This window comes from Macaca thibetana, chromosome 12 (genome assembly GCF_024542745.1).
Source record: "Macaca thibetana thibetana isolate TM-01 chromosome 12, ASM2454274v1, whole genome shotgun sequence".
NCBI lineage: Eukaryota > Metazoa > Chordata > Mammalia > Primates > Cercopithecidae > Macaca > Macaca thibetana.
In genome coordinates, this window is record NC_065589.1 from 72,024,774 (window position 1) to 72,168,952 (window position 144,179).

The 144,179-nt window shown below is 42.2% G+C and overlaps 2 protein-coding genes across 7 annotated transcripts; both read right to left on the bottom strand.

Annotated features, from left to right (window-relative positions):
• Positions 1-9,992: 9,992 nt before the first annotated feature.
• Positions 9,993-55,910, bottom strand: GAD1 (glutamate decarboxylase 1). Its single transcript, XM_050751435.1, has 17 exons — positions 55,573-55,910; positions 53,952-54,096; positions 50,484-50,546; positions 42,607-42,765; positions 41,035-41,277; positions 35,301-35,391; positions 28,032-28,144; positions 26,575-26,690; positions 26,411-26,490; positions 26,135-26,189; positions 24,375-24,491; positions 21,746-21,810; positions 18,317-18,395; positions 17,085-17,234; positions 13,977-14,084; positions 12,242-12,331; positions 9,993-11,430 (listed from the first exon to the last, which is right to left on the bottom strand). The coding sequence occupies exons 2-17, from the start codon at positions 54,031-54,033 to the stop codon at positions 11,257-11,259; spliced, it is 1,785 nt and encodes a 594-aa protein (XP_050607392.1). The 5' UTR covers positions 54,034-54,096; positions 55,573-55,910; the 3' UTR covers positions 9,993-11,256.
• Positions 55,911-74,766: 18,856 nt separating this feature from the next.
• ERICH2 (glutamate rich 2) lies at positions 74,767-102,704 on the bottom strand. Of its 6 annotated transcripts, none has more exons than XM_050751451.1 (10): positions 101,894-102,399; positions 95,901-95,931; positions 95,653-95,701; positions 95,398-95,434; positions 93,190-93,285; positions 90,994-91,142; positions 88,237-88,424; positions 81,002-81,059; positions 75,825-75,896; positions 74,772-75,166 (listed from the first exon to the last, which is right to left on the bottom strand). In XM_050751451.1, exons 1-10 carry the CDS (start codon positions 102,397-102,399, stop codon positions 75,042-75,044), a joined length of 1,311 nt encoding a protein of 436 aa, XP_050607408.1. In that variant the 3' UTR covers positions 74,772-75,041. The 6 variants fall into 6 exon arrangements, with proteins under 6 accessions (XP_050607409.1, XP_050607408.1, XP_050607413.1 ...); XM_050751453.1 differs by lacking the exon at positions 101,894-102,399 and adding an exon at positions 102,402-102,704 and having other exon boundaries at positions 74,899-75,166; XM_050751452.1 differs by lacking the exon at positions 93,190-93,285 and having other exon boundaries at positions 74,767-75,166.
• Positions 102,705-144,179: the final 41,475 nt, after the last annotated feature.

Sequence of the window (144,179 nt, forward strand, 5' to 3'; positions counted from 1 at the left end):
GTGCCACTGCACTCCAGCCTGGGCGACAGAGCAAGACTCCGTGTCCCCCCGCCCCCCCCAAAGAAGATCCTTGGTGCTTATTCCGCCGTTATTGTAAATTAGTTGTAAACATTTTTGTACAGTCCTAACTGGTTGGGGTAAAACATGAACTGGTTTTGTTTGTCTTTGTCTCCTTTCCCAATTATTATCTCTTTCTCATTAGGTAGTGGACCCCTTAGCAACACCACCAGCTTGGATTCCATAACTTCCTGAACACCCTTGATTATTAAAGATGTTCCAGCTTCTCAAAGCTGTCTATTTTCCCATCTTGTCAGGCTTGTGGCTCAAAGGAACTGCAGTGGTCACGACAGGGCCACGAACTGCTCTGGTCCTCTCCTTTCCACCTTCCCTCAGAGTGGAAGGGCTGTATCACCTCTGGGATGCTGCCTCCTCTTCAGCCTCCAGGCTCTAGCTGCAGTGGGGTGTTGGGCCCCAACTCACAACCCTACCAAATCCCTTCTGTTCTTTCTGAGAAGGTGGTGGGGTTGGGGGACTGGTTCGAGGCTATGACTGGTGTTAGAAGGGCCAGCTTGGCCAGGTGTGGTGGCTCACACCTGCAGTCCCAGCACTTTGGGAGATCAAGGCAGGCAAATCACCTGAGGTCAGGAGTTCGAGACCAGCCTGACCAACATGGTGAAACCCCATCTCTACTAAAAACACAAAAATTAGCCGGGCTTGGTGGCATGCACCTGCAGTCCCAGCTACTCAGGAGGCTAAGGCAGGAGAGTCACTTGAATCCGGGAGACAGAGGTTGCAGTGACCCGAGATCGCACCACTGCACTCCAGCCTGGGCAACAGAGTGAGACTCCGTCTCAAAAAAAAAAAAAAAAAAGAAGGGCCAGCTCAATACCCACCCCACCCTGCCCAGTAAGCTGTGAGTGTGGTGAGCATCCCAGTGGTTGGCTGCTTTCTTTAGAATGTGGGGTACTTACCGCCTTTTTGTCTCCAGCATTGGACAAAATTGGTGCTTTTTGTCCAAGCACCAATTTTGGGGCAAACAGAAAATCTCACTCATTAACCTGCTACAGAGTAGAATGCCATGCCTCATGCCCCTCTTCTTTTCCCCCCACTGTGTTAGGCCGCCAGACCCCACCTCCATCACTGGGGATTACATTTCAACGTGAGATTTGCAGGGAACAAACATCCAAACCATATCACCCACACACAGTTGCTTTGAGGGCTCACCAGAGGAATACCTGAGACTGGATAATTTATAAATAAAAAAGGTTTAACTGGCTCACAATTCTGCAGGCTATACAAGCATGGTGCCAATATCTGCTCTGCTTCTGGTGAGGCCTCAGGAAGCTTGTACAGCCTGCAGTACTGGTCTGGGGCTTCATGATCTCACCCCAGGAATCTCATCAGCCTGTCTAGGGTCAGGTGTCCATCCCTTTTGCCCAGAGGATTAGAATGCCTTGATTGACCACACTTGAGTTGGGTGACCACCTCTGGAATCAGAGGGTGAGCTCATCCCTTTACTTTCATTGGGAAAGAATGAAGAAAGAATATTTTCTCAAAGAAAAATGAGGGTGATATGACCAGAAGAAGAAACAATAGATGCCAGGCAGGCATAAAACACAAATGTCCGTTATGGAGAACAAGGGAACCAGGAATAGGAATTTTGAAGTGGTTTTATTGCAATATTAAAGCAACTTTGCATACCACATTTATTATAAAGAATTCCACTTTTCAGCCCAAAATATAGTGAGATTTTCTTTATAAATTTGCTTTATATCATTTGCTCAGATTAAAGGATTTAAGATTCTGGCAGGTACATTTTGATGCATGTATCTGGTATCCTTTAAGTGTAAGAGATAACAGAAGCCTCATAATGCCTAGAGGCAGAGCCCTGTGGTGTGACTGGAACATTTCCTGTTTCACAAAGTCTGTTTTATCTAAGAGTTACTGTTGCCATCCTCAAGGCAGCAAATCACCTGGATCACTGTGCTTTCAAACCAGCCTTAGAAATGATGCCCACGAAGCAGACAAAGGTAGAGAGCCCTTTCTAGAGAGGGGCTATTAATAGGCTTCAATAAGGAAAAGTTCAAACACATGCAGATCAGGAAAAAAGAAAATTACCCAAATGAAAGGTCTGAGATGTAAGAGAGAATCATGCACAAACGCAGTGGTAAATATATGGGCACATCAAGCAAAAATCAACCGAACAAAATTATAAAAAATGTACAAATTGTGGGGTTAAAAGAAGAGAGACTTTGGATACTGGATACTGGATAGCATTGGCATACATATTGGGAAGAGGATCAGAGTAAAAGTATTTTAGATTCTTAGATGACTCATAAGGAGGATAAAATTATTAACTTTTGAAATGGTAAAATATTTATGCTATTGTGTCTAGGGTAACCAATGAAAAACAGACATAGAGAGTATAACTTATAAGCAGAGGGGAAAAATCAGAAAAACAAAAGAAACCAAAAGCAAACCTCAATGAATCCGAATTTTTTGACAAGCAGAGAAAAAAGAAGAACAGAAAAAGTGAAACAAACAGCACAAAATAAGATGATAGAATTAAATCAAAATATAGCAGTAATCGCAATCAATAAAGTGAATGACATCCTTCAGTTAAAAGACAAAGAGGGTCAGAAAAAGGTTCAGGCATGGTGGCTCACGTCTGTAATCCCAGCACTTTGGGAGGCTGAGGTGGGTGGATTGCTTGAGTTCAGGAGTTTGAGACCCTGCCTCTACAAAAAATACAAAAATTAACTGGGTGTGGTGGTACATGCTTGTGGTCCCAACTACTCGGGAGGCTGAGGCAGGAGGATCGCTTGAACCCAGGATCTGGAGGCTGCAGTGAGCCATGAGAATGGCATTGCACTCCAGCATGTGACAGAGCAAGACCCTGTCTCAAAAGAAACAAAAAAAAAAAAAAAAAAAAAAAAAAAAAGAAAAAAGAAAAAAGAAATGATAAAATCTAGCTCTAGGCCATTTATACAACACAAACCTAAACCGTAAGGATACAGAAATATCCTTAAAAGAAAAGAAAATGTATATCAATTAGAGACTTTTCTAAAGAAATGCGGTATAGCTATATTAATATAAGACAAAATATACTATTAGACAAAAAGGCAAAAAAATCCCACACCCAACACTGGTCACTACATAGTGATAAAAGCTTAAATCACCAGAAAAATATGAAAATGATAAACTTGTTTATACCTAATAATAGAGCAAAAATTATCCAACTACAAGAGAAAATTGATAAATTCACTGTATTTATAATCAAATGATAACAAAATATTATGTGCCAAGCCTTGTAGTATATAGTTAAAGGGATGCTTGTAGGGAAATATATATTCTGAATGCTTCCATTAGAAAAGAAGAAAAGCTCAAAATTAATGATCCATGTATACAACCTGAGAAGTTAGAAAGAGGAACAGCAGGCCAGGCACGGTGGCCCATGCCTGTAATCCCAGCACTTTGGGAGGCCAAGGTGGGTGGATCACAAGGTCAGGAGATCGAGACCATCCTGGCTAACACTGTGAAACCCCGTCTCTACTAAAAATACCAAAAAAAAAAAAAAAAAAAAAAATTCAGCCGGACATGGTGGCAGGCGCTTGTGGTCCCAGCTACTCGGGAGGCTGAGGCAGGAGAATGGCGTGAACCCAGGAGGCGGAGGTTGCAGTGAGCCGAGATTGCACCACTGCACTCCGGCCTGTGTAACAGAGCGAGATTCTGTCTCAGAAAAAAAAAAAAAAAAAGAAAAGAAAAGAAATAAGAACAGCAGACGAAACTAAAAAAAAAAAAAAAAAAAAAACCAAAAAGTAGAGGGAAGGAAATAATAAAAACAGAAAGATAAATGAATGAAGTAAAAAATAATCATACAATTGAGAGTATTGACAAAGACAAACATTTTCTGAAAAGTTTAATGAAACTGACAAACGTCTGCTAAGATAAAGCAATAATGAAAGAAGACAGAAGCTAACACTTAAGAAAAAATGGGGAATGTAACTACAGATAAAAACAGATTTAAAAAATAGGAGAATATTATAGACAACTTTATGCCAATAAATCTGAAAACTTAAAGTATGTGTAAATTCCTGGAAAAATACAACTCGCAAAAACTGACTCAAGGCATTGAAAATTTAGTTTATGAATAATGCCACATTAACACATGAAGAAGAAAGACATGATTATCTCAACCAATGCAGAAAAAGTTGATGAAATTAAACATTTATTTACTATAGAAACTAAAAATAAAGAGAAATGTCATTAACATGTTAAAAGGCATCTACAAAAAAACTAAAGGAAATGTGAAATCAAATGGTGACTGTGTGAAAGCATTCCCTCTGATATCAGGAATCAGGTAAGGATGCCTGCTACTAACAATTCTTTTGAACACTGTACTGGATATCCTGGACTGTGTAGTATATCAGGGAAAAGCAAAATAAAAGACATAAGAATCAGAAATGAATAAGCAAAATTGCCATTATTCATAGATGGTATATTTGTCTGTTTGGAAAGCATTAAGGAAACAAATTATTTGTGTTTCAGCAAGTTTTCTGGATATAAAATCATCAACCGAAAGGCAATTACATTTGTTTTTTGTTGTTGTTCTTTTTAATTGCTTTCCTTCTTTTTTTTTTTTTAAAAAAAAACCCTCATTGGAAGGAAATTACATTCTATACACCAGCAACAGTTAGAAAATGTAATTTTTAAGAGATGCCATTAAAAATAACAACAATATAAAGCACCCAGGAATAAATCTATCAAAAGTTTTGCATGGACGGGGTGAGGTGGCACACGCCTGTAATCTCAGCACTTTGGGAGGCTAAGGCAGGCAGATTTCTTGAGCTCAGGAGTTCGAGACTAGCCTGGGTGACATAGCGAAACACCATCTCCACCAAAATACAAAACGTTAGCTGGGCATGGTGGCGTGTGCCTGTAGTCCCAGCTACTTGGGAGGCTGTGGTGGGAGGATCACTTGAGCCCAGGAGGTCGAGGCTGCATTGAGCTGAGATCATGCCACTGCACTCCAGCCTGGGTGACAGAGTGAGACTCCATCTCAAAGATTAAAAAAAAAAAAAAAAGTTGTCCATGACTGTTGTGAAACTTTATTGAACTACATTAAAGATGACCTAGGTAAGTGGAAGTATATACTATACTCACGGCTACTATATTCAATATTAAAAAGATGTTAGTGTTCTTCAGTTGATCCACAGATTTCAATGAAATTTCAATAAAAATGTCAATAGGAATTTTTTAGAAACTTGATGAATTGGATCTAAATTCATATGGAAGATTGAGGGGCTAATAATAGCCCTTTCAGTCTCAAAAAAGAACCAAATACAAAAATCAATTCAAGGTGGATTAAAGACTTAAATGTGAAAGGCATAAAACCTTAAAACTTAAAAGCCAATATATGGGAATGTCTTTATGACTTTGGGATAGGGAAGAATTTCTTAAAGAAGACATACAAGAAAAGCAGAAACAATGAAAGTAATTGATAAATTTACCACATTAAATTTAAGAACTTATGTTTTCAGAAAAGACCATTAACTGAGTAAAAAGGGTAGCCCTGAATTAGAAGAAGACATTTGCCAAACATAATTAAAAAGAATTAGGATTTGGAATATATAAAGAATACCTAAAGAATCAAAAGAAAAAGACAAACAATTGAAAATTTGACAAAAGGCATGATTTAGGCATTTTGTAGAAGACAGAACACAAATGATTCATAATAATGTGAAAAGATGCTCAACCTCATTTGTAATTGGAGAGACAAATTTATAATTAGATACTATTTCATACTGGGCAGACTGGCAAAAATCTTAGGCCAACTGATGGTGAAGTTATGGAACAGTGTGCATGGCTGCTTGAAGTACAACTTGGTATGACCGCTCTACTCAGTAAAGTTCAATAAATACCTTGTGACCCAGCAATTTCACTTCTTGGTCTAAACCTTAGAAAAACTTTTGTACATGGACCCCGGAAAACAAGTACTAGAATGCTCATAGCAATGTTATCTCTAAAGGCAAAACTGGAAAAACTCATATATTCACCCCCAGTAGAATGGATAATCCTTCTGGAGTATGTTCATACACTGTAATAGCATTGCAGTTATAAAAATGAATGAATTACAGCTGGAGCCGTTGTCAAAGGTGACTCTCAAAACCATGAGGCTTCTACATGAGACTGTGTTTGCAGGGTGTGCCAATGGGTTGAGTAGGCGCTGAAGTCTATTCCAGCTCCACTGGCACATGGATGCTTGGCTATCAAGGAAGGGGTTTCTTTTTTTTTATTTTAAACTGCACAAGGTCTCCCTACAGGTTAGCTCTGGACAAACAAAATCATAATGTTGACTAGAAAGACAAGTCACAGAAGTATACAAATTCTGTATTATTCTGTTTACATAAAGTGCAAAATCAGGTAAGACAAAACAATAAGGATGCATGTGTATGTGGTGAAACTATATAGAAAAATAAGAGAGTAACACAAAATTCAGAATAGTGATCACTTCTTAGGGAGTGGGGAGCACCCAATTAGGGAAGGTTCATGACGGGGTTGGAGAGTGCTAAGGTCATGATAATAATAATGTTCTATATCTTAGGCTAAGTAGTGGGTGCTCAAATATAATGTCACCACCCTTTGTCCTATGCATGTATGTCTGATAAAGCCCTTCTTGGCCAGGCACAGTGGCTTATGCCTGTAATTCCAGCACTTTGGGAGGCCGAGGTGAAAGGATCACTTGAGTCCAGGAGTTTGAGACTAGCCTGGGCCCCAAAACAAAACTCCATCTCTACAAAAAATTAAAAAATCAGCTGGGCATGGTGGCATGCACCTGCAGTCCCAGTTATTTGGGAGACTGAGGTGGGAGGATTGCTTAAACCTAGGAGTTGGAGGCTGCAGTGAGCTATGATCATGCCACAGTACTCCAACCTGGGTGACAAAGCAGGACCCTGTCTCAAAAAAAAAAAAAAAAAATCAGTTATTGTAGATTATCTAAGGAGGGTTTTGTTTTTGTTTCTGTTTTTTTGAGATGGTATCTCACTCTGTTGCTCAGGCTGGAATGCAGTGGTGCAGTGGCATGATCATGGCTCACTGCAGCCTTGACCTCTTGGGCTCAAGTGATCTTCCTACCTCAGCCTTCTGAGTAGCTGGGACCACAGGGGCTCACCACCACACTCCCAGCTAATTTTAAAATTTTTTTTAGAGGTGGGATCTCCCTATGTTGCCCAGACTGGCCTTTAACTCCTGGACTCAAGCAGTCTTTCCACTTTGGCCTTCCAAAGTGCTGGGATCACAGATGTGAGTCACTGCATCTGGCCAGTAACTGATTTTAAATAAAAGGCATCCCAGCCAAATGTACTACTTGGAGAAGAAAGGATCCCAACCACAAGGTCTGGACAGTGTAGACTGCCAGGGGCCCAGGCCTGAGGGTCTGAGTCCTAAGTGGTTGCAGGAGGATAAACCTTTACTGCCTCCTGTGCAGTGAGCTGGGAGGACCCCAGAGGGATCCTTCAAAAGTGCTTCATGAAAAAGCAAATTAAAACCACAAGATAATACTTTCAGAATGGCCAGCATGGGGGAGAAAATGACAGTACCAAGTGTCAGCAAGAATATGGAGCAACTGGAATATTTGTGCATTGCTGGTGAGAATGCAAAATGGTACAGCCACTTTGGAAAATAGTTTAGCAGTTTCTAATAAAATTAAACATATTATTAATGTTATCTTGCAATCCTACACATAGGTATTTACCTAAGTTAAATGAAATCTATGTTCACACAAAAATCTGCACACTAATGTTTCCAGTAGCTTTATTCTAATTGCCAAAAAACTGGAAACAACAGAGATTTCCCTCTACTAAGGGATGGATAAACAGAGTATGGTACATCTATGCAAATGGAATACTATGCAGTAGTGAAAAGGAATGAACACTGATATGGAGATAACATGGATGAATTTCAACTGCACTACGTTAAGCAAAAGAAACCAGATTAAAAATAGACTACATATTATATGATTCTGTTTACATGGTGGGAAAGGCAAAAGTCTAGGGACAGAAAACAAAGCAGAGGTTGCCAAGGGCTGAGTAGGAGAGATGTTCAATACAAAGGGGGATGAGGAATTCACTGGAGTGATAAACCTGTTGTAGACCTTGATCAAAATACATGACTGAATGGGGTTGTCAAAATCCACAGAAAACTATACACAGTACACTACAAAGAATTTTATTGTATCTAAATTTTACCTTAATTTTAAAAATCCTCATTCACTCCAGAAAATTTCTCAAAACAAAAAAAAAACACCACCCAAAAAACAAAAACTCATGTTCCGGGGACCTTGATGCCCGATGACAATTTCATAGCCATGTAAAATTTTACCTTTTTCACTTTAACCCTTTCTCTCGCTAGGCCTGACCCTGAATGAGGAAGCACAGGAGCTAGGGAGATAAGTAGAAAGACGAAGAAAAAAGGTGACCTCACCCACCATCAGCCTTGCTCTCTGCCACTGTAGGCTTGCAGCTGAAGCAGTGCCAGATCGGGGGGAGGGAGGAGAAACTCTATATCATATAAAAATTGAAACTTTGCTTATTACATCAAGCTGGACCCTCAGTTGCAAAAATGAGACTGTTGGTGTACCCAAGAGGCCAGAAAAGCTATGGGATTGGCCTAAATTCAAATGGGGGCATGGAAAAAATCAGCTCCCAGAGGGGTTTTAAAGAAACAGTGAGAGAAAGAATAAGTTGCTTTATGATCACTCCCTATAGAGTCGTTTAATATAATGGTTACATGCAATCAGTGTGCTAATTACAAAGGACTCTTCTCTAATCCCTACCTGTGCTAAACAGAGAGCTTCTTGTATTCCAAATGAGTGAGATTGTATTAATATAGCTGAATAGAATATTGTAGAAAATGGGCCGGGCGCAGTGGCTCACGCCTGTAATCTCAGCACTTTGGGAGGCTGAGGTGGGCAGATCACAAGGTCAAGAGATCGAGACCATCCTGGCCAACATGGGGAAACCCTGGCTCTACTAAAAATATAAAAATTAGCTGGGTGTGGTGGAGCATGCCTGTAATCCCAGCTACTCAGTAGACTGAGGCAGGAGAATCGCTTGAACCAGGGAGGCGGAGGTTGCAGTGAGCCAAGATGGCGCCACTGCACTCCAGCCTGGTGACAGAGTGAGATTCCGTCTCATACACACATACACACACACACACACACACAAAGAATATTGTAGAAAATGGGTCCCATATCCTAATGATCTAGCACCAAAATATATTTCCCTAGGAAGTGAATTGGGACCACTCTACAAGCATAAAGCAGCAGGAAGTTATGCTTCTGTGATCTTAGAGGCATTCACTTAGCACAGACACCTAGTGATATAAGGTGCCCACTAGAAGGAATACTTGTCCTTTGTTGAATGACTGAATGAATGTAATTCCAAGATGCAAGTAGGAAAAGGAGAAACAGGGATGGCTTTTCTTGCTCAAGGCTTGAACTGCACATTGAATTAATTATAATCATAATGATTTTATTGATTGATTGAGACAGGGTCTCACTCTGTCACCCAGGCTGGAGTGCAGTGGCACAATTTCAGCTCACTGCAGCCTTGATCTCCCAGGCTCAAGTGATCCTTGCACCTCAGGCTCCCAAGTAGCTGGGACTATAGGTGTGCATCACCACAGCCGGCTAATTTTTATATTTTTTGCAGAGACAGGGTTTCGCCATGTTGTGCAGGCTGGTCTCGAACTCCTGAGCTCAAGTGATCTGCCTGCCTCAGCCTCCCAAAGTGCTAGGATTACAGGTGTGCACCACCATAATGATTTTATAGATGAGGAGCTTCAGAGCCTGTGACAGTGGATCGAGTCTCCTTCAGCTTAATCAGGGTACTGAGCATCACCTAAAGTCAGCCAATAGAAAGCAAATGGGCTATGGGCAACCCAAGGAACTATAATTAGAAACATCTCTGTATGAAACACAAACTAGAGGAAAATTTTGTTCAAATTCTCCATGGAGAATATTTTTATTTATTTATGTTCTTCTTGCATACTCTAAAACGCACAGTGTGAATTGCCCTTCTTCAAAAACAGTTGTGAGCCTGGTCACTTTATCTGAGGTCTTCAGAAGGTCTTCGGAAATGTTGCCTTAGGTTTCAGCTAAGCGAGTCACAGAGATTGGTCATCAGCTACTACAAAATTACAGGAGATCTAGTTATTATCCAACAATTACTAGAAAAGCATTGAGAACACCAGACGTACAGCCAGACAGAGAGGGTAAGAGAAGAGCAGATGCTATTTAAGTAACAGGATTTCCATATATATGACTCTATGAACAATCTTAGAATTCTTTTACAGACAGTAAAATGCTTAAATCATTATTTTAAGGGCACTCTAATATAAATACAAGTCTCACTAATTTTAATCTTTTCTCTTTGGCTCACAAATGCACGAAAATACCATAAACGTTTTCAGAACTTACTTCATTAATATATAAATAAGATACATTACAAATGAGAAGAAAATACAAGACACCTCTTTAACATGGTACATCTCTGAATATAAATAAGCAAATATTTCATTGACCTACAATTAAACAATCATTGAAATCATGACACATAATCTCCCCCTCCCGCCACCAAGGTCAGACAACAGTAATTTACACAATCTACACAAATTAATCCCTAAAAATACAGCCATAGTACAACAATGACTCTGCTACTATTTTCCCTTAACAGAATGCTAATGGGGAGGGTGTGACTTGTCATCTGGTGGTGGTTTTTCTCATCCATCAGCACTTCAGGTGGAGAAACGCTGACAGTGAGGTCGATTCTCACCAACAGCATTTCCCTTGGCCCCTAGGACATGGCGTTTTGAAAAACAGCTTTCCTGGAGTTATTGGACAAGCTGGTTGGCAGCATGTTTAGCTCCTCGGTAACTGCTGAAGGTAAGGTGAATTCTCTTGGAGCGGGAAACATGCTGTGGTCTATTACTAAGCCACACTCACTATACATGTATATATAGAGAGAGGTATGTATAACTGTACATATATACTGTTCCTAATGTGCAACTTTTTTAAAAAGAACACTATTTCCTGCTAACTAAACAAACAAGCTTTAAGTAATGTTTTAACAATATTCTTCAAGATATTATGTTTTCCCTCAATGAAATGGCCTATGTGTTTCAGCAACATAAAGAGGTTTGTTCTGGAGTGCCAGAGGGAAAAGGCATTCCCAGAAACTCATGTTCTGCGAAGGGTGATTACAGATCCTGGCCCAGTCTTTCTATCTCCTCAATGAGGAAGTCAATGTCAGACTGGGTAGCGGCTGGGTTAGAGATGACCATCCGGAAGAAGTTGGCCTTGTCCCCCTGGGGCTGGTAGCCAACCATGGTCGTGCCTGACTCCATCATCAGGGCTTTGATTTTTGGAGCCACCTTGTGATGGAAAACACAAAACAAAACTCAAGATTGATATTAATACCCTCTCTTTTTAACAATTGGACCCAACTTGCATTTTACTATTTGTGTTTACAATGACATAAAAGCAAAGAAATATTTCATATCCAGGAATCTTTGGGGGCTAATATCAAATGACTACCTGGTCACGGGTTCCCTCAGAAAGTACCGTGCAACTGAATTTTGAAAGTCAGTCATGGAACAATGATAGTAAAATAAAAAATGAAGACAAAACCAAAAAACTCTTATAGACAACACCACAGATTCAGGGTTTTGCATAACTCAGAGCCCAGGATACTGCCTGGCACATAGATTGTGTTTAACAAATATTTGTTAAATGGTTGGATGGATTAAATTTTATATAAATTAAATATAATCTTAAGAACCCTGGATAAGATATAAACTGGATATAGAAAACAGAATGAATCAGCATTACAGTTTGCTTGAACTTAAAAGGTTATTGTAACAGACACAGTTTAATCTAGAACGTCCCTAGGAATATGCACATTATTCCCTTATCCTGCGTAGGGCTCCTTTAATGAAGAACATCAACCAAGGACAAGGAGACAAGATGCATCCTTTAAAAGTTCCTGTGGTAACCACAGTAAGGGGGTGATGCAGGCTCAAGAGGAATATAACAAGATGGCTCTCCACCACCCCATTACTAGAAACCCATGCCAAGGCTTTATTTTTTATATTTCCCCCACTAGAAAGGCACATTGGAATGAGGATGTCCTGACCAGCCAGAGAAATTGCAGAGGATTAGATGAAACAAAAAGCAAGTCTATACCTTGTGTAGCTTTTCCCGTCGTTGAGGGCTGTCTGGCACACCCCTGAGGCTTTGTGGAATATACCAAAAACAGACGTTTGTGTGCTCAGGCTGCAGAGATTTTAACAGACAAACAAACAAAGAAAATTATGATAACTTGAGAGAAAACTGTTCCCAAACCGATATGCATCCTTGGTGGAAGTCTCTTAGACCAAAGAAAGAGGTTGAATGTTCATCTCAAAGGCAATGTTACTTCCACACTAGGGAGAACAATGCCTCATTTATCCAACCATATCTGGCAAGAGAGCTGTTCCCTACAACCAATTTTCTAGGTAACTAAGGTTACCAACTTTAAACATTAAAATGTTACAAATAATTACATTTGGGCAATTTTTTTAAAAAGGTATCCATCTGTCCATCTTGTCATATAGAAGATACTTGAAACATAGTTTATGGATGCTGAATATTTTATTTAGTTTATTATATTGATACTGAATCTTTTCTTGATGAATCAGGACTATCATAATAAACATTAAGACTGGTTATATCAATTAATAGAATTGCTCCTAAAAAAAAACCCAAAAGACTGGTTCTACAGCATAAGGTAAGGCCTGCTGAGATGCCTCAAACTGTTTAGTGTCCCTCCTGTAAAGATTCCGTGCTTTTTGAGTTCTGTGTCTTCTTGCTATAGTTTTAAAGTTTTCTTCCTAGTTGCTGTTTGCCATTACTGTGCCTGTCTCTAATTGATTTGAGATATCACATTTGTTGTTTTTAATCTGCTATTAAGAGTGTTTAAAGTAGTATGTAAATGATCAGAGCAGTGTCATTGATTTTAAACTGCCCGGGGCTCTTTTTTGTTCATTTGATGATTCACATGTGTTCCTAGTAGTTTAGGTTGCCTGATAAATAGAATAATGTTGACTGTAGGCAGTGTTATATTATACTGGCTTATAAGTGGATTTTCTTTTATTCAACACTGGCTCCTATTCCATCTTTCTTTATTCAAGTGTGAGCTCCATTGGGTCAAAGAAAGTATCTGTTTTGTTCAATACTCTAGAATCTAGGTCCTAGCAGGAGGCCTGACACATAGTGGATACTCAGTAAACTCTGACAGATACTTTACTGTGTGCAGTATGCACATGAACTCAGGGCAAAGACCATTTTATCTTGCTCTCCTCCTTATGAATCTATGTTAAGTAGAACCTCATTTTAGAACAAGTCTTGGGAGGTAAGAATATACCCACCCTATAAGCTTCTTGGAAATGAAAACCACTTTATCATTTTTTAAAATTTCTAAGTTATATATTTTTTTCTTATAGAGACAGGGTCTTGCTATGTTGCCCAGGCTGGTTTTGAACTCCTGGACTCAAGCAATCTTCCTGCCTTGGCCTCCCAAAATGCTGGGATTACAGGTGTGAGCCACCATGCCCAGCCTGAAAAACACTTTGTCATAAAGGTTCAACACAAAACAAACTCAAGAATGATGAAGGATTCAGACCTGTCAAGGAAAGACCTCTTGTCTGCCCAAAGCTGGCCAAGAACAACACAGTTTTAAACGACATAAAGGAAAAAGTTGTCCCAGTGCTACCAGAAGAAAAGTTCACAGACATGGTAGGAATTAAAGAGAGGAATTAAGAGTGTATAAGAATAAAAATTTTGAAGCAGTTTCTGACAATATGGGAAAATCCAGCTTCAGGAGCTTCCCTCAATACCTTTTCTGGAAATACTGTGTACCTGGTCCAGGATGACTACCTACCTCACCATCGAAAACCATCTCAAATTCTTCTCTGTTTTTAATCTTGGCATAGAGGTATTCAGCCAGTTCTAGGCATTTGTTGATCTGGTTTTCAAATCCCACTGTGCCCTGTTTTAAAGAGAAAAGTCATGTTTGTGGTTGCGTTTCCCTGTGATGAGCATTTGAGAAGGCTAGGCCGTCCCTGTCTATGGGAAATATACAAAAAAGTATTTTTGGAGATGGTTAGGAAGAACAATCTAATCAAATATGTACAGCTTTTTCACAGATGTGCATGGAATAAATGATGTGTGCCCACTTCCTCTTTGAAAGGCACTCCGGTCTTTGGGTAGTTATTCTCAACTGGACCTATGCCTGATTCTGGTTTGCTTTAGGATGGTGCTACTCAAAGTGTCATCTATGAACTGAGGCCACTCCACAACTGTAACCGATCTACAATCAAATGAGTGTAGAAATTGAGATTAAGCACAGGAAACTTTTATAGCAATTGGACAAAGGGATTTTGTCTATTGACTCTAATAAAAAATAGTGGCTTGTTCCTTGTATGTTTTTAAACTTCATTTTTTCTAACAATTCATCTTTAGGGTACTGGTCCATGATAGGTGAAAAAAAAAAAAAAAACTGGTTCTTCAGCATAGAAACTTCAAAAGATACTGCTGTAGAACTCATCTTCCCCAGCAGTAAGTCCTTGTGAAACATGTCCCATGCCCTGTCAGGCAGGCTACCTTCCACATAACAGTGTTATACCTTTTAGGTGACAGGCAGACAGGCAGATGGGGAAGCCATTGGTCTCAGTATATGCCCCGAGATTGCAATAGTTACAACTATTGACAAACTGATTGAGCATGAGTTTCAAAAGCCAGCACAGCTGATTAATAACAGCAGTATGAGGGTTGTTGAGTGGGTCGGTGTTAACAAGGAGAGCAGATGCACAAGGCTGGCTGTGGATTGCTAATGGGCCTGAGCGAAGTCCAGCACTGACAAAGCATCAGCCTCTCCAGGTAGTGTCACTGCTGACCGTACACCCTAGTCAGTCCACTTAGGAATGAAGCCTGCACCAGGGTCCTATTTCAGCAACCAATCACTATGGAAAAAACCTCCAGCAGATGGTTCAAGAGGTTATTGTTAGAAATGAAAAAGAAGACACAAATTACTGAAACAGGCTATGTGATCATTATATTTCAAAATGACAGGACTCCTTTTTTTGTTGTTGCTATTTATGGTTTTTTTTTTTTTTGGTTTGGTGTTTTTTTTTTTTTTTTTTTTTTTTTTTGAGATGGGGTCTCACTCTGTTGCCCAGGCTGGAGTGCAGTGACATGATCTCGGCTTACTGCAATCTCTGCCTCCTGGGCTCAAGTGATCCTCCCACCTCAGCCTCCTAAGTAGCTGGGACCACAGGCATGCACCATCACACCTGACTAACTTTTGTATTTTTTGTAGAGATGGAGTCTCACTTTGTTGTCCAGATGGGTCTTGAACTCCTGAGCTCAAATGATCTTTGCCTGCCTTCGTCTCCCAAAGTGCTGGGATTACGTGCATGAGCCACCGTGCTCAGCCTATGGCTATTTATATGTTCACAATTCCTATGATTACTTTGTAATAGAAATCAAATTCAGACTATTTCTATATTAAGTCAAAACAGAGCTGGGTGTGGTGGCTCACGCCTATAATCCCAGCACTTTGGGAGGCCGAGGCAGGTGGATCACTTGAGGTCAGGAGTTCAAGTCTAGCCTGGCCAACATGGTGAAGCCCTGTCTCTAGTAAAAATATAAAATTAGCCAGGCATGGTGGCGCATGACTGTAATCTCGGCTACTTGGAAGGCTGAGGCAGGAGAATTGCTTGAATCTGGGAGATGGAGGCTGCAGGGAGCAGAGATCGAGCCTCTGAACTCTAGCCTGGGCAACAAGAACAAAACTCTGTCTCAAAAAAAAAAGACAAAATGACTTACTGAGGAAAAACTAATAATCTACCAAATTTTTCCTACAGAAGAAATATTTGACTAGAAATTTTGCTGGAAAATCTTGTTGTTTGAGTGTTAGATTCAATCTTAAACATAGAAATTATTAAAATTAATTTACAATAAACAAAAACAAGGTATATAATATAAAACTATGAAATCAAAATTTCTTTTACTTGATTGCATACAAATACTTTTGAAACAAATAGTCAAATGGTAATCCTCGCCCTCACTCATATTTTGGGAGAAATTCCAATAGTTAGCTTTTTTCCTTAGGTACAGAAATGAAACCCAAAAGGTTGATGAATGCAGACACAGCATGCTACCATCTAACAGTAGGATTTTTCACAATAACGTATACATTTTCCAGAATAGCGTATTAAGTACAAACAATAGGAAAGGTATTATTGAAGTAGAAGTTAAAACTGTCGTACATATCCCATGATGAGAAGCCTCATAAAAGACTTCAAGGGGTCGGGCGTGGTGGCTCACGCCTGTAATCCCAACACTTTGGGAGGCCGAGGCGGGTAGATCATGAGGTCAGGAGATCGAGACCATCCTGGCTAACACGGTGAAACCCCATCTCTACTAAAAATATTTTTTTAAAAAATTAACCGGGCGTGGTGGCTGGCGCCTGTAGTCCCAGCTACTCGGGAGGCTGAGGCAGGAGAATGGCGTGAACCCGGGAGGCGGAGCTTGCAGTGAACCAAGATCACACCACTGCACTCCAGCCTGGGTGAGAGCGAGACTCTGTCTCAAAAAAAAAAAAAAAAAAGAAAAGAAAAAAGAAAGAAAGAATTCAAGGTTCTACTCAGAATAATGCAGTAATTTTATTTTTTTAATCTCTTTCTCTACGCCTGCACTAAATAATTCCATCATCCCCAAGGATTGCTGTGGAAATCCTTATCTTGGCATAAGTTTTAGTTGTTCTAAGAAGACTTCATAATAGTTCAAATTGAGGAGACTGAACGAAAGGAGAGAGAATTTCACATAAGGAATAATTTCATTCACAAAGAAAACACAGTTAATTCAATTATCTAGATATTGATTCCACATATAGTGAATTATCTGTGATATATCTTTGCCCCTCTTTTGCCAGCCAGTCTCTGCAAATTACGTTTCTGCTCTATTTTCTGAATTATTCCCTTCATACCTTTGCTTTCCACATCAGCCAGAACTTGAAGATATCCACGTGGCGGCCACACTGAATTGCCTTGTCCCCGGTGTCGTAGGAGACATCATACTGCTTGTCTGGTTGGAAGAGGTATCCTGCACACATCTGGTTGCATCCTTGGAGTATACCCTATCATGCAAATCAAGATGGGTGCATCTGCATTTATAGATCAGAGATGTGGGTGGCTTTAAAACCAGGCTGGCTTGGAAGGAGAGGCTTGGGGACATATGCAATCTTTCTTCTGATGTCTTTATGAGGCCTTATGCTTGTTCTGATGACCTTTTCTAAAATCACTCTTGGAAAACTTGCCATCCCTTTTTCTCTGACTCTCTGATTAGAAAGTGATTTTTCCATCTCAGATGCCATCCCTCTAAGGGGAAATGTGTGTGGATGTCTGGGATTGTTTCAAGATTGGGAAGTGCTATGGCATTCGGGGGTCGGGGTTAGAGATAGAAACTTCCTCAGTGGGTGGGATAGTTTCATGCTGTGAAGAATTTTTCTCTCCAAAAGCACTCTGGCAAAAGTCTTCCAACCTTTCCAGGACCTGCTATGACATGAACATGGATTCCGTGTATGAGTGGACTAAAGAGGCTGTGCAGATTCTGGCTCCTACAGGCTGGAGGCAGACTTTTTGGAATTCTTCTGTGTGCACAAGTTTTACGGGAGCAACAATGCCTTGGAGGGCAGGGCCCTATTATTAGGCATGTGAAGAAGGGAATATGAGGCTCAACCATTTACAGCAGCTTTTGGGGCAACATTCCTTATGGCCCTAAGTTGGTATTTGTAGTTGTTGTTCTGTCTCATTTATTTCAGTTCTTGGGACCACACATGCATGCTAAGAACTCTGAGTATGCTCCAGTGAGTGCTTTTAGTCCTCACTGAGGACAAAACTGATTGGATGCCTCACCTAACTGCTCTCACTTTTTTTGTACAAATATGAAGGTATACTCAATTAAATAATTCCCTTAAAGGTTCAGTTGCTGACAGACCCTGAGTACTGATCAAGGAAGAAGTGCAGTAGCCAGCAAGAGCCAAGAGAAGAAACCAGGTTAGCTGCAAGGGCAGGAAAGGACAGCAGCAGCAGTCTCTCAATGGGGCTGCCAATCTCATGAGTCAGCCAACAAGTACTGCAAAGAGACCCCACGTGTGTCTCTTTTCGTGCTTTCTAAAGAATGTATGGGCTCCAGCATAGTTTTGGAGGGAGTACAGACCTTTTCTTTGACGAGAATGGCAGAGCACTGCAACAGCACACCCATCATCTTGTGAGGGTTCCAGGTGACTGAGTTGGCCCTGAAAGAAGCACATGAGACTTCAAGAAGGTGCAGGAGTCAGAAGGAGGCAACTGTTCTCTTGAGGAAACCACCACCCATCCCAATTCAAGTCAGTAAATATTATTCATGCCTATCCTCCTGAATTGACTAATCAAGTAGTAAACAAATGTTTTGCAGGCAGTCTCGAAGCATTACATTGCGGACTGCATCTTAGAGGTAACTGCTATTAACAATAGCTAACATTTATGAATAACTTATATGTCTTATTGTTTTGAGAGCTTTCAGGTATTATATCAATATGATATCATGGTTCAGAACTCAGGCTTTGGAGCCAAACTGTCTAAGTCTGAGTCCTGGCTCTGACATTTGTTAGCTTGGGCACATTATATAACTCTTATGTGCCTCAGTTTCTGTTAAATGGGAAGTGTGTACCTCACAGAATTGAATAAAGGACAAAATAACTTAAAAAATGTAAAATGCTTATAAGAGTGCCTGGCACACATAATTCTCACCACAACCCTATAATGTAGGTACAGTTATTATATTTTAGATGGGGAAGCTAACATGCAGAAAGGTTAAATATATTACCCAAAGTCACAGAGTTGGGAAGTGTTGGAGCCAGGATTCAAGTCCAAGGCCTCTAACTGCACAGCCATTGTTCATAACCATCCACTATACTGCTTCTCTCTAGGAGACACAGTGGCTTCTTTCTGCCTTTCTCATTTATAGGCTGGTGATGCTGACCTACCCACTTACCAGGCAGTATCAAGAGTGGTACCTAAAAGCAAGGCTCGACTGGACTAGTCTAGACTCTGACTGCCTAGCAGCATTATTTAAATGCTAAATGAGAGTGATTTTGCCAGTTTGGGCTGCAATGATAGCTTAACAAGCATGGTCTCCTAGCAACTGCATCATTCTGTCAGACATAATTAGATGGTTAAGGAGCACACTAGCTAGAGCATTACAGAAACAACTTAAGTCTAATGTATGATGATTAAAACATGGGTAACTTGCTTGATTGGTTTGCAGACTCCTTCTCAAAGGCCTGGCCCATAGCTAGGTGCTGCATTTTAATACCTGTGAAGGATCTTTTCCCCTAGATAGAGCAATTGGCTCAGAATCATCCTGCCTCTGCTCTCCCTAGAGCTAAACCCTTGCCGTGAACTTTCAACCTCTTCATCCTGCTTAGGTCCTTTAGTTAAAGGACCTAACAAAATAATTTAGTGCATATGTGCATTGTGTTTCAAGGCAAAGAGAGGAAGGTCTGAAGATCTTTTCCCTTCAGTGTATAATAAAACCTTTGTGAAAGAGACCTGTGAAAAATTCCAAGGAAAGTTAACTAAGTGCTTAGCTCACTAAAAAGCATCAGTGTGAGGTCATATTTAAATGGTAGTGAATTTAGTCAAATTTCTCGTTGCTATCATTTACCAAGTTGTTAAAAAATTATATTTAGGTCTCATAAAATGTCTTAAATGGTTTTCTGCATATCCTAAAGGTCTGAAGTAAGTGATTCTTTGCTGCTACAAAAGGAAAGTAATAAGACATAATATGAATTCAATTTCCTTTAGAAGACGTATGTGATTTAAAATGTTAGAAAAGAAAAAGTCTAGTGTGAAATGTTTTAAGTTTTCCTAGACTCAAAGACAGAAAATTAAAATTGTCTGGGAAATCTAAAGTTAAGTTGGCCTGGCTCATCCAGAGTTCTTTTTTTTTTTCTTTTTTTGAGACAGAGTCTCGTTCTGTCGCCCAGGCTGGAGTGCAGTGGCATGATCTCTGTTCACTGAAACCTCTGCCTCCCAGGTTCTAGTGATTCCCCAGCCTCAGCTTCCTGCGTAGCTAGAATTACAGGTGTGTACCACCACGCCTACTAATTTTTGTATTTTTAGTAGAGACAGGATTTCACCATGTTGGCCAGGCTGGTCCTGAACTCCTGACCTCAAGTGATCTGCCCTCCTTGGCCTACCAAAGTGCGGGGATTACAGGGTACTACACCTGGCCCAAATTTTTTACATTATCCTCTGAGTTACGAGGTTGTCCACTTGACAGAGCCGGTCTCACCCATGTTGACAATGGTCTTTCAAAACTGAGACAAAAGTTTGGGGAGGCACAGTAGAGGTAACAAAAGCCAGAGTCCTGGCTGTGGGAGGAGCCCTGGGCGTGCTCTCCCTGCCTGCTCCATGTTCACCTCTCCCTCCTTAGTCTGCTTCTACCTCTCCCACCTTGCTCCAGCCCCACTGGCCTCTTTGATGATCCTCCCACTTGCCAAGAACAGTCCTGCCTCAGGGCCTTTGCACTTGCCACTCGTACTGCCTAGAATACTCTTCCACATATACTTGTTTCCTGTCTCCCTTTATCGCAGTATCTGCTGATATGTTACCTCCTCAGAAAGGCCTCTGACTACCCTGTCTGAAACAGCATGCCTTGTCACTCACTGTTACCTAACCCTGTTTTGTTTTTCTTTACTATGAGACAGATTAAATATTTGTTATGAACATCTAGCCTACTGGAATGTAAACTTCAGGAGGGCAAATCTCTTAGTTGATAACACCTTTCATATACTGCCTTATTTTTCTGCATTTATCAGATATGCATTTTTATTAGAAAAGCACCATAGGTGGCTGGAAGACAGGTAACTGAATATTCACATCCACCCCTACCTGGCTCATGATGGGTGCTCAGTAAATATATGCGGAATGAATCAATGAATCATTGTGACTTTGTTATGGATCAACACTTAGGAGTCAGGTCAAAATCATATTTGGCCTAGAACATCCACTGAATTTGAACAGTTAAAAAAGAAAATAAGTTAGGAGCTGAGTGTCCTGCCCTTTCTGGAAGTAAGCTTAATGAGGAAGAAGAGGAAAGTGAACCAGTGGCCCTTCCTGTGCCCTTGGCAAACTCTGATGGCCTCCAATTCCCCTCACTGGTTAGTCTCTCTCTTCTCCTACCTGTGTACCTGCAATTGCCTCCGGTTACACTTATCACATTGTGTTCTAACTACTTGTTTACTTGTCTTTCTGATTGATTGATTGTTATTAGAGACAGGGTCTCACTATGTTGCCCAGGCTGGTCTCGAACTCTTGGGCTTAAACAGTCCTCTCACTTCAGCCTCCTAAAGTGTTGGGATTACAGGCGTGAGCCACCACACCTGGCGTGTCTTTCTCTCTTTCTAAATTGTGAATTCCTTCAGGACTCCTTTGACTGGGAAATAAATCATCCAATAAATGCTCAACAAATGCCTGCTGAACTAAAGTGAATTTAGACCGAAATACGATGCAGGGGATCAGGGCAAGGCAGTGCAGGCTGACATCAGAGCATGTCTGTTTGATGTGCTGGGTGGAAGGAGGCCTGGCGAGTTCTGGCCCATACCTTTCTATGCCATTGAGTTTATGGCGGTGCTTCCTGGACATGAGCAGCCCACCTCCCCAGGCAGCCTGTGGGGACAGAGAAAGGAGAGGAAGAGGGGAGCAGTGACATTTAAGAATCTAAAACTAGTCATTTTTCACTTCTAGTAAAACATGAGCAAGAAAGTACAAGGTGAAAAACATAAGTTTCTCTGAAAAGTTCAGCCCACACTGATTGTTCAGTCAGTTGTGATTCTTCATTGCTTGTCATTTCTTTTTCAAAGTTCCTCTGGAGTGTAGCTGCACAAGTGATACAGCTAGGCGAGGTCTGAGCCTGAGGAGCCTGAGGTGCCTGTTCTGCCAAGACCCAAAGGTCCAATGGCCTAATAGCCCAATGTGCTGTGGAAAGCCAACACAGTGAATCCCCCTCCGGGTGGCTCTGGAAGCTGCCCAAAAAACTGAGGCCTGCTGTCTGGTTCTTCCCAGAGCAGAATACTAACAGCTCCTGAAAAACTCAAAAAGCAGCAGTTCCTGCTGGGTTTGGAGGTCTCACAACAGCTTATATAACAAGAAGACATTTTTGTGGGTACCATGATGCATGTTTACTGAATAATTGGGATGCCACATGATACACAGCCTTTGTTAGTCATTAGTTCAGTGGCAAGGCAGATTATCCTACTAGCCAATTGTGTGAAGTTAAATCCCTAAGAAAATGTGCAGAGAAAGAAAAAAAAAATACACCCAGTCACACATGTGAAAACGCATCTTTTGCTATTGTGAATAGTGCCGCAATAAACATACGTGTGCATGTGTCTTTATAGCAGCATGATTTATAATCCTTTGGGTATATACCCAGTAATGGGATGGCTGGGTCATATGGTACATCTAGTTCTAGATCTTTGAGGAATCGCCATACTGTTTTCCATAATGGTTGAACTAGTTTACAATCCCACCAACAGTGTAAAAGTGTTCCTATTTCTCCACATCCTCTCCAGCACCTGTTGTTTCCTGACTTTTTAATGATTGCCATTCTAACTGGTGTGAGACGGTATCTCATTGTGGTTTTGATTTGCATTTCTCTGATGGCCAGTGATGACGAGCGTTTTTTCATGTGTCTGTTGGCTGTATGAATGTCTTCTTTTGAGAAATGTCTGTTCATATCCTTTGCCCACTTTTTGATGGGGTTGTTTGTTTTTTTCTTGTAAATTTGTTTGAGTTCTTTGTAGGTTCTGGATATTAGCCCTTTGTCAGATGAGTAGATTGCAAAAATTTTCTCCCATTCTGTAGGTTGCCTGTTCACTCTGATGGTAGTTTCTTTTGCTGTGCAGAAGCTCTTTAGTTTAATTAGATCCCATTTGTCAATTTTGGCTTTTGCTGCCGTTGCTTTTGGAATCAACCCAAATGTCCATCAGTGACAGACTGGATTAAGAAAATGTGGCACATATACACCATGGAATACTATGCAGCCATAAAAAAGGATGAGTTTGTGTCCCTTGTAGGGACATGGATGCAGCTGGAAACCATCATTCTTAGCAAACTATCACAAGAACAGAAAACCAAACACCGCATGTTCTCACTCATAGGTGGGAACTGAACAATGAGATCACTTGGACTCGGGAAGGGGAACATCACACACCGGGGCCTATCATGGGGAGGGGGGAGGGGGGAAGGATTGCATTGGGAGTTATACCTGATGTAAATGACGAGTTGATGGGTGCTGACGAGTTGATGGGTGCAGCACACCAACATGGCACAAATATACATATGTAACAAACCTGCACGTTATGCACATGTACCCTAGAACTTAAAGTATAATAATAATAATAAAAAAAAAAAAAAAAAAAATGCATCTTTTGTGTTTCTGGGAAAATTTGGGATTAAGTCTCTTAGTTGACAATGCCTTTCATATACTGCCTTATTTTTCTGAAATGTAGCAGATATTCTTTTTTTTTTTTTTCTTTTAGGACAGTTTCGCTCGTTCGCCCAGGCTGGAGTGATGTGGCATGATCCCAGCTCACTGCAACCTCCGTCTCCAGGTTCAAGCGATTCTCCTGTGTCAGCCTCCAGAGTGGCTGGGATTATAGGCGCCCACCACCATACCCAGCTAATTTTTGTATTTTTAGTAGAGATAGGTTTTACCCACGTTGGCCAGGCTGGTCTCAAACCCCTGACCTCAGGTGATCCACCCGCCTCGGCCTCCCAAAGTGCTGGCATTACGGGCGTGAGCCACAGAGCCCGGCCAGATATATTCTTTTTAAGAGACGTGTCATAGATGGCTGGACTGAAGGCAGGTAGCTGAGGGTTCACATTCATGGCCACTTTCTGTATGTTGTATCTTCTATTTTTTCACTCTGAAATCATTTGTAGCCATTTGTCCCAACAAAGCTACCTGGGAAGGCAATGAGACCATATTCTAGGATGAAACACAGAAGACAGCAATCGACTAGTAAGGAACTGGATGAGTCCCAGAGGATGTTCCATGTCTGTGGTGTGTACCAGTTGTGAATGGCTGGCTAGAGTCCAGACAAGAACTGGAACTAATGTGGTGTGGAGAGAGGGCTGGCTAGGGCGTGGAGAGAAGCTTGAGGCAAATCATAAAAAAGAGCTGCCTCTATCCCCGACATGGACTGGCCTCTCTGAGTTATAGCACTTACATCTACATGCAGCCAAAGGTTGTATTTCTCACATATATCTGCAATCTCTTGTATCGGATCAAAAGCTCCATAAACAGTTGTGCCAGCAGTTGCATTGACATAAAAGGGAACATATCCCTACAAGGTAAGACAGATACAGACTGATTAGTGTTTTTAACCTTTCTCATTTGCTGATTTCCACAGGAAGCAGAATTGTATAACATTTATTTCTAACAGTAATTGGCAAAGCTTATGTGTTACCAGATACTACGTCTAGTAGTGTTTTGTTGGCTCATTCACTCATTCATTCATTTATTCAACAAATATTTTTTGAGTGCCTTTTATGTGCCAGGCCCTGCCACAGATACTAGGGACTCTGCAGTGAGCACAAGAGATAAAGAATTCTGTCATTGCGGAGTTTACATTTTAGTGGCAGGTGACAGATAATAAGCTAAATTAAATAAGCAAAATATACAATATGTTTGATAACAATAATTTCTATGGCAAAAAATAAGGCAGGAAAGAGTAATAGTAAGTGTTTGGAATGATGGTCAGGTAGTTCTGAATATATTGGAATGATGGTCAGGTAGTTCTGAATAGCATCATTCTTTTAAGAGGTTATGTTGTTTTAAGTGTATTGATACAATAATTATACTGAAACATTGTGGGGTTTGATTGTTTAAAAAAGGTCTATACACTGTGAAAGCTGATACACTCACTAACAGTGGACATGGTGAAATGTTGACATAAATAAAAAATAAATGAAGGAGTAGAGTAATAGATCTAAGACAAATTTGGGGAAATCTGTGAATCTTAAGCTTTTCTTTTTTCCCGAGACAGGTTCTTGTTCTGTCACCTAGGCTGGAGTGCACTGGCACGATCATGGGCTCACTTTAGCCTCTACCTCTCCAACTCAAGCAATCCTCCCACCTCACCCTTCTGAGTGGCTGGGACTATAGGCGTGGACCACCACACCTGGCTATTTTTAAAAATTTTTTGTAGAGATGTGGGTCACCCTGTGTTGCCCAGGCTGGTCTTGAATTACTAGGCTCAAGGGATACTCCTGCCTCAGCCTCCCAAAGTGCTGGGATTACAGACGTAACCCCCTATGCCAGCCCTGCCTCTTAGGCTTTTGTGAAGCTCAGCTCCACCTCTGTTCCTTGCTCAGTCTTTACAACACTTAGACCCACCTCCTGTGCCAAGACCCCAGCAAATAACTACAATTAGAGAAGGAGGTATAAGAATGTAACCAAAACAACCATGTGTTGGTAAGTGGCCTGACAGCTACCTGGCACTGACTTGTGGATACATCTGTTCTATGAGTTTTTTGTTTAATAGAGTTTGTTGAGGCTGGATTTGCCAAGTACCATGGGCCATCTGCCAGGGCATGGAAGCACTTTGCTAAACAGAATCCTAAGCTAAAATGGCATTTGTTAAAATGAGATAATACCCAAAAAGTAGTAAATAAAAATTTCAATTAGGCTATATCTTCATGATGCTCAGGGAGTTGATTTATTGAAGAACATCAAACCAATCAGTTGGCACCATGACGACAGGACAAATAGTTTAATGACCGAATTTTTCATTGTTTAAAAAATCCCTGATATTGTGTAGACACAGCTTTAAAACCAAATTATTTTACAAGTTGGAAATAAGCAAATATCTAAGAACAGAGTTTTAGAAGCACAAGAAAATTGTCTCATATTATCAAGGACTTTTTTGTCTAGAGCAGAAAGAAGGTATTTTTAAACTAGGGTTTAGATGCACCACAGAGTACATACCTTCTGTTTGGCTTCAAGAATTTTTGCCTCAAAATCAGCTGGAATTATTTTCCCCCTATAATTATTGGAAAAGGAGGGAAATTAAAATGAAGAATCAATGAGATTGCACATGAAAAAAACTTTAGCAGCAGCAAAAAGCATTTAATCGGATATTTTCAACAGACCATTAGCAGCTTGGCACACTGTACTGAGCCAGTCTTTAAGCACAATAAAACAAATTTAACAGATGAACACATTTAATACATCAAGAACCTAATATTCACTTTCCCTGCCTACCTTTCATTGCACTTTATCAAAATCACATTGTCAGTTCCAAAGCCAAGTGCAGCCCCAGCTTTCTTTATGGAATAGTGACTCTGCAACAAACAGAGGCTCGAGGTTAGAAGTTGGAGAGTCCCCTGAAAAACACCTCTATCCATGAGAAAGCATCCCCGACTCACGTGTTCTGAGGTGAAGAGTACCAGTTTGGGCACAGCCGCCATGCCCTTTGTCTTAACTTCCGGGAAGTACTTGTAGCGAGCAGCCATGATGCTGTACATGTTGGATATGGCGCCCCCTGTCAGCAAGCGGACATATTGGGAGGTGTTGAGGCTCTTTCATTACTGTTTCTAAAAACGAACGCTGAGCTGGTGTCTCAAGAGACAAGGGAGGTCAGGAAGCGGAAGGATAATATCCTGATAGGTTTTGCTGGCTTCCCTATTGCTGGGGCTTCCCACTGGACCCTTTACCCTAGGAATACAAGTAGTCACACTTATTACCAAAGCTATCTAGGCAGTTTGGCTGGAGGTGATTCATGTACTTCAGTGTCCTTTCCACCTGAAGTCTAGACAGAAATATAAGAGGTAGCTGCATCAGTGGCTGCAAAGGGATAGGTGAGTTATATCCTTCCTGCTTTACTTTCTGCTCAGTCTATTTACTGAACAAAGATGAATCTGTTCCCTGAGTTCAGAAAGACAGAGAAAGAAAGAGTAATGGAGCCTACAGAAAGAAACAATGATATTTCTTGGTTACCTGCCTAGGTGCTCTCTTCAGCCCAACTGTTACTGAGTCATTTAGGATAACTCTAAGTTTATTAAAATAAGAACAAACTCATGTTTACCTAAATAAAGACACAAGGAGAACTGACATAACTATGTATGTTTGGCCAACACAAACTAGTTAGTTTTACATTAATTATCTGACAATTAAACTTAGGCAAATTTTGGCCTGCTTGAATTACATTAGATAACTGCAATTCTTATGTATTCTTTTCCCCTTGTACACAGTCACACTGTCTCTGACACCATCAGAATACCTATCCTTGTTTTAAAAATTCTTATTTTATCTACTTCAAGCTAGAGATTCAAAGTAGATATACTATTTTGACTGAAATAAATCAATTAATTAATAATCTTGATTCACTGATCCCCAGCATAATCGAACTGCTGTTGACACAATGGAGTTGTTTAATAGTGAGACCTTGTTTCTAGAAAAGAAATTTTAAAACAGCTGGGCATGGTGGCACATGCCTATAGTCCCAGCTACTTGAGAAGCTGAAGCAGGAGGATTGCTTGAGCCCAGGAGTTCGAGGCTGCAGTGAGCTAAGATCACACCACTGCACTCTAGCCTGGATGACAGAATGAGATCCTGTCTCAAAAAAAAAAAAAAAAAAAAAGCGGGGGGGGGATTCTTTAGCATGATCTAGACACAGCCTTTGTCAGTTTTTATGGATTTATGCATAGGCTTTGTTAGTTAATTCATACAGAATGTAGCATTTTTGCTAGTCTTCATCTTGAAAAAAATAGCAAGTCGGAGTATCCAAAAAAATTTTAAGGCATTATTCTTCTACAAACCTACTTCATATTTTGTAATCTTGAGAATCCCAAACCTTGAGAAGAGGAAGAGAAGAGAAACCTACCAGGAGAAAATATCCCATCACCATCTTTACTTGACCATCCAACTATCTCTCTCATCTTCTTAAGTGTTATTTGTTCCATGAGGACAAACACTGGTGCAATTTCATATGTAAACCTGGAAAGGTGGTAAGAAAAAAGATGAAAGAAAATAAAGAAGTCAAACCATTTATTTTAGGAACACAGAGGATTGGTTTAATATTTGTAGTTGGGTTCTTAAAAAAAAAAATGCTGTTCAAAACCACTAACACGATTCATTTCCTGGAAATGCATTAAGTTGCCAATCATAAAATGTCAGAAACCAGCCTGGGTTACTGAGAGAGGTGGTGGAAGTGCCAGCCCTGTGATACTTCACCAACAAAATAGATTCTAATCTGAATGAAATGTCTTAGGCATGGTCCACCCAGAGTAATAGAAGGAAAGAAAATGACTTTTCTGAGTCCCTTTTACCTCTAAGATTGTAGGACAATGCAAATGTTAATTGAAAAAAGCATTCCAAGTTCTACGTAAAATTGGTTTACAATTTGTTTTTTAAAAAAACTGACTGCCAGTTGCACACTTGTAGAATATATAAAAGCCAGAGCCAAAGTCTATCTTTTAAAAATAATGTAAACATCTGAAAGCTAACTGTGAAGATAATTGGAAATATTGACCCAGGTTTTAAAGATCTCAATTTAATTATCTACACGGTTTTTCTACTAATAATCCTCAAGGACAGCTATGTTTCTATAATTCTCTGAAGTCAATATCTGTCAAGAATAATTCTAAGTGATGATTTTCTAATTACAAATTATAAATAACAAGAAGACGGTCAACTGGCATACACAGCTAGCTGTGGGCATCAGATATCTTGGCAGGTTACATTTGTCTTCTAACAAACTGATTTAAAAGTAGCAAGCAATGCTCTTTTCAAAGCAATTCAACACAGAGGCATAGTCTGGTAGACTAATCATTGAAACAAGATCGTGAGATCAAACGTGGAGCCTAAGAAAAAATCAAGGAAGGTCTGTCTGCAGAAAATTAAGCCAGAAAACAAAAAGGTATTTACTAAGCTCTGAGGCTCTTTGTCTTTCTTGTTTTCGCTTGGCATTCTTTAGCATTAGAGTCTGTGGGCTGGGCTCAGATCATCCTCACTGAAAAGAGATGCCTAGACTGACTCAGCTAAGTGACATAGGGAAGCTTTATCGCTGGTTAGGGTGTTTGAGCCAAGTGCTAATGTTGAAGACTAATGGGAATTCTTGCTTGCTTAATGTGAGGAAAGGCTATTTGTAAGGATGAGATAACTATTGTTGTACATAAGACACAGGTGAAGCTACTAAGTTTTAATTGTGGATGAAAAAAGCAGTCGAATTAATCACATGGAGGTAAAAGAAGACAAAAAGATCCTGAAGGATCCTCAGATATGTTGGTGGAAGTATTTTATTTCCAAAAAGAATATGTCCATTTTCCTTGGGAGGCCCCTGGAAATTTAGGAGGAAGACCCTTGGAAACCATGTGTGCAGTTACCATCACCTCTGGAGGTCACAATCATGCTTTGGTTCTGCTCTGAGCCCCATCACCGTAGCAACCAACACTCCCTCATGTCTGATGGCCTGATAAAGGAAGAAGAAGAGAAGGATTCCTGGTTTAGCCTGTGCTGCCAAGTGTACCAAGAGGCAAACTCATGATGGGCTTTTAACCATTCTTGAACAAATGTGTTATTAATGGTTCCACTGGTTTTTGGAAATGTTGACATGACAAAAGTGTTTGCATGGCGAGGAGATATGGTGGCAGTGTATGTGCTAGAATCTCCAGTACTATATAAGAAAGCTCTCTGGGGTAAGGCAAGGAACAAGTGAAATCACATACCATAATATCAGAACCATATCAAAGATTGGATGAAAGTTGGCTTAGGGTCAAGTCAATGTTGGCCAGGCAGGAACCACATGGACACGGGAGAGGGAATGGGACTGAATATCAGGCATAGGTCCCACTCCATGCTTCAGATTTAAAACTAATTAGGCCCAAGGTTTGCATGAATTAGCCTCCCCAAGGACCAGGAACATGGCCATTACTCTCAGGATTAGGAGGAAGAGTCTAGAGAGTTTATCATGATCTCATCTATTCCAGGTTCCTTATCTATGTCAGGTACCTGATTCCTAAACTTTCTTTCAGTTCTATTCAACAAATACTTACTGAATGACTATTCTCTCGCCAGGTGACATCCTATGTACTAAGGAAACTAAGATATTAGAAGACACCATTCTCAACCTTGGGGAGGAAACCTACTAGGATGAATCTAGCATCTGGTTCTTGGCCTTAGCGGCATCCTGTTTGATAGTTCCCGCCTGAGTCCAAAGGACCAATTTTCCACTCTTTTCCTGACTCATGAGCTTAGTCTTGACACTCTCTCCTGAAAGCTGGCATATCAGTCCATGGCTGCTGATCCACAGCCAGGCCTGACAAATGGGCTGTCATGATGTTCTTCATTCCTGACACCTCTTCTGACCCTGCCGCCCCATCCTGGGCCATGTTTACAATCTGTGCAGTTGCACCCACAGCCTTAAAGAAGGCCTTGTAGTTCACCTAAAACAGTTTTTAAAAATTTTTTATTTTCAATTTTTTTTTTTTAATTTTGTGTAGAGATGGAGGTCTCACTATGTTGCCCAGGCTGGTCTTCAATTCTTGGCCTCAAGTGATCCTCCCGCCTTCACCTCCCAAAGTTCTGAGATTACAGTCGTGAGCCACCGTGCCCAGTGGTTCTTCACCTAATTGGAATCGCAGACCCCTTTGGGAATCCTAGGAAATCTGTAGTCCCTCTCTCCAGGTAAAAAAATGAAGATAGGCATATCCTTTTGTATAGAACTATAGGAGATTCTTCTTTTGCAACCTGGACTCCTGGTTGGGTACCCTTTTCCTAAGTGACTGATGAAAGCAAATGAAGTCAAGAGATCAAAGGTCAAATATGAATTCAGAAGAAGCTGGTTAGATGCTAAAGTCAAAGTACAAGATTACATTTCAGAGTCAGAACCAGAAACTAAACCTGCCAGAAGCTCTGGGTTGAAGCATAAGAACATAGGATTGGAAGTAAAGATTTAAAACAGTAGGATGGTGGCGTTTATGGAGTGACACTAAAGGAGCATTCTGAGCATGTCTATATTCCAAGTCGGGAAGTGAGTCAGCCCTTTTTCAGGGGTTCAACTCACCTTCCCAGAGGGGTTCACTCAGAGCGAAGGCAAATTGAGTGTCAACAAGCTGCAGTTCTTGTGTGGCAGAGTCTGCTTGTTGCTAGCCATATCAATTTTCCCTTGCTTTGTTAAATTTTATTTAGGGTTGCTGTTCACTCAGATCAAAGACTATATTTTCTACCCTTTTTTGGTGTGGTCATGGACTAAGTTCTGGCTAAAGAGGCTTTATGGAAATGTATGAGACTTCTGAGAAGGTTTTTTTTTTTTTTTAAATCAAAAAGGAGTATGTCTCTTTTGCCCCTTCCCTCCCCTACCCTCCTCTCCCCTCCCCTCCCCTCCTCTACTCTCCCCTCCCCTCCCTTTCCCTTCGTTCTTCCCTCCCTCCCTCCCTCCTTTCTGAGTTCTGGAACACAGGAGTGGTGGCTGGAGCTCCAGCAGCCAGCCTGTACCATAATGCAACTTTGAGGATGGGAGCCATGTGCTACAATAGGGATTAGAAAGGCACACAAAATCTGGATCCCTAGTGACTGTCAAACGGGGAACTTCTTTAATGAGAGAAATAATCTTCCATGCTGACTCTATCCTGATAGTCCTCTTGACCTCTTCTCCTAAAAGATGTGGCGGGTAGCACATCTTCACTTTAAAAGGTAACACAGCTGAGGGGAGCTTAGGGAAACACTCTACTATCCAGATGATGAGAGACGGAAATAAAAGAGTCAGGAGGGTCTCACATAGCAACAGTGACTGTGCGGTGGTTGCCTTTCCTAGGTGCACACACTGTACCTTGTATACACTAGGCACTTAGGACTGGAGCCATTTTTAGTCTTCAGAACCACTCTGTAGGATGGATACTATTATCCTCCATTTTCCTGATGAGGAAACTGAGGTTCAGAGAAATTCAGTGATTTGTTTTAAGATCTCCAAGTTAGTGTGTTTCATCAGAATTCCAAGTCTACGTATGTCACAGCTGCTTTTCCATGACAAACGAGAACTGCTTACCGCAGGCTCCTCTCTAATGACCTGCCCAGTGGTGTAAAATGATGAATAACTCCCATAGAGAATTTCTCCTGGATATTTTCTATGAAAATAAAGTGCTAGATGGTTGAAATCATAACCTCGTAGCAAAGGGTTATGATAGATCTTGCCATTAAGATTATGTATTGCCATTAGATGTTTGAGGGCAGGCTGTTGTTTACTCAGGCCCTGCTCAACCTGCACAATTGTGCTTGGTGGCCCTGTTTTGGAAGAAAAGAGCTGTAGGTGCCTTGGACAACTACACATTTATGAAGTTTTTTTTGGATCTTCACTGAGTTGTTGCTTAGAAGAAGAATATACTGCAAAGCTATGTGCAAAAGCAGGTATAAAGGCATGGACACAGACGTTCTTTTTTTTTTTTTTTGAGATGGAGTCTCGTTCTGTTGCCCAGGCTGGAGTGCAGTGGCAGAGTCTCAGCTCACTGCAACCTCTACCTCCCAGGCTCAAGCGATTCTCCTGCCTCAGCCTCCTGAGTAGCTGGGATTACAGGCGCCCACCACCACACCCAGCTCATGTTTGTGTTTTTAGTAAATGCAGAGTTTCACCATCCTCGAACTCCCACCTTAGGTGACCCACCCACCTCTGCCTCCCAAAGTGCTGAGATTACAGACATGAGCCACCGCGCCCAACCTATGGTCTTTCTATTCTAATAGTCAGACACCTTGCACTTTGCACCTGAGTCAGGTTATTGGATCATTTAAAGAGGCTATGACTGAGGAATATAATTCTTATTTTCTATGTCAGCTGTCACCTAAACTCAATGGGAGTACAGGACCAAAAACCAGGCATTATCACTAAATAAATCCTGCACTGCCATAGAAAGATCCTTTTGCCATTCTTTCCCAGACTTATTTTGAACACTGTTCCCAATCGGAGAAGGAATTGTCACAGGGAGCAAATTTTGCCTCAGCTCCTGACAGTGCTGCCACATTTCATGATCTTCCAGGGGAACTGGCTTAGAACAATTTCTAGATAATAGTTATTACTTCTTTAGACAATGCCTGTCTCTAGAACTGACAGAAACTATTTTGCTATTTTAAATAACTTTCTCTATCGATCTGTTGGAATCAGATCATATTTTATAAATATCTCCCATTCAGTACAGCTGCAATTACTACATGTCATTTAGTTGGATTGGCCTTGACCTCAGATGGCTGGGACACATTTTAGTGTTTTGCAGCTGAGCTAAGAGAAGAGTAAAAGACTTCGGTTTTATGAACACATGCCAAAAAAGGAGAATTTGTGGGATTTTTCTGGTTGAGGAACATCTGGTCATAAGTGGTTGAAAGGGGGGAGGTCCCTTATTTACCTTGAGACTGAAGACATATATATACATGGAAAAAGCAGCTGAGAGCCCTGCAGAACACACACTTAAAGGTGCTGAGTAAATTGAGGGCCTATATTAATATGGGTACTTGGATTTTAATAGATATGTATTTTTTACTCTGTTTTTCTCACTTATTTTCCAAATAGTTGAGTTAAAAACAACTATATTTACTAATTTAAATTGTTCCTTAGTGCTAGATACTACAATTAAGCATTAATGTCTTTTCTCAAACTATAATTAACTTTACTATGATGTCTGTGCTGGCTGGTATATTTTTATCTCAAAAATCACAATACGGTAAAGATTGCTAAATGGAGCTTTTTGTTCAAATTCCAAGCAACTGTATCTTTGACCTGTATTCCTCTTGGCCCTTTCAAATCTCAGTGACCCAACATGGACACTCCATGAAGCTAAGCATGACTTGCAAGGAGGGAGCATGAAAATCATTTTAGTTTTTCGATCAGTTTAATCTTTTATGCCTTTTAGCACCAAAGGCTTCACTTGTCACATTTGCTCTTTAAAATTTGTCACTGTTGTTTTAAATTAGCCAAGAAAACAGGAATTCTTAATTAATAGAAACTTTTCTGAATATAGTTACGTATTTTGTGTCACAGCATTAAATAGCTTTAGAATACACATGGGTCACTATATAATTTTAAATGCCCTTCAGGTTTTCTGGCTGAGAGCAGTTTAAGAAAAACAGAATACCTTAAACTTCAATAATTTACATTCTATCTTGATATCAAATGGAATTTCTCATTTTAAGCAATACTACCCTTTCACCTAAATTCATTTCTTGGAATCTACTTTTCTATGAACTTAAAAAGTGAGTGGCTATTTTCTGAATATTTCCACAGTGACGGACACCCATATAATTCTTATGTAGTTGTTTTAAGATTATTATAAGATAATTTGTTTTATTGTTTTCCTTTGGATACTTTAATAGAATGTGGTGCCATTGTCTGGATGTATAGATACTGGTAAAACATTGTCAGTAGTGTTGAGAGCAAAGGCAGTACTCTGATGACCCTCCATCGATTTGTAATCTGACATTTTCTTAAAAGAGAGCACATGTATGTAGAGAAAAATTTGGGGTGACTGCTATAAGACTACCCAGGTATAACTTGTGCCCATACCATACAGGACCTTAGAGTCAGTTTCATGTAAATTTTCAAGAACTTAGAAACAAAGAAAGGCTTTGCCTATACAAACAAGTATGAAAACAATGTCACGTTTAGAAAAACAATCACTTATTTTGAAAAGAATATATACTGTATCAGTACTGGCTGAATTTTGTTTTAGAATTTTTAGTTAAGCAGTAGGTTGATCAAATTGATTTGTGGGTTTATGGCTGCTTTAATTATGGAAGAAATATGATCTAAATGATAAGGACCAATGTGCTTGGGTAGAAAAAGGTAAAACCAAGATCATACCTCAAAACATAACCTCTTTAGATACACACATTAAGAGAAATGGGTCTTTTAACATGAAATTTCAACACTACATTTTGGAAGTCAGAGTTATTATTTCTCATGACCATGTTCTTCTTAAATTCCATTATTAAATTCAACAATAGTTTATCAAGTATTTACCATTAAATCAGAACTATGATTAAACCTAAAGATTTTAAGAGAAAAAATGACCAGGGCAACTTTAATAAAATAGAACCACTGGAATTGAACTTTTAAAGCAACAAGCCGTAGTCATACATCAGGGTCGCTTATATGAAAACATATGGGACTTACATATTGGTATTGGCTGTTGATGTCAGCCATTCTCCAGCTAGGCCAATGATATCCAATCCAGTGGAGAGCTGGTTGAAAAATCGAGGATGACCTAGAGAGGAAACAGAAAAGCATCAAGACAAATGCAGATTTCTCAACCTATCTTCAAGGCAAACGGCCTGCCCCACTGGGTCACACTGATGGGGCTTGCATCCCAGTGATATGTCGAATAAGGCTGCTCAAGGATATTGAAGAAGGAAGGGCAAGTTGACCCACCCCATACCAACCATTAACATTCATGATGTCCCCCAAACTTCTATGTTTCTAAAGCATCATGCTTTTAAAGAATAATATCTAATACCATGAAACAAATCATGCTTTCCAGTGTTTTGTGTTTCGATGTGTTTTGCCAATATATATATAGTCAGGTGACCTTCAGATTAAATTTATGGCTGAGATAACCTAGCTCTCCTCTGTGAAATGGGCAGTCACAGCCTATTTCACTCATTGAGTTGTTGGTGAGGTAATTGTTTTTGCTACACAACTCTAAATCCCTGTGCAACCCACAGTATGCTTTAACAGGCTTTGCTCTCAGCAAATTCAGGATTGTTGCCAAGTTTTTGCCAACTTAGCATTCAATGGAAAACTCAACTCCACATCAGCAGGCTTGGCTCAGCTGTCAGGAAGGAGTCAACGCAATAGATTATCTAGGGACGTGTGGCTGGGAACTGGTGTTAGAAAGATATGCTGACTGCTGTGTTTCCAGTGGAAATTGCCTTTGCTTCTGAAAAAAACAAAAACAAAAACGGTCAGAGAGCTAGTGTTAGAATGTTCCTGGTCTAACTCTCCTCTCTGAGAATCTCTATTCTTCCCTAGATGTGATTCAGAACATCTGGACTATGACTTCTTATATCAGAAGATACCAACCTCTGCATCTTAAGAGCCCTCACAAAATAATACTGGTTTTTAGAGAAAACTAAAAGAAGCATAACTGGTAAACTTAGTTTAAGTATGGGGCCATATTCTAGATATTCATGTGGACTATCCTAGATAGTGAAATGATTCCATGTTACTCGACTTTGCTCATTGCCAACAGAATCTGAGGTCTTTTGAAACAACACATTTTATTGAAAGTCATTAAAATATATATGCAATATCCATTTAAAAACTTTTAACAATATACACTTCATTTTAAGACAAGACTGAATGGTAAATAAATGCAGTCACAGTATTTGATAATGTATCAAAACCATACAGTTTGGCAGAGACAAAAGATGGACAAAGAGAGATTAACACAAAGTGAAACAGTATCTCTTTGTCTATTAAAATATAAAGGACACAAAGTCCTTCAAAATCTTATTTTTAGTTTATGGTTACAACCTTGAGCCCCCAAATCTTATATCTACCAGAATTTCTATTAAGTAAAAAGTTTCAATTTCAATTTCAATTCTCTATATTGGATGAAAATAACAGATGATAGATACGGTGCTGGGCCGCTCATGGCCTAAATTCAGGTAGAGGGAGAAGGAAAGAATTATTTTTTAAAGTAAAGCTTTCCTACAAATAAACTACAAGAAAAAAAAAAAGAAGGGTTGGAGGGGGAGATCCCTTGATTAGGAGACATGGCAAACAATTGCATGTAAGAAACTTATTTGGATCCTGATTCAAATGAGTTTGACAAAATTAAAGCATTTATGATGCTCATGATACAACTGGAAATTTGAAAACTGACTAAATATTTCATTAAGGAGCTTTAAATTTTTTTCCAGGTATGACAGTGACATTGTGGATTTTTTAAAAAAAATTCTTAAGAATGAATATTGGGCCAGGCGCAGTGGCTCATGCCTGGAATCCCAGCACTTTGGGAGGCCAAGGCAGGTGGGTCATCTGAGGTCAGTAGTTCGAGACCAGCCTGGCCAACATGGTGAAACCCCGTCTCTACTAAAAATACAAAAATTAGCCAGGCATGGTGGCGGGCACCTATAATCCTAGCTTCTCAGGAGGCTGAGGCAGGGGAATTGCTTGAACCCAGGAGGCAGAGGTTACAGTGAGCCGAGATCACGCCACTGCACCACAGTCTGGGCAACAAGAGTGAAACTCCAACTCAAAAAAAAAAAAAAATGAATGAATATTTATGGATACAATAATATTATGTTGGGGATTTACTTTCATGTAATGTAGGTGATGGGGAATGGATGGCGGTACAGGTAAAAGCTGATAATAAAGCAGGGCATTAGGTATATAGGGTTCATTATAGGATTCTACTTTTGTATAAGTTTAAAATTTTCCATAAGAAAACATTTAAAAAAGAACAACGAAGGGAGTCCAGCATATCTACAAATCACTTAAAGTAGCTGCTGTGGCTGAAGGCTGACTAGTGCCTGTTAGTTAATGGGAAATCTCTGTATGCTGGTTCATTTTTTAAAATAAGTCTTTTATTAATTTATAGAGAAATTTCTAAATGCCATTATCATCTCTTCACAGACTATACCCAGATCAGTATGTTTTCACTATTAAAACCCAATTCATTATTTTGGCTGAGCCCATTGATGCATTCATATCCTTGAAAAAATACTTTCTACTGTTTGTAGCTACTTGTGGGGTTTACCCTATTGCTCCTTATCTATGCTTAAATTCCACATCAGCAACCAGGAGCTGTTTTGACGTGGCAGCAACAGCATGCTTTTATCAGCGCCAGCATCCTGAGATATAGCAGGAGGTTTCACATTGCTTGGAAGACTGCGAACTCTGTAAAGACAAATATCTGCTTCAAGAAGCAACTCTGAGGAACAAAAATGAATGTTTGCAGGCTAAGTACCTAAGTGGGTTCATACACTAATAACAGTCAATGCTTTCTCTCTCTCTCTCTCTTTTTTTTTTGAGACAGAGTCTCGCTCTGCCACCAAGGCTGGAGTGTAGTGGTGCAATTTTGGCTCACTGCAAGCTCCACCTCCCGGGTTCATGCCATTCTCCTGCCTCAGACTCCCCAGTAGCTGGGACTACAGGCGCCTGCTACCGCGCCCGGCTAATTTTTTGTATTTTTTAGGAGAGATGGGGTTTCACCGTGTTAGGCAGGATGGTCTCAATCTCCTGGCCTCATGATCCGCCCGCCTCGGCCTCCCAAAGTGCTAGGATTACAGGCGTGAGCCACAGCACCTGGCCTTTTATTTATTTATTTATTATTATTATTATTATTTAAACAGGTCCTGCTGTCACCCAGGCTGGAGTGGTGCAGTGGCGTGATCTCAGCTCACTGCAACCTCTGCCTCCCGGGCTCAAGCAATCCTCCCACTTCAGCCTCCAGAGTAGCTGGGATCAGAGGTGCACACCAGTACGCCCGGCTAATTTTTTTTTTTTGGTAGAGATGGGGTTTTGCCCAGGCTAGTTTTGAACTCCTGAGCTCACGTGATCCACCTGCCAGCCTGCCAATGTGATGAGATCACAGGTGGGAGTCACCAGGCCAGGCCTGTCAGTGCTTTCTCTGACCGCAAGATGCTTTGGTTTTGTAGATTATATTAGATGATATTATGACAAAATCATGTATCATGTATTTGTATTTGAGGGACAACGCCATTCTGGACTTTCATAATAAAATGACGTAGTTCTCATCTCTCTGAGAAAGTGTAGAGCAAATTGACAAAGTTCAAAATATCAGACCAAAGCAAGTCAAGTTAAACATACTTGGGGAATTCTGACTCTTTTTAAAATGCAGCCAAATAACACTATTTGTTTTCCACCAGGAATAGATTAGCCATCTGACCAAGATGAGAAGTAACTAATTGTAAATTGATAGAGTGCTTTTCTTTAAAAATCAAACAACATAAACTTTGTACATATAATTGAGTCTTGTGTATCCAGCAGTTATTTAATGAAGCTACACTTATTCCAGTGGTGTTGGCAGACCTCAGCAGCTCTCTGGGATTCCTCATTTTAAAAAGCATCTTTGGCCAGCATCATTATTTCATTATAACACTTTGTTTTTGACATCCAATAGTCTTACTCAGCTCAATCACCACCAGCCTCCTAGTCTCAGTCTTAAATCTATCTTCAAATGATGAGGAAGAATGAGAGGGAAAATAAAGAAGGAGAAACAAGAAGAAAGAACACAGGATTGCCAGTTGTGACCTTGGGGTTTTCCCTGTGGTGGCAACTATGCTAGGGATGGTCAGTTCTTCTAGATCTGTCTGCCTGAGAGCTCAGGAAAGCCAGACTGTAGTGTGGAGAGAGTTATAGGGAGAAGAAACCACTGCGTCACTCCTGGGCTTAGTCCAGTCTGAGCTGTTTCTAAGCATCTCAGAGGCCCCAAAGTCCTTGAACTTGAGGTAATTGGAAAGCAACTGCTTTGATGAGGATTGCTGATTAGAGAGGGCTCCTGGAACATGAAAAGGAGGCAAGAGGACATCCTCAAGGACTCCCACTGGAAATAGAATTTGGTGACTCAGAGTGTCCAAAGCTCCAGAAGTTGCAGTAGAATGAGAAGGCGTGTGCATGTGTCTTTTTGGCCTAGCCAGTAAAAGGTGTCATGGGTTGAATTGTGTTCCTCCAAAAGATGTGTTCAAGTCCTAATCCCTGGTTCCTGTGAATGTGACCTTATTTGGAAATCGGGTCTTTGCGGATGTAAACATGTTAAGATGAGGTCATACTGGATTGGGGTGGGCCTTAATCCAATGACTGGCATTCTTATGAGGAGAGGGAAATTTGGACACACACACAGGAAGAAGGCCACGTGAAGTGAAGGCAGAGGTTGGAGTGACGCATCTACAAGCCAACAAATGCCAAGGAATATCCACAACACCTGGAACCTGGTAGATGCAAGGGTAGATCCTCTCCAAGAGCCATCAGAGAGAGCATAGTCAGCACCTTGATTTTAAACTCAGCCTCCAGAATTGTGAGAGAACAAATTTCTATTGTTTTGAGCCATCCAATGGGTGGTCATTTATAAAGGCATTCCTAGGAAACTAATACAGAAAGGGAGGGGAAATAGCCCAATTCTCCCCAGTGTCAGGGACAGGCAAGGGCAGGATTTATCAGAATGAAATAGACCTGAAAATGGACGCAAGAAAAGAAGCAGAGGATGGGTCATTCTGCTCTCTTTAGGTTGTGAATAGCCTAAATCCAAGAATGAAAATTCTTCTTTTTTTGAGATAGGATCTCAATCTGTTGCCCAGGCTAAAGTGCTGTGGCAAGATCTTGGCTCACTGCAGCTTCTGCCTCTTGGCCTCAGCCTCCTGAGTAGCTGGGACTACAGGTGCATGCCACCATGCCCAGCTAATTTTCGTATGTGTATAAACATATATATATATATATATATATATATATATATATATATTTTTTTTTTTTTTTTTTTTTTTTTTTGGTAGAGACAAGGTTTCACCATGTTGCCCAGGCTGGTCTCGAACTCCTGAGCTCAAGTGTTCTGCCTACCTTGGCCTCCCAAAGTGCTGGGATTACAGGCATAAGCCATTGTGCTTGGCCAGAATGAAAACTCTTTATACAGAACTTGACCTAGCACCAAGTATTTCTATCTTTTTTATCTACTTTTACCATGATATATGCTGATGAACTTTTGCCTGGGTCAGGTCCCTCCACCAACTGTTACTGCCCAAGCTTGTTCTTGTGGTCACTGGGTGCTTTGCCGCCTTCTCTCACCAGGGCTGTGTTTTTCCTCCAACACGAGTTTGATATCCTTACAACTGGCAAGGGTGAGATGGAGGGCAGAGTTGCCACTACCTGTCCACCCGATTCTCCCCCTTACCTGTGCGAACCCCATACTTCAAGGTGTCTCTGCAGTCAACCAGGATCTGCTCCAGGGACTCGGGGTGGTCAGAGAGCTCCAAGTTGAAGCCCTCCATGCCTTCCAGCAACTGGTGTGGGTGATGGAAGTCCAGCACCTTGGTGGAGCGATCAAATGTCTTGCGGACATAGTTGAGGAGTATGTCCACCACTTCCAGGAGGAATTGCACGGTTTGCTCCTCCCCGTTCTTAGCCGGAAGCAGATCTGAATTTGGGAGAGCAATGAATGGTTATCACCTGACTCATATCTAGATTTCTTCAGCCCAGAGACCCCTAATATTAATCATGCTATCTGCATAGGCCTGATTTCATTCCGGGATATGTATGTGCACTGAGAATCTGATGTACCACATCCCCAGAAAAATGCACATACCCCAGAAAAATGCACATGCACATAAGTTTGGCATGTTTTCCTGGGAGTTCACAGCCTTTCTGACAGGCTGCTCAGACGTGGAAGGAAGTGCTCTGAGATGTCCTGAACAACCTGCAACTGCGGTTGTCATCTGCAGGTTGAATGGGCATCTGTGAGGAGTGTGATGGAGGGGGCATCTGTCGTGCTCCCCTGGGACTAGATGTGTCCCTGTCCATCTGGTTTAGTGTTGTGATGTGCTTGGTTTGTTGGCATCAGAGGGTAAGTCCTCTCTGGGTAGAGCCTGAGGTCCCCCCTGAAGAGGGTGGTTCTTGGCGGTGTCCTTAGACAGGAAACTGGAGCTGGAAGATGGGGCTCAAGAAGGTGGGACAGGGAACCCCTGCCTCTTTCTTGACCTCATCCTTTTGGGCCTGGACTTTCAGATATCCAGAGGTGACTTTGGGTTTCAGGCTCTGCAGTAGTCAAGCTAGAGGTTAGGCAGGGAAAAAAGCTGTAGGGGCCCAATTCTGTAGCTCATAGGCAGGCTGTGCAACTGTGCACGATACTCTCTGTGGCTCCCTGGGTTAGCTCCAGGGTTCTAGGGACATATTGTTTAACACTCTGGTCTGCCTTCTGTGGCCCTGTGGGAAGTTCATGGAAGGGGATGGCAGTGGATCTACCTGTGAGCTGTTTGGGAGAGACTGGTAAAGCACCTCCTGAGACGAGAGTTGTGAGGCAGCAGGGGTTAGTGAAACATCTCCGAAAGGAAAACAAGTTCCAGGACACTCGGTTACGAGGCTCAGCATGCAACTTCCCACAGTGTGATTTTGTGTGTATGTGTGTGGCCAGTCTTGCAGGATAAATGTTATTAAGGAAATCATTAGATTTTCTTATATGTAAGGTTCCTTCGACTCTGAGTCTATGAATCCATATTTGTTCCCTCGAGTGTCTTTAGAGTTGACTTTTATTGACTGCCCTCATCCAGTTTCCAAAATGATAGAGACCTGGGCAGCAGGGAGAGAGGGAGTCAATTATATTCCCCCAAAGTCAGAAAAGCAGTTTCTTGTGGGTTCAGAGAGAATAATGACATTTCTTGATAAAAGAAGTAAAATTGCAGGAAACAGTCAAGAAACTCAAATAAGAAATCTACTGGCTAGCATGGGGCAGGAGGGGGGCAGGGGCTACCTCTAGCAAACAGGTTGGAGAAGTCCGTCTCTGTGCGCCGGAAGCGGGCATCCCGGTCGCTGTTTTCACAGGAAAGCAGGTTCTTGGAGGACTGCCTCTCCTTGAAGGCACTCACAAGGCGACTCTTCTCTTCCAGGCTGTTGGTCCTTTGCAAGAAGCCTATGGCACAAAAAGCTGCTCAGAGAGAGTGCTGCAAACTGCCCAGCCCCTGAGGGTCAGCTGCGGAGCGAATTAACTCTCCAAGCAGGGCTCTTGTTTCTTCTGAGAAGAGAAGTGAGTGTCTGCGTTTTAAATATAGTGGCCCTGGCACCGCTCGCCTTCAGGCAGGGAGGGGGGGCAGTGCCAAGTGTCATCAGTGGCAAAGACCCAGTCATGCAAGAGAGAAAAACAGTAAGTGAAGCCCATTCTCCTCTCTGAATGTGACAGTGAACTCACAATTAAGTAAGTTGGACAGCTTCCACTCCAGTGACCAGCCCCAGGATAGGGCTTTAAAGGAGGGGACACAATCAGAGAAGATGCTGCCAGCACTGTTCATGGGCTGTATAAGCAGAAGGAGGAGAGGAGAGAACAGCAGAGGGAGGAGGAGAGGTGAGGACAGCTGAAGGAGGAGGATGAAGATAGCAGAGGAAGGAGAGGTGAGGATGGCAGAGGGACAAGGAGGGGTGAGGACAGCAGAGAAAGGACAGTGAGGACCACAGAGGGAGGAGAGCAAGGACCGAAGGAGGGTGAGGACAACAGAGGGAGGAGGGTGAGGACAGCAGAGGGAGATGGCGAGGACAGCAGAGGGAGGAGGGTGAGGACAGCAGAGAAGGAGGGTGAGGACAGCAGAGGAGGAGGGTGAGGACAGCAGAGGGAGGAGGGTGAGGACAGCAGAGAAGGAGGGTGAGGACAGCAGAGGAGGAGGGTGAGGACAGCAGAGGAGGAGGGTGAGGACAGCAGAGGATGGCAGAGGTGAGGACAGCAGAGGACAGCAGAGGTGAGGACAGCAAAGGGAGGAGGGCAAGAACAATAGAGGGAAGAGGAGGGGTGAGGACAGCAGAGGGAGGAGGGTGAGGACAGCAGAGGGAAGAGGAGTGAGGACAGCAGAGGGAGGAGGGTGAGGACAGCAGAGGCAGGAGGGTGAGGACAGCAAAGGGAGGAGAGGGAGGACAGCATAGGGAGGACAGTGAGGACCATGGAGGGAAGAGGAGGGGTGAGGACAGCAGAGGGAGGAGGGTGGGGACAGCAGAGGGAGGAGGGTGAGGACAGCAGAGGAAAGGGGATGAGGACATCAGAGGCAGGAAGATGAGGACAGCAGGGGAAAGATGATGAGGACAGCAGAGGGAAGAGGGTGAGGACAGCAGACAGAGGAGGGCAAGGACAGCACAGGGAGGAGAGATGAGGACGGCAAAGGGAAGAGGAGGGGTGAGCACAGCAGAGAGAGGAGAAGTGAGGATGGCAGAGAGAAGAGGAGGGGTGAGGACAGCAGAGGGAGGAGGGGTGAGGACAGCAGAGAGAGGAGGGTGAGGACAGCAGAAGGAAGAGGGTGAGGACAGCAGAAGGAGGGTGAGGACAGTAGAGGGAGGAGGATGAGGACAACAGAGGAAAGAGGAGGGGTGAGGACAGCAGAGGAGGAGGGTGAGGACAGTAGAGGCAGGAGGGTGAGGACAATGGAGGGAGAAGAGTGAGGACAGCAGAAGAAGGACAGCGAGGACCACAGAGGGAAGAAGAGGGGTAAGGACAGCAGAGGGAGGAAGGTGAGGACAGCAGAGGGAGGAGGGTGAGGACAGCAGAGGGAGGGGGGTGAGGACTGCAGAGGGAGGAAGGTGAGGACTGCAGAGGGAGGGGGTGAAGACTGCAGAGGGAGGGGGGTGAGGACTGCAGAGGGAGGACAGCAGAAGGAGGAGGGGTGAGGACAGCAGAAGGAGAAGGAGTGAGGTCCAACAATGAGGATTTGGGCAGACACTTTCCTCCAGCACCAGGTAATGCTCACAGGGTTGAACATAAGTGGTATTTTTCTGAATGAAAACCTGAATGCAGCTTTTCTTGTACCACCCCCTCTCCTCGAATAAAGGTATTGCGAGACAAAAAAAAGCTTCAATCTTATATGTGTTGCCATTTAATTCTACAAGTACTTATTGAGCACCTGTTGTACAAAAGCACTTTGCTAAGCATCTAGGATGGGGGACCGATAAAACTGAGTGAGACAGATCCCCTGCCCTCTAGGAGCCTACAAGCCTGCCAGATGGTGACCAATGCTGGAATAAAAATAGTCATCCAAGAACTCCACAGAGATGACAGGAGGGATCTGAGCCCAGGGCAGGATTCTCAGTGCCTCATCACCCCTCGGAGGGAGTGGAAAGTTCTCCTGCCTGAGGCCAGCAGGACAAACTCCAGCAGCAAACGGGGAAGGAGAGTTGAGCCAAAAGGGCAGGAGAACCTGCCAGTGTAGAGCATACTCCCCTCCACATCTCCACCGTCCCCTGTGGGGCTCCTGGCCCGCACACCTGCTCTTTCCCTTGGCTTCTCCTCCTTCAATTCAGCCTTAGTCTTATCCCAAAAGGCAATACACTGAAAAGAGAAAAATGTTCCAAACTTCTGGTGACCCCAAAGCTGTCTCTGTAAATACCAAGATCCTTGGAGAGTCATGTGTCACAAGGCAGACTTGGAAGAAAGTCCCAAGAGGTGCAAAAAGGCAAGTTAATCTGGAGAATTCAGCTTTGCTTCCCAGGACACAATTCAACTGTGATGGGTGGGAGATGGAGGGATGCATGGGAAGGCTGCGGTGATTAGAATCCTCCCACACAAGGGAGCCAGGGGCTATTTCTGGAGGGAAGAATGGGAAAGCAGAGGCACTAAGCTTTTTGTTGTTCCCAGCACCTTTTACATTTATCACTAAAGCCCAAAGGACATGAGAAGGGGGGTAAATACACTATAATAGAGCTCTACACTTGGGTATAAAGATGGGGTTGTATCCTTTTCCATATCTCTTTGCCTACTTCCTGAATTCCTCCTCCAAATCTTCAAAGTCCAGAGCCGGGAGCCAGCGCTCATTTGCCAGAGGGATGCAGGATCAGATGGCACCTGAACTCTGAGACTGCTCCCCTCGTCCCAGAACATTGAGCTGTGGAATTTGCCAGACTTGAAAGATCAAACCCATGTGGCCTCATGCAGTGAGGTTCTACCCAGCTGAACCGCCACTCTGTTGTCCCTGATGTCTGGTTAGGCTTCTGACTCACTCCCTGAGTCTCCCCACCTTGAAGCCCCTTCCCTCTGGGCAGCTGCAGGAAGCAGAAACTCGGCTTGAGGTTTTGACACAGGCTCTCCCAGAGATGCCCTGATGAGGCTGACAGATGATCATCATGCTACAGCTTTTTTTTTTTTGAGACGGAGTCTCACTCTGTCGCCTGGTCTGGAGTGCAGTGGCATGGTCTTGGCTCACCACAACCTCCATCTCCCAGGTTCAAGTGATTCTCATGCCTCAGCCTCCTGACTAGTTGGGATTATAGGCGTCCACCACCATGCCTTGCTAATTTGTGTATTTTTAGTAGAGACGGGGGTTTTACCATGTTGGTCAGGCTGGTCTCAAACTCCTGACCTCAGGTGATCCACTGTCTCGGCCTCCCAAAGTGCTGGGATTACAGGTGTGAGCCACCGTGCCCGGCCCTATGACACAGTTTTAAACCTGCATCCCATTCCTTGGGCTGCACTTCCAGTAATGTACTAGGAATCAGAATCCTCTCTAAATCCTGTAATTATTTTATGAATAGCACACTTACACTGCATTATAATTTATGTTAAAAACAATTAATTTGCTAGTCTAAACATGTAATATACATTGTCATGTCTTTCACTTTGTTTAGGAAGGTGTTTGTTTTCTAAAATACTGGGATCCTCAGACAGGTAGGTGATCCAGGCTTCCCTTGGCTCTGAGATGCCCTGGAAGGAGCTGCTTCTCCAAGGATGAAGAGGTGGTGGATGACATGGAGGTCAGTGCCTTGACAATTTCCCTGGCTAGCAAGGGGTCCTGTAAGAAGGGGCCCCAGAGAATGAAGCTGAATGTACTCCCTCTTGCTCTACACTCCAGCTTTGAGGACTTACTTTAAGCCTGTGAATAACTGGTCACAGAGCTCTACATTCTTAGAGGCAAAGAGGAAAGCAGAGGAGAGGCAAAGCTGCAGTTGTTTGGTTGGGTGCTAGCACACTGGCCGGCTGCAAGGGGAGAAGTCATGACTCCACCTCTGAGCTGAGGGGAGCTCCTGCTGCGGGTTCCTCATCCCTGCTGCCAAGCTCAAAGGCTTATGGGGCCCAGTGAGAGAGTGTGTATGTGTATGTGCATGTGTGCACACGTATGTGTAGCTAGAAAGCTCCTGGCTCCAGCCAGTTGTTGCCAAGTGGGGCTTTGAGCTGTGCATGGCATAAGCACCTATGGCCAACAGGGCATGTGGGAGCTGAAGCCCAGCATATTCTGTGTTCAGCAAGCTATGACATGGAATTGCATATGCATAGATGGAGGGGCTCTTTTTCATTTTTTGTTTCTGTTTTTTTTTTGTTTGTTTGTTTGAGACAGGGTCATACTCTATTGCTATTGTCCAGACTGGAGTGTAGTGGCGCCATCATAGCTCATTGTAATCTCAAACTCCTGGGCCCAAGTGATCCTCCTGCCTCATCCTCTTGAGTAGTAGGACTGCAGCTATGCGGCCACCACACCTGGCTAATTTTTAAAAAGTTTTTGTAGAGATGGGGTCTCCCTATGTTGCTCGGGCTAGTCTCAAACTCCTGGCCTCAAATGATCCTACCACCTTGGCCTCCCAAAGTGTTGGGATTATAGATGTGAGCCACCATGACCTCTTTTTCTGATTTTCATTGGCTAACAGCACCTGCCATGTTCCCCCACCCCCCATTTTTTTCAAGAGAAACCAGAAAAAGAGAACACTTGAAATCTTTCTATTTTTAAGGTTTGGCACTTGATACAAAATTACACACACACACACACACACACACACACACACACACAGTGTAGGCTAAATAAAACAGTTCAGGGGCTGTAATTGGCAGTAAGAAATAAGTGATGGAAGCCCAAGGACACCCTGGGAAGTTAGCAGAGCCCGGAGCCAGAACTTAGGGATCCCTGCAACTCATTGTATTTAGGTCATGCCACCATGCCTACAGCTACTTTCTAGCTCTTGGCAAGACCATGGGTTTCTTCTAGCTGATTACTCTCCCTGGGGGATTCTGCCTCTAGAGCTAAGGATACCTACCACTAGTGGGGCCCAGGACCTTCCTTGCAGCTTCATTCCGTGGCTTTTGGGGAAGGGCAGGGGGAGAGTGGGTGGGGGTTGAATATTTTGGCAAGGCACTGAGGGTGCTTCTGAGAGTCATCCAGGATAATAGGTTTGGAAATGGGAAGAGGACCATGAGTTCCTCTGATCTCTTAATGTGAAAGGGCAAACCAACCTGGATGGTGTCAAGTCAAGAAGGGACCCTCCAGGTCCATCCCTCCAGGGATGAAGGGAGGTGTGTGTGTGTGTGTGTGTGTGTGTGTGTGTGTGTGTAGGAAGGCAGGGAGCTGTGGACCTACCTAGGGCCAACACGAAAGACTGCACTCTGCCTCCACTAGCTTAAAATGGAAAGCCAAAGTTGTCTCAAGGTATGGAAAATAAATCCTCTTAGTGTTTTGTTTTCTTTCAGAATCAAACCTAATGGGAAGCCTCCTAACCTGTGGCCCCAAAAGCAGAGCATTTTAGCCCAAGGCAATTTCCCTTCAACAGACTACCTTGGATTGTGGGGAGCAGAAACAGGGAGGAAACTCTGAGGACTGTAGCCCCCAGGAGCTCTCCCTCCTGGCTTTGGCTGACAGTGGGGGAGGGGGAGTTGAGGCCAACTCCGGGTTGGTTCCCTATTTCCGGACCCAGCGAAGCCCCACTCTTTTCCTCCTCTTTACCCTTTCTGAACTTATCGGGTATGTCCCCATAAGAAGCACTTAGACCTTTTATTCCCGCGGAAGTGGAATCCCTGCAGCCAGAGGAGCAGGGGACAGTAGGGGGCAAGATGGGAGTGAATGAGGGCTGCCCCCCACCCTCAGCAGGTCAGGCGCCGCGGGTAAGGAGCCCTCACCCAGAGCCTGCCCCTACCCTGTCCTCGGCTGCGGCGGGCGCCCGGGGCTCGCTCAGTTCTGCCTGCCCGGCTGCATGACAATGACGGCTGCAGAAGCCGAGCGCCGCGGCCGCCGAAGGGACCTGGCGCGAAACGGGCCATTAAGCCCAGAATGGCGGCAGGGTGGGGGTGGAGGTGGGAGTGAAGGTGGGGGTGGGAGTGGGACGGGGCTATTTATAGAACAAAGCTCCAGCCGGAGGCCGCCCCAGCACAGGGATGCAGCCCTGGCCTCGCTCCACGGGCGGGCGTCCCGTGCTGGGGAGAAGGCCAAACCCCCAGGCCACCCGGCGGCAGGGCTGGGCTTTCGGTAGAAAATGGCTGGGTCTAGGAATCCAGCGCCCCTTCCTCGGTAAACACCAAGTCCCAGGGTCTAGAGGAGAGAGCCCCAGAAACGCAGGGAAGGCGCGGCGCAGCCAAGCAGGGAAGGGAGTAATTCCCCAAAGCGGCTACTCTGCTCTGACTGCAAACTGTCACCGCCCTCGCCCCAGGACCCAGGGAGGCTGGGAAGATCAGGTGCAGAGAGCACCCAGGCGGCGGGCGGCTCTCGGCGCTCCGGGGCTGGGGCGGGCGGGCGGGCGGGCGGGCGGGCGTGTCCTGCGCCTGCTCTGCCGCTATCTCCCGCGCGCAGCAGCTGACGGATGGCTCTTTAATAAGCCCCTCGTTAATCTTCCCCCGCCTCTCCAACCTCTGCCCGGGGACATCCGTATTTTCTGGCCCGATAAGGCTAGAGAATTTTAGACGGTGAAATGTAGCAAGGAAAGCAAGTCCTTATTGTTCAGCCGGAGTCACTCAGCTGTGTCCCTTCGAACAAATCTCCCTTTTTCCTTTAAAAAAAAAAAAAACACAAAAAACAAACAAACAAACAACAACAAAAAAAAACCAACTACATCCCTTGGGCGTTTTCATTTCAGACCCTCCTGTCTCCAAAGAGCAGTTCTTTCTCCTCTCCAGCTCCCTGATCTATTTTTTTCCTTCCCGGCAAATCTCATCCGGCACCGCCCGGTCCTTTCGCCCCCTGCGACTCCTTGTCTCTGCTCGTCCCCTTTCCCTTCCCTCGTCGCCTTCAAGGATACGCCAGGCAAACCCTCGTGCCTCCCCCAGGCAGGTCATGGAGGGCTTCAAGCAATCCTTTTCTCTAGCGTCCGAAGCCCCAAAGAAAGAAACTTGAATCCGTTCTGACATCTCAGGGCAAAACCCCTCCAGGTGGAGAGACCACTTTCAACGCGACCCAACCGCGGGTGGAGGTGTGAGTGAGGGGTAGGCGATGAAATAGGGGACGGGGGAAACGTGTCAGCTACAGCTTTAGGCAGATACCGCGCCTTTGGTCTGCTCTCCAGCAAGCCAGATCAGTTCACCTTTTCTACGCGACCTTTGGGACGCGCGGGCAGAGTGCACAGCACCGGGTGGGAGCTGCTTGTGCACGGGGCTAGGAAAGTGGTGTTGCCGCGCGGGGGCGCTTTCCTCCCGCTTTTGCGCCCAGGCAGGACACCCGGCGTTCGCTCCACGGGGTCTTGGGGATTGGGGACTCCAGAGGAAAAGACCCCTGGGGACCGGGTCTGGGGCGGGCAGAGGAGGGTCAGGGCCTGTACGGGAGCGTCGTCGCTGGCTGTGCTGGCTGTAATTACTTTAGAAAATCAGACCCAAGAGCCGGGATTCCCCTCCGCTTGCGTCCCGGTCTCCCAAGCCCAAAAGGTCTGCGCGCCTTGCCGCCCAGCCGGGCCCCAGCGGGCCCTGTCACTTACCGCAGATCTTGAGCCCCAGTTTTCTGGTGCATCCATGGGCCACGCCGCACCAGGTATCGTAAGCTAGGACGAGAGAGAGGGAGAGAGGTGCTGTCAGGGAGGGTCCGACCGTGAGGAAATGGGTGGAGGGCAGTGGTTTTCTTGGGGAAGGATGAGGTCTTTGCCAGAGCTCTTCATTAAAAGCTCCTTCCTGAAAGGAGCTGGGAGCCAAATCTGTGAGCCGACAGGCATACCCTCTGAGCCCCCATCTTACTCCTTTCTTGCTCCTGGCTTCAAATATAGAATGGTGTCTCTGAGAGGTGGGGCACCCAGCACCCCTCTGGGCCCCCAAGCGACCCCCACCCGGCAGCCCCGGAGGTGGGGTCAGAGTTGGGTGAAGGCTGACCCACACGGAAAGGGCCAGGCCCCGCAGACTCAAACTACCCAACACCCACTGGCCAGGCCCCGCAGACTCAAAGGGCGACCACAGCAGCCCAGAAAGGGAACACAGGCATCTGGGACCGGAACGTCTCATAATTTCTTGGCGGGTCTCCAGCCTAGTGGCAGCTTAAAATAAACTGGCATGAAATGGGGTCGCGGAAGAGTTCAAGAATTAATTGGGTGAAAAATAGTATTTGACTAGATGATCGGGCTCGCATGGCTGCTCTTCAGTCAGATCGGGGAGTGGGGAAGACAATAGTGCGCCTCGGCTCCTCATCCCTGGCCCCTCTTCCCAACCTGCCCCTCATTAACCCTTCCCTCTGACATCTTGGGTCTGGAGCAGGCACAGGTAAATGGAATCAAGCACCCTTCCTCTGAGTCACAACTGAGGGTGGGGGTGCTGCTGGATTTTCCTTCTTTTCCAGGCTGTTCTCAAACCCCTCAAGGTCTACCTGCTGCCTTCGGGGCTCAACTTCCAGCAAGAAGCGTGGAAAGCAGCCCCATCCCCGCTAAGCCCCCAGGCGGGCTGGTGTGGTGAGCCCAGCACGAAATCCCCTTCCAATCTCTCAAAGCAAAGCTCTCCAAGCACTCCCATCCCTTACCCTACCCTTCCTGGTGCCTCCAGCTTCACACAAGTGTTGCAGGCGATAAGGAGAGTGACATCAATTAAACCCGAAGCACAACATAGCCCCAGCAGGGAGAAGAAACAGCCTGACATCGGTGAGACATCTCACAGATGGAGTTCCAGTGACAGACAGGAAATCAGTGCAAAAGCGAAACCCTAATAATACCTGGCGGATAAAGAGCTATTTGGACCTGATAAAGTACTTTCACTTTAAACATCATCTCATCTAATTCTTGTAACAGTCCTATGAAACTGGCAGGAGTGTTGATCTAAGAGTCATTGACAAAGAAAAAACATCGAGGCTCAGAGAGGTTACATGAGTTTTCCAAGGTCACTCAGCAGGGAAGTTGTAGGTCAGATACATTGCACTGCCTTTCAAAATTGGGGTCTGCAATGAAAGGGAAGGGGAGACGGGGAGAGCAAGCGAGAGAGCCCCTTTGATGTAGCAAGGGTCGGGAAGACCTAGCGGTTGAGGACAAGGAGGGCTCCAAGTCCCACCCAAGGGTTGCTGGAACAAGAGAGTGCCTAAGGTTGCCTGCACTAAGGCCACCTCCCAGGATACTCTAAAGGGGCAGAGAAGTGGAGCTAGCTGGGTGGGCAAGGGTATTATCTGCAAGGGAGGGTGAGAGTGGATAGAGCGCCCAGCGCTCCTGTGAAGCCTGGGGTGCGGATGCAGTAGCTAGGCTAAGGGCCCGCAACAGTGTGCCTGGGACACGTGCTGCTTGCTCTTTCACAGCAGGGTCCCCGGCTCTCTTTTGTAGCTTCGAGGCAAACCAGGCCACGTGCGGATTCAGGTCATCGCCTCTGTTGGGTCTTCTACCTGTGACTGGGCGTTTGCACCAGCGACTGGCGGTCACCGGGAAGTAGGGGCGCCGGGAATGAAGGGTAAATTAACACAACTGCCTGCTAACCCCCCACTCCCACCCCCAGGCGGCAAAAGGGTGTAGGAAATGTGGAAAGCATCAGAAAAGAAATCCATCAAGGCGAAAGCAACACACAAAGGCGCGCAGGCCTCTCATTCCTCCCACCCTGCCCTGACCAGCTCCAACGCCGGTGCCTGGTTCATATGCTACCAGGGCTGGCGACTCTCCCGAGCCCCTCTTTGTTGTGTGGGTAATTGTATCCCTCCTGGGTGGCGGGAAGAGGGAGCTGCAAAGGAAATTGGAATGAGACCTGAGGACTTAACACAGGACCTCCTGCCCGGGAACAAATGCCAGCGTCTAAAGGGGCTTTCTGGTAATAATCCCCACCTCGTTGATGAGGATACTTATTTTGTCAAATATAAAGTGCCATAAAAGCGCATCAATAAGCACTCCCTGTAACCACATTGTCCTTCTTAAGCCCTTTCTGTATACAAATTCTGGAAATTCATATAATTAATTACATCTCAGAAACAAAATAAATCAAGAGGGGAGCGGGAACCCTTACAGTCTGAAGCTGATAGTTTTTTTTAGGGGGGTAGGGTCAGGAGACACTTCTTCACTCCAACAAGGAAAAAGAAAAACAATTTTCTCATCTCAGGCCTTTACAGAGGTAGGAAATAAAATTAAAGATAGATTCTGGAAACGGGTTGAGGAGCCTGTAGTACTTAAGACAGGGAAGCATAAATCCTTCTCCCTCTTTTATCTGGCGTCTCTTTTCTTTCTCTCTTTTCGGCACGTGTCACCTCCTGACAGATCTCTTGCCTGGGGTAAGGAGAGAGAGGTGCTCTCTCCTCTCTATGATAAATCTTCTTGCCCCCTCCCAGTTCCCCATCTCTTGCCACTCAGAATGCTGCCCGTTCCCCGCTTTATTTATTTATTTATGTCTCTGAGATGTAATTAATTGTATGAAATGTCAAGGCTCAGTCTCAGTTTTATGCACCTTTCCCGCCCCTGGCTTCTCCCTAACTCGTCAATAGCTTGATGCAAATTTGGAGCAATTAGGGACCCTGAGTTTTCTAAACGCTGCAATTAACGTCCAAATTTCCGCTGATTACAGACTTTTAGCACAGCGCAGGGGGAAAGGAGGAGGTTAGATCTTGGCTCAACGAAAGCCGGGGACTGAAAACTCTTATTCCTGCTGGGGCTCCCAGCTCTTCATTCCGCCCCGTGCCCTGACCCCTGTCGTCCCACGAAGCAAAGAAACCACACACAACAGAATAAAAACGACACTGGCTGCGCGCCCCTCCGCCGCCGCGAAGCCCTCAACGATCGCCACCACTCGGACCTTGTGTGGTCCTCGCTCTCCGGTGCCCTGGGAGTCACCTAGCGTCCCTGACAGCCAAATGACCTCTGGCAGGGACCCGGTCAGAGCCCCATTTATTTCCCAGCCTCCATTATCTCCGCGCTCCCTCTTTCCTTTCCGCCAGCTCAGCCTCCCGACGTCCCAGCGCCCCCATCTTCCCCGCAGTTCATTTGACAGAAAATTGGGGCGGGACCTACTTGTGGGGCGCAGGTTAGTGGTATTGGGGTCCGCTCCCGCGTTCGAGGAGGTTGCAGACGAAGATGGGGTCGAAGACGCCATCAGCTCGGTCGTCCCGGGGCCTCTACTGTCCGGGGTCCTCGACTGGTCCGGCGCAGAAACAGGCTGCAAAGAGAAGCAAGAGCTGTGCGGGGAGGACTTCCGGGGTCCTGCACACCAGAGGGACTGAGCAGCCGGGGGCGCGGACGACTCCCCTTGAAGATCCGGCGCTGGAGAGACAAGAAGAAGGGAGGGCAGCGAGCCTGCCTGGTCGGGGTGCACGGGGGTGGGGGCAGCGGAGGAGACGTGCACGTTAGCTCCGGTACTGGGGCGCGGGCAGCGTAGCCCTGGGTCGGTCTCGAGTCTGGCGGTGCATTGGCGCGACCTGGAGTGAAGCGCCGACACGAGGCAGGGTCGAGGTGGGGGTCCAAGGCCAGTACAAGACGCGGGGGTGTGGGGGACTGGGCTAGGAGTACAGGGGAGCGCTCAGTGAGCGATTTTCCAGCCGAGCCGCTACAAGCCCCACTGGGCACTCAGCACCGGCGTGCGGGCCAGCGGGGGGAGGGCGCACGGGGCGGGCATGTCTGGTTCGGTGTCTGGTTCCCGTTGTTGTGTCTGGCTAATTCCCTGGAAAGAAAGACACTAACTGCTCCGGGGACCAGGGACTTTGGTGAGACAAGGTGAGAGGGGGGGAAAAAGGCCCATATTTTTATGTTCTCCCTCGGACTCGGCCAGAGAAGAACCACAGTCACCTTGCACTCCAGACAGCCAGAAAACAGCGAGTCGGAACCTTGCTTGTCTCCCTCTTATCCCTACCGGCTTTTAGCCATCGCTAAGCCTAGGGCGAGGTTTCGGTCCGGTTTCAGCGTTTCTCCTCTACCTAGCCCCTTGAGGACCCCAGAGACCTCGCGGTGCAGATCCAGAGAGGGTGGGGTAGGTAAGAATGGGGATCGTCACCGGGGAAACGAACTTGCGCGCAGCGCGCAGGAGGCGGGGGACAAAGATCTTGCGCGGCGCCCCTGCTCGACTCTCGGCGCTGGCGCGATGGCTCCCGAAGGCCCTGGGACAGAGAGTGCGGGAGAATCTGGGTAGATCGAGGACCCTGCAGAGAAGCACCCATCGGCTATCGCCTCCACACCCTCCCTCCGACCTCACACCTAGCCCCGCGCGAGCACTCGCACAGCAACACTGGCAGCGGGTCGACCACGGCCGCTGGGAAAGTAACAGGTTACCGCTCCTAGTAGCGCCTTTGGCTGCTGCTGGTCAGGCGCCCTTTGGATGGACAGGCGCTCGCAGCATGGAAGCTCAAGGGAAAATCGCTGTTGCCCCACTTCAAGTAGAGCCTCAGCCTCTGTGCGTCCCCGGGGCTTGAATCCGGCGGGCAGAGATAAGAAGAGTGACGAGGGCGGGGTGGAGGGTGGGGGTCCCTGCGCAGCGCACCCATGGAGAGCAGGGACTAGGGCGGGCAGGAAGCGCTCATTTCGGGAGGGTGGGTGGCCGGCGCCGGGGATGGGGTTGGTTGAGAAGCCGCGGGCGGAGAGGACCTGGCTGAACAGCCACGGATGGGCGCTGGGAAGTCCAGGTGGTCGCTCGCTTACCCACCTCGGCTCGGCCACAGCGAGCTGGGCACTCCCGCCTTTCCTCTGCACAGCGCCCAGCGATCCGCTCGGCTCGGCTTGGCACTGACAGGCGTAATCTGCCCGGCGTCACCTCCAGCTGCTTCCTCGTTCTCGCTAGTTCCGTCTCGCACGCGAGCGCCAGGAGAAGAGAGAGATTCGAAGAGGCGGCTGCACGGCTTCGGGGTAGGCGGGGGCAGAGTGGGGAGGCGGGGACCGGATCGGCGGGGAAATCACGAGGCCGTTGCTCGCGGGGGCAGCTCGTCTGTGGAGCGGCGGGGCTCCTCTGCAGGTGCCTGACCGCCTCTGGAGCTTTATAGGGCGATTATAAATCCAGCTCACGGTTTTGCGCCCGGAAGGAAAAAAAAAGGTCTTATGAGTAATCCAGAACGTACTCAACACGCTTTTTTTTTTTCCTTTGGAAATAGTCAGGCTGTCGGGTGAGAGGAGGGAAAAGATAATTCCTACGAAGAATTCTGCCTTTCTGAGCGTTTCTTCTTCCCTCCCCTCCTTTCCCCTCTCCCATTTCCCCTCCCCCTCCCATATCTTGTCGGAGACCAGCAGCGGCTTTGCCTCAGTCCTTTTCCCCGGGGTTCCCCCAAATCTGTGACCCTGCGACGCTTCCTTGAGCGAAAGCGCGCTCTGGGTCGTGTCCTCGTTGGCTCTCTACGGAGCCGGGATTGTTGTAACGGCAAAGGAGGCAGAAATGAGGGGAGATCTCTCAGACCACCGAGGAATTAGTTTCCTCATCCAGCCCTGGGCCTCATCAAAGTACCACACCTGGCCACAGCTACCCAGTGCCACCGGCAGAGAAAATGACCCCACGTCCCTTTAGCTATGCGCTCGCTCCTCGTTTTGGCCCCCTTGGTGATGGGAAAAGAAGGCCTCCTGATTAATCACGTCTGAAGGTTGATGACACGCAGGAGCGCCGCTGCACGCGCATGGGGAACCAGTGCACAGAGGTGCCCCGGGAGGGGCGGACCAATGCCCCTTGCCCTGGCCCACTTCCCCTTCGATTTCACGCGCTTTAAGGATTCTCCCACTGCAATATTTAGGCACGGTTAAAAGAACCGCTGCGTTGGGAAAAGCCCCTCGCCTTAAAAATGCGTTGATGGAGAAATTCCCACCAGAGGGCGCCAAGAGCCCAGAGACCGACCGGCCCTGCGCTCCCGGGTCTCTCCTCCAGCGCCGGAGAGGAGCCCACACCTGGAGCTGCTGGCCAGGCGGTTACGCGCCGGCCTGCCTCTTCGTGCCTTGCCTCACCGCCCTGTCACTAGTTTAAATTCTCCCCTTTCTTCTCCTCCCGTTTCTTTTTCTTTAGGGCAAAAAAGTTGATGTCTGTGCGTGTCTGGGTAACACTGTGTAGGCAGTGATTCCTCTACAGGTATTTACCGTGGTCCTCCCCCTCTCCCCCGGTGGTGCAGCACGCAGGGGTTATTTATGCGCACGTCTGGGGCCTCACTGGTTCAGCCGAGGCCCGTCCGTTTTCTTTGAATGCCTTATCACCTTTCACTACAACACAATGGAAACACAAAAAAATGTTATAAATCACAGAGAGTTCCATGAGGGAGATCGAAGGGTCCGCCCTGGGCAGATATGGCCTGATAAGCAAGAGGGATCTCGAAGGTCCGCCCTGGGCAGTTACGGTCTGATCAGCAAGAGGGATCTCGCTGTTGGGTTTGAAATAATCGCGTTGCCTTTGGTACTAAAGAAACTACTGTTTTGTCGCCTTGTCCTCTCCTGACAATAAAATCCTGGGCACTTTTTAAGGACACAAAAACATCCTAAACGGCGGGGCGCGCGGTGACTGCAGCACTGGGTACTGAGGCTTGGGCCTGGTCAGGCTGGGAGTGCCTGCTCCACGTAGGAAACGTCCCCCGGAAACCACTCAACCGGCAGCTGCTCGGCGCAACCAGGTGAAGCTCGGAATTCCATCCACCGGCCCTCCTAGAGCCTTCCCTAAACGAGACGGTCGCACCAATCAGGGAGCCAGGTGCCAGTGCTAAATCATTCAAGAGCCACGGGGCAGGAGACAGGAGGGAGGAGGCAACACATCCCCGGCGCCCCTCGGTCTTCATTGTCCAGCAGAGACGCCCGCTCGCCCTGTCTCCTCAACCTTTTCCCAAAACCCGTGATTCCTTGGAAAGGAAGATTCGTTTATTTCACCTGTGGCACGAGATTGAGACATTTACAACCATTTCCTCCTTTGACCCCAGAGTTCAAAACACCCCTAACGTTTTAGCCAATAAAATAATCTCGTTGGAGAAGAAATCTCCTGCAAGGCTAGGTATCGCAAGCTGAAGCTGAGTCCGTCCAGCTTTGAGGACATCCCTCTCTTTCTCCTTTATGGTGAGTAGGGGAGGAAGGAAGCCTCTTGTCCGTCCTTGTTTAGAATGTTTAATTGAATATTAGCAATAACTGATTAAACGAGTATTTATTAATCCCCTACTGTGTGCCAAGCACTTATTTTTTGGAGCTTGCATTGTCCCTGCGGTTTATATTATCCTGCACGCCAAGAGTGGACATTCCAGTGAGGCAGGGAGGGGAGCGGACTTATAGACTTCATGAATTTGATTTAATTTTCAATGATCTCCTCCAACTCGGACTTTTGGGCACAGCAGGAATGGTAAGGAATTGAAGGCCTGGAATTCCACCCCATCCAGATACTGAGTTTTGAGGTAGGGCATAGATCTTTCAGCACGAAGGACAGCGCCCGCCCTTCTGGTCCCCACGCCTCTGTTTCGTTCGCTTCCGCCAATAGCTCTGGGCCAACCCACCAGGCTTGCCCCAGCAGTCTTCACTCCTGGCAGTAACTGCAGTGTTTGTTTTGCCTAGTTGGGGCATGAGGTATTTCGCCCACTGCTCTTCTCTCGGGTAGGAATTTGAACTAAGAGTGGCCGTGGTTGTCATTCGGCTCTAAACAACATTTGAAACCTATATTTTTGTTTATGTCTTTCACTCTTCCTTTAATCTTTTATTACTCCTGGGGGAGGATTCTTGGGTTAATGGGGGTGGAAAAAAGATATCCTCTCCAGGGACTCGAACCGGTGATGAGGGGTGGCCCGGAAGGGAGTGGTATCCGCCCAGCTGTTTCGATTGTAGTTGAAGCGCTTTGAAGAAATGGGAACGCGGCGCTCAAAGGCAGAAGAAGGAGGGGGCGATGTGCGACCCCTCCAGTCTCTTTCGGGCGTTAGGGATTTGGGATCTTGCAGTCCCAGCTACTCTACCCTGTCTTGCCGAGGATAATCTTTCCTTATGTCAACCACGGCTGGGACTTGGGAACACGACCCTCCGCCCACAATGCCCTTTATTCCTTTCCCTGGCGTGGGTGGGTGGGGGATTGTTTAAAGATATTCCAACCGGATTTGGGGCCAAGCCTTTTCTGCAAAGGGAAAAGCGGGTGGGTGGGAGGAGCGTGAGGCGTTGAAGGAGCGCCCAAACGGGCTGCGGGGAGATCTTCATGCCTAAAACGTGGTCAGTCAAGGTGAGTAGACAGGACACGTCAAATTTTTTTTTGACGCACTTAGAATTTTTAGCCTCCAGGAAACGTAATTTAGGGCCACGGTATTGGTTTGTTTCAGCTGGCTCTTTAAAATCTATTTTAAGTGTCTAATTTATGACCAAAAAGAAAAAAACCGCAGTGTTCACCGTTTAAACGTCTGTCTCCCGAGACGAGAACTGGGGGAAGCGTTACTTAACCTTTCGTTCTGCTTAAGTTGGAGCTAAGGTCCATTTGCTGTTTTTGTACTTTAAAGATAGTTCCCTGAATTATTCTGGACTTTTTTGGAGGACCATGGCTAAATCCACACGCCCATCCCAACAGACCACACAACACTCACAGCTGGGAGGTAGGAAAGCGTTAAAAGAGTGCGAGAGGGTGGGGGGAGGGGGTAACAGCAGAATGCTGGAAGGCTGGAGAGGGAGGACTCTAGGAATTACAGTCACTTCTAAAGAAGAGAGCTGGATTATTCGGATAATTGGCAAATGGTCCTTCCCCCTTGATAGTCAGAAGATGAAAATATTCTAATACAAAGAAATGAATCAAGGAGGACAGGGTGACTTGTGTTTGGGCAAATCTCCTTGTGCAAATCTTAAAACGCCCACTTCTTGCTATTCTAAACACGAACACAGAACGACCACCAGGTGGCAATAGATTACAATTTCTGAGAAGAAACAACAGGCCTCCCAAGGGAACAGTTCTTCAAGGAAGAATGCAGGCTCATACTCATCCCTGCCGTATTTCGCAAAGCATGGCCTTTTCAAATGGTCAGAAGTGCTCCGGAAGTGACCTGAAACACCCAGGGTGGTGTGTCCCTTTGGTGAAAGACTAGGGGATGAATGGCATCTGTTTTTTTCCCACCTAGCTGTGTCCCAAAGGTAGTGAACCTTTGAATATTAGGCAAGAAACTGTTTCACTGCAAAACTGGAAACCAAGGGAATATAGTTCTGGATTGTAATTCTGATGGGGAGCTTTAAAGGTATATCTGTGTTTTCTGATCTCAACAGAAACCAAGGCAAAAGCAGTCCTTCCCCAAAAGGGTGGGATGCAAAAAGGAGGATTTCCCACCTGAGATGCTTTAGTGAAATACAGAATTCATGGGAGACTGAGGAGAGTAATATTTTATTCATTTCTTTTAGTGTAAAAGTTCTTGAACTATTTAAAATAACAGATATTTAGTCCCCATTTTCAAATATAGGTATCTGGGACTGTTGCTTGTGAAAAGGTTCTGGAAAGTTCTGACTTAGTTGTGGAGAATCTAATAACTTAAATTTCTATTCCAGGCCAGGTTTCTTCCCCTAATCCTGGCCAGTTACTCAGGGGAGGAAACTAGAACCTTAACAGAAGGGGTGCATGATTGATTGCCATTCTCATCAGGGCCCACCTTCAACACTGGGGGGTCACATTTCGGCACGAGATTTAGAGGGGACAAACATCCAAACTGTATCAAATATTGTGACAATAGCTGACGAATGCACTCTCTAATACCAAGAAGGGCAAAGGGGGACGGGGCGCAGTGGTTCACGCCTGTAATCCCTGAACTATAGGAGGCCGAGGCAGGCAGATCCCTTGAGGCCAGGAGTTTGAGACTAGCCTGGGCAACATGGAGAAACCCAATCTCTATTAAACATACAAAAATTAGCCGGGTATGGTGGTGCACGACCTGTAATCCCAGCTACTTGGGAGGCTGAGGCAAGAGAATCGCGTGAAGTCAGGAGGCAGAGGTTGCAGGGAGACGAGATCATGCCACTGCACTGCAGCCTGAGCAACAGAGCAACTCTTGTCTCAAAAAAAAAAGCCAAGGCAGGAGCAAGGTGGAACTCAGGGGAAAGTCTGGCATAGGCTGCCCAGAATTGCTTACTGTGGGCCCAGTCTGGCTAACAGTGGTGGTGCTGGGGTCTGTGGGGGACATTAGAGACCTCTGTCTCTGTATCTCGGTCTCTCTTGCAATCTCTCTCTCTCTAACAACATGACTAATAATTGTCCTCATATTATAGAGGTAGGAAATAAGTCTTAGGGAAATTGTGTGGTGTGTTTTTTGTATGAATTCTCAGTTAATTATCACCTGAGGTCTTCTGTTTTCTTGATGAGGAAACTTAAGTCCAGAGAGGCTACAGGACTTCCCAGACCATACTCCTAGTGTGCAGGGGACTGGAAATGCTTTCTTCTTCCCTCAGTCCCAGCGCCTTATGCTTGTTCAGTGAAGCCTTCTGGCTCTGTCACACAATAATCATCAGACCTTGGAAAAATCACAGAATCTCTCCAGACCTCCATAATGGGAGGGTTAGGGTACAAGATAAGACCAGAGGAGGCTTCATTCATCTGAAACAATTTATTATTACAGGTATTTTGTGATTCTTCTCACTGGCGACTCTTCTCATGTTGTAAATACCATGGACTCAAGAACCTCTTGAGGCCCTCAGGGAAGCTTTTGCTGGGAGAAAAGCAAAAACGTTGAAGTCAGTCTGACTTGAGTTTAAATCTAGATTCTACTTACCGGCTATTGTATGATTGCTCCAAGTTTACTTCTAAGTAAAACGGGTGTTAATATCAGCCTTGTAGGCTATCTTATTTGATGCTCATAGAACCCATTTTAGGCTGGGCGTGGTGGTTCATGCCTGTAATCCCAGCACTTTGGGAGGCCGAGGCAGGCAAATCACCTGAGGTCAGGAGTTCAAGACCAGCCTGGCCAACATGGTGAAACCCCCGTCTCTACTAAAAATACAAAAATTAGCCGGGCATGGTTGCACACACCTGTAATCCCAGCTACTTGGGAGGCTGAGGCAGGAGAATCGCTTGAACCTGGGAGGCAGAGGTTGCAGTGAGTCAAGATTGTGCCACTGCACTCCAGCCCGGGCAACAGAGCAAGACTCAGTCTCAAAAAAAAAAAAAAAAAAAAAAAAAAGAGAGAGAGAGAGAGAACCCATTTTAGCAAGCACAACTGTACCTAGTTAATGGTGTTCAATACATGTTAATTGCTGCTTCTGTTCCTTCCCCTTAGTTCAACAGTGATTTTGATCAATTTAAATTTGTTCTCCTGAGATGTATAAGCTAAGCATAATATTTGTATTATTTTGCCAATTTCTTTTATTAGAGCTACTGATCATTCCCTGACATAGGACTCAAAACCCTCCTCTTTAGTGCCTTAGAGGTTTTTATTAGTGCACAAAGATAGTTTGATCTGTAGAGAAAGTTTTCTGATGGAGTATTCAGACTCTCTTAGGAAGGGGAGAGAGGGAGCCAGTTTTGTGATGAGGTGACATTTACACATAATTATGGATTTCTGCTGGGATTCAATCTTTTGATAATTTCTATTTTCCTACTTTCATTCTCTCCCTCTGTAATCTCATCCAATCTGGCAGTTTTAAATATCTTAATTTTTATTTAAATTAAAATAAAAAATTTAGATGTTGTTGACTCCCAAATTTATATCTGTACCCTGAACCTCTGTCCAACATTCCAGTTTGATATGTCCAGTTGAATTTTCCACTTGGATTTTTTTTTTTTTTTTTTGAGATGGAGTCTCACTCTGTTGCCCAGGCTGGAGTGCAGTGGTGTGATCTCAGCTCACTACAACATGGTTTCAAGCAATTCTGCCTCAGCCTCTCTAGTAGCTGGCATTACAGGCATGTGCTACCATGCCTAGCTAATTTTTGTATTTTTAGTAGAGACGGGGTTTTGCCCTGTTGGCCAGGCTGGTCTCAAACCCCTGACTTCAGGTAATCCACCTGCCTCGGCTGCCCAAAGTGCTGGGATTACAAGCATGAACCAGCACACCTGGCCATCCACTTGGATTTCTAATAGGCATCTGAAACTTAAGGTGTCCCAAATTGAATTCCTGATGCTTTTTTCCAAACCTGCTCCTACTACAGTTTTCTTCATCTCTGTAAATAACTAGAGGCAACTCCACCTTCCAGTTGGTCTGGTCCAAAACCTTGGAGTTATCACTGACTTCTTCCTTTCAATCTGTCAGTAAATTCTGGTGGAGCTACTTTCAAACTTTAACAACTTCACTCTCTATTTCTGCTCTTACTATCCCTCATTTCCTTCCCTAACACACACAATGTAAAATACTAGGTCATACTCATATCATGGCTTTCCTCTACTCAAAACCCTCTAATGATTCCACATGTCAAAGGAAAAGACAAAGTCTTTATAATACCGATAAAGCCCTACATACACGGTCTGACCTTGTTACCTGTTTGAGCTCTTCTTGAACTGCTCTATCCCATCCTCACTCCACCCTAGGGACAATGGCCTCCTTGCTGTTTCATAAACATGAACTAGAATGGGCCAGGAACTCTGTAATTACTAACCCTGTGCTTGGAAAGCTCTTCTTCCAGGCATTTGTAGGGTTTGTTCCTTCTCATTCTGGTCTTTACTCGAATGTTCAAGTGTTCTTTTCCCAGTGAGGTTTTCCTTTATCCTTACATTTAAAATTGCAGGCTGGGCACTGTGGCTCATGCCTAGAGTCCCAGCACTTTGTGGGGCCAAGGGTCTCACTCTGTCACTCAGGCTAGAGTGCAGTGGTGCAATCGTGCCTGCCTGCAGCCTTGACCTCCCTGGCTCACATGATGCTCGCACCTCATCCCCACCCCTGAGTAGCTGGGACTATAGGCTCACATCATTACACCTGGCTAATTTTTTGGTTTCTTTCTTTTTTTTTTTTTTTTTATGGAGACAGGGTCTCATTATGTTGCCCAGGCTGGTCGTGAACTCCTGGGCTCAAGTCATCCTCCCACCTCGGCTTCCCAAGGTACTGGGATTACAGGTGTGAGCTACTGCGCCCAGTCTGCCTTGACAGGTTTTCAAAGAAAGCTCAATTTAGCAAGTTTTCATTTGAGATACGTTTCTTGAAGTATTCCCTTAATTTTGTGTAGTGACATATGATTTTTAATATTTTTTCTCTTATTTTCTTTCATTGGCAGGTTGTGAGCTAAGAGAAGGTGGCTTTAGATGAGGATGTTGTCTGCTGATTTAAAACTCTTTCCCCCCACCAGGTGCCGTGGCTCACACCTGAAATCCCAGCACTTTGAGAGGCCAAGGTGGGTGGATCATCTGAGGTCAGGAGTTAGAGACCAGTCTGACCAAATGGTGAAACCCTGCCTTTACTAAAAATACAAAAATTAGCCAGGCGTGGTGGCACGCACTTGTAACCCCAGCTACTTGGGAGGCTGAGGCAGGAGACTCGCTTGAACCTGGGAGGTGGAGGTTGCAGTGAGCTGAAATCACTCCATTGCACTCCAGCCTGGGCAACACAGCAAGACGCCATCTCCAAAAAAAAAAAAAAAAAAAAAACACCCTGCTCCCACCTTTAGTTGGGTTCTTCTGATGCCAATTGGAAGAAACTGAATTTGGTGCCTGTTTTGATGGGAAAGAGATTTTCCTCTTAACATATTGTCCAGTGGTAGGCAGGGAACTGTGAAATCTATCATCTTAAAGAATAGTTACTTTCGGGCCGGGCGCGGTGGCTCAAGCCTGTAATCCCAGCACTTTGGGAGGCCGAGACGGGCGGATCACGAGGTCAGGAGTTCGAGACCATCCTGGCTAACACGGTGAAACCCTGTCTCTACTAAATAATACAAAAAACTAGCCGGGCGAGGTGGCGGGCGCCTGTAGTCCCAGCTACTCGGGAGGCTGAGGCAGGAGAATGGCGTAAAAACCCGGGAGGCGGAGCTTGCAGTGAGCTGAGATCTGGCCACTGCACTCCACCCTGGGCGACACAGCGGGACTCCGTCTCAAAAAAAAAAAAAAAAGAATAGTTACTTTCAAGCAAGTCTTTTTATGGAAAGACATTTAGAATAATCTTTATTAGAGATGAAGATACATTAGGGACCTGAGAGCATGGGACACCAAAAGCCTTGTTACAAAATAGCTGAAGTATTAAAAAGCAGGGGGAGGAGCTTATGAAAATTCAGTATTAAAATACATGTTGTTGTGCAGCAATAGGAACTACATCATAAATCCTAAGAAAACAGGGACTTTGGGGGCTATTTGTGATGGATTGCAATTAATCCTGCTTAAATATCCAATTAGTCATCAGGGTAGGCAATTTGTAAATGTACTACTGGTTAATATTTTATGAAAATAAGCGAATTTCTATCTCAGGTGATTTTTTTTCCCCCTGTACTTAATGAACTATTTATTGGCTTATTTATTAGTATTTATCCTCATTAAAAGCTTCCATCATACCAGAAAGAGTACTAAGGCCTGCTAAAACACCTCACATAATTGTATACTCCATGAATGTTGATTTCCTTCCTCACATTAACTTTTCTGATCCTAAGGTCAATTTTACCTTAATTCTCTTTTAAAGATTTTTTCTTTTAAAAAATGTACATCTTCTTTCCTTTCAAGTAATATATGCTTGCTAAAGAAAGCTTATGACTTTAGAATGATGAAAAAGGAAATAACCTCATCACACAAACGCAACCATGGTTAGCATTTTCAGTAACCCCTCACCCCCATATTTTCCCCTACCCCATGTATATGCTTAATTTAAAAGGTTTTAGCCTCCAACAGATATTTGTACACCTGTGTTCATGGCAGCATTATTCACCATAACCAAAAGGTGAAAACCACCTAAATGTCCATCAGTGGATGAACAGATGAACAAAATGTGGCATATGCATACAGTGGAATATTATTTAGCAGTAAAAGGAATAAAGTATTGACATATGCTATGACATGCATGAACCTTGAAGACATGCTAAGTGAAATAAACCAGTCACAAAATGACATATATGATTCCTTTTATATGCAGTACCTAGTGTAGTTAAATTCATCGAAGCAAAAAGTAGAATGGTGGCTAGTGGGAGTGGGAAATGAGGAGTTACTGTTTGATGAGGACGGAGTTTCAGTTGGGAAAATGAAGCAGTTCTTGAGATGGGTGCTGGTGATGGTTGCACAGCAATGTAAATGTGCGTAACACCACTGAAGTATACACTTGAAAATACTTAAAATGATAAATTGCATTCTATGTATGGTTTACAATAAAAAAGTTTTTAGTTATAAAAGTGATATATGCCCATGATTTTAAAATTTTAAGGGAATAAGTAAAAGGTGTAAAATGAAAAGTAAAACTCTTCTTACCTATCTCCCCTCAATTGCACAACCCAGAGATAACCATTTTAACCAGTTTCACATTTCTGCCTATCCTGAGTGACAGAAGGACCCACCAATTCCTCTTCCTTGGCTTTGAGTGGCCATGAACTCTTGGGGACCTGAGGGCAACCTAAGCATCCAGTTTGACTTACACAGTCTTAGGAGATGTTATTGGCATTATCATTGTGCTGTGGCAGATACATTGGATATACTCTCAGCTACTAGTGATAGAAAATCTGAAGCAAAACGGTTTAAATAGCAAGAAAATTTATTGTTTTACATAGTGAGAAAATGTCTTCAAGGACCAGGTTCCTTTTTCGCTGTGCTCTGCTGCCCTTAGCCTTGGCTTCAGCATGAGGCCTACTCCTGGTTCTAAGATGGCCGCCAGCAGCCATGAGGGCTCCATTGCTTCCTGTTAATATCCAACTCCTGCTGATGTTTCATCAGCTGATATTGGTGTAGTTCTGCCCATGCCTAGCAATAACTAGTAGCAAAGGGGATAGGATTACTATGATTAGCTTAGATTTATCATCTGGGGTGGAATGGATATAGGGGGAACCAACCATGATATGTGTCATAAGCTGTCTCTTGGTTCAGAAAGGTACATTTTGAACAGGCTATGCAAGCCAATATCTTCTCCCAATACTTTACTTTCCAAGCTCCTCCAAGCTCTATACTCTCCCCCTGCTCCATTATAACTCATATCCTATGAGACTGGGGGGCTTATTAGGAGAGACAATCAGAAAGACCATTATACTCTTTAGTCTGGGCTTGGAGGCCTTATCTTACTTGCCTCTTGTGAACTCTCAAGACCTTATGGTATAGGACTTTTGCCCCAAACTCCACAATGTTTCCAATGGCCATAGGCTTGACTTCACATCTGGTACCATGAGCTCTGTTCACGTGCTCCCCCGTGACCAACATCAATATTTCAGGCAAATACCACAATTACGTCTATCTTACATGTCCACCAGGACCAAGCTAAAGGGAAATAAACATTGTAATTAAAGTAAATGCAGGCTGGGCATGGTGACTTACACCTATAATCGTAACACTTTGGGAGGCTGAGGTGGGAGGAATCCCTTGAGGCCAGGAATTGAAGACCAGCCTAGGCACCATAGCAAGACCCAGTCTCTACAAAATATTAAAAAATTAGCCAGGGGTGGGGGTGTGCACCTGTAGTCTCAGCTACTCAGGAGGCTGAGGTGGGAAGATCACTTGAGCCCAGGAGTTTGAGGCTGCAGTGAGCCGTGTTTACACCACTGCACACCAGCCTAGGCAACAGAGTGAGATCTTATCTCAATTAATAAATAAATAAAGGCAGGTTATCACCTTGTTTAGTATATAAAATAATGTAGGGTAATTGAAGGCTATGAAAGGACCAATACTGGAGAAGAGGAGACAGAGCTCTGATTCCACACTTGGACTGCTGGGGCAGTGGTTCAACTAAACACTGCCATGCATTAAGGTTCCCTTACATGGATCTTCTAAAGTATTAGATAAATGCCTTGTAAGTTATCCCTTTTTTCAATCTGTTCCTCTCCACTGGCCTCTTAGGGAGGAAGCCATAGCGTGAAGGGCGGGGTATTAGAATAAAATGACCTGGACTTGAATCTGTCAGTTCCCAAGTACGTGATCATTAGAAAGTTACTTTCTACCTCTCTACACCTCACTTTCTTCCTATGTAAATTGGGAATAATAACGTCTATTCCATACAGGTGTTATGAGGATTAAACCATTAACATCTGAATGCTTAGTGCCTAACACATAACAGGCTATCAGTAGCTGTTATTATCATCCATCCTATTAAACAGGCTCAGGCTCATCAATATTTATTTATTTGTTTGTTTGTTTGTTTGTTTGCTTGTTTTGAGATGGAGTCTCCCTGTTACCCAGGCTGGAGTGCAGTGGCAAAATCAGATCATGGCTCACTGTGGCCTCAAACTCTCAGGCTCAAGTGATCCTCCTGCCTCAGCTTCCCAGGCTGAGACTACAGGCATGTGTCACCACTTTCAGCTAATTTTTATATGTTTTATAGAGATGGTTTTTGCCATGTTGTCCAGGTAAACATGCTTAAATGTTTTACAAATAATACTCCACTTACCTTATGTCTTCCAATGATACTTCATCTTTTTTCTTTCCTTGTTTTCCTTTTCCTTACCTCCAATGCACTCAAATTCACTGAAATACAGCACCCCAATCCACACTCAACTGACACAGCTTTCCCTAATATCACCAACCGCCTCTTTGTTGCTATCCAATTACCCTTTTAGTTCTTATCTTACTTGTCTTCTCTGCGACTTTGGGCAAAGCAGGTTTTTGCAGCCTCCTTGAAACTCTTTTTTTGGGTTTCTGTGGTGCTGCTCAATATCAGTTAGGAGCCTTTTGGCAGCAGGTAAAAGAAACCTTGATCCAACTGGCTTGAACAATAAGAGAGCTTATCTCATAACATAAACTCAGAGGGCTGGCTCCCAGTCCGGTCGATTCAGTGGCTGAGCATTATCAGGGGCCTAGGTTCTTTTTGTTCTCCCATCCACAGCGTCAGCTTCTTCCTAAGATTAGCTTCTCTCATGATCATGAGATAACTGCCAGCAGAAATTAGAGCAGCAAGCTTCCTGGTTCTTAACCAGAAGAATGGAGGAACATCTCCTCCCAATCATGAAATAAAGTCCTCAATCTTTTTAGAACAAGTAGGTCACATGTCCATCTCGGGAACAATAACAGTCACCAGAGAAATGCCAGGCACTGGTTGGCTGGGTCTCATGGCTATGTATGTGGGGAGTGAATATCTGAACAGAATCAGGACTGTCTTTGCAAAGAAAGGGAAAAGGATAGTTGCTGAGTAGGAAACCAACAGTGCCCCCTATATTTGCTTTCCCTATTTTCCTCTTGGTTGTTCTTTCTCAGTCTATTATGTGCACTTCTCTTTCATGGACTGCCACTTAAATGTTGGTGGTCATTATAATTCTATCCCTGATCCTCTTCTATTTGGACTACACCGTCTCCATGGGTCCTCCACTCTGTTTTTTTGATTACTATCTCTAACTGATGACTCCTAATAAAGGTATATTTCCAGCCCAAGTGTCTTTTTTAAGCTTCCTACCATGAACACTAGTTAACACTTACCCAATACTTCCTGAGTTAGGCAGAATAATGCACCCCTCTGCTCCCAAGATGTCTACATCTTAGTACCCAGAAACTGCAAATATGTTAGGTTACATAGCAATGGGGCATTGAGGTTGCAGATGGAGTTAACCTTGCTGATCAGCTGACTTTAAGATAGGGAGACTCGGCCAGGCGCGGCGGCTTAAGCCTGTAATCCCAGCACTTTGGGAGGCCCAGACGGGCGGATCACGAGGTCAGGAGATCGAGACCATCCTGGCTAACACGGTGAAACCCCGTCTCTACTAAAAAAAAAAATACAAAAAACTAGCCGGGCGAGGTGGCGGGCGCCTGTAGTCCCAGCTACTCGGGCGGCTGAGGCAGGAGAATGGGGTAAACCCGGGAGGCGGAGCTTGCAGTGAGCTGAGATCCGGCCACTGCACTCCAGCCTGGGCGACAGAGTGAGACTCCATCTCAAAAAAAAAAAAAAAAAAAAACACACACACAAAACCAGCCAGCCTGGGCGACAGAGCGAGACTCTATCTCAAAAACAACAAAAACAAACAAAAACAAACAAAAAAAACAAAAACAAAACAAAAAACTAGCCAGGCGAGGTGGCGGACGCCTATAGTCCCAGCTACTTGGGAGGTTGAGGCAAGAGAACGTTGTAAACCCGGGAGGCAGAGCTTGCAGTGAGCTGAGATCCATCCACTGCACTCCAGCCTGGGTGACAGAGAAAGACTCCGTCTCAAAAAAAAAAAAAAAAGATAGGGAGACTATCTTGGATTATCCAGATGGACCCGAGGTGATCACAAGCATCTTTAAAAGCAGAAGAAAAAGTCAGGAGAGAGAATAGAGAGATGGCAGCATGAAAAGGACTTGGCCAGACATTCCTGGCTTTGAAGGAGGAGAGATGGGGCCATGAGCCAAGGAATATAGGTGGGGTCTGGAAGCTGGAAAAGGCAAGGAAATGGATTATCTCCTAGAGCCTCCAGAAGGAATGCAGCTTTGCTGACACCTTGCTTTTGGCCCAGTGAGACCCATTTTGGACTTAGAACCTCCAGAACTATAAGATCATAAACTTATGTTGTTTTTAAGCCACAAAGTTTGTGGTAATTTTTTGTAGCAACAATAAGAAACTAATACATTCCCCATAGTCAACTTGTGCAAGTGAACCTCCATCTTCTTCAACAAAGCTGCTTTCCTGTGTTCCTGTCTTTAGGGGCTGGCATCACCATATACCTCATCCTCCCACTGACAGTCATCCTTGACCTCTACCTCTTTACCACATTTACTTTATCACCAATTCCTTCCAATTCTTTCTACCTCTAGAGTAACCCCTCCTTTCCATTACATCTCCCTGCTACTACCTCTTTTCAGGTTACAATTTTGAACTGCTAGAGTCTGTATTCAACTCTAGTCTGTTCTCTGTACTCTAAAATTTTATTTTTCATGGAGATCCATAGGAAGAAATACATTTCTCATCAAGGTCTAGGGAATACACACTCCTGAAACAAGTTTCATAAAACAATACTTGCCATACTCTTTTGCAGTATATGCTGATATTTTCTTTTTCTTTCTTTCTTTCTTTGTTTTTTTTGAGACAGAGTCTCGCTCTGTTGCCCAGGCTGGAGTGCAGCGGTGCGATCTCGGCTCACTGCAAGCTCCACCTCCCGGGTTCACACCATTTTCCGACCTCAGCCTCCTGAGTAGCTGGGAGTACAGGCACCCGCCACCTCGCCCGGCTAGTTTTTTTGTATTTTTTTTTAGTAGAGACGGGGTTTCACCGTGTTAGCCAGGATGGTCTCAATCTCCTGACTTCGTGATCCGACCGCCTTGGCCTTGCAAAGTGCTGGGATTACAGGCGTGAGCCATCACGCCTGGCTATATGCTGATATTTTCTATTCTATGTATTTAATTTTGTAAAACCCTAGGTATTTGTGATTTACTGAAATGATTTCATAACTGACCAATGGATCATAATGTGTAGTTTAAGAAGACGTCTTTTCTACCTGGCTACCAGAATGCTCTTTCTAAAATACAATTATTTTCCTTAAAGTCATTCAATGCCTCCATTACTCTAAGGATAAAGTTCAAACCCTAACATGGCTTCTAAGACCCTCCATCACCCAGATCTTTTATCACTGTAGCTTCATCTTTCTCCACTCTTAACTGGTTCATTTTCATTTTATAATCCAACCTTACCTGCTTAACTTCTGAACTCAGATTGTGTCTCTGTGCCTTTGCAAGTTGTGTTACCCTACTCAGACTATCTTCTACACACCCTTTTCTTACAGTTGATTCCCATTTCCTCTACCTTCTTAGCTTAGACTTCACTTCCCTCTAAGTGCTTTTCCTGGATGTCTAGAATGGCTTAGAATAGAATAGGTGTCTCTCCTGCCCTCCCACATGCTCCCTTAGTGCCCAGGACTCCCACAATGGCAGAGTTTATCACCCTGTATTTAACAACAATGCTGTTTAAGAGCAGAGACTGGGTTTTGTTCCCTACAGAATACCTACAAGGCCTTCAGTAAATACTTATTGAGGCCGGGTGCAGTGGCTCATGCCTGTAATCTCAGCACTTTGGGAGGCCAAGACAAGCAAATCACCTGAAGTTAGGAGTTCGAGACCAGCCTGGTCAACACGGCAAAACCCCGTCTTTACTAAAAATACAAAAATTAGCCGGGCGTGGTGGCACGCACCTGTAATCCCAGCTACTTGGGAGGCTGAAGCAGGAGAATCATTTGAACTCAGGAGGTGGAGGTTGCAGTGAGCCAAGATTGCACCATTGCATTCCAGCCTGGGCAACAAGAGTGAACTCTGTCTCACAAGAAACAAAAACAAAAAATCCTTATTGAATACATGAAACTTTTTCAGTGGGTTCCCCTCTGAAGTCTATTGAGTAGGCATTCTTATATATTCTCACACTATTGGATATTTGGGTTCATTAACATCATGACAATGTGTTGTAAAGTTATTGAAGAAGGCACAGGTCTGGAACTGAACTGTCTACACAGACATAACTCACTGGCAGACTTATTAAATAGTTCCTAGAGGCTAGCTCTTTGTGAGGTAGCAAAGAACACTGGGTTCAAGGTTCACAAAATCTTTCATACTGGGACATAACCAAGCATCTCTAAGTTTCAGTTTCCTCATCTGAATTCCAACATTCTAGCCAATATTTAACCTTAGATTCCTCAATTACGTCAAATTCAGTTTGTGTAATTGATGGGGATAATGGCATGCTCTTCAGATGACTGTGAGAAGCAAGTAGGTTAAATAATGTAAACAATAATTTGCAGATTATTTTTTAGCTATTATTACTACGTACCTATTATACACACATGCCTATTGTCAGGTCATGCCAATACCTTACCATTTCATTGATTAATGAGTGCAAGTAGGATGACGAGTATGGACAGGGGGTACTGATGATCCTGAATGAACAAACCTCATAAATTCTTAGATTTCGCTATAACATGGCCTGTGATATCATGGCTTTTTATTTAGAGAGTTTCTTCCTCAAAGCTTCCCTGTTCCTTTAAAAGACAACTAAAATCTCATTGTAACTTACTTAGTCTTCAATGTCAGCTTTAGGGTATACCATGAACTTCTTATAGAGGGTTCTCCTTAATCAGGTAAGCATCATCAGATTGAGATATGGCGGTTTTCCCATGGTGGAATGAATATTAAACCCAAATGAAAATGAAAAGAACAGGTAATTCCTGAGATCTGTCAGGCAGACCTCTGATGCTATTTGGTTATTTATGCATGAAGTCCTGAGAATTTACTGTAGAATAAGAAGGGTAACTAGAGGATTACACATATCCATCTTCATTTCTTTTGGTCATCCCTATGAATTGGTGCCACAGATTTCCTTACTCTGAATGTTAACAGGCCACAAGAATAAGCAATGCCTAAAGAATAAGCAATGCTGCAAGCATTCTGGATATGTTGTGACACTGTACTGACATAAGATAAAAATTCAAAATGCTTCACCTCAAATCAGATTGGCACATTTGTAAACAAATTACTTAGGAATAGTTTTCTTTTACCTCAGTTACTGCTTTGGTCTATATGTGGTTTGCCCCCTTCAAAACTCATGTTGCGCTAGGTGCAGTGGCTCACACCTATAATCTCAGGATTTTGGGAAGCTGAGGTGGAAGAATCACTTCGGGCCAGGAATTTGAGACCACTGTGGGCAACACAGCAAGATCCTGTCTCTACAAAAATTGTTTTTAAAAATATTAGCTAGGTATGGTGGCATGTGCCTGTATTCCTAGCTACTCAGAAGTCTGAAGCAGGAGGATCACTTGAGCCCAGGAGTTCAAAGCTGCAGTGAGCCATGATCACACCACTACACTCCAGCCTGGGTGATGAAGCAAGACCCTGTCTCAATAACAACACAAAAACAAAACAAAATAAAACTCATGCTGAAATTTGATCCCCAGTATGTGGTGAAGTTGGGAGGTGGGAGGGGTTTGGGTCAGGCAGGTGAGTTGAATCCCTCATGAATAGATTAATTTGGGGGCCAGGGGTGAGTGAGGTCCTACTCTCATAAGAATTGATTAGTTCCCATGAGAGTGGGTTGTTAAAAGAGTCTGGCTTCCTTGGTTTCTCTTGCTTCCTCTCTTGCTGTGTGATCTCTTTGCACATGCCTGTTCCCCTTCTACTTTCTGACATGAGTGGCAACAGCATGAGGTCCTCACCAGATTGCACTGCTCAATCTTCAACTTCCCAGCCTGCAGAACCATAAGCTAAATAAACCTCTTTTCTTTATAAATTACTGAGCCTCAGGTATTTTCTTATAGTAACAAAAAACAGACTAAGACAGTTACCTTACAACCTAATTTGAAGGTGACAGAGATTCAACAAGGACTACAGAATCAGCACAATAAAATAGATTGATAAATAAGAAGTATAAGTCTTGTAAATGTTTTATGAAATAATATAAATATTTCCATTAACTTTCACTTCATTTGGTATATATGTTCTATTATTTGCCAGGTACTTGTCCAGTTGCTAGGGATATTATGAGGAAAATGATAAAGTCCTACCTCGTGGGTGTTACATTCTCTGGCAGGTAGGGAGAAGATGAAATGAACAATTAAACAAGCATTTCAGACAGTGATACATGCTGTAAAGAACACACAATGAATGGGCTGGGCACAGTGACTCATGCTTGTAATCCCAGAACTTTGGGAGTGCAAGATGGGGGGAATCGCTTGAGGCCAGGAGTTTGAGACCAGCCTGGTTGATGTGGCAAGATCCCATTATCTAGACAAATAAACAAATGATGAATGATATAAAAGTGCCTGAAATGGTGGTAATTTATAGGGTACTAAATGTATGAATTCTGGGGCAATAACATCCATGCACAAATCCAGGCTCTACAAATAGGTACATGACACTGGACAAATTATTCACCCTCTCTGTGCCTCAGTTTTCTCATCTGTAGAATGGCATAATAATAGTACTTAATGGGGTTGTTGGATTATATAATGTGTGTAGAGCAGTTTAAACAGTACCTGGCACATAGTGCTATGTAAGTGTTTTCAACTATTTTCCCCTCTGAGTAACTCATATATTGAGCTAAGGTCTAAATATTAGGAAGAGTCTTAAGCTAAGAATATAGATAAAAGAAACCGTACCAAATAAGGAGCAATTAGACTAAAATGCCACTCTCGTCTTTATATTTGCATGGTATACATTAATGAAAATACATGAAGCTTTAAGTATCGCAGCAACACTCATGATCCATCTTCACCCTCATCAGAGCTCTCGTCACTCAGCTCCTCATCGCTTTCTCCTTTACTCTCACCACTGCTGTCTTCATCACTGTCTTCACCATCTTGCTCACGATTCTGAGTTTTCTCTGCCACAGAAAGGAAGAGGATTGCTTAAAGTGCTTCTTAATACTTCACTCTGAGAAATAATTCTCCTTGCCCCTCCCTCTACCAAGAAATACATATATTTGCAACATAAGAACTGAGTTGGACTTGGCTAACTGCACATAGGGTCAAAGTGGTAGTACAAAGAAGAAACATTTTTACTGGCATACAGGTGTTTTTGATAATTTAAAACATAGGTCTACAAAAATATTTTACTATTGTCAATGAAATTCTGTTTAATAATTTCATAGAATTATTTCCATCATAGAATTTTATTGACAGTAGTAAAATTGTCCATTGAAAGGAAGTGAGACATGGTAATTTAGAGGGTTTGGCTTCCCTTGGAATTGTGGGTAATTCCTTTAACACGCAGCTGTGTTAGCATGTTCTGCTTGTCAGTACCTGATGCCTGGTCCCCAGGGAGCCTGCTCTGCTTGGGCAGTTCTGTCCCACAGAGAGAAGGGGGTCATTGTGACCATCCACAGAGGACAAGCTGTTTCACTAAACCATTTAGGACAGCCATTTAGCCTTTTCTTAACCACTTTCTAAAGATGTATTGACAATCTCCCGGGATAATGGGTTTTTAAAAAGTGAGTGCTTATAGTTCTATGAGAAACAAGGAATTTCAATTTTTAAAATTACCCATCAGCAACATTTCTTCAATAAGTGTGAAAAACTCCTTGGCCTCAGGATTTTCTGGTTCATAGATGAGGACTGAAAACGGACAACAGAATGTGTGTTATTAACGTTCAGTGTTTCAGCAAACAGGCTCCTTAGAATGAAATTGAACTGTCACTCAGAGCAGGTGAAATGCACAAAGTGATAAACACTAACAATTATACCACAGATAATATATCTGAGTGCAAACAGAGAAAATGCTGCACTTATATTTTGTGCTTTGGAAGATAAATGATCCTCATTATATTTTATTTTCTGGTTTTTTTGTTTTTTTTTTCCCTGAGACAGGGTGTCTCTCTGTCACCCAGACTGGAGTACAGTGGCGTGATCTTGGCTCACTGCAGCCCCTGCCTCCCGGGTTCAAGTGATTCTCATGCCTCAGCTTCCCAAGTAGCTGGGACTACAGGTGTGCGCCACCACGCCTGGCTAACTTTTGTATTTTTAGTAGACAGGATTTCACCATGTTGCCCAGGCTGGTCTTGAACTCCTGACCTCAGGTGATCCACCCCCCTAGGCCTCCCAAAGTGCTGGGATTACAGGTGTGAGCCACTGCGCACAGCCCTCATTATATTTTCTACCTCCTATCCATAGAACGCAACCTCTATCACCTCAATATGGCTTCCCTCATAGGCCAGTAGCCAGAGTGTTTCACGAACATAATCATTTCTCAAAGAAGGTACAAATCCTGCAAAATATGGAGACTTTGCTAATGAGAAGACTGTGTGCCTAGAGGTCTGTTAATCCTTCATCTCATGTCATCCACCCATCTATGTGACATCCTTTACTAAAGGTCTCATCGGAACACAGAGGAAGTTTTTGTTTGTTTGTTTTTAATGCAACCTCTTCCATAGTAGAGATGCCATTTTGTTACATCTTTCCAATAGGGGAAACTGATGTTACTTCTTTCTCTTCATCTTGACAACTTTTACTATAGTCTACACTTTGGTCGTCGCCTGCTTAACAACGTTCTCCAGCTTCATTGGACCCATTGTTTTCAGCACTATTTATTCCTTTCTGCTGATCCTTTATGTGACTGTGTCACCTTTCTTTTGGACCACACCAATAGACTTTTTTAGGCTTGTTAGTATGTTACTGAAATCCTAGAGGCCAGAAAGATTTATAATCTTAGTTTCAGAGTTGTCTAGACTATTTTATTCACTTTTTTAGATCTCGCTCCACATTCTCGCTTTACTTCTTCCTACCAGCCTTGAGGAGTATTCATAACTCCGCATCATCTGTTTAATATTGTGACTCCTGCTCAATATCTTGGTGGCCTCCAAGGGGGGCACTGAAGCATCAAGAGTGCTTTTCATCTGGCTAAAAGTAAGAGATAATTGTGAGGCTGGGTACAGTGGCTCAGACTTGTAATCCCAGCACTTTGGGAGGCTGAGGCAGGTGGATCATTTGAGCTCAGGAGTTCAAGACCAGCCTTCGCAAACCTGGTGTAAACCCTGTCTCTACAAAAAAATACAAAAATTGGCTGGGCGTGGTAGCACGTGCTTGTAGTCCCAGCTTCTTGGGAGGGTGAGGTAGGAGGATGACATGAGCCCAGGAGATGGAGGTTGCAGTGGGTCGAGATTTTGCCACTGCATCCCAGGCTAAGTGACTGAGGGAGACTCTGTCTCCCAAAAAAAAAAAGGAGAGAGAGAGAGAGAGAACCATTGTGGACATTGTAGATGGTTCAACTAGACCCCTTGGCTCATAGGACCCGACCCATGGCTTTTATCTTGATACACCAAAGAAGGGACTTTACTTCCTAATCTACTAACTAACAATTTGTCATCAGTCTGGGTTAGCATGACTGTGTGCTTGCTTAGAAGCTGCTTTTAAGGATCCTATAGGTATTTTATGTATCATTATACATACACATAAGGTTTCTGAGCAAAGTAACTTTTTACCCATTTTACCTTGGATTAAAATATGCTTATCATTAATAGTCTAAATCTCTGAGGCTAAGTTTCTTTCCAGAAGAGGGTTTCTCCAGCTTGCTTCCTTAGATACTAGTTTCTTTAAAAGTATACTGTAGGCTAATAGGAAAGAGTGAGTTATTTTACTCAAAAATAAATAGAAGGTTTTGTAAGAACGAAATTTTCAGAAGATACAGTATATCTGTATTTGCATTAGACATATAATGGCATGAAGTATTTTGTTTTTTGAGCCATTATTCTTTAACATTTACAACTGATAATTTATGAAATAAATCTTCCAGGACCTCCATGTATTATGTAGAGAATCTCAGGCTGTCTGGGAGCAGAAGTGTGGCACCCTAAAGAGACTGAGCTGCAGGTTTTTGACTTACAGGTGAAGTGACCAAAAAATAGGAAGATTTATTGGCACCAAATCTCATAGTCACTCATGAGATGAATGGAGCAATGTAAAGTACTTTGGACTCTTGACTTTCAGTTCCATTTAAAAACCACTTTGGGCCAGGTGCAGTGGCTCATGTGTGTAATCCCAACACTTTGAGAGGCTGAGGTGGGAGGATCGCTTGAGCCCAGGAGTTTGAGACCAGCCTGGGCAATGTGGTGAAACCGTGCCTCTACAAAAAATACAAAAATTACCTGGGCATGGTGTTATGTGCCCATAGTCCCAGCTACTTGAGAGGCTGAGGTAGTAGGATCCCTTGAGCATAGGAGTTCAAGGCTGCAGTGAGCTGTGATCATACCACTGCACTCCAGCCTGGGTGACAGAATGAGACCCTGTTTCAAAAATAGTAATAATAATACTTTAGTGTTTTTATAAAAATAGAGGATTGAACATGATTCTATCAGGATTTCTTCTAATTAGAAATTCTGGCTGGATGCAGTGACTCTTGCCTGTAATCCCATTGCTTTGGGAGGCCATGGCGGGCAGATCACTTAAGCCTAGGCAGTTCGAGACCAGCCTGGAGAAGATGGCAAAACTCGTCTCTACAAAAAATACAAAAATTAGTGGGTGTGGTGGTATGCGTCTGTAGTCCCAGCTACTAGGGAGGCTGAGGTGGGCAGATTGCCTGAGCTGGGAGATTGAGACGGCAGCGAGCTGACATTGTGCCACTGCACTCCAGCCTGGGCGACAAAGCAAGACTCTGTCTCAAAAAAACATTCTGTATTTGTGGGTCACCAAAAATAATTTTGACTAAAATATTTTATTCAATGGCTCTCAAGGTCAAAAGTGCTTGAAAGGATTATTTACCTCAGACATAAGATAGGAAGTGTTGAAGTATTCAAGAAACCAATTTGTAAAATGAGCCAATGATCTAGAAGTACCCTCTCCACAACTGGGACTCTTGCGAGGCCAGCCAGGGCAGACCCTCCATCCCTGTACTACATTTTCACTTAAGGACTTTACTGTAAGAATGAATTTAAGTTTAACACTACTTAATATTTTGAGTCCTGCTATCAACAAGTTTAATTGTAGAGTTGCTATTTTCTCTTTTTTAACATATTATGACTAATATATTAGAAGAAAAAGATGCATAAAATAGTTGAAAAGATGATAAAGTTCAACAGAGAACCAGAATCTTTCCAGATTGCTAAATGGAAATTCTAAAATGGAAAAGACAATCTTGGACTCACTAAATAGTTTTAACAGCAGACTGGACACAGCCGAAGATAGAATAAAGAAACTCAAAAACAGGTAAATAGAAAATATTAAAACTGACACATAGAAATAAAAGAGAGAGAGCCAGGCACTGTGGCTCAGCCTATAATCCCAGCACTTTGGGAGGCTGAGGCAGGAGACTCATTTGAGGCCAAGAGTTCAAGACCAGCCTGGCCAACATAGTGAAACCCCTGTCTCTACTAAAAATACAAAAATTAGCCGGGCATGGTGGGCACAAGCCTGTAATCCCAGCTACTCGTGGGGCTGAGCCACGAGAATTGCTTGAACTCAGGATGCAGAGGTTGCAGTGAGCTGAGATTGCACCACTATACTCCAGCCTGGGTGACAGAGCGAGACCCTGTCTCAAAAAAAAAAATAAAATAAAATAAAAGAGAGAGAGAAGAGAAGAGAAAAGAAGAAAGAAAGAAAACAAAACACACCAGAGCCGAATATAAGATAGACATGGGACACCAGGAAAAAAAAAGTCAAATTTATGTGTAATTGGAGACCCAGGAAAATAAGAGAGAGAATAGGGTAGAAGTGGTATTTGAAAAGGCAATGGTCAAGAAATTTTCAAAGCTGACGGAAACATCAACCCACAGAGGTAAGAAACTCAGCAAATGTCCCGAACAGTACAACTGCGACAAAAAACCCACAACTATTTTGAACATCAAGTCAAACCACTAAAAACCAAAGACAGAAAGAAAAATAAGGTAGATCATATTATTGCTCTACTGAAAAGCCTGCAGAGGTTTTCCCACCTCAGGGGAAACAGGAAGGTTTTTAAATCAAGAAAAAATCCTATGCAATCTGACAACCCCCTGCCCATGACGCCTCTGACTTTATTTCCTATCACACTTCCTCCTGCTCATTCTGCTCCAGTTACACTGTCCTCCTCGCTGTTCCTTTCAGGCACACTCCTGTCATAGCACATTTGCCATTCACCCTCCCTGGCACACTCGTCCTCCAGATATTCATGTGGCTCTTCCTCAAGTCTTTCAGTGAGGCCTTCCTGGGCCATCCTATTTAAAACTGCTTTGCCTTCCTCCAGCACCTTCTATTCCTTCTTCTCTACTTTATTTCTCACCATGGCACCTAACATTCATGACACACTGTGTTTATTGTCTTTCCAACACTAGACACAAATGTGGGATTGTCATCTGTCTGACTGACTATTGTATTTCCAGTGCCTGGAACAGTGGCTGGCACATGTAGGCACTCAATGTTTGTGGGATAAATGCATGTTCAGTTAGGGTTTGACTGCTGTATCACCTGACACTTCTCTGAAACTAAAGGTATAAAGCTACTAACCCATCATCATGAGGGTAAAATTTTTTATTTATTTTCCAGTGATGGTAATTACATTAATTTATTCCACTAAAATGTACTCTAGAGATCTAAATTAGTCCTTATACCAATCAACCTAATTTACTATCAAGGAATCACTGAGACACTATCAGGGAATTCACTAGACTTATGATAATCAAGATTGATTATCATATTATCAAATTCATTTTTGAAAACAAAGATTAGAAAACATGAAAGTATTTTGTACTTACTCATCTGACATAATTTTTTTGCCAACTGGTACTCTCGGGCCATTTCTGCTCTCAGGAACTGGAAAACATTAAATTCTTCAGATAAGTGAATTTAAATGTTGTCAACTCAAACTCCCTAGAAAATCTTTTGTTAATGATTAGTTGTTTTGCTTTTAACATTTTCACGTTTTTCCAGGAGTCAGTCTATAACCAATCAATTAATCAAGGATATTGAAGGACCTCTGATGGCAAAGCCACATGGGGTAAGGATGATACCTCTGCTTTCCTGCAACCATACTGTGTATGTACTACTGAACAATTTGAGAATATGTAGGTTGATTCAACTGGCGCAGATAGTGAAGACATTAATCACTTTATTTTAATATTCCTTTGGTTCAGATACAGGTTTCACTTGTAACTTAGTCCATAATTATATGACAGTTGAAAAAAATGCAGACTTACAAAATGTACATTTGATATTTTCCAGCATTGCTCTTATATCATCCAGTTTTGCTTTTATTATTTTTATTATACTTTTTTTGTTACAAAATAATATATCTTTTTATGTAGGAAATTTAAAAGCTAAATAAACACGTTCTGTCCCCAGTTAAGAAGCACTTATATTTCTACCATCTATGAAAAATAAACATATTTATTTTTAACATCTTCATATATATTATTTCAAGTATTATTTTCCATAAATGAACACATATGTATTTACCACATTTAATATTATTTAGTAACTTAAAAAAACCCGCAGATTGTGATCATTTTCTCCCCATGGCATGAAATATTCTTACATATTTTTTACTTACTTAGGCTACAATTTACTAAACTAATCTTCTATTACAGCTATTTAGACTGATTCCATTAAAAAAACACACACACAAAATCCCCTATACTTTGATGATTGTTCTTGCCTGTGTGTGACATATTCTGAACCACATGCAGGTATATGAGTTTTATTCTGTAAGAGATAGAGGCATATAGTAATATAAAAGAGACCCTTCTCATACACTTCCAGATACTTGATAAATACCCAGGTACTGTTTTCAGAAGTAGTTCTCTACCAGTTTTCTCAGTTTCTCCCATGGCTTTAAAAAAATTTTTTTCTAATGTAAATATAACTCTTCCAGAGATTTTTCTATAAGTCATTAATTTCATCAAAATTCTCATTCACATACTAATTAACATGGTATGTTCAACTCATGTGATAGAATTCTTTTATTTTCAAAATCTATTCTTGTCTAGGTTAAGACATTTTCATTTTCATTCCTATTTGTGGTTTTCTTCCATTTTAATTATGATATCTGGTAGTTCATATCTATGTCATCCTTTTTTCAAATATCTAGCTCTTGATACATTAATTTGGTTTTTAGTTTGAATTAAAGTTTCTTTAATTCTTTTTCTTGTTTTATGTTTATTTTATTTTTCTAGTTTCTGGCATTAATATTTACTTCATTTATTGTCATTCTTCCTTGAATCATCATCATCATCATCATTATTGAAGCATTTGAAATTTTAAGCTTTTTTCAACATTTTAATATTTAGTGTTGTGGTGATCACTATTTTCCAAATAGTTTTCGAGGTTTTTTTTTTTTTTTTTTGAGATGGAGTCTGATCTGTTGCCCAGGCTGGAGTGCATGGTGTGATCCTGGCTCACTGCAACCTCTGCCTCCTGGGTTCAAGCACTTCTCCTGCCTCAGCCTACTGAGTAGCTGGGATTACAGGCATGCACCACCACACCTGGCTAACTGTTTGTATTTTTAGTAGAGATGGGATTTTACCATGTTGGCCAGGCTGGTCTTGAACTCCTGACCTCAAGTGATTCTCCTGCCTTAGCCTCCCAAAGTGCTGGGATTACAGGCGTGAGCCACTGCACCTAGCTTAAGTTTATTTTTTATTTTTCTTTTACATTCATGCCATTTAGAAAAATTTTTTTCAGTTTTAAGTGGTTTTAATTTGTTATTGTTATTTTTGTTATTAATGCCTAGTTTAATTGATCATGGACAGAGAATGTGATCAATAAAATATGCAGCTATTTTTATATTTTAAAAATCTATTATGAAAAATTTAAATATACACAAAAATAGAATAGTAAAAGAAATCCAAGTTCCCAATTCTCAGCTTCAAAATTTGGGTTCTATCAATATCACCACACACTCTTTCCCCCACTCTGTCTGGATTATTGTAAAGCAGTTTACAGATATCATCTCATTTTACATTACTATAAAACCCAAATATTACTATCATACCTAAACATTTAGGAATTTCTTAATATTATCTAATATGTAGTGTATTTAACGAAGCATTATATTAATAATAGCAGCCTCAGAAAAAGAAAAGAAGTATGGAATCAATTTCAAATTCCCTTGTATTGACCTATTTGTTGTTTTTGTTAGCATAAAATATATTTCCTTTAACAGTTCAAAAGGCAGTAAAATTATGAAATTCTTGCAATGGATGTTTTGCCAAAGCCCTCGATGAGAATTATCTAACACTCCAAAATTATGCTGAAGACAGGTTTACAAAAGTATTTGTGATATTCAGAATAAAGACATGCTTAACAACTAAACAAAAAGCATAAACACTGATGAAATCTGACTGGAAAAAAAATCTAGCTAGAAGCTAGAAAAGCTATTTTAAAGATAATTTCAGAAATCTAAATTTGGTGAAATATTATATGTTACAGAATTATTACTAATTTTCTTAGTTGTGATAAGGATATAGTGTTACACTGAAGAATGAACTTTGGAGACCCAGCTTGAGTATTTATGGGTGAAGTTTCATGATGTCTACAACTAATTTCAAGTGTTTCAGTCAGAAGTATATATCTAAGCTGGGCGCAGTGGCTCACGCCTGTAATCCCAACACTTTGGGAGGCCAAGGTGGGCGGATCACCTGAGGCCATGACTGCGAGACCAGCTTGGCCAATATGGTGAAACCCGATCTCTACTTAAAAAAAAAAAAAAAAAAATTAGCCAGGCATGGTGGTGCATACGTGTAATCCCAGCTACTCAGGAGGCTGAGGCATGAGAATCACTTCAACCCAGAGGCAGAGGTTGCAGTGAGGTGAGATTGTGCCACTGCACTCCAGCCTGGGCGACAGAGCAAGACTGTCTCAAAAAATTAACAAAAAAAAAAAAAAAAAAAAAAAGAAGTATATGGCTAGGTTATATCTATGCCTCTCCTATTAAAAGAGAAAGATACAGCAAATGAGGCACAATGTTAATGAGTAGTGAATCTAGTAAGGAGTATTCAGGTGTTCATTGTTCTACTCTTTCCCTTTTTCTATAGGTTTTAAAATTTACAAAATTGGCTAGGCGCGGTGGCTTACACCTGTAACCCCAGCACTTTGGGAGGCCAAAGCAGGTGAATCACAAGGTCAGGAGATTGAGACCATCCTGGCCAACATGGTAAAACCCTGTCTCTACTAAAAAGACACACACACACACACACACACACACAAAATCAGCTGGGCGTGGTGGCGTGTGCCTGTAGTCCCAGGTACTCAGGAGGCTGAGGGAGAAGAATAGCTTGAACCCAGGAGGCAGAGGCTGCAGTGAGCTGAGATCACGCCACTGCACTCAGTCTGGGCGACAGAGCGAGACTCCATCTCAAAAAAAAAAAAAAATAAATAAATAAATAAAAAATTGGGACAATTAAAAAGGGATGCATTGTGAAAACAAAAAATCTTATCCACAGTACCAAACAAGATATGAAAGTAAGCAATCTCATATTATCTGAATTTTTACATGAAAATGAATTAATGGATGACTTTTATAATTAAATGTTGAAAAAGAAAGAAAAAAAGAAAACAAGCAACTCCAGAGAGTCTGGTTATGGTAAATAGGGTCATTGAATGCTCTGTAATTCAAGAATGATTTAGGTGTCTAGACAAAAGGAAGACTAAGTGAAGTCTTTCTAATATTTGGCATCAATTTTTCTTCTTCCTTCTTAAAAGCACCTTATAATATTAAGGAGGTTTCAAAATTTCCTATATATGCTTTATTCTAGGAAGGAAATATAGTAAATATAATATGACTGATTTCTTTATGTGATTCCATGGCTAGCAATTGGATTAAATTATCTAAGAAGAGAAGTACATAAGCATTTTTTATTTTGTGCTAAAAATCTAATTGAGGCTTTTGGCCATGATGGAGTAACAGAGACCAGACTTACTGTCCTTCCTTAAACAACCATAAAATTGGACAAAAATATATGAAACAACAGTTTTCAGACACTGGACAACAGATATCACAGGACAGTGACATTTCTGAGAGAAGGGAAACAAAGTGGGTCCTATGATTGCCTTAGCTTACCACTTGTAGGCTGTTTCCAGGGGCCAGCATGAGGAAGACGAATCTAAACACAAACCAGTGATTTCTCTGGGTTGAAATGACATAGTTTGGACTGCAGAGATTACAGCCAAGGTGGCTATAATTTTCAAGAGGAGGGAGTTTCACAAAGACAGAGGGCTCCAGCAATCTGCCGAGGTGTCTCTTTGAGTCTTTGGCTGGTAATGATCTGCATGTGAGTGTGAAGAAACTATCTCAGCCTGGAGGAAGAATCACTAGAATGAGCAGGTGGAATAATCACTGGTTATCAGATAGGGTTGAGAGCAGCTCATGTTCTTACCAGCCTGAGTGGAAGGTCCTCCTAAATGCAGAGCATTGGGGAATCCCCATAAGGGCACTGCCTTAGTACTGCCCCTATGCTACATAAAGGCTGCCCTGGATGCTCCCTAACAAAGTTTAAAAGCAAGGGTCAAAGAGATACCTGCTTCCAAGCACCTTAGCTGTGCCCCAGAACAAATATTTACAGAAGTCCAACAATATTTACAGAAAAACAACAAACGTTTGTACCCAAAAACATAAAATTTACAATGTTTGGGATTCAGTAAATAATTGCCAGGTACCAGGTGTGGTGGTGTGCACCTGTAGTCCCAGCTATTCGGGAGGCTGAGGCAGGACTGCTTGAGCCCAGGAGTTTGAGGGTGTAGTGTATCATGATTATGCCTGTGAGTAGTCACTGCACTCCAGCCTGGCAAAGCAAGACCCCATCTATTAAAACAAACAAAATACAGGCATGCAAATAAGGAAAAAAGTAAGACCCATAAGCAGGAGAAAACAATCAGTAGAAACTGACCTAGAATTAACAAAGATGATAGACTAGCAGGCAGGCATGTTAAAACAGCTATTATAAATATATGCCATATGCTCAAAAACAGAGGTAAATATGAACGTGATGATGAGAGAAATAATAGGTATAAAAATATCTAAATAGAACTTCTAGAGATGATAACTACAGTATCTGAAATGCAAAAAAAATATAATGCAGGATGAGATTAACAGCAGATTATAACTGCAAAGAAAAGATTATAAACTTGAAGACATAGCAATAGATATTATCTAAAAAAAATATGGAAAAAACTGAAAAAATTTAAGTGGAATATCCGACCTCTGGGACAATACTGGGTGGTTCAGTGTTTTAGCAATTGTACCTTAGATGAAAAGAGGAAGAGCAGAGGTCAGAAAAAATATGTGAAGAATAACTGAACATTTTCCAAACCTGAGGAAGACTACAAACTCACAGATCCAAGAATCTTAATGAGCAGAAAGAACTATGAGGAAAACCACACCTAGGCACGCTATAATCAAACTGTGAAATAAAATAATATGGAAGAAAAAATTTGTATAAGACATATTATATACAGATGAATAAAGAGAAGAACAGCAGATATCTCTTCTGAAACAATGAAGCAACAGTTCAAAGCATTAAAAAAAATTTTTGGCAATCTAGAATTCTCTAGCTAAATATTTGTTTTAAATGAAAGTGAAATTAAGACCTTTCAAGACAAAAAAAAAAAGCTGAGAGAATTTATTGCCAGTAGAACTGCATTATAAATATTAAAAGAAGTTTTTTGGGTAAAGGGAAAATGATATCAGGTAGAAATTGGGATCTACAGGAAGCTATGAAGAACACCAGAAAATGCACATATGTGGGTAAATAAAAAGGACATTTGAAAAGAGATTTTAAAATCTCTTTAAAAGAGAATTAACCATTAAAAAAAAATGTATCGAGGGGCTTATATGCATTAATAGAAGTAAAATGTATGGGAAAATAATACAAAGGATGGGAAAGGGAAATGAGTGTCCTATTATACAATATACATGAGGTTGTATAATAGTAATTAAAGGTAGACTGTGATATCACAACAAGTGAGGTAAAATTGTTTCGTTCTCCATAGAATTGTCAGTAAATGCTCATGTATAATTTCTGAGTGTGTTATTTCAGGCTTCAATGCCTTCATATGTGCCTCTTCTGATGCCAGTAATGCCTTCTCTTGTTTTAACAGTTGAATTCTATACTTGCCTCTTCCTTCAGGTTTCTAAGATTCTATTCGTGTCTCTTCCTCTAAAAATCCTCCTCTTATTCTTTGCTCCTCCTGCTTCTTTTCTCAGTTAGCCCCTTAATCCTCCCTGTTCCCAGAAACTTAATAAATACTTTTATTACTAGCATGTATTTCATCTTATTGTAATTATTTACATATGTGCCTGTTATCAAGGGCAAAGACATGTCTTATTTATTTCTATATCCCCAGCATCTAGCATAGTGCCCAGTGTATAGAAAGCTTTCCTTAAATCAGTCCTTGAAGAGTTTTATACCAACACTTCTCTTATCCCTGCCTCAGCCTTACCAAAATACTGCATGTCCCTTCCAGAATCTTCTTTCACCTCTAACATGGTGAAAGCAGTAAGAGAGATGGGTAGCCAGGTAAGCATCCGTGTGTGGACAAGGATCTTTTTATTAATTTTTTAAAATGTTCATTTTTTATTGATATATAATATTATACACATTTTGAGGGTACATGTTTGATACTTGTATACAATGTGTAATGATCAAATCAAGGCAATTGGATTAACCATCATCTCAAACATTTATCTCTTCTTTGGGAATATTACAATTTTTCTCTTCTGGTTTAAAGTATGTAATAAACTACTGTTAACTATAATTTCCCTACTGTACTACTGTATACTAGAATTTATTCCTTCCATCTAACTGTACTGTTGTGCCGCTTAACGGACTTCTCTTTTTCTCCCTTTTTCCCGTCCAGCCTCTGGTAACCACCATTCTATGTTCTATCTCCGTGACATCCACTTTTTTAGTTCCCACAGTAGTGATTTTAAATCTTCAATCTTTAGTTATTTCAATATTTTAAAGTTTCTTAAATTATATGCACAAGTAAAACTTACTTCTGCCATTAACTCTAGTGGGGCCTGAGTATTCTTTTTAGGGTTACTATCTTCATCATTATCTTCATCATTGGTATCATCATCATCATCATCCTCTGCTGATTCTGACAACTTATCATCAATATCCTGAAGGCAATATTCATTATTTTTCTCCTGCTTTACAGTGACTGCATCTTTGCTCACTTCACCTAAAAGAGAATATACCTAATTAATCAATAGACATCGAAAAGTTTGCAAATTAAATTTTGCCAGATCCTATTACCATTCATTAAACTGATATATTAATAAAAGTAACAATTATCATAACAAACATATTCAAAACACTACATATTTTAACTCATTTAAATCTCTTAACATCAATGAGGTATGTACTATTTTTATTCCCATTTATAGGTGAGGAAACTCAGGGACAGAGAGGTTAAATATACTGGCCAACTTCACACAGCTAATTAAGTGGTAGATCTTTGAGTCGGTCTGGCCCTAGAGTCCATATTCTTAACTATGTCTTGTACTATTTTTACTAATACACAATAAAATAAATATACTTCTATTAAAGTAAGTTTAAATTGTCTCCTGGGGAAATACTACTGAGTGAGTCTGCTGGCTCCTTCAGCTTTGTGGAAGTCTTTCACAGTTTGAAATTGAACTTGTGTTACACCCACCCCTTCTTGTATGATTTGAGTGCCTGGGAAGTCTTTGAGATGCCTTCTTTGATGGGAAGGTGGCCATGAGCTATTCTAAATCGTGTATACCCACTTGTGTTAGAAAGAAGAAAGTAAGGAAATCTAGGAGAGCTTCATAGAAGACAATGTTAAGAAAACAAAGACCAAAAAAAAAAAAAAGATAAAACTTATCACTCTAAAACAAACTCCTGACCCTAAACCCAAAGTACTGCCCTGAAAAGGAATATCAAGTTCTTCCAAGAGTATGATGCTTGTGTTATTCAGGCCATCCATCTACCTGTTTCTGGTTCATTTACAGTCTCCATCAGCTCACAACCACCCTGATCGTCCAGTGTGCACCCAGCATGTAGACCGACTCAAAGCACTGATGTCACCAAGGGAGGTCATAATGAGGAATTAGGGACATTTTGTGATGTCACAGGAATGATCTCATTCATGTCACAAACACTTAGCAGCATGAGAGAAGTTTCCTGATCCCTAGATTTAAAGCAGTCCTCTCCCCAGGAGCTGTTTATTTACATTATAGCATCTACCACAACCTGTAATTATCTTGCTTATGTGTTTGTGTTTTTATTTATTTTTATTTATTTATTTATTTTGGAGACAGGGTCTTGCTCTGTTGCCAAGGCTGGAGTTCAGTGGTGTGATCTCGGCTCACTGCAGCCACTGCTCCCCAGGTTCAAGCGAGTCTTGTGCCTTAGCCTTCTGAGTAGCTGTGACTACAGGTGCACCCTACCACACCTGGCTAATTTTTGCATGTTTAATAGAGACTGGGTTTCGCCATGTTGGCTAGGCTGGTCTTAAACTCCTGGCCTCAAGTGATCACCCACCTCGGCCTCCCAAAGTGCTAAGATTACAGTGTTTGTGTTTTAATTGTTTTTTCTTTTAGACTAGTCAAGTGCAGTAGTGAGAAGGGGAGAAAGAGTAAAACAAGGAGTTAATTCTGTAGCTATGAACAATCAACTTGGATAATTTACTATCTTTACATCAGCCTATTATTTATTTTTATTTTTTTATTTTTATTTTTATTTATTTTTTTTTGAGACGGAGTCTCGCTGTGTCTCCCAGGCTGGAGTGCAGTGGCGTGATCTCGGCTCACTGCAAGCTCCGCCTCCCGGGTTCACGCCATTCTCCTGCCTCAGCCTCCCAAGTAGCTGAGACTACAGGCGCCCGCCACCACGCCCGGCTAGTTTTTTGTATTTTTAGTAGAGACGGGGTTTCACCATGTTAGCCAGGATAGTCTCGATCTCCTGACCTCATGATCCACCCGCCTCGGCCTCCCAAAGTGCTGGGATTACAGGCTTGAGCCACCGCGCCCGGCCTATTTTTATTTTTATTTTTAATTTTCAATTTCTTTTAGACTTCTTTTTGAGACACGGTCTTGCTGTGTCACCCACCCAGTGCAGGGACATGATCATAGTTCACTGCAGCCTTGAACTCCTGGATTCAAATAATCCTCCTGCCTCAGCCTTCCTAGTAGGTAGGACTACAAGTGTATACTAGCATGCTTGGCAATTTTTCTTTTTCAATTTAAACATTTTTTTAAAGGTGGGGTCTTGCTATATTGCCCAGTCTGGTCTCAAACTCTAGGGCTCAACCTGGGCTGATCCTCTCGCCTTGGTCTCCCAAAGTGCTGAGATTTACAGGCATGAGCCACTATACCTGGCCTGTTATTTATTTTTAATAGTCAGCTGTATGTCTTCTACTAGAATGTAAACTTTGTAAGGACAAGGGCTTTCCCTATTTTGCCAACTGTTGTATCCACAGCCTCGAAACCAGTGCCTGGCACTCTGACTTTCAACTGTTGTTAAATGAATGGAATGTGTTAATGCTTTCATAAGTATTTTAACTTATTCCAGGACTTAAGACTCTGTAATTATCATCTTATGTAATGTATATCCATGGATCTTATATCAGGCTGAATATAAGAATCACCCAGAACATGACTTTGAAGAACTACTGATTCTCATTACCGGCCCCAGATCTACAAAGTTGTCAGTTCCCCAAGGTCGCAGAAAAGGAGGGTTCAATTAGAAGCCATAGTTAGTTAATTCAATGAAACAAATGTTATTACCTGTGCTTTCTTTTAAGCAGGAAGATGACAGTAGGTCAGACTGTAGATTTGTTAAGATATCTTTACTTTCGATACTCCTTGAAGATACTCTATTTTCAATATTCTTTAAAGAGACTTTATTTTCAATATTCTTAGAAGGGACTTCCTTCCTATGTTAGACAGTGAAAAAATATTTTCTTAGGTCATAATTCTGTTTAATGCTTTAAACACACACACTACATTTAATATAAACATACAAAATAATATGCCAACAATAAACTAAATAGCTAAAATGTAGTATCTTCTTTGTGGAAAAGCATTACAAATTATTTTACGATGATTAAAATTCTATTGCTGACTGGCATTTGTTATTGTATTCCTAGACTCTTCAGAGTTCTTTAACACACAGCATTTAAGTAATCAGTTATATAAATGTCTTTGGTATATCACAGTGATATGATGGAATAAAACTAAGAAAATTAGCCTTGAGTTTTTAAGTTTATGAATCGATTTTTGCCATTGCTAAATGCTATGCTTATGCATAGCATAATATTAGCCCTTGGTCATAATATAAAATAGCCTTTTTCATTAAGTAGCTTAACTAAAAATGGGTTAACTCTCCCTTTTAGACTTCAAGCTTGAAGCTTCGTGTTATTAAATAACACACTGAAACAAGGAATTCTTAATGTGGTGCCCTCTGTTCACAAACACAGGCACCCTATACTTGTGGAAAAAAACCCCAAGTCTCTATTTTTGAGGCCTTGAGAATCTTTTAATTTGACTCCTTCATAAAGTTTTAAAAATTCACCTTCTAGTTTGTATGGAAATATATAAAAAGATGTAAAGTATTATTTGTTCCCCAAAGTTACAATGGCTCTGTTTTTTCCCCTCATGGAAATGTGAATCCAGAACATTAGTCGTTAAGTTAGTGGTCCTATGCACTAATTTAACAAATAGGTTGACCAGGTTGTTATATTCTTAATACTACGGGAGGGAATGGAATCTTTACTCCCCCAGTACATGTGGCTAAAGCAAAACCCTTCTCTGGAAATGAAAAATGCACAGCAAAGATGATTTACATTTGTTCTGCCTCTGCCCCGCTCGATCTTCTAGTTGTGACAGAAAGCATCCAAGAAGAAACTCTACATATGAAAAGTTGTGGAATCATTGAAATATTCAGTTTCCAGGATTGTGAGACTCCTATTATGTAAAAGGTCACCACACTAGTGATTACTAAAATTTATACGCTCTCATAGCTGATCTACATAAAAGGGTTTTGATGTCTTTTTTCTTCCCTGAATTAAAGTATTTCATTGAATCTAAGATACCATCTATTTATTATAAGACATACCATTGTTTTACATACACTAAAAAAGAAAAAATATTGCCAAATACAAGTGTAAGATGACATTGATTGTAAAAAGTGTTAAAATATGAAAAAAATGTGTGCTTTAGAATAAAATATGGCACTTATATATTCACTGAGTTATATACCTTAAAAAAAGGAATTTAGCTAGTATAGTTCTAGGTATTTGAATAACTAGAAATACCTATAATAATTTTAATGAAACACACATGGAGGCAACCAATATACTCAATGACCTGAAGATAAATGGAATATTACTATTTGGAAGCAGTGAACATGCCAGAAAAATACCTGTATGAGAGCTAATCAAATCCTGATTTTAACATTAAGATATAAATGGCTTTTCTGTTCACTTTCTATGGTCTTTCTTGCGTAGTTTCAAAGAATCAGAGGCCCAAAGGTCAATTTCCTCTTCACCTAAAATCTATTGACTTCTATTTGAGAAAGTGATGTTATTTACGGTCATAAGGCCCCTAACTATTTAAGAAAAACAGATAATTAGTATACTATAACAGATCTGTTTTTGTTAACTATAATTACAACTGAGGAAAGATTTAAAATTTTACTTCATGTAGTAATATCCTTTGGAAATGCAAAAGTATTTAATTTAGTACTTAACAAAATTACAGAGCTAATCAGGTTAGACACTCCATTGGAACATATTTATGATAGAGGGCAGATAACCTAAGTTTTAGAATTTTTCCCTCAGTGTGTTGGGTATATTTAGGAAGTATCCCAAAACTTCTATTGAAATTAATAATTTTTTCAGGAGATTTCTATTTTAAACTTTGTCATAAAATGATTTATACTTGTCAAACATGGGCCTAAAAACAAAATTAATTAAAACTTACTTTTCTGAGAATGTCTTAGCTACATTTAGAGAGATCTGTGTTGGTGGGGTATTAAGTTTGCTTGTCAATCTTGATCTGTGTCCAGAGAGACATTTACTTGAGGTATAAAAATGGGAAGAAAAAAATAGCTCGTTATTCATTTTAGAAAAGGTTATAAAACATGTGATTATATAAGAAAAGTCCTAGAGATACAATTTTTTTCAGGCTCAGTCAGTGTTGAGTGCTGTGGATTTGCTTCAGCCATTTTCCCCTCAATCTTTATGCTTGAAAGCTTGACCAAAATATCAAGTAAGGTCCAAAATCTAGAAAACTTTATCCAGCATTAAATACATATTTTATTTCTACTACTGAAAATAGTTTGTCAACTAAAAGCACTTTGCTGGGTAGACAAAATCTTTCCCACATAGGATTTCTAAGGAAAAAGAAAATGTTAAATGTGGGATTTGTGCGCCCAGAAGTTTGAAACTCGTGGTTTACAGAGTCCACATACTTCTTGTGGCTGGGACTGGAGTGAAAAATACAAAAACTAAAGCAATGAAAAAACTTTGAGTTTTCCCTAACCCAACCTAAATGAAATCTTTTGGCAAATCTCACTTGCCAATCAGACTATGAAGCCAGCAGCAGGCTGGAGAGTGGAATGGAAGCTACACTGAAAAAATTCATCAACTTTGCAGGTCAGTCACACTCTTCCCGTGCAAAGATCCCCCCTGATGTTTTTTCCTACTTGATCATTTTTCTCTAGGACTAGCCCTGTTTACCTTCAACTCTGGGTGAAGTACCTGAGGTGACAAAACTACACACTTGTGAAGCTTATTGGCTACACTGTCCACCCTTCTCCTTCTCTGCAAGCAAACTGAAGGGAAATGATCATTTTGACCTTGCAAGAAGCAGTTTGAGAGGCAGATGCAATTATGACTGAGATCAAGAGAACAAGTAGCCACTCTGCTTTTCTATTTTGGCCTAGGCTGCATCTGATTTATCCCTGGGGTTTATCTACCTCAGGAGGTGGAACACCCCTTGCTCCAGTTCCAACACTGCTTATCACTCAAAGAACACTGGGGGTCATGGATACAACAGCAATTTCTTTTCATCTATGATCTAGTAACTTCTATTACTATTATTGAAAGTTGTATTTCAAATATCCCTCAAAGACAGCTAAACATTTTTTAGATTTTATTAAATGTTTCAACCATGTAATAGGATACGTATAAAATTACATGTGGATTACTGTATGTAACAAGGCTCTTTTTTTCTGGTTGATTGTAACTTTAAATGAAAATAAATAAGGTCCTCTGTCACTGATTTGCTATACATTACTTTCTCTTTAATAAAAAAAAGTATTATATAATATGTAATATATATATAATTTACAACAAAAGCCAAGGTGGACATTTTTAGTTTTGACAATATGAAAATTTAAATATATGCTGCCTAAGGTAGAATTTTTCCCAGCCAATATTTAGAATAAACCAAAACAATACAAATTTGAATAGAAGAATCCCACCAGAACAGTATCTACTAATTTGTCAGTAATCTTCACAAATGTGTATATGATCAACTTTCGAGCCGTAATTTTTCATAGAATAAATAGAGATTTTTTTTTTCAGAAAGTAAGAGATGAATACAGGAAGGGCTTTAATAGATTATCAGAATCAGAGTCTTGAACAGGGCAGATACTTAACATTTAGTTACTAAATTGATATTGTACTGTGATTTTTTTTTTACACTTGATCTTAGCCAAAAGGCTGGAAACGATGTAATTTTTTTAACACCAGTTTCTTCAACTAGTTGAGGTGATTATTTTCTTTATTGAGTAGTAACAATTCATGTTACAGAAAATAATTGGTTTAATTTTAAAGTAAATATTCACTTGAAGAAATATTTTGAAAGAAATAAGTATCAAAGGGAAATAGGAATGAGCTATGAAAATTATGATACAAGTAAAATACAGAATCCAGGGTGTTTAAGCATTAAAAAGTAGAAGTGAATATTATCTACACTTCTACATTTTTATCAAAATTCATTTTTCATTTTAACTGTCCTTTTATCTAAGTAACAACTGCTTTGACTGAAGCAAAAGCTGAACTGCTAATCCATGCATTTCTGGCCTTTCAAATTTAATTGGGTGACAAATGGCTGCATTATCTAGTTCTAATTGCTTAAAAGGCATGGGAGAAATCAGCTGCACAATCAAAGACATTTTCTTACTCTGACATTGCTTCATTTGATTCAATCGTCACTTTTTCTGAAAGAGAAAAAAATACCCTCAGTATTTTATTAACAGTGATGTCCCTAACATACATTTCTAAATGGCAAATAGTTAGGAATTTTAAAAGGACAGGCAAAATAATAAAGGATTTAATTGCTAAGTCATTCAATGACACTCGCCATTCCAATATTCTTCTTAATATTGAGGACAAAATAGTGGCTAAACATATTCTTTCAAAGTAATAAATCATTTACCCTTTGGATCAGACATTAGCAATCTGCCATTCTGTCTGTTCTTTGCTGTCTAAAATAGAAGCAGAAATAAAAACTAGCATTATTATTTTAGTTTGAGATATTTGAAATAATTTACTAATAGCCTTTATGTAAACATTTCTATTATCTAGAATAAAATACAATTTTATACTAAAGCTGATTATTTAAAAACTGTACAAATTGATGGTAAAATAGACCCAAAACATCCTAAAAAAATTATATACTCTCACCTTTACAGTATCTGTCTTGTCTACAGAAGTCCTGCAAAAACCAAAATATTTACTTCATAAGCCTCTAAACACTTATATAGATTTAAAATACAAATAGAACACAGAACACAATCTGTCCGTTGGGTATTAAGTATGTATTTTGTTTTTGTATTTAGTAGCATTATTTCCATTCTAACTGTAAAATCTCATTCTTCTGGATTATGAAATTTAGTTTAAAAAATCTAGAGAAATTAAGCCTTCTGCGGGGAGGGGCTGGGGAGGGAGAGAAGCACAAAAGATAACTAACGGGTACTGAGCTTAATACCTGGGTGATGAAATAATATGTAAAACAAACCCTCATGACACGTTTACCTTTGTAACCAACCTTCACACATAACCCCAAACCTAAAATAACAGTTAAAAAAAAAAGAAATTCTCTGTTATCTTTTTGGTTTTATGTAACTTATCTGCCACATTCCAGTTTATTGGTGTCACAAAACAACAACAACAACAACAAAAAACACCTTTTAAGACCAGGCGCGGTGGCTCAAACCTGCAATCCCAGCACTTTGGGAGGCTGAGGCGGGTGGATCACCTGAGGTCAGGAGTTCAAGACCAACCTGACCAACATGGCAAAACCCCATCTGTACTAAAAATACAAAAATTAGCTGGGCACAGTGGTGCGCGCCTGTGATCACAGCTACTTGGGAGGCTGAGACATGAGAATAGCTTGAACCTGGGAGGCAGAGGTTGCAGTGAGCCAAGATTGCGCCATTGCACTCCAGCCTGGGCAACAGAGCGAGACTGTCTCAAACAACAACAACAACAACAACAACAACAACAACAAAACACCTTTTAGAGTACATGTGACCAGAACAAGAAGAAATTCTTCCACAGTATTTCAAAATATGGTATTTTAAATAAAGTATTATTTAAATACATATAGAAATGACTTTTGATTTTAAAATATAATCCTCACCTCATAAGTTCTCATGTGTTTATTAATATAAGGGTACAATGTTTTTTCTATGAATTTTTACCTAAGTTACCTGATCATAGGACTGATTTTCCTATAAGGTAGCCTTTTATATATCTGGATAAATTTCATTCTCATAGTTAAGAGAAAAATAAACTCAAGGTTTTTTTTCAAGTATGGGAATGGCCACACTTAAAATTTTCCTAAGTAACAATTCACTTGTTCACCCTTCCAACACTGTTCCCACGCCCAAACCAGACTTTAAAAATTATCATAATTATTACCTACTGAGGGATTTCTGGAATATAAAATTCAGGGCCAAGACTATGGACAATAAAAGGGAAGCGTCATTATTTCATATTAAATTTTTACTTTTTTAAAATCCAAGTCCCTTACATTGACTTATGCTCCTGAATAAAGCAGCTGTATATAAAATTTGCCTCAGGCTTTGCTTTCTGGGAAACCCTGACCTAGCCAGACATTACATATGTTAATTTGATTAGCTCTCCAAGAGGCTCACAGAGAACTAAAGTCTATCGGAACAGCACAGCATCTTTTGGGGAAACACAGTGGTGGAAGACCAAACGCTAGGATAAATGAAAGATTTTCCTCTGATTATCTAGGGCAGTAAAGCTCCAAAGAGGAAACAAAGCAATAATGAACTAAATAAGGCCTTAACAAAAGAAATCTAACACAATCTCCCCTGAGAGACACTTTCACTTTACAGAGTTCCACAATCCCGTGGGTACCTGTGTGTCCCATAGAGCATCAAATTTATATTTATTAACAATATTATTATTGAGACAGAGTCTCGCTCTGTCACCCAGGCTGGAGTGTGGTGGTATGATCATGACTCACTGCAGCCTCGATCACCCGGGCTCAAGCAATCCTCCCACCTCAGCCTCCTGAGTATCTGAGACCACAGATGTGCACGACCACATCCAGCTATTTTTTTTATTTTTGAAGAGACAGGGTCTCACTTTGTTGGCCAAGCTGGTCTCGAACTCCTGGCCCTTAAGCGATCCTCCTGCCTGGGTCTCCCAAAGTGCTGGGATTGCAGGCGTGAGCCACCGTGCTGGCCCACCTTTATATTTAGAGCAGTCCTTTCCTTTCTAGCTCTAGGATCTTCAGGGATTGCAACATTCCACTCTTCACCTAGATGAAACATTCGTGCATATAATTCTCCTCCCATTTTCACCTGGTGAAAACGTAGGATGGACAGATCCCAGTCCTTGATGGAGACCCATGCTCTGCTAGGTCTGGCTTTATCATTAGCTAGGAAATGTCCATTTCATCTCCTTTCATTACATTGAATTCCTTGGGAGACAGTACAGAATAATACTCAAAAGATGGGGCTCTTGGGATGGGCACGGTGGCTCATGCCTGTAATCCCAGCACTTTGGGAGGCTGAGGCAGGCGGATCACGAGGTCAGGAGATGGAGACCATTCTGGCTAACACGATGAAGCCCCCTCTCTACTAAAAATACAAAAAAAAAAAAAATTTGGTTCGGCGTGGTGGTGCGCACCTGTAGTCCCAGCTACTCGGGAGGCTGAGGCAGAATTGCTTGAACCTGGGAGGTGAAGGTGAAGGTTGCAATTAGCGGAGATCGTGCCACTGCCCTCCAGCCTGGGTGACAAAGTGAGACTTCATCTCAAAAAAAAAAAAAGATGGGGCTCTTGAGTGAAAGGGACTAGATTCACATCCCAGTTCCAGTCACTTCCCAGGTGAGCCTGGACAAGTCATTTAACTTCTTTAAGCTTCCATTCTTCCATCTGAAAAATGGGGATCACCATGGTGCCACCTTTGGTGGATTATTACAAGGATTAAATGGAATAATCTGGGTAAAGTGTTCAGCAGAGCCTGGCATATAGGAAGGACACTGTTGAAACAATTCAATGTTTTATTTAAAAGAAAAGTTTGGAAAGATGTCCTATGGGGATGATTAAAATTGCTTACGGAAGCAAAAATGGGCCTTTACTGTGATTGAGACAAGCAGATTATCTCTGAGGGCTTTTAATTAATTTCAAAAACTACCTAAACCGTATAAGTACTGACAGTTGTTTAGAAAGATCAGTAACTCCAGGGAAAAAGCAGACTAATTTAGAACACATATAAAGCTGATATCTTTTAACAGTCTTTGTGGCAATGGGAACAGCACAGTTTATGATAGTTTCAAATTTTCATGCACTATTCAATGTCTATTTAAAACAGGTATTTGGGTCAGATGTCGTGGCTCACACCTCTAATCCCAACACTTTGGGAGGTCAAGGCCGGAGGATAGCTTGAAGATAGGAGGTCGACAACAGCCTGGGCAACATAGCAAAACTATGCCTTTATAAAACATTAATTAGCCAGGCATGGTGGTGTGTGCCTGTAGTCCCAGCTACTCAAGAGGCTGAGGTCGGGGGATGGCTTGAGCCCAGGAGCTTGAGGTTACAGTGAGCTATGACTGTGCCACTGTCCTCCAGCCTGGGCAAGAGAGTGGGACTCTGTCTCTAAAAAAAAAAAGACAATAAATAATACAATACTAGACATTTGATGAGCACCTACTACATGTCAGATATAACTGTGCTAAGCTCTGGGGACACAAAGATGAAGATACTCTGAGAAGTTCAGAATCTTATAGTTGAAGTGGGTACTAACTTCTTATATGTATGTGACAGAGCAAGCTTCAAAGTACTGTAACAAATGCTTCCCTCTAAGGGACTACAGTGTAATTTCCCATACTATCCAAACTGAGGAATAGTGATTACCAGGATCAATCAAATTCTTTCTTTTGGGCTCATGGACTGGAGATACCTAAGGAGAGTCAGCAGGCAGTGGAGGCAGAACTGGAAGAACAGAGGTGAAATTGCCTTTGCAAAGATTGTAACAGTGATAAAATTATGACAGTGACAGAGATCTGACCTGACTCCATCTTGCTTGTAACCTCCTAGCTGCCCTTGTTCATTCCCAGGCATAGGCCAAACTAACTTTGGGAAGAAATCAGTTTACAGTTAACACTAAAACAAAGATGATAACCACTCTTTCCCAAAGCAAACCCTCTTCTTGCCTGGGGACCAGACTGCCTTTGTAGGATTAACAGATTAGCCACAAGATTTAGAAATTGTAGTTTAGGAGTCATACAACCAGAGGCCACAAGATTCTGAACCTCCCCAATTGGTATTATTTGGACTCCACACTCCACAGACTTCAGGAAAAACAAAACAAAACAAAAAACAAACAAAAAAAACCAGCTTTTATAAAATGAACTACCAACATTTAAAATTCAGATTTCAAAAAATTTTTATTTTAGATTTATCTTGTAATATTGGAAGACATTACATGTTTTTTCTTCATCCCACTTATGCAAGTATTTTACTGTTTTGTGCTACTGGTTTTTCTAAGCTACCGTGTAGTCTAATAGGCAAAGACAGAATGAATAGCTAGCTAGCTACACACTCAGGCCCTGCAACTCTGGTAAGGAGAGACAGAGCTGATTAAGCACTATCTTCTATCCTCAGGGAGCTTGGTGGGGGAACATTACATGATGCAGGAACAATATTTCATGGCATAGCTTCAAATGTGTATACCAATGGTGTCAAGGATCATCCATCACTTACATTCATTCTTTAAAGTGACTAAATATAAATTTTATATATTTCCTTTACAGCGTAATATACTGCTAGGATTCCAGACTCTGGAGTCAGGTTGTCTATGTTTAAATCCCAGCAAATTGTGTGACCTTGAGCAAATTCCTTAACCTCTCTGTGATTCCGTTCCTCAACTATAAAGTGTGGATAAAAATACCACCTATTCATAGAGTCAAATTGCAAGGATTAAAATAATTAGCTACTAATAAATAATAATAGTAGCACTCATCTCCTGCTAGAACTACAATTACTATAACTCCTCCTATACTATTGTTAATATTTACAGCCGAGGGAGGCCAGTCCTGAAGGTGAACTGTCACAAAAGAAGCCAGTTCTAAATGCTGAAACTGGATGGGGCAAAGAGGGGAGAAAACAGTGAGGATGTGGCTCAACCGGTGAGCGTACGTGGAAAGCTCTGGAATTCTGGAGTGGGTGCAGTGAAATGCCTACAGAGATGCTGGAATTCAGCTCTGGAAAACTCTTGACACTTAAAGAGAAATGCTGTTGTTATTGTTGTTTTCCAGAGATTACAAAAACCAAGACAATTTCAATTCACAAAAACAAATAAAAATTTAAAAATAACAAGTTGGATTTGGGGATCATTGCATTTGATTTTTAGAAAAATGAAACCTATTAAAAGACATGTCCAGTGTCCTTTTCAGATTTTTAAAAAGCGACTTCCTGGGGTTCTCCTGCGGCAAAAATAGATTCAGCCAAGACACCTATGCCAAACAATAAATTGATCATTATACCATGTGTTACTTTAAATGCTACAAGGGCTCAGTGTAGAGTAGTTTGAGTAGTCAAAAGACAACAATATCAACACTTTGGAAGTTTCAAGTCAACTTCATCATCGCATAAGATGAGAACAAGTCCCGGGAATATAAATGATTTGTCCAAATTACATCAAAATTTGTATGGCTAGCAAGTTACATCTAGCTAGTAGTGATGTCTTCACTAATTTTCCAAAAATAAGTAAAATAATTCCCGGCAAGGGCAAGGACTGACGGAGGGGGCGGGAAGCCCTGGGATGAGCTGGGCCATCCTCGTTATTTGCCGGGAAGGAGTTGGTGCGTGTGAACCGGCAGGTCAAAGCATGGTGGTGTAGACAAGCCTGTCAGAATCGCCCAGTTATCTCCACACCCGCGTAGACCCGAACAGCTATTCCTCACCTCTTCCGACCATGGCGGGAGGAGGGTGCCGCGAGCCAGGCGCACCCCAGCCGCACGCATCCTCCCTTCCCGGCGGCGCCTGGCAGCCGCGGGGCCCAGAGCCCGAACCAGAAGCGGTAGAGCAGTCCGCAGGCTCGGGCGCCGGGTCTGGGGGTGGTCTGCTGTGGGGGCTGGGTCAGGCTGCACACGGGGCTGGGGAGAGGGAGACCGGTCTTTGCCTCGGAGTGTCTTACCAGCTGGCGGCTCTCTCCAGCCGACCATCCGAAGGGCAGACACCGAGAGCCAGCCCGGCTAGCTGCTCGCGCTGGGCTCTGGGCTCCGAGTCTGGGACGCCGCGTCGCCGTGGAGACTGCACGGCGTGTGGAGGAAGCTCGGGCAGCAGCCGAGGGTGGGGGCTGGGGGGATGGGGCGACGGCGGGGGAGGGGGCGGGGGCGGGGGCGGAGGCGGGGGCAGCCCGGGGAGCCACGGAGAGGCTGGGTGGAGGCGGGCCCAGGCCGGAGGGCGGTGGAGGGCGCGGGACGGAGCGGGCGGGGCGAGGAGGGCCCGGGGCGGGGCTGGGAGGCGGGTCCGGGGGTGCGGGGCGGGGCGGGCGGCCGGGCTGAGGGACAGCCCCGCGGTCGTGGGTGTCCCGCGGCGCCGGAAACTGGGCGCACACACCCTCGGATTGACGTGCGCACGCGCACCGGTTACCTTCAAGAGCGCCGAAGAAGGAAAGAGGGTTGGAATGTCGGTGTTCATACCTGATTCTAAGCGAGGGACAGGGAAGGGGGCGGGGTGGCCTCAGAGTTTTAAACTTGGGGAGTAAAAAGAAGTCTCGAGTTGGGAGAGATGGGTGTCCCTGGTTGTGGATGAACAAGTGTCCCCTGCAGGACTTAGTCCCCCAACCTGAGGTCGCCCCAAGAAGATTATGGGTCTCCGGGGGGAGTCCCTGGACGCCAGTTTTCCCAGAAGTCAGATTCAAGTGATTTGAACCAGAGACCCAGCTCTTCCCGCAACGAGAGCAGCCCAGGTTCCCTCTAGCGCCGGAGCTGCTGCTCTGCCATGCCAGCCAATGGGAGGTATTAGTGTTTAAGTAACTGCTTGGGTCACAGAAGAGGGTGGGGAGCTTTTCTGTTACAGAATTCTAAAGGTCCCTCAAGCTTGGCTTCTAGGAAGGAATTGGTTATTTTTCTCCACTTGGGATGCCGGAAGTAACTAGAATCAATTTGTTGCTAGGCAACGTGTTTTGAAGGACGCCTGTTTGTTGGACTCAAATCTGGATTCGACTTTCACATGGTAGACACATAATATCAGGTGTACTCCCTATTTAATCTCTGGAATTGGTACCCGCTGAGGATATGTACCTTGGTAGATGGTTGTGAAGCTAAAATGACATAAAAATATGTAAAGCTCTGATATGTAGAAGATGCTTAGTAAATGGCAAATTTTATTATTATAATAAAAATAGAACCAGCTGGACCATTTCCGGAACCAAAAGAATACAGAGACATGGTTATTTTTTAATTCTCTTAGTCATCTGTTCATTCTTTAAATCTCCTGTGAGCCCTTGATGATAGGTAGGAGGCAAAGGAAAAATGCCAGAATGGAAGTTTTTGAAAAGAGCCCAGTGGAGTCATTGACAAATACATCCTTAGTTTGATAAGGACATAGCAGACCACTGCCTCCTCTATTACAGGAACACCCTTACTAGAAAATGTCTTGTTTGATTGAGGACTTTTCATTTAAACAAGGCAAAGGGTATGTCTTGATCAACACCTTTGAAAACATTAGTTTTGCTGAATTTGCTTAGTACTGATGAATGGGTAATGGCTGACTGGTTATTCCCATTGATCTACTACAAGGAAGTGTAAGAAAACGTCAAATTTGATTAAACTGTCTCTACCTACTCTTCTTCCCCCTAACAGAAAAGCTCAAGTTCATTTGTAGAATGCAGTGTTTTTAATGTTTACTTATTGCTCCTGAAAGGGAGCAAAAATGGATTAATGGGCCGGGCACGGTGGCTCACACTTGTAATCCCACCACTTTTTGTTTTGTTTTGAGACAGAGTCTCGCTCTGTCGCTCAGGCTGGAGTGCAGTGGCGCCATCAAGGCTCACTGCAAGCTCCGCCTCCTGGGTTTATGCCATTCTCCTGCCTCAGCCTCCCGGATAGCTGGGATAACAGGCACCCGCCACCACACCTGGCTAATTTTTTTTTTATTTTTAGTGGAGACGAGGTTTCACTGTGTTAGCCAGGATGGTCTCGATCTCCTGACCTCGTGATTCTCCCAGCTTGGCCTCCCAAAGTGCTGGGATTACAGGCGTGAGCCACCGCATCCGGCAATCCCAGCATTTTGGGAGGCCGAGGTGTGCGGATCGCTTGAGCTCAGGTGTTTGAGACCAGCTTGGGCAACATGGCGAAACCCTGTCTCCACAAAAAATATAATAACTGGGCATGGTGGCACGGGTCGGGTGGGGTGGGGGGTTCGAAGTTGTAGTGAGCCTTGATTGCGCCACTGCATTCTAACCTGGGCAACAAAGTGAGACCCTGTGTGTGTGTGTGTGTGTGTGTGTGTGTATGTATGTATATACAAGATTTATGATCTTGGAGAATAAAAGTATTTTCTCCACATCGACGAGTGGTTAGAGCGATCTGGCTTCCACCTTGGGCCTCAAGGTCTTCAAGTGCCAAGTGGAAATACGTGCACTACCTGCCCCTGTAGCTCAGAACATGGAATGAGAGAAAATAAAGCCCCTGACACAGAGCCTGGCACATGACAATTCCTCAACAACTCAGATATTATTATTACTTCTACCATAATATTCTGTATATAAATAAAACTACTTTCAGGATAGCTGTAAGAATTAAAGATCATTAGGTAAAGTGCCTGGCCCAGTGCCTATTTGAACCCATGATGATTACTTTGCTTCTCTGATGAAAAAGCACTACATTTCATCTTTATTTGTATAACCTGAGAAATAATTCACCTAACTTTTGTGCAGAAGTTATTATTGGTGCTATACTCAAAAATAAAGCACAGTTTAGCCCTGGCCTGTATATTTACACCACTGAATAAATTACCGAAAGTGTCTGTCTAGCGAGAGTTTGTTCTAACAAAGTGGAGAGGAAGAGCCAGTCTTATATAAATATTGAATCATCCCACAACTATGTTTCATTAAACTCCCTGATTTTTTTTTTAAACAGAGTGTTGCTCTGTAGCCCGGGCTGGAAAGCTGGAGTGCAGTGGCCTTATCTCAGCTCACTGCAACCTCTGTATCCCTCAGCCTCCTGAGTAGCTAGGACTACAGGCACAGGCCACTGCCCCCGGCTAATTTTTTTTTCTTCTTCTTTTTTTATAGAGACAAGGTCTCGCTGTGTTGTGTAGTCTGGTCTCAAACTCCTGGGTGCAAGCAGTTCACCCACTTTGGCCTCCCAAGGTGCTGGGATTACATGGCGTGAGCTACCATGCCCGGCTAACTCCCTGATTTTTAATGGACTCATTTTTATTACAAATCTGAATGTTAGCAGTGCCTTATGTTAAAAATGTTTAAATCAGTTTCAGTGTTTTTCTGATTATAAAACGAATATAGAGAAACACAAAAGAAAAAATTAAAACCATCCAGAATTTTACCACTGAGTAATAACCTCAATCAATAATTGTATTTTTCCTTCTATCCTCTTTGTGCGTGTATATATATATATATATACTTTATAAAATTTGCATTAGATGTGTACACAGTGCTAGCATCCTTTTTTGCTTAACTTTCCCCCTTAAACATTTCCCAAATGTATTTAAGTCTCAAAACATTTTTAATGGCTGTATAATATTTATCCATAATTTATTCAAACAGTCCCCAATTTGAAAATTTTCAACTTTTCTTATGTAACTCATTGTTTCAAAAATATTTGTTGAGTACTTAGTATATACCAGGCACTATGCCAGACATAAGATTTAATTGGTGAACAGTAACTGTAAAAATACAGTTTTGATGAACAAGTTTGCAAACAAATCTTTGGTGGCATCTTTCATTTTTAGACTCAATTCCTAGGACTATGAAAACAACTTCAAAAGGCATTCTTCGAGCTTCAAAGGCAAATTTAAGAAACCAAATTTCTGAACTGTAAAATATTAACTTTCTGGAAAACTACCAACAACGGAATTAATATTTATTTCGTGCAAAGTGTGAACTTACCCAGAAGATGCTTTCTTGTTAGTTACTGTGAAATACCCAGGGTATTTGAAGTATATTGACTTTGGCTTTTACCTCTAATTCTTTCCAGGATTTGCTGGTTTTCTCAACAGTGTGAGATTGTTTGAAGTCTATGCAAATTGCCCTACTTCCTTCTCTCACAGTTAAAATGTTAACTATTTTATTTCCAGCTTTCCTCTTGTAAGCATATGGCTTTGCTGCATTTCTTTCATTTACCTTTTCATGTGAAACATTTTGTATTTTCACATTTATTAATCTGAAGTCAGATTTTTTCTTCTAAACACAAATTATAATACATATATTCCTATGACACATGGACTTAACATATCCTGTAGTTAATATTTGTCAAGAAACATCATGTAAATTAACCAATGCATTTAGGGAATTTAATAATAGTTATTTATTTATTAAAAGCAACAATCTTTCCTGCAACACACCCCCCCACACACACACACAAAACACACACATACCCTACTATTCTTTGACAATTAAACGTTCATATATTAGGTCAAACCATATGAAATTACCATTTGTGAATAAAAAATGGTCAAATAATGGCAACTTCATATGGCTTTATTTATATTAATATTTTATTAAGTAGTTCATATTTTTTCAACTTTCTTCAAGTATTGAACTTCCTGATTATCATACTAAGGATATCCTTTATTATTGCATGAGATTGTGTTTGTTTTGACTTTCATAAATATTGGAATCCAGTCAGGATGGTGCCATAAAATGTTTGTTTATTATTTCAAAGACAGTAGAGGGAGCCTGGAGCCAAAATATTGTTATTGTAGGCTTCGTGGAAATGATTATTATCTTCCAATTCTTGATGTGTGGATAAATGTAAATACCAGCATATATGTGAAATAGCAATTTTTTAAATATTTATTTTTAAAAAGGTTGATTGGGTTGGGCACTGTGGCTGACGCCTGTAATCCCAGCACTTTGGGAGGCCAAGGCAGGTGGATCACTTGAGGCCAGGAGTTCAAGACCAGCCTGGGCAATATGGTGAAACCCCGTCTCTATTAAAAATACAAAAATTAGCTGGGCATGGTAGGCCACTCCTGTAATTCCAGCTACTCGGAAGGCTGAGGCAGGATAACCGTTTGAGCCTGGAGGTGGAGGCTCCAGTGAGCTGAGATTATGTCACTACTGCACTCTGTCCTAGGCGACAGAGCGAGACTGTGTCTCAAAAAAAAAAAAAAAAAAAAGTTGGCTGTGCTTAAAGCTTAAATAATGACTTTCATAAGATGTGAAAGAGAAGGTTGGCAGCTGAACCTCAACTGGGCTCACACTGGGGTCAATCAGAATTTCATTGTTCTCTCTCTTCTCTGAGTATTGCTAGAGACAGCACACTGCCACACGAACACATCTGTGCTCTACAATTTCCCCCTTTTCAACCCGTAGTGTTGATCGCCCTTTCATTTCCATGGGCATTAATATCATGATTTTTTATTTCAACAGAACTTCAAAATATGTTACCATTCCCAATTTTGTATCTTAAAGAGTCATTGTAGTTTAGTTGATGGCTTCCTGCAGACATGTAGGGAGGCACCTGGATCCTGCCACCAACTCATATCCTTCTAGGAAAGTGTTTAATAACTTTCCAATCCTTTCACGGACTGGGAATTTTGTTACCCTTAGTTAAAGATGTCTCTTGCTGAACTCTCCTCAATCATCCTTGCCCTCAGCCTAATATTTTGTTGAGTACCCGCTGACCCTGGTGTTCCAAAGGGGATCTTAAGGTAATAACTGGTGATGTTATCACCATTCTTGACTGTAAATAGTCTAGGGAGGGTTCCAAGTCCCTGAGGTAACAGGAATCCCTAAATCTAGAGATAAGATGGAGAAGAATCTCTCTATTGTAAAACCCAAAAGGAATCCGTAGGTAGAATCAATCAGCTACAGCAGGGTTTCCTAAACTGGTGATAAGTGAAAATTCTGGTATGTTATTAACATGCAGAGAAAAAAGCATTCCCCCTGGGGGAAATTAGTTTGTTTGTTAAACTGTTAAACAGAGTTTTTTGTTTAATGTAGAATGTCTCAGAGGCTTTAATATGCTAATATACTTTGTCAGTTTCTCAGAGGGAGATTTTTTTTTTTTTTAATGTAGCCTTTCTCAAATTTATTTGACCAGGGAATTTGGCTTTTTTTCTTAGTGCTGTTTGGGAACTCTTGAAGTACTAGATACTTCCTCTGACTGTGACTTGAAGATAGCTGTGAGAAAAAGGCCCTGCCCCACCCCCACTCAATTGAGAATCAACTAACCTAAAAGCAAATAAACCTGGGGATTGTACCCAGTTATATAGTGACATGAAAGGTGATATAGTTAAAACTAAACACAAGTTGAAGGACTTTTCATAAAAGCTGGGGAAAGCAAATGTTGGAAAAACATTCCACTGGGGTGTTTCCCCTCAATTTAATAAACTTAAGTCAGTCTCAAAACAAAATGAAACAGAAAACAAAGCACATGGTCCTCAAAAGTGCCCTTTTTTGCCCTGTCCTCAGCACCAAGAGTCTCTACATGTGGGCATCCATATTCTAATTTTCATCATTGCTCAGCATGCCCTTGCTGGCTTCGCACCGCACTGCTGAAACTGCTCTGGCAAATAGTGTCAGATTCAGAGCGATGAGAGGGGACCTTCTGCTTCTTGCCTTAGGAGATTTTTCTACTGCATTTGACGTAATTACTTCTCATTCCCCCTCCCCCCCTTTTTTTTGAGACGGAGTCTTGCTCGGTCGCCCAGTCCGGAGTGCAGTGACGCGATGTCGGTTTACTGCAAGCTCCGCCTCCCGGGTTTACGCCATTGTCCTGCCTCAGCCTGCCGAGTAGCTGGGACTACAGGCGCCCACCACCACGTCCGGCTAATTTTTTTGTATTTTTAGTAGAGACAGGGTTTCACCGTGTTAGGCAGGATGGTCTCGATCTCCTGACCTCGTGATCCGCCAGCCTCCGCCTCCCAAAGTGCTGGGACTGATTACAGGCATGAGCCACTGCACCCCGCCTTTTCTTTTTTTGAGATGGTGAGGTAGGAGGCAGGACTAGACACGAGACGTGGGGTTTGGACACTGGACCAGATTGAGAACTAGCTAAAACAGGGCCAGGACAACAGCAGCTTTCAATCAGATATGCCCACTGTGTGCCATGTCAATTTACTATTGCCATGGCAACACTTGGTAGTTACCACCCCTTTCCATAGAAATGACCCAATGGTTACTACCCCTTCCCTAGAAATTTCTGCATAAACCATCCCTTAATCTGCATGCAAGTAAAAATGAGTATAACTATGACTGCAAAATGCCCTGAGTTGCTACCCTCTGCCTAATGGATAGCCCTGCTTTGCAGGAGCAGTCACAGAGCTGTAACACTGCCTCTTCAACAAAGCTGTTTTCTTCCACCCTTGGCTTGCCCTTAAATTATTTCCTGGGCAAAACCAAGAACCCAGTGAGCTAAGGTCCACTTTAGGACTCACTTAGGCTGCATCAGCAGGGTCTTGCTGTGTGGCCCAGGCTGGAGTGCAGTGGCACCATCACAGCTCACTGCAGTTTCGACCTCCCAGGCTTAAGCTATCCTCCCGCCTCAGCTACTGGAATAGCTGGGACTACAGTGTTTGCCACCATGCCTGGGTAATTTTTTTATTTGTATTTTTGCAGAGATGAGGCCTTCCTGTGTTGCCCCGGCTAGTCTTGAACTCCTAGGCTCAAATGATCCTCCTACCTTGGCCTCCCAAAGTGTTGGGATTACAGGCATGAGCCACCATGCCTGGCCTTTCTTGTTTCTTTTTGAAACACTTTTGTCTTTCATGAACCTCATTCTCCCAGTTCTCCTCTTCATGAGCTTCTTTGTGTGTTTTCTGCCTGTGCTCACACTGTAAAACCTTGCTGTGCCCTAAGATCCCTTCCCACCCATCGACATGGTCTCCCTGATGATCTCATTTACACTAACAGTTTTATCGACCACCTTTATGCTTACTGGCCCTAAACTGAGCTTCAGGTCATATATTATCTAACTACATGCTGGACAAATATACTTAAATATCCCATAGACATCTCAAACTCTTATTTATCCAGAGCTGAGCTTGTAAGTTTTCCCTCTGCCCCAGTTGTCACTGTGTGACCACAACCTTCATGTCATTAAATCCAAAAGTACCTTTTTATCTCATCTTATTTGACCTTTCAGCTATATTTGACACATTGCATTCTTTTATTCTGTGAACACTTTGCTTTGTTTCTGTGGGTCTATATCTTGCTTCTGTGACATTATACCTTTCTGATTTTCTTCCTGGTTCTGACTACCTTTTTTTGTGTGTGTATGTCAATTTACATTTCTCTACTGAATATTTAAATAGTGGAGTTTCTCAAGACTCCTCAGCTACTGCATCAGTGGTCTATCACTACATAACAAACAACTTTGAAACTTAGTGGCTAAATGTAATCCCAGCATTTTGGGAGGCCAAGGCGGGCAAATCACATGAGGTCAGGAGTTCGAGAACAGCCTGGCCAACATGGTGAAATGCTGTCTCTACTAAAAAATACAAAAATTAGCCGGGTGTGGTGGTATGCACCTGTAATCCCAGCTACTCGGGAGGCTGAGACAGAATTGTTTAGAACCCAGGAGGTGGAGATTGCAGTGAGCCAAGATCGTGCCACTGCACTCCAGCCTGGGTGACAGAGCAAGACTCTGTCTAAAAACAAAAAACAAATAAACTTAGAGTCTATAAAGTGGCAAATATTTTATTTGATCATGATTCTATGGGGTAGCAAGTTGAGGTTGGCTTGGCTGAGGGCTTCTGCTGCCCCTATCTGTGGTCACTCATGACCTTGTCTGGTGGCTGACTGGGGCCTCAGTAATCTACGACTTTAGTCTCATGTATGGGTGTTGGTGGTGGCTATTGGCTAAGCCTTTGTCTCATTGTCGTTTACCTTCTCACAGGGTTAATCTAGGTTTCTTAACATGGTGGTCTCAAGGGCAAGAGCAGAAGCTGCCAGTTCTCTTGACTTCTAGGCTCAGATTCCCACTCATCACTTTCACCATATTCTATTGGTCAGAATAAGACACAAGGCCAGTTCAGACTCCAAGGGTGGAGAAATAAACTCCACCTTTTAGTGGGAGACAAAATCACATTGCAGAGTCATGCAAATTTGGCAAGAGGCATATGTGCCTATTTTTTTTTTTTTAACAGTATACTACAACCCATTCCTCTTCTTATTCATAATCATTTTCTAAGAGATTTCATCCATTCAGCTTGGCTTATTGTCCATCAGTAACTCCCTAATACATGTCTTCTTCTTAGACCTCACCTCTGAATTCATACAGCATGAGCCTTCTTGACTTCTTCATTTGGATGTATCAATGATACAAGCTCAGTAGCTCTAAAACTATATTAATGATTTTCTACCAGAAATCTTGTCCTCTTTCAGTCCCTATCTTAGTGACTATAACCACTGGCGAGTAAGGAGGCTGGGCAAACATCTTTTTTTTTTTTTTCTTTCCCCATGTCCAATTCATAACCCACTCGTGTCAATTTTATATTTTGAATAACTCTCCACACCACGCACTTTTCTCCATTTCCACTTCTACCACTTTAGGCCAAGCGACCAGTACCCTTTACTTGGATTATTGCAACTGTCTCCTAATATCACTTCATTCATTCTTGTCCCCACTATCAAATCCATTCTCCATTCAAGAGCCAGAGTAGTCATTTAAAATGCAATTTGAAAACTTTTTGTTCAAAGTGACAAACTAAGCAGCTATGCGTATCATCTCTTCCTCCCAATACATTTATTAAAATAATATAAAATTTTGAAAAGCCTACATCCATAACAAAGAGAATTGAGGCAGGGACTGTCGTTAAGTTCAACGTTTTTAGAGGGAAGAAAGCAATGGAGAAATAGTGACTGATGAATCAAGATAGAGGCAGTCTAAGCCTCTATGTTGCATGGAAAATAGATCCAAAAAGGGATTCTTCTGGAAAAGGCTAGAGATTTTGGACTAGATGGCTGCAGGTATGAAAGGCGGACATGTGACATGGAACAGAAAAAAGAGAAGGTTAAGTGATGGCCTACAATGAACACCATCCTCCTCATTCATTCTAGGACAGAACAGTTGGTAGCCAAGTATTCCCTAACTTACCTTAGGCCAAAAAAGGAGGAGGAGGAGAAGGTGTACCTCCAAAAATATTAAATGAACCCTCTTCTTTTTTAAAAGATCTTCTGTCCCTCCTGTCATTCCCAAGCCATTACTGATCTGCTTTCTACCACTATAGATCTCTGTATTTTTCTACCATTTTATGTCAATGGAATTATACAGTATATACTTTTTTGTCTAGCTTCTTTAACTCAGCATCATAATTTTAGATTTAATCATGTTGTAAAATCAGTAGTTCATTCCTTTTTATTGCCAAGTAGTATTCCATTGCATGGGTATGCCACTATTTGTTCACTTGTTGATGGACATTTGCGTTGTTTTCAGTTTCTGGCTGTTACAAATTGAGCTGTTATGAACATTCACGTATAAGACTTTAGGCTGGGTTCAGTGGCTCATGCCTGTAATCCCAATGCTTTGGGAGGCTAAGGCAGGAGGATCACTTGAGGTCAGGTGTTTGAGATCAGCCTGGGTAACATAGTGAGACTCTGTCTCTACAAAAAATACAAAAATAAAAAAAAATTAACTGGTTGTGGTGGCATGTACCTGTAGTCCTAGTTACTCAAGAGGCTGAGGTGGGAGGATCACTTGAGCCCAGGAGTTTGAGACCAGCCTGGGCAACAGAGTGAGACCCTGTCTAAAATAAAATAAAATAAATAAAATAAAATAAAATAGATAAAATAAAAGTCTTTCTGTGGACATATACTTTCATTTTCTTGGGTAAACACACAGGAGTGAAATGGCTGGGTAATTTGGTATATGTATGTTTCACTTTTTAAGACACTGGCAATGTGATTGTATGTTTTATGTTCTTAACAGCAGCATATGAAAGTTCCAGTTCCTCTACTTCCTCACCTAGTCCAGGTATAGGCAGACTTTTTTTTTTTTTTTTTTTTTTTTTTTTGGGGATGGAGTTTCGCTCTTGTTGCCCAGGCTGGAGTACAATGGCGCGATCTCGGCTCACCGCAACCTCCGCCTCCCAGGTTCAAGCGATTCTCCATAGGCAGTCTTTTAAATTTTAGCTATTCTATTACGTCTGTTGCATTATCTCATTGTAGTTTTAATTTTAATATCCCCAATGACTAATGATTTTGAGTGCTTTTTTCATTTGCTGTCCATATATTTTCTTTGGTGAAGTCTTTGTTCAAATTTTGGGACTGTTTAAAAATTTCCTTTCTAATTATGTAGATGGGAGGGTTTATATACAGTCTTGTATGGCTTAATGGTGGGGATACTTTCTGAGAAATGTGTCATTATGTGATTTCATCCTTGAGGGAACATCCTAGAGTGAACTTACATAAACCTAGATGATGTAGCCTGCTATACACCTAGGCTGTATGGTATGGCTTATTGCTTCTAGGCTACCAACATCAATAGCATGTTACTGTACTGAATACCATAGGCAATTATAACACAATGATAAGTATTTGTGTATCTAAACGTATCTGGGCCAGGCTCGTGGCTCAGATCTGCAATTGTAGCACTTTAGGAGGCTAAGGCAGATAAATCACTTGAGGCCAGGAGTTTGAGACAAGCCTGACCAACATGATGAAACCCTATCTCTAGCTGGGCATGGTGGTGCATGCCTGTAATCCCAGCTACTCAGGAGGCTGTGGCATAAGAATTACTTGAACCTGGGAGGTAGAGGTTGCAGTGAGCCAAGATCGTGCCACTGCACTCCAGCCTGGGTGACATAGTGAGACTCTGTCTCAAAAATAAATAAACATATCTAAACATAGAAAAGGTACAGTAAAAATATGACACTATAATCTTATGAGACCACCGACTGTCTGCAATCTGTCCTTGACTTAAATGTTACGTGGCATAGGACTGTATATATATATAATATATGTATATATACACATATATAATATATACACACACATATATAGTATAAATGTATACACACATATATAGTATAAATATATATATTTATACTAGTAAATAAATCCATATATATTGTCTTGTCTTTTCATTCTCTTAAAGTGTCTTTCAAAAGCAGAAGCTTTTAATTTTGATGAAGTCTAAGTCAAATTTTTTCTTTTATAAATCACTATTGTGTGTGCTGTTTTTTTTTTTTTTTTTTTTTTTTTTTTTTTTTTTTTTTTTTGAGACAGAGTTTCGCTCTTGTCATTCAGGCTGGAGTGCAATGGTGCAATCTTGGCTCACTGCAACCTCCACCTCCCAGGTTCAAGTGGTTCTCCTGCCTCAGCTTCTCGAGTAGTTGGGATTATAGGTGCCCGCCACCATGCCCGGCTAAATTTTTTTTGTATTTTTAGTAGAGACGGGGTTTCTCCATGTTGGCCAGGCTGGTCTCAAACTCCTGACCTCAGGGATCCACCCGCCTCGGACTCTTAAAGTGCTGGGATTACAGGTGTGAGCCACCACACCCAGCCTGTGTGTTTATATCTAAGAAATTTGGGCCCAATCCTAGACCAAAAAGATTTTCTCCTTTATTTTCTTCCAGAAGTTTCATATTTTTAGGTTTTACATTTTTGTCTGCTATCCATCTTCATTAATTTTTCTATATGGTACAAGGTATGAATTGAAGTCTATTTTTAGTTTTATTTATGTATTTATTTATTTAGAGACAGAGTCTCGCCCTGTCACCCAGGCTGGAGTGCAGTTGCGTGATCTCGACTCACTGCAACCTCCACCTCCCGGGTTCAAGCAATTCCCCTGCCTCAGCCTCCCGAGTAGCTGGGATTACAGGCTCCTGCCACCATGCCCAGCTAATTTTTTGTATTTTTAGTAGAGATGGGGTTTCACCATCTTGGCCAGGCTGGTCTTGAACCCCTGACCTTGTGATCCACCCGCCTTGGCCTCCCAAAGTGCTGGGATTACAAGCATAAGCCACCTCGCCCAGCCTGAAGTCTATTTTTAAAAACGTATGGTTTTCCCATTACTCCAGCACTTTTTCTTTCTTTCTTTTTTTTTTTTTTGGAGACAGTTTCCCTGTTGTTGCCCAGGCTGGAGTGCAATGGTGCAATCTCAGCTCACTGCAACCTGCAACTCCCGGGTTCAAGCGATTCTCTTGCCTCAGCTTCCTGAGTAGCTGGCATTTATTACAGGCGCCCACCACCACACCCAGCTAATTTTTTTTATTTTTAGTAGAGACGGGGTTTCATCATGTTGGCCAGGCTGGTCTTGAAATCCTGACCTCAGGTGATCTGCCTACCTTGGCCCTGCAAAGTGTTGGGATTACAGGTGTGAGCCACTGTGCCCGGACAGCACTATTAAAAAATGTTTTTTCTACTCTGAATTGCCTTTGTACCTTTGCCAAAAATCAACTGACCAAATATATCTGAGTATGTTTCTGGACTCTCTCATATTACATTAATGTATTTTATTCATCAATCTTAATGTCAATTTCAAAATATCTTGATTTCTGTAGATTTATAATAACTCTTGAATTCAGGTAATGTATGTCTTCTAACTTGGTTCTTCTCTGTCAGTTGTTGGTTGGGCACAGTGGCTCAGGCTTGTAATTTCAGTGCTTTGGGAGGCCAAGGTGCCAGGATTTCTTGAACCCCGGAGTTTGAGACCACCCTGGGCAGCACAAAGAGACCCCATCTCTGCAAAAAATTGAAAAAAATTAGCCTGGTGTGGTGGCATGCACTTGCAGTCCCAGCTACTCAGGAGGCTGAGGCAGGAAAATCCCTTGAGCCCAGAAATTCGAAGCTGCAATGAGGCATGATTGTGCCACTGTGCTCCAGCCTGGGTAACAGAATGAGACTCTGTGTCAAAAAAAGGGCTGTTTTGGCTAGTCTAGGTTTTTGGGTGTTTTGTGTTGTTTTTTGTCTTGCATTTCCATATAAAGTTTAAAATCAGCTTGTCAAATTCTACAGAAGAGCCTGCTGAACTTTGGATTGCAATTACATTGAATCTATAATTTGGGAGAGATTTGACATTTTGTCAATATTGTGCTTTCTCACCCATGAAGATTATATATCTCTTCATTTATTTAGATCTCCTTTAATGATTTCTCTTGCAGTGTTTTGTAGTTTCTTTTCTTTTTTTTTTTCTTCCTTTTATCCTCTTCTTTGAGACACGGTCTTGCTCTGTCACCCAGGCTGGAGCACAGTGGCACAATCATGGCCCACTGCAGCCTTGACTTCCTGGGCTCAAGCGATCCCCCTGCCTCAGACTCCCAAGTAGCTGGGACTATAGGGGCCTGCCAACATGCCTGGCTAACTTTTAATTTTTTTTTTTTTTTTTGAGACAGAGTTTCGTTCTTGTTGCCCAGGCTGGAGTGCAATGGCGTGATCTCAGCTCACCTCAACCTCCACCTCCTGGGTTGAAGTGATTCCTCAGTCTCCCAAGTAGCTGGGATTACAGGCATGTGCCACCACACCTGGCTAATTTTGTATTTTTTTTCAGTAGAGGTGGGGTTTCTTCATGTTGGTCAGGCTGGTTTTGAACTCTTGACGTCAGGTGATCTGCCCACCTCGGCCTCCCAAAGTGCTGGGATTACAGATGTGAGCCACTGCGCCCAGCCATTTTTGTATTTTTTTGTAGAGATATGGTTTTGCCATTTTGCCCAGGCTGGTCTCAAACTGGGCTCAAGCAATCTGCCCGCCTCAGCCTCTCAAAGTGCTGGGATTACAGGCTTGAGCCACAGCGCCCAGTCAAGTTTTGCAGTTTCTAGTGTACAGGTCTTGAACATCTCTTGTCAGACTTATTCCTAAGTATTTAATAGTTTTTGATGCTATTGTAAAGAGTGTTTAAATTTCAATTTCTGATTATTTGCCATTAGTATATAGAAGTACAATTATTATTATTTTTTTTTTGAGATGGAGTCTCGCTCTGTCACCCAGGCTGGAGTGCAGTGGCGCGATCTCGATACACTGCACCCTCTGCCTCCTGGGTTCAAGCAATTCTCTGCCTCAGCCTTCTGAGCAGCTGGGATTACAGGAGCCCACCACCACACCCCGCTAATTTTTTATTTTTAGTAGAGACAGGGTTTCACCATCTTGGCCAGGCTGGTCTTGAACTCCTAACCTCGTGATCCACCTGCCTTGGCCTCCCAAAGTGCTGGGATTACAGGTGTGAGCCACTGTGCCTGGCCAATTAATTTTTTTTTTTTTTTTTGGAGACGGGGTATCCCTCTTTCACCCAGACTGGATGGGATTTCGCCATGTTGCCCAGGCTGGTCTTGAACTCATGGTCTCAAGCAATCTACCTGCCTCGGCCTCCCAAAGTACTGAGATTACAGGTGTGAGCCACTGAGCCCAGCCAAATACTAGTAATTTCTGTATTTTGATTTGGTATCCTGAGACTTTGCTAAATTTGCTTATTTCTAGTAGTTGTTCTGTGAATTCCACTGAATTTATATATAGATGATCATGTCATCGGTGAATAAAGACAGTTTATCATTTTCTTTCATTCTAGGAGCCCATTATTTCTTTTTTTGTCTTGTTGCACTGTTTAGAGCCTCCGGTATAATGCTGTATAGAAGTGGTGAGAGTAGACATCTTTGCTTTATTTTTTATCAGAGAGGGGGAAAGCAGTCAGTCATTCAACATTAAGTATTAGGCTTTTGGTATATATATTTTTTTAATGAATACCCTTCACAAGATTTTAAGTTTCCTTCTATTCCTGAGAATTTTTGTCAGGAATAAACATTCAATTTTGCCAAATGTTTTTTCTGTACCTACTGAGATGATCATATGGTTTTTCTTCTTAAGTTTACTATTATGTTGGCTGGGCGCAGTGGCTCACGTCTGTAATCCCAGCACTTTGGGAGGCCGGGGCGGGCGGATCACGAGGTCAGGAGTTCGAGACCATCCTGGCTAACATAGTGAAACCCCATCTCTACTAAAAATACAAAAAACTAGCCGGGCAAGGTGGCGGGCGCCTGTAGTCCCAGCTACTCAGGAGGCTGAGGCAGGAGAATGGCGTGAACCCGGGAGGCGGAGCTTGCAGTGAGCCGAGATTGTGCCACTGCACTCCAGCCTGGGCGACAGAGCGAGACTCTGTCTCATAAAAAAAAAAGTTTACTATTATGTTGAATTGCATTGATTTTTCTACTAGTAAACCTAACAAATTCTTGGGATAAACTAACTTGGCCGTGATATATTATCTTTTAAAAATATTGCCAGATTCAATCTGCTAAAATTTTATTAAGAATTTTTATATATACATTCATAATAACATTAGTCACTACTTTTCTTTCTTTGTAAAGTCTGTCTAGTTTTGGTATCAGAGTAATACTGACCTTCTAGAATGAGTTGGAAAGTATTATTTCTCTTCAATTTTCTGGGAGAATTTGTATAGAATTTCTCTCTTAAATGTTTGGTAGAATTCCCAAGTGAAGCCGTCTAGACATGGAGTTTCTATGTTGGAAAGTTTTTTTTGTTTTTGTTTTTGTTTTTTGAGACAGAGTCTCGCTCTGTCACCCAGGCTGGAGAGCAGTGGCAAGATCTCGGCTCACTGCAAGCTCCGCCTCCCGTGTTCACGCCATTCTCCTGCCTCAGGCTCCCGAGTAGCTGGGACTACAGGTGCCAGCCACCACACCTGGCTAATTTTTGTATTTATAGTAGAGACGGGGTTTCACCGTGTTAGCCAGGATGGTCTCGATCTCCTGACCTCGTGATCCACCCGCCTCGGCTTCCCAAAGTGCAGGGATTACAGGCATGAGCCACCGCGCCCGGCTGGAAAGTTTTTAAAACTACAAATTCACTTTCTTTCGTAGATATAGAGCTATTCTGGTTACCTATTTTTTCTTAAGTGAGCTTTGGCAGTTTATGTCTTCCAAGGAATTTGTCCATTTTGTATAAGTTGAATTATTGGCATAAAGATGTTCATAGCAGTCCTTACTGTCCTTTTACTACCTATAAAATATGTATTGATGCCACTCTTCTCATTCCTGATACTGATAATTTGGGTCTTCTCTCTTTTTTCCTTATCAGTATAGTTAGAGGTTTCATAATTCTATTTGTTTTCTCAAGCCAACTTTTGGTTTCATCAATCGTCTGTATTGTTTTCTTTTTTTTTCTGTCACTGATAGCTACTCTGATTCTATTATTATTATTATTATTATTATTTTGAGACAGGGTCTCCCTGTGTCACCCAGGCTGGAGTGCAGTGGCACAATCATAGCTCAGTGCAACTTCAAACTCCTTGGCACAAGTGTTCTTCTTGTCTCAGCCTCCTGAGCAGCTAGGATGATGGGCGTGCACCACCATGTCTGGCTTACTCTGATTTTTGATATTTCCTTTCTTCTACTTACTTTAGAGTTTCATTTGGCCTTCCTTTTCAAGTTTCTTCTTAAGATGAGAGCTCTCAGGTCAATGATTGAAGGCTTTCTTTTTTTCAAATATGAATGTTCAGTGCTATAAATTTCTTCCTAAGTTCAACTTTAGTTGCATTCCACAAATTTTGAATGTGGTGTTTTTCATGTTCATTTAGTTCTAAATAGTTCCTAAGTTCCCTTTTCATTTATTCTTTGACACGTGAAGTATTTAGAAGTGTATAGCTTAGTTTTCAAATAATTGTGGATTTTGCAGAGATCTTTCTGTTGTTGATTTCTAATTCAATTCCATTGATCAGAGAATATACTTTGTATGACTTGAATTCTATTAAACATATCTGTACTTTATAATGACCCAGACTATGGTCTATCCTGGTAAATGTTTTATGTGCATATGAAAAGAATATGTATTCAGCTGTTGTTACATGGGGTGTTCTATAAATGTCAACTAGGTCAAGTTGGTTGATAGTTTTGTTTGAATCTTCTATATCTTACTGATTTTTGGTCCACTTATCCTACCAATTATTGAGAGAAGGGTGTCAAAATCTCCAACTATAATTGTATACTTATTTATTTCTCCTTGCAATTCTATCAGCTTCTCTACATGTGTTTGCAAGCTCTGTTAGTAGGGACATAAACATTTACGATTGTTATAGCCTCTTGATAAATTGATTATTTTATCAAAATTAAATGACACTTTTTATCCCTGGTAATATTCTTTGCTCTGTAATCTATTTTGTCTGATATTAATACATTCCCCAGACTGTTTTTGATTTGTGTTACCATGATATATCTATTTTTTATCCCATTATTTTTACCTATTTGTGTCCTTATATATAAAGTTGGTCCCCAGTAGTTTGAATAGATTTGCATCTTGACTTTTTAACCAATCTCATATCTCTGCCTTTTAATTGAAGTATTTAGACCATTTAAATTTAATATTATGTTGATATTGGGATTATATATTATTTGTTTTCTATTCATCCTACCTGTTCTTTATTCCCTTTTTCCTATTTTTCTTCATTGTCTTGGATTAAATTATTTTTATGATTAAATTGTATCTCCTTTGCTGGTTTATTAGTATAACTCTTTGCTGTATTATTTCAGTGATCACTAAGGCATAGAGTATACATCTTTAACTTATCACAATCTATCTTTGAGTAATATTATACCACTGCACATAGAATATAAGAAATGTAAAACATGCTTCCTTTTCTCCCCTCTTGTCCTTTGTGCTTTTGTTGTCATATATTACATTTCTATATGTGTTATATTTACATTTAGTTTCCAAATAGATAATAACATTTTCTTATTTTTTGCTTTAAAGAATTGGTTATCTTTTAAAGAGATTTAAATAATAAGAAAAAACTTTATATTTACCCACATAGTTACCATCTCCAGTATACTTCACTCCTTTATGTAGATGCAGATTTATATCTGGTACCATTTCCTTCTGCTTGGAGGATTACTGTTAACATTTCTTGTAGTGCTGGTCTGGTGATGATAAATTATTTTGGCTTTTGTACGTCTAAAAAGGGTCCTTGTTTTGCCTTCCATTTTTTGACACAGATTTTGGCTGGGTAAAGGATTTTGTGTTGCCAGTGATTCCCTCTCCTTCCCTCCCTTCAGGACATTAAAAAATGTTGCTCCATTGTCTTGCACCTTTATCTTGCCATGCTACACTTGCATTATTTCTAAAAAGAAATCTGTCATACTGTTCTTTGTTCTTTGGCATGTGATATCGTTTTGCCTGTGTCTGCTTTTATGATTCTCTCTTTATTACTGTTTTTAAGCAATTTTATTACTATGAGCCTTGATGTAGTTTCTTCCAAGTTTCTTATGCTTGAGGTTTGGTGAGTGATATGGTTTCTGTGTCCCCACCCAAAATTTCATCTTGAATTGTAATCCCCATAATCCCCACGTGTCAAGGGTGGGACCAGGTGGAGTCATCGGATCATGAGGTGGTTTCCCCCATCATGTTCTCATGATAGTGAGTGAGTCTCACGAGATCTGATGGTTTTATAAATATCCAGCATTTCCCCTGCTTGTATTCACTCCGTCCTGCTGCCCCGTAAAGAAAGTACCTGCTTCGCCTTTGCCTTCCCCCATGATTGTAAGTTTCCTGAGGCCTCCTCAGCAGTGTGGAACTGTGAGTCAATTAAACTTCTTTCCTTCTAAATTGCCCAGTCTGGGGCAGTTTATAGCAGCTTGAGAATGGACTAATACAGTGAGCATTGTGAATTTATTGGTTTATAATTTTATCAAATTTAGAAAATTTCATCCATTACTACTTGACATATTATTCTCTCTCACCTCGTTTTTTTTCTGTGGGAACTTTAGTTACACATGCATTAGGCCCCTTGTCCCACAGCTTGCTGATATTCTGTTCATTTCTTTTTTTAATATTTTTTTCTCTGTGTGTTTCATTTTGGATAGTTTCTATGAAAATGTTTTAAATTCACTAATCATTTCTTCTGCAATGTCCAATCTGACGTTAATCCCATCCTGTGTGTTTTTTATATTAGACATTTTAGTTTTCATCTCTAAAAGTTTGATATGGATCTTTTTTATAACTTCCATGTCTTCAATTACATACTCAACCTTTTCTCTAGCTTCTTGACGATAATTATAATAATGGCTGCATTAATATCCTTGTCCACGAAGTCTATCATTTGTATCAAATCTAGGTTAGTTTCAAGTGACTAATCATACATACACCCCTCCCCCTGTTTTTTGCTTCTTTTTTAGAGACAGGGTCTTGCTCTGTTGCCCACGCTTCAGTGCAGCAATGTGATCATAGCTCACTGCGGCCTTGAACTCCTGGGCTGAAGTGGTCCTCCCCACTCAGCCTCCCCAGTAGCTAGCACTATGGGCATGAGCCACCTTGCCCAGCCTATTGTACCTTTTATTGTGGATAGTAATTTTTTGTTTCTTCTGGAAATTTTTGGATAGATGTCAAACATTACGAATTTTACTTTTTGGGTACTGGGTATTTTTGTCTTCCTATAAATATACTTGAGCTTTGTTCTCTGGTGCAGTTTGATCCTTTTAGGTCTTGCTTTTAAGCTTTGATAGGGAAGGCCAGAACAGCATTAAGCCTGAAGCTATTTTTCTTTTCCCCACTACAGAGGCAAAACCCATCTGAGTGCTCACTCTACTCTGTGCCCTGTAAGTTCTAAGGTTTTCCACCTTGGCTGGTGGGAATAGGCACTCTTCACAGCCTTGTGGAGTCCTGTATACTGTTAGCTGTAATCCTGGCATGGGATCCTTTTCTTGGCCTCTGGTAACTTTTCTCAAATGTGTGCACTACTCATTACTCAGATGAATATTCAAGATGATCCTTGCAGATCTCTGGAGTCTTTTCTCTGTACAGCTTTCTCCTCTCTGATACTTTTTCCTGTGAACTATAGTGTCTGTTTGATGTAGGTGGACTGCTCAGGTCTGCCTAGGTTTCCCTTGCTGTGCTATAGCCTGAAAAATCTCTCCAGGCAGAAGCCAATATAACCATAGGGCTTACCTTTTCTGTTTGTGGTTTTAGGGATCACTTCTTTTGTTGCCAGATGTCTAATGTCTTGAAACCTGTTGATTAACTAAAAAAATATTTTTTTGGAGTTTTTTCAAGTTAGAGGGTAAAGCCCTTCCCATTACTCCATCTTGGCCAGAAGCAGAATTCCTATTGCCTTCCTCTTAAATATAATCACGCAACCAAGGATTACCAGACATTAGAGAAAAGCCAAAAACATGCAATAAAAAGAGCTTGATAAACTATCAGAAAATAAATGATGCCAGAGGACATCAGTAATTAAGGGAACAGAAGAACACATAAAATACTATACTAGAAACCATCCTCAGAGAAATTTGGGAAAATACTATATTGCATCCATAAAAGACAAATAGGATGCCATAACAAAATCAATCTAAGAAGAAGAAATAGCTCTTTAAAAATTGCAAATGGTTATTTATTAAACATTTTTAATTAAAAAGGTTGGACACATACAAATGGCCAACAGATGTATGAAAAAATGCTTATCATTACTAATTATTAGGGAAATGCAAATCAAAACCACAATGAGATAACACTTTATACTTCACAGTCAGGATGGCTATGAAAAAAAAAGATAACAAATGTTGGTAAGAACGTGGAGAAACTGGAACTCTTTCACAGTATTGGTGGGACTGCAAAATGATGCAGTTGCTGTGAAAAACAGTATGGAGATTCCCAAAGAGTTAAAGATAGAATTGACTGGGCACAGTGGCTCATGCCTGTAAGTCCAGCACTTTGGGAGGCTGATGCTGATGGATTGCTTGAGCCCAGGAGTTCAAGACCAGGCTGGGCAACATGGCAAACCCTCATCTCTACAAAAAATACATTAGTTGGCTATGATGGTGTGTGTCTGTAGTCCCAGCTACTTGGGAGGCTGAGGTGCGAGGATCACCTGAGCCCAGAAGATCCAGGCTGCAGTGAACCGTGATCATGCCACTGCACTCCAGCTCAGGCCATAGAGTGAGACTCTGTCTCAAAAGAAAGAGAGAAAGAAAAAAATGTAGATGCTATATGTATAGATTTATTATACATAATGATAAATATATAAAATAATTCTATCTTTATATGTATATATTATACATATACAGTAATATATACATATGCATATATTAATTATATATTAATATATAAATGCATATGTAAATATTCAATATATAATGTATTTAAATGCATATATTTATATATTTACACATGTATTATATATGTATAATAAATAAATGTATACATGTATATATAATCAATAAAGATAGAATTACCATATGATCCAGCAATCCCACTTCTGGGTATGTACCCAAAAAAATTGAAAATCAGGATCTTGAAGGGATATAAGCACTCCCATGTTTACTGCAACATCGTTCACAAACAATCACCAAGATATGGAAACAACCTAATCATCCATTGACAGATGAATGGATAAAGAAAATGTGGCATATACATATTATGGAATACTATTCTGCCTTAAAAAGAAGGAAATCTGCAATTTTCAACAACATAAATGGATCTTCAGAACATTGTGCTAAGTGAAATAACTCAGACATAGAAAGACAAATACTGCATGATTTCACTCATTTGAGGTATCTAAAGGAGTCAAGTTCATAAAATCAAAGACTGGAGTGGTGATTACCAGGGGCTGGGGAGAGGGGAAACGGAAAGTTGTTTTTCTTTTCTTTTTTTTTTTGAGACTGAGTCTTGCTGTGTTGCCAGGCTAGAGTGCAGTGGCACCATCTCAGCTCACTGCAACCTTCACCTCCCAGGTTCAACCGATTCCCCTGCCTCAGCCTCCTGAGTAGCTGGGACTACAGGCACATGCCACCAAGCCCGGCTAATTTTTTGTGTTTTTAGCAGAGATGGGGTTTCACCGTGTTAGCCAGGATGGTCGCGATCTCTGGACCTCGTGATCCACCCCCTTTGGCCTCCAGAAGTGCTGGGATTATAGGCATGAGCCATCTGCACCTGGCTGGGAAGCTATTTTTTAAAAAAGATTGGATAATAGAATTTAGGACATCTCCTGGATTGGAGAAGAAAAGAAAATTGGGAGAAAAGAGGAGAGATTTACAAGATCAATCCAGAAGGTGTAACCTACAAGTGGTGTAACCTAGAAAAGGAGAACAGAGAAAATGGAGGGAGGAGTATTATAAAGAAAATCATAAAAGCTAACTTCCAAGAGCTGAACTAAATCAGAAATCTTCAGATTTAAAAGGCCCAAGAAGTGCCTAGCCCATAAATGTCAATAAAATACAAAACATACCAAGATATGCACCTAAAGAAAAAAGATAAAATACAAAATACTACACTAAGCACATGTGTCCCAGTCATCAATATATCTCCTCTGTGCCCCATATCCACCCTTCTTTCCCTACTTTGGATTACTGGAGGTGGGTCCTGTAAATATTTCTCCTTTCCCAGGTGACGTAAGATTAGGCCTTGTCAGTAGAGGATACTGGAAGGACACTGCAAGGGGAAGCGGCTCCCCTTCCTGGTTCCAGTGATCATTTTTCTTGCTTCTGTGGTGCCAGCAGGCAGCTTCTTTCAGAGTGCTGTCAAGGTAGCTAATGGTGCATAACTGCCAGCAAATTTGAACAACACCCTGGAGGGTAGCTTCCCAGGAATTTTGCTAGTATCCCAGTGGGTAACTTCCTGCAGCTTGAGCCCATGGCGTTTTAGCAAATTTCCAGTATACCCTTTCAATGATGTATCTTTTCCAATGACTTCGAATGTCAGCCTTGATTGAAGGTCCTCTTCCGTGTTCATTCCTTCCTGGGTATTCTTTTCAGTCCTAGAGGTGGTGGCTGCTCTTTACATCTGATATTTCTGCATTCTTTATCCTTTTTACTAGACAATCCCCTTTTACTAACTAATAATTCTTCATATTACATTTTCTCTGATTATGTTACTATTATGGTTTCTGTCTCCTGATAATCCTAATGCCACATTATTGTGAAATTTCAGAGTGGCAAGAAGTTAAAGAAACAAGAAGCATCTTTAGTTTTTTTTTAAAAAGTCACCTACAAAAGAGTTAGACTCAGACGGATATCAGACTTCTCATCAGCAGTGTTTAATTCTAGAAAGTAGTCAATAATTCTTTCAAGGTCCTGAGAATTCTATACCAAGTCAAATTATTAAGTGTGACAATAGGATAAAGACATTTTTCAGATATGCAGGATATATGACTATACACGAAGTCTAAAGATGACAGCTTTGCAGCAAGCCTAGAGAGGGCTCCTGAGAATACTTGAGAAAAGAGTTCTGAGAGGACCTTGAGGAAACGGGCTGGGCACAGTGGCTCGCGCCTGTAATCCCAGCACTTTGGAAGGCCAAGGTGGGCGGACCACCTGAGGTCGGGAGTTTGAGACCAGCCTGACCAACATGGAGAAACGCCATCTGTACTAAAAATACAAAAAATTAGCTGGGCGTAGTGGCACGTGCCTGTAATCCCAGCTACTCGGGAAGCTGAGGCAGGAGAATCACTTGAACACGGGAGGTGGAGGTTGCAGTGAGCCGAGACAGCACCACTACACTCCAACCTGGCAGACAATGAAAAAAAAAAAAAAAAAAAAAGGGACAAGAAAGGAAATATAACCACCACAGCACAAAAATATTTACAAAGATTTTAGCTTGTGGCTTACCATGGTTTCTGACACCATCTCGTCATTATTCTTGGTGATTTCAATATCCAGGGAGATAATATTTCCGACTCCTTGATTTTTTTTTTTTTTTTTGAGATGGAGTTTTGCTCATGTTGCCCTGGCTGGAGTGCAATGGCACAATCTCAGCTCACTGCAACTTCTGCCTCCCAGGTTCAAGTGATTCTCCTGCCTTAGCCTCCCAAAGTGCTGCGATTACAGGCGTGAGCCACTGCGCCCGGCCCCCTTGATCTCTTTTACAATGAATGTGTCCTCTGCCTACTTCTACCATCCATGACCTTGGTCAGCCCCTGGATCTGAGTTTTCCAATTACTGTAGCCACTAGCCACTTTTAGCTTTAAGCACCTGAAATGTGGCTAGGTCAAAATGAGATGTACCCAAGTGTAAAATATACACTGAATTTTGAAGATGTAGTTTCATAAAGTAAAGAATATGAAATATCAAATGAATATTTTTTATATTGATTACATATTATGATAATACTTCACATGTATTTGTTAAGTGAAATGTTATCAAAAGAAATTCACTTGTTTCATTTTACTTTTTACATGTGGCTGGTAGAATATTTTAAATTACATATGTTACTCACTTTATACTTCTATTAGCAGTGCCCTAGATTTTATTATCAACACAGAAAATCCTCCTGAATCTCCGTTTTAATCGCCCTGTTACTGAACACTACTTTCTCGGCTTACTTCCTATGGGACTCCACCTCTAATAACGTTTCCTTCCAACTAAACTTTTAATTCACTGATGCTATCACCTTTTCACTGAACCTTCTTCCCTTCCCTAGGGTCCTCACAGTCTTTCCTACCTAGCTAAAGTACCATGTTCAATCATTTAAAAAACATTTTTTTTTTGAGACAAGGTCTCACTCTGTCACCCACGCTCAAGTGCAGTGCTGCCATCACAGCTCATGCAGCCTTAAACTCCAGGGCTCAGGTGATTCTCCCACCTCAGCCACCTAAGTAGCGGGGACTACAGATGCATGCCACCACATCTGGCTTTTTTTTCTTTTTTCTTTTCTTTTTTTTTTTGAGATGGGGTCTTATTATGTTGCCCTGGCTGGACTTAAATGCTTAGGCTCAAGCAATCTGCCTGCTTTGGCCTCCCAAAGTACTGGGATTACAGGTGTGAGCCACCACATCTGGACACAATCATTTTAATCACTCCCTGGCATATATCTGTAAATCCTTTATGCTTCTGCATGGGTAATGGACTTATCAGGAACACGACAGGCTGATCTGAGAGAGTATGATGAGTCAGGAGCTAAAGTCTATACAAACATGTGTTGCTGCACAATCTAGTTGTGTACTGTGATTATGTTTCCTTTCTTGTATGGTCTTTTTTTTTTTTTTTCTTTCCCTATTGTTCATTGTTGGCCTGTATCACATCTTTAAATTCTCAAAACTACTTGCTTGGTTAAATCTACAACCCTGGTTAAATCCAGATCTCTAACTCCTTCATGCCTGTATCAGTGCAGCAGACTGCGGCTGATGGAAACACATGACCAGTTTCACTTCAGATTCTTCCTGGTTAATCTCAGGAGGCCCTCAGTGCAGCCCTCCCTCATACCACATGTGCTCAGTCTGTCTGCTCTCCCTCTCCCCTGTACCAGTGGTTTTCAAACTGTGATGGCTTTCCAAGGAGAAAAGAGTTGAAGGGAATTAGTTACCAGATCCTCAACATCTACATGGAGTTTCCTAAAATTCACATCACAAAATTTCTTCTCTCACTGTACAAAACACAGGCAATCTCTCACCTCCTCCAATCTCAGGGGTCAATACCTCCGGGGATAAGCCACAGGGCAGTTCCATCACCTCTGATCAAGACACAGAAACATTTAACATTTCTCTGTGTATATTTCCATTCAAGGAAAGTCAGCATTTGACCTACATTGAAGCGTTTTCAGTTCCTATACATTGTAGAGTAGGGTGGTAGATCATTGACAATTTTCATTGAAAGACCCAGACTTTTTTTTATCAAGAGTACATCATTCTTAGGTGAGAGTCCAGGAGAACAAAGAGATGATTAGTGAGAAATATTGGTAAGGATATTGATTGGTAAATTATTGACTATTAATGAGAAAAAAATTATTTTTTTAGAGTCAATTAAAAAAAATTGAGACCGGGTCTTACTATTTTGCCCAGTCTGGTCTCGAACTCTTAGGCTCAAGAGATCCTCCCTCGTTGGTCTCCCAAAGTGCTAGGATTACAGGCATGAGCCACTACACCTGGCCAAAAAAAAAAAAAAAAAAAAAAAAAAGACTTTTTAAATGTATTTAACCATTAGAAAACCTTTTTCACTATTCTCATCCTTAGGTCTATGTTATTAGCTAGGAAGAAAAAACTTTTTGAATATCAAATCAGTGTAAGTTAATAACAACAATTCTTCCACTGTAACTGGAATGATTTCTGAGACTACTAGTTTTAAAACGATATATTAAATAAAAGCTATAGATAAAACTTTTATGTGATTTCTTTCAGATTGGGTGCACCATATTAAATAATATAGTTAGTACCTATTTTATTAAATTATATCATGAAATATTTCACTTACAATCAACTCTCATAAAGTGTTAAATATTATCTACTTCCTATTCAAAAAAGGTTGCTAGTGGCCGGGTGCAGTGGCTCACGCCTGTAATCCTAGAATTTTGGGAGGCCGAGGCAGGTGGATCACTTGAGCTCAGGAATTCAAGACCAGCCTGGCCAACATGATGAAACCCCATCTCTACTAAACATACAAAAAATTAGCTGGATGTGGTGGCGCATGCCTGTAGTCCCAGATACTCAGGAGTCTGAGGCATGAGAGTAGCTTGAACCTGGGAGGCAGAGGTTGCAGTGAGATGAGATCATGCCACTGCACTCCAGCCTGGGTGACAGAGCGAGATTCTGTCTAAAAAAAAGAATTTTTTTTAGTCAGCTATAAAGTTTTATTTCATTGAATAAACAGAAAAATGTAATTATGACATATGATGCAATTAATGGAGTTACTTCTGATTTTTATTTAAAAGCTTTACTAAATTATTCTCAAAAGTAGACTATCAGAGATCTCATATGCACACAAACATAAATTTAAATTAACTATTTAAATTACTTAAAAATTTGTAAATAAACAATGGGACTAATAAATAATGCAATTAGAAGTAATTAACAATAGGACTAACTAAACACATAATATGTGTGAGTGAAATATGACAATATTTTATTTTATTTTATTTTTTTATTTTTTTTGAGAGGGAGTCTCGCTCTGTCGCCCAGGCTGGAGTGCAGTGGCGCGATCTCGGCTCACTGCAAGCTCCGCCTCCCGGGTTCACGCCATTCTCCTGCCTCAGCCTCCTGAGTAGCTGGGACTACAGGCGCCCGCCACCGCGCCCAGCTAATTTTTTGTATTTTTAGTAGAGACGGGGTTTCACTGTGGTCTCGATCTCCTGACCTTGTGATCTGCCCGCCTCGGCCTCCCAAAGTGCTGGGATTACAGGCGTGAGCCACCACGCCCGGCCGACAATATTTTAATAACTTTCTTCTTGTCCTATGATATAGCAATTTGTTTTATCTTTTTTTTTTTTTTTTTTTGAGACGGAGTCTCGTTCTGTCACCCCGGCTGGAGTGCAGTGGCCGGATCTCAGCTCACTGCAAGCTCCGCCTCCCGGGTTCCCGCCATTCTCCTGCCTCAGCCTCCCGAGTAGCTGGGACTACAGGCGCCCGCCACCTTGCCCGGCTAGTTTTTTGTATTTTTTAGTAGAGACGGGGTTTCACCGTATTAGCCAGGATGGTCTCGATCTCCTGACCTCATGATCCACCCGTCTCGGCCTCCCAAAGTGCTGGGATTACAGGCTTGAGCCACCGCGCCCGGCCTGTTTTATCTTTTTTTAACTCTATATTAGGTATTTAAATTTTGCAGGTTCTATTATTATATATTCTTAAGAAAATATACATAAGATATTTTAAAAGAAGAACATAAATAGTATTATTAACCAAATATTACCTATATTTAATAAAAAATTGCAATGACATGTTTCCTTCTGCCCTGTGATGTGGTAGGTTTTTTTAAACCTTCGGTTGCCTTTTTCTTGTTTATTTTATTTATTTAGCTTTTGAGATGGAGTTTCTCTCTTGTTGCCCAGGCTGGAGTGCAATGGCATGATCGTTCAAGCAATTCTCCTGCTTCAGCCTCCTGAGTAGCTGGGATTACAGGCACGCACCACCACGCCTGGCCAATTTTGTATTTTTAGTAGAGACGGGATTTCACCGTGTTAGTCAGGCTGGTCTCGAACTCCTGACCTCAGGTGATCCACCCGCCTTGGCCTTCCAAAGTGCTGGGATTACAGGCGTGAGACACCATGCCCAGCCTCCTTTTCCAATAATATTTCTCTGAACTGCCTGCAGCTTTTAGGACATCCTTCCTTCCTTTTATGCAGTGGTAAAAGTGAATACAGTCAAATGTAAATTCATTTTGACTTGCAGCTCTGCCATAATCAAGTCCATATTATAGAAGTTTATAAACAATAAAATTTCCCAGGATTTTCCTAGCAGCACTTTCTGCTGAATATGCAGATAGATGAGGAAAGTCTAGGTTTTTTTTTAACAAAATATCAACAATTTTTTGTTTTGTGCTTTCTGTAGTTTCACTAAAATCTTCATAGAAATAAGACAATTGTTTGAAACTCCATTTTTCAAATTAAAGTAAGAGCAAGAGAACATTTTGTTGTTGCTATAATTCTATTCATTTCTTGATATATTATAGGAGGCATGATCATAGGTACAATCTGATGAGAAGAGTTCCAAAGGGCGGTACTGTGTTGAACAGTATCACCCCCAACATTAAAATTCATGTCCACCTGCAACCTGTGAATGTGACCTTATTTGGAAATAAGGGTCTTTGTAGAAGTAATCAAGTTAAGATGAAGTCATACTAGATTAGGGTGGGCCATAAATCCAATATAACTGCTGTCCTTAAAGAAGAGGGAAATTCAGACAGACAGACACACACACATACACACACACACACACACACACACGGAAGATGTGTGATTCCAAGTGAGGCTGGAAGGAGAAATTGGAGTGCTGTAGCTTCAGGCGAAGGCATGCCAAGGACTGCCAGGATCACCCGAAGCTAGGATGGAGGCGTGCAACAGGTTCCTCCCTAGAACCTCGGAGGGAGCACAGTCCTGCTGACACCTTGATTGCAGACTTTCCGCCTCCAGAACTATGAGAGGGTAAATTTGTTGTGTCAAGCCACCTGTTTTGTGGTACTTGGTTTTGGCAGCCCTAGCAACCTATTACAGGGCCCAACATGTCAGTTCTCAAATTTCCCCCTTTTGTTTGCCCACAGGACATTATAGCTTCAGCTTGTGAATCAGGAAATGTAACTTCACTCATTTCCATAGTGCCATCAAGAGAATGATAAAATACTGTGTGTTTGTTCATGTGGTATGCCCATACCAATTCAGTGGTCACTGTTTTTAAGTGAGCATAGGTGTCTTTGGGAGACAAAAACAAAAACAAAAACAAAAAAACTCTTCTGATTTAGAAATTCTTCCTTGTCTAATCCCAGAATTGTGAAATCCAGCGTCCACGTGTGTTTTCGCAATCACCTTTTCTGCAATGCCCAGGCCAAAGCTGCTTTCTGCATATTGTGCAGTGTGCGCCATTTTGGTGACTTACCTCCCTAATCCAGTTGTATGTGTCCTTCCTTCTGTCCTTAAGAGAACACAGTCATTTAGCCTTCCTTTTCAGCGAGATCTGGGTCGTGCTGGTGGTATTGTAGTTGTTCTCTTTTTCACAATCTGAACTTTTAGAAAATATTGCCACAATATTTACCATGTTAAAAATTAAACTAGCACTCTCTGGAATAAGGAGTCTGGCTCCACTCTTTGGCGTTTGGCTAGCAACAGCATTGAGCCCCACCTCTCTGTCTCTCCGTCTGCCCCACATCTGGGCAAGCTGATAAGAAAGGCTGGGTGTTCTCTCTGTGCTGTGGAGAGACTCAAACTACATAAGCTCCTCCCAACAGGGGGCAGCCCTCACCCCACCCCCACCCCAACCACAATAAAACTCAACCAGTCTCTGTTCCCTGCTCTCTCAAGCCATTCTGGACTTACAGAAAGGTCCGCTCTGCTTTCCCCAGAGACCTCAATTATGTAAGTAATCAACCTTTCCATTATCTCTTGAGGTGTACTTGGCATTAGGAGTCTTAACATCTGAACTGAACTTCGGGTGGGGCTTATCCTAGTTCTCCAGAGTGGTCACACTAATCCTCAGACATTTGGTGGGGTAAAATGGCTCACACCTGTAATTCCAGCTCTTTGGGAGGCCCAGGTGGGAGGATCACTTGAGCCCAGGAGTTTGAGATCAGCCTGGGCAACACAGGGAGACCCTGTCTCTACAAAAAAAAAAAAAAAAAAAAAAAAAAAGCTAGGTGTGGTGACACGTGCCTGTGGTCCCAGCTACTCAGGAGGCTAAGGTGGGAGGATCGCTTGAGCCTGCGAAGTTAAGGCTGCAGTGAGCCATGATTGTGCCACTGCCCTCCAATCTGAGCGACAGAGCAAGATCCTGCCTCCAAAAAAAAGCACAATGGTTAATCTATAGGTGAAGTCAAACAGACTGTTAACACCCACGATTGCAACTCAAGTTGCATACTTAATTCATATTACTTGAAGTGATGCCAGAATGGGTGATCCATTATGTCAACCACAAACCACTGTGGCCAACCTCAGTGGTCAGGAAAAATCAGTGATAGTGACTCCCAAAGGCAGAGAGTCAATGCTGTATCCATTTAACACTATAAATAGCACGGCTTTCAGTCTCTAGTTTTTAGGGTCACTGTATAGTGTTATATTTTCTCTCCAACTTCTGCCCCCATCACTGACAACCAGAACTTTTCATATCCTTGGGAGAGATTTGCCAGGACACAGGGCTTTCAGAGCTAAAACTGGGGCAGTTTCAGTGAGAGACCTCGAGCAAGAACTGCTCAGCTGAATCCTATCCAAATTCCTTACCTACAGAAACTATGAGTGATGACAGTAAATTGCTGTTCTGAGCAGCTGAGTTTTTGGGGTGATTGGTTATGCAATATAGATAATTAAAACAGCAACGAGGCCAGGCGCAGTGGCTCATGCTTGTAATCCCAGCATTTTGGGAGGCCAACGTGGGCAGATCACGAGGTCAGGAGTTCAAGACCAGCCTGGCCAGCATGGTGAAACCCCGTGTCTACTAAAAATACAAAAATTAGCTGGGCACGGTGGCAGGTGCCTCTAATCCCAGCTACTCAGGAGGCTGAGGCAGGAGAATCACTTGAACCCGAGAGGTGGAGGTTGCAGTGAGCTGAGATCGCACCATTGCCCTCCAACCTGGGCGACAGAATGAGACTCTGTCTCGAAACAAAACAAAACAAAACAAAAAACAGCAACTCAAACTGGCTACAGCAGAGCCTGTATCTTTTCTTTTAAGCTCTGTTCTCTCTACAGTCGTCCCCATCTCCTTATGTGACAACTCCGTTCTTCCAGGTGCTCAGGTAAAACTCTAGAGTCATTCTTGACTGCATTTTCTGCCACATCCAATCACTCACCAATCATATTGGCTCTACCTTCAAAATAGATCGAGATTCTGACCTTTTCTCATCTCTTTCACTACTGTTACCCTACTTCAGGCCACCATCATCCTTTGCTTAGATTGTTTCGAGTCTCCCAACTACTTTTCCTGCTTCCTCCTCACCCCCTTCAGTCTCTTCTTATCATGATATCCAGAGTGGTCTTGTTCGCATGTACGTTAGATCCTGTCTGTCCACTGCTCAAACCCTTTCAAAGGCTATCTGCCTCTGCTATAGTAAAAGCCAAAGTCCTTGCTTTGGCTTCTAAGGCCCTCCGTGATCTGCTCCCCATGACTTCTCTGTCTTTATTCCCCTCTACTCTCCCCCTTGGTCAATCTTCTTCAGCCATATGAGCTTGCTTGCTGTTGCTTGAATACAATAAGCACACTCCTGTCTTAGGACCATTGTACTTGCTGTTCCCTTTGCTTGGAATGCTGTTCCAGCAGATAACTGCTTGGCTCGATCCTTCACTTCCTTAAGTTACTTTCTCAGAGCAGTCTTCCCTGCCCAGCCTACCTAAAATTTCAGCTCCTTTGACCGACTCTTATTCTTCCTTGCCCGATTCTCCTCTTAGTACTTTCCATTACCCAGCATGCTCTATAGTTTACGTATCTGTCTTGTTTTTTGTCTTACTGAAATGAAAGCTCTGTGAAGGCAAGGATTTCTGTCCATTTTCTTCCCTGTTCTATCCCTAGAGCCTAGAGAACTGTGCCTAAAACATAGCAAACTCTTAATAAACATTCACTGTTCAATGGATAGTCATCATAGTGATTGACACTGCATATTGATTTTCAAATTTAGAATCAGCACTTACGAAAATAGCAGAAGAGGGATTATAGAACAGTATGTAAATGCTTTCAACCTTAAGGATGGGACAGTATGATGACAGAGGTTTGGAAGTGATCAGGGAAGGAGAGGTGAAAAGAAGGGAAAGGACACCAATGTCTTCATCTTGCAAAGTATCAGAAACAAGAGACTGGCTCTGATGATTGGAAAATGAAGTAAAGTTATAAGCACAAAATTGAAAGTTGTAACTTATGCTTGTAAGCATAACTGATAGAACTAGAAACAATGAGTTAACATGGGAGAGAGATGGAAGGGGTGATATAAATCATAACTGAGTTCATCAATAATATTGGCAATGTCTGTCTTTGTCTGATTTCCCTAGAACACAGAGCCCGAGGCAAAGCTTAAGTGCTTACACTTTTTCGGGAGGTACAGACCCAGCTCTGCGAGAGCCAGGGGAAAAGGAAGAGAGGCAGGGAAGGAATAGCAGCAAGTACAAGGTGATGAATGACTGCACTGGCCATTGCTTCATGAAGAGCCATGAATAAACAGAGCTGGTTTCTCAGCAGATGGCTGGCTGCTCAGTCACAAAGGACCTCTTTGGGCAGGCTTTATGGAAATACTGTGCCTGGGACAGTCTCTCAAAGGCAGGAGGGAGAGAAAATGCATCTGCAAGCTCACTTTGCCTTCTATCTTCTGCTGGTCAAAATGTGCTGGCTGGAGCAGTTAATGCCCACACACATCCAGGTTGTGTCACCTGGCCCCTTTGGTAGCCACTGGGGAAGCCAGATCTGGGCACGTGGCCTGATGGCTGCTGCGGTGGAACCACATGCACACACTCGGTCAGTTACCACTGGGATGGCCTGGTCAGGGCAGGCTGAGTGGCTGGGAGACTGCTGAGCCTATGATAGCTAAGCAAGCACCTGTGATGTATGCACTGCAGTGTCTAAATGTGAAAAAGCAAGAAAGCATATTTTTTTCTGGAGAGAAGGAGGAAACCACCAGGAGAATACAAACAGAAAAAAGGTAAGGTGGTTGTCTCTGGAGGTGGGAAAGAGGTTGGAGAGCAGAATGTTGCATCTTATTATTATTAGCATTCCTGTACAGTTTTTTAAATGCATGGATACATTGATAGAAATCACTTTTTAAAAACTCACAAACTAGGTTTTATCACTCCCCTTTCCCAAATTCTTCAATGGTGTCCCATTGCTTTTAGAATAATTAAAACAGATTGAACAACACTATTTTCTGTGGGAATACTAGCTCTTAGACACTGCAAGTTAATATTGTTGTTATCTATATAGACTAAGTTTGTTCTATTAAAAATTTACTATTCAGGCTGGGTGCGGTGGCTCTTGCCTGTAATCCTAGCACTTTGGGAGGCCAGGGTGGGTGGATCACTTGAGCCCAGGAGTTCCAGAATAGGCCTGGTCAACATGGCAAGAACCCATCTCTACAAAATTTTTTTTTTAATTAGCTGGGCGTGGTGGCAGATGCCTGTGGTCCCTGCTACTTGGGAGACCGAGGTGGGAGGATCGCTTGTGCTTAGGAGGTTGAGGTTGCAGTGAGCTGTGATTGCACTATTGCACTCCAACCTGGGCAACAGAGCAAGACTGTGTCTCAAAAATATAAATCAATCACTATTCAAACACTCAGTGAAGTTCAGTGATTTTGTAGTAAACTTCCACAAGTACAATATTTAAGGGAAAAAAAGTACAGCTGCTCATTTTGTTTCAGTTCTGAACGAAAGTCCCTGAATATCGAGGTCCTGCTGGCCTCTCCTGGCTCACAGTGAGTGACTTCCTCTTTCTTTCTGCTCCAGCCATATTGGTTCCTTTCTGCTTGTTGGACCCCTGAGTCTTTCTTCCACTTCAGGCTTTTGCCCACGACTCCCCTCCTCAACCCACCCTCCAGCACACCTAGTCCAGTATTTACTAAGCTTCAGGTTTACACCTAACACCTTCATGTTTGCCCTTTCTGTGTAATGCCTACTCTATTATTTTTCTTACGATCTTTCTTTATATTTACAGCTTTTAAAATTTAAATACATTTATTTTACAAGGAAATTTTATATGCCAATGTAAATGGAGAGCCAATTTCACTGGTCACAAATCACGCAAAACTATAAAATACAGAATAATGACAATAATAATATATCTGTGTACCACTAGTAGTTTCTGTAACATACTTTGCAACATCCTAGTTTAATTACCTTTTACTCATTGTTGAGTTATTTATTAGCTTAAATATTGCTTTGTTTTAGGGAAGTCTTCTCTAACTGCTTGGACTAGACCAAGCTCCTGTGCTGCACATTCCTAGACCATGACTGCATAACATTTGTGAGCTATGCAGCACTCATAGTTACATATTTGTGTGATTATTTTAGAGTGTTTGCCTCGCCAACTGGACTTAAGTTTCATGAGAACAGGATCTGTATTAATTTTGCTCCCCTCACATCTGTGCTGACCACAGCATGAGCTTATTGTTAATGCTTAAAAAATACCTATGGAATGAATAAATGAATACCTGTATGAAATTATCACCTGAGAGCAACCAACTTCCTTTGTTTTGCTTGCATGCCCACCAATCCATCTTCTAACTACAATGAAGTTTCCCCAAATTCTTCTTCTTTTTTTTGGAGACAGGGTCTTTCAGTCTGTCACCCAGGCTGGAGTGCAGTGGCTCAATCATAACTCAATGTAACCTCCAATTCCTGGGCTCCAGTGATCCTCCCGCCTCAGCCTCCTAAGTAGCTAGAACTACAGGCACATATCACCATGGACCACTAATGTTTTGAAAAACTTTTGTAGCCCAGGAGTCCCAGACCAGCCTGGTCAATATGGCAAGATCCCATCTCTACACTATATTGCCCAGGCTGGTCTTGAACTCCTGGGCTCAAGCAATCCTCCTGCCTCAGCCTCCTGCATAGCTGGGACTACATATTTGCATCACTGTACTCAGCTCTCAAATTATTTTTGAAAGAAAGCAGGGTAAATATAAGTAATGTATGAATAAATGAATAGATGGATTTCAAGAAGAGGGTGGCCTGGAGTGGCAAATCATAGTTACCAAAATGACTGCAACAGTCTCTTCCATTCCACATGTTCTGCTGTCACTCCCACATCAAGAGACAGAATCTGGCAGCGCATGGTGCTCATGCCTGTAATTCCAGCACTTTGGGAGGCTGAAGCAGGCGGATCACTTGAGGTCAGGAGTTCGGGACCAGCCTGGCCAACATGGTGAAACCCCGTCTCTACCAAAAATGCAAAAATTAGCTGGGTGTGGTGGCACATGCCTGTAAGCCCAGCTACTCAAGAGGCTGAGGCACAAGAATCGCTTGAACCCGGGAAGCGGAGATTGCAGTGAGCTGAGATTGTACCACTGCACTCCAGCCTGGGTGAAACCCCATCTCTACCAAAAATGAAAAAATTAGCTGGGTGTGGTGGCACATGCCTGTAAGCCCAGCTACTCAAGAGGCTGAGGCACAAGAATCGATTGAACCCGGGAAGCGGAGATTGCAGTGAGCTGAGATTGTACCACTGCACTCCAGCCTGGGTGAAACCCCATCTCTACCAAAAATGCAAAAATTAGCTGGGTGTGGTGGCACATGCCTGTAAGCCCAGCTACTCAAGAGGCTGAGGCACAAGAATCGCTTGAACCCGGGAAGCGGAGATTGCAGTGAGCTGAGATTGTACCACTGCATTCCAGCCTGGGTGATGGAGTAAGACTCTGTCTCAAAAATAAATTAATTAAAAAAGAAAAAAAAGGCAGAATCTAATTCCCTCTCTTTGAATATATATTAGTCTAAGTGACTCACTTGAACCAACAAATGTCACTTCTAAAGCTAATCAGAAAAGTCAATCAGCTTCCACTTTTCTCTCTTAGAACATTCACAGCCTGGCTGTGCCTCTCAGGACACTCCCTCACAGGGCCCAGCCACCAGGCTGTAAAGAGCCAAGTCACATGGAAAAGCCACATGGCAGGTTTTCTGGTTGCCAGCCCCAGCTGAACCCAGTCTTCAAGCCACCCCAGCCCAGGCAACAGACATGTGAGTGGGGCAGCCACCAGGTGATTCCTGCCCCTCGTCATTCCAGTTTTCCCAACTGACACCTAGATATTGTGGAGCAAAAATAGACCATCCTTGTTCTACTGTGTCTGAATTCCTGACCCACAGAATCTGTGAGCACAATACGATAACTATTGTCTATGCCACTAAGTTTTAGGGGTGGTTTGTTGTGGAGTAATAGATAATCAGAACAGAATTTGGTAGCTGAAAGTGGGATTCTCCCATAACAAAAACCCAAAACATAAGTGAAAGCAATCAGCTTTTGACTAGGCAGCAGAAAGAAGCTTGTGGAAATAAAGGAAGATCAACCACATGAGAACAACCAAAGGCTATTTATTTAGAGCTTGCTGTAGCAAGGGAGCCAGCTGCCATTACTTGCATTTTGGAAGACACTCAAAGGCAGGGAGAGGAGTGGAAAAGCTTTTAGTAGAAAAAAGGGAAGGCTTTGGGTATGCCCTATTGGAGGCTGCTGGCATTGGGAAGCTTTAGGCAGGCTAACTAGAAGTGGAGCATCCTCTTTGACTGGTTAGGCTGCACATTTGGCTTTCCCTGGTTGGCCCTAATTTGGAAGTGGAGACAAAAATAAAAAAATTAGGGAAGCTGTCAGTTATTAATCAAGTCTTGGTCATTTGGCACCAGTTGTTCCAGAGGCTATTGTTTGGTTTCCTGGATTGTTGCTAGAGATAGCAGTCTGATTTCTAGTAGGCTTGCTTCTTGGGCTGGTTTCTGTAAATCATGGGCTGGTTTTCTAGGTTGGTTGCTGCAGATTGTGGGTCAGAGTCCTGTTTTTATATATTGTCTGGTCATTGTCTGTATGTATATTCAGTCTTCCTGGCTTAAGTGGCCTTGAGAAGTTTGTTGCTGAAAGCTGGGCTGACCTTGAGAAGACTGTCAGTGAAGGCTGGAAAGATGGGGAGGAAGTTATGACTGGAGGGTGGAAGAAAAGTGACCTTGCTAAGTGTAACAAAAGGTTTAGCAACATTGTCACCTACAATAACACTGAAAATAGAAAATATACCTAATGAACCAGTGGGTTTGGCCAAGGATATTTCCTGGCAGACAATTTAAAGTGTCAGTTGGTTTCTACTTATGATGAAATATGGCTGGAGAAAGAGGAACTGTTCAGTTTTCCAGCACACTTTAGAGGAAGTATGGAGGGCTGAAATCAGTCTTTCCAGTTAGCAAAGCATTCTCAAAGAAAGGTCCTCAGTGCAATGGCTGAATTAGGGGCACAGTCTAAGACTAAATTCAGTCTCAATAGCAGCTTGCATCCCTCCCACATACGAAATGCACTCTCCCTTTCCTCAAGGTCTCCAGAGTCTCATCCTATTACTGCATCAGCTCAAAGTTCAAGATTTTGCTATCAAATCAGGTGCCAGTGCTGATGAGGTTTCTCAGGTACAGCCCCTTTAGGATGGTTTCTCGAAACCTGGAAGACCTGTGGGCCAAAGGCACAAGTGGTGTCTTAAGATCCTTGAAAGGCCGACTTCTGTCTGAAAGTGTTCATGAGGTACCATCTGAAATCTTTCTGAGGTCTTATAAAAGTATTTAGAGTCACATCGTTGGCTGCATCTTTTGTATGTGGGAGGGATGTGAGCTGCTATTGCCAGAGTGTGGACTGTGACAGATGGCACTTTTCCAAAGATGATGGTGTTGATGAAAAGAGTCAAACTCTGTAAAATAGTTAAAGAGGTTTATTCTGAGCCAAATATGAGTGACCAAGGCCCGAGACACAGTCTCAAGAGGTCCTGAGAACATGTGCCCAATGTGGCTGGGTTACAGCTTGATTTTATATATTTTAGGGGGACAGAAGTTACAGGCAGACATCAATCAATACATGTGAGGTGTATATTGGTTTGGTCCAGAAAGGTGAGAAACTCAGAGCAGGGGCTTCCAGCTCACAGATGGATTCAACAATTTTATGATTGGCAATTGCTGGAAAGAGCTAAGTTATTTTATTTTATTTTTATTTAGTTATCTTTTTTGAGATGGAGTCTCACTCTGTCGCCCAGGCTGGAGTGCAGTGATGTGATCTCAGCTCACTGTAAGCTCCGCCTCCCGGGTTCATGCCATTCTCCTGCCTCAACCTCCCCAGCAGCTGGGACTACAGGCACACGCCGCCACACCCAGCTAATTTTTGTATTTTTAGTAGAGACGGGGTTCCACCGTGTTAGCCAGGATGGTCCCGATCTCCTGGCCTTGTGATCTGCCTGCCTCGGCCTCCCAAAGTGCTGGGATTACAGGTGTGAGCCACTGCACCTGGCTGGAAAGAGCTAAGTTATTATCTAAAGACTTGGAATCAGCTGGGTGGGGTGGCTCATGCCTGTAATCCCAGCACTTTGGGAGGCTGAGGCAGGTAGATCACTTGAGGTCAGGAGTTCAAGACTAGCATGGCAAACATGGTGAAACCCTGTCTCTACTAAAAATATAAAAATTAGCTGGGCATGGTGGCACATGCCTGTAATCCCAGCTACTCGTGAGACTGAGGCAGGAGAATCATTTGAACCCGGCAGGCGGAGGTTGCAGTGAGCTGAGATCACGCCACTGCACTCCAGCCTGGGCGACAGAGGGAGACTCTGTCTCAAAAACAAAAAGATTTGGAATCAATCGAAAGGAGTGACTGGGTTAAGATAAGGGGTTGTGGACACCAAAGTTTTTATTATGTAGATGAAGCCTCCAGCTGGCAGGATTCAGAGAGAATAGATGGTAAATGTCTCTTATCAGAACCTAAAGGGTGCTGGATTCTTAGTTTAATCTCTCCTGGATCAGGAAAAGACCTGGAAAGAGAAGGGGATTTTCTATAGAATGGAGATTTTTCTCCAACAGAGATAGTTTTTCAGGGTCATTGCAAAATATGTCAAAGAAACATATTTAGGGGTAAAATACTTTGATTACTTTCAGGGCCTGCTATTTGTCATGTGATGCTATACTACAGTCAGGCTGGAATTTGGTGTCTGTTACAAACAGTCTCATATATATATGTGTGTGTATATATATATATATATTTTTTTTTAAGACAGGGTCTCTCTTTGTCATCCAGGCTGGAGTGCAGTGGCACAATCTCAGCTCACTGCAACCTCCGCCACCCAAGTTCAAGTGATTCTTCTGCCTCAGCCTCCCGAGTAGCTGGGATTACAAGTGTGCACCACCATGCTTGGCTAATTTTTGTATTTTTAGTAAAGAGAGGGTTTTACCATGTTGGCCAGGCTGGTCTTGAACTCCTGACCTCGGGTGATCCACCCACCTTGGCCTCCCAAAGTGCTGGGATTACAGGCATGAGCCACCATGCCAGCTCTTTTGTCAGTCTTAAGATCTCTGTTTCAATGCTAATGCTGGTCAGTTGTGCCTGAATTTCAAGGGGAGGAGGGCATAGTGAGGCATGTCCAACCCTCCCTTCCTGTCATCATCATAGTCATGGCTTGAACTAGTTTTTCAGGTTTACTTTGGAATGCCCTTGGCCAAGAGGAGGAGTCCATTCAGTTGGCTGGGGGGCTAAGAATTTTATTGTTGGTTTACAATGGCAACAAAGATGTCTCCTTTGCAATGTGAATTGGCCACTCCCCCTTCAAGTTCTGGAGTCTACTCCAGAACTAGATTCCCTTGAATCTAGGCTAACCTGAGTGATTTGCTTGTAACCAATAAAATGTGACAGAATTATCATTAAAAAGACACTCCCTCTTGGAACCCAGCTGCCATGTTGTGTGAAACACAAGCCATGTGTGGAGGCCACAAATAGGTGCTCTGGTTGACAGACTCAACTGAGCTCAGACTTTAATTCATGCTAGCTCAGGCACCACGTATGTCAGCAAAGCAGTCTCTAGATGATTCTAGCTCCCAGGTGTTCAAGTCACCCCCAGTGGAGTCATTCCCAAAGGAGGCTCCAGACACTGTAGGACACAGCCCACTCTCACTGTGCCCTTTGTGACTTCCTGTCCTGCAGAGTACATGAGCATAGCACAATGGTTACTATTTTATGCCATTAAGTATTGGGGTGATTCTACTTAGCAACAGGTAAGCCAGAACACCTGGTTATATACACAAGCATTCATAAGAATCATGTCATTTTCAAGCAGGAAAAGACCTCAAGAGATCATCCAGTCCTCCTCCCTCAGTTTTCAGATAAGGAATCAGAGTTACATGACTTGCCTGAAGTCATGCAATTAGCTGGCAGACCAAGAGTCTGAAGTCCTTTCCCATTACAATAAAGACATGCTCATCATGCCCTGCAAACTCCTATCAACTGGAACTACAGCAGCTGTTCTGCCAGGGACAGGTTCTTCTCTAAAGTTCCAGCTCTCTGGATGGAGAAGGCCCTGACTTTGGGTAAGTCTTTAAACTGAAGCTCCCTGTGGGGTCTATCAGAGTCATCCCTCACTTTACTAGGCTGGCCAACTTGATTCTTCCTTTTCTCAATCTTCCTTGGTCTTTCTCCGCCTCTTCCTTGTGGTTTCTGCCACTCCACTATTTTCTTCTCTTTCCCTTTTTCAACACTGGGTATTGAAATACTATGTATCAACCAATGGCCTTCAAGGGCATAGAGTATGCTTAAAATTATGAGGTAAGACTCATAACAGAAGTGAAAGGGATCACCCAGCTGTTGGTAGTTACCAGAGGAGCTCAAGATATGAAACAGACAGAAGTAGAGCACCCCATCTACAAGGAGACTCCTGACATATCTCATCAGTCACCAGCATCCTAAGGAATCACATTTGGAAACTCTTTAATCTCTCTTCCATTTATAGATGGGGAAACTGATCTCAGAGAAGTGAAATGATTTTCCTAGATCATGCATAGTCTTTGTGCCTCTTTGGAAATCCCAAAGCATCAAAATGCATTTTTCTCCTTTAAAGATTTTATTTGTGGCAGTTTAATATTAAAATCACTGATATTCAAAGGTACATTTTCAACATCACAAATTTAGACTCTATAGATAGCAGCATTAAGTTCTAGCACTGGGAACACATTAAAAGGGTGCTTTTCAAGTGTTTAATGGAACATGTGTATCTTCTCAAGAGTGGTGCTTTAGCGTGAATATAAAGAGGGAAAATTCTAAACGAGGCCATATTCTTCAGAGGAAAAAAGCCTTATGAAGAAAGAAAACAGAAAATCAGATTTCTAAAGCCCGGTCTGGGAAGATATTTAAGGGTTGTTTAACTAAACTCAAGTATATCTAAGAGGTTGACAATTCATTCTGTCCCACTGAGGAGCTGGAAATATAATGGAATCTTTAAGTTTAAACCTAGTAAAATTGTTGGTTTGGGTTCTATGTTCCTGTTTTTATCTATTTTCTAGAAAG

Coding starts and splice junctions, on each gene's coding strand:
- ERICH2 (XM_050751451.1), bottom strand. CDS start 102,399: ATGAACACCGACATTCCAACCCTCTTTCCTTCTTCGGCGCTCTTGAAG. Junction 95,435..95,652: donor GCTAATGTCTGATCCAAAGG/GTAAATGATTTA, acceptor TTTCTCTTTCAG/AAAAAGTGACGATTGAATCA. Junction 81,060..88,236: donor CACTAGAGTTAATGGCAGAA/GTAAGTTTTACT, acceptor AATGTTTTCCAG/TTCCTGAGAGCAGAAATGGC.
- GAD1 (XM_050751435.1), bottom strand. CDS start 54,033: ATGGCGTCTTCGACCCCATCTTCGTCTGCAACCTCCTCGAACGCGGGA. Junction 41,278..42,606: donor CTCCAACCTGTTTGCTAGAG/GTAGCCCCTGCC, acceptor TCCCAAATTCAG/ATCTGCTTCCGGCTAAGAAC. Junction 18,396..21,745: donor AAACTCAATGGCATAGAAAG/GTATGGGCCAGA, acceptor TGCTTCTTTCAG/GGCCAACTCAGTCACCTGGA.